We start from the raw sequence: 142,148 nt of genomic DNA on the forward strand, positions 1-142,148 counted from the left end.
AAGTCGACGCCTCACCCTGGATATCCAATCTGGTGGTGGCAAAGAAAAAATCAGGCGGTTTACACCCCTGCGTAGACCTCAGACAAGTGAATAGAGCGGTCATACCAGACAGATACCTGCTACCCACCACGGAGGAACTGTCAGCTAAGTTTCATGGGTCAACGGTCTTCTCCAAGCTCGACCTACACCAGGGCTATCTACAGGTTCCGTTACACCCGGATAGCCGCAACCTCACCGCTTTTGTGACCCACATGGGGGTCGTTCGCTACACCCGCATGCCTTTCGGTCTCAGCTCGGCCCCCAGCTGTTTCCAGAAGATCATGTCCACCATTTTTGCAGGCATCCCAGGTGTGGTCGTATACCTGGACGACATCGTGGTGCACGGCAAGTCGACTGCCCTGCATGACGACCACCTTTCCAGGGTCCTCGACGTGCTCGCCCACCACAATCTCACACTCAACGGTGAGAAGTGCGTTTTTGCAGCATCAGCCATAGAGTTTGTGGGGTTCCGTTTGACAGCAGATGGTCTGAGCCCACTCCACTCGAATGTGGAGGCAATCCTACGATTGCCCGAGCCTACCTGCCCCGCCCAGCTGTCATCGTTTCTAGGGATGACAGCCTTTTACCTGCGTTTTCTCCCACGTTACTCAGAAACCACAGCACCTTTGCATGCCCTCCTCAGCCAGGGTGCCCCCTGGTCTTGGACCCCTGTGTGCTTTGCCGCGGTCCGCCAACTCAAATCGCAGCTTACCTCCCCGCCGGTGCTTGCCCATTTCGACATACTGAGTCCGACGTTTGTGACCTGCGACGCTTCTAACGCCGCGGTCAGCGCTGTCCTCTCCCAACTCCACCAGGGCGCTGAGCGCCAGGTAGCATTCGCGTCGCGGTCACTTACCCCGACCAAACAGAAGTACTCGGTCGGGGAGAGGGAAGCACTGGCATGTGTCTGGGCATGTAAAAGGTGGCATATGTACCTGTACGGGCACCATTTCACGTTACGCACAGACCACCGGGCCCTCACAGCCCTGCTGGCAACAACCGCTTCAGGTCGCAAGCTCCTACGCCTCTATCGCTGGTCCGAGAGACTGCAAGCATATAATTTTACCACACGGTTCACACCCGGCTGGGAGAACGTGGTGGCAGACCTGCTCTCCAGAGCCACAGTCAGCCCCATACAGGACGTGGTTCAGGACCCCCTAGAGCCAGAGCTGGTCCTCATGCTGCACACGCCCCTCCAGACGGCAGTTTCCCTACAGGAGCTCTGTGCAGCATCTGCACAGGACCCTGTGCTCACCCGGCTCCGCATTTATATTCGCGAGGGCTGGCCTACCAAGGTTTCAGAGGAACTAGTGCCTTTCCACCGTGTTCGAGCTGATCTCTGCTGTTGGAATGACGTCTGTGTGGCGAGGGGACTATGCACAGTCATTCCCACCACTTTAAGGGCGCGCGTTCTGGCCATGGCGGGGCATCGACAGGCACATCGAGACAATGGTGAAAGACTGCTCAGCCTGTTTGACAAGCGGGAAGACAGGCCCGCCCCCGTCCCCGCCTCTACAGCCCCTGCCCTGGCCTCCAAGGCCTTGGACCCACATCCAACTCGACATCTGTGGCGAGCTCCACAACGTACCCCAACACCAACGTTTCCTCCTGGTGGTCTATGACCTCCACTCCATGTGGCCCGAAGTGCTGCCAGCTGGCGCCGTTACCACCAGGGTGATTACTGACTTCCTCATTTCCCTCTTTGCACGTTGGGGCGTACCAGACACCATCACCACCGACAATGGACCCCAGTTTGTCTCGACCGACTTCACCGCTTTCACTGAGGAATGGGGCATGAAACACATTAGGACCGCCCTGTACCACCCCCAGGCTAACGGCGGCGTGGAGCGGTTTAATTAGACTCTCAAGAACGGGCTCAGAGCACAGCTGGCAAGCGGTTTCCGGTTCACATCAGCCTTAAGGGACACCCTCCTCCACTACAGAGCAACGCCTCATGCTACGACGGGCCACTCTCCAGCTCTCTTGATGCTGGGCTGCGAGCTGCAGCTTCCCTTGGACCGCCTGTGGCCGCCGGGACACAGGGGATCACCAGCAGGGTCCTCTGCAGGAGATGGTGGCGGTCCAGCAACACCGTATGAAACAGAGATTTGACAGGAAACACCGTGTAGAGCACCCCACGCTCGCCGTAGCCGACTGGGTTTGAGTACGCCGACTGGGTTTGAGTACGCCGACCCAACCGATCCTACAAACTATTGTCCTTCTGGTCAGCGCCGCAGCAAATCATCAAGAGGTTAGGTCCAGCTACCTTCTGCCTGCAGGATGGATCACGCTGGCATGCTAGCCGACTTAGGGGAGTGCCATCACTGTCCCCTTCAGACCAACCAGCCGCACTCGACCTGGGGCCCCTGGACACGGACTGGGATTTTCCGTACGAACAACAGAGGGATTCCGCCCGGGATCTACCGGAACCTGAACCGCCGGTTGGACCCCTCCAGTCCGGAGGCCGCCCTGCAAGGACCCGTCAGAAGCCTTCTTACCTCAGTGACTTTGTTACAGACTTTTGATCGTTCAGTTGGACAGTCAGCGCATGGCCCGTCAGGTGGCAGAATAATCCACGAGGCTATGCGGGTAAACTAGTAGTCTACCTGGTTTACCCAGTCAGTTTACGTTCTTTCAGGTTCATATGTGTTGTGGGGCTGTATGGGGTTTGATTTGTGAAAGGGGGGGGGGGCACGGTTAAGAACGGCACGGTAATGGTGTGACACATGTGTGAGGGAACTTCCGGCCGGAAGTTGTTGTGGTGTTGTGAGCCACGAGGCTAAATAAAGCTAGTTGACAATAACGCTGTGGTCCGTGTTTTGTGGACATAACACAGTCCAAATCATGTTGACCATACTAATCAAATTGAGTTAGTAGAACTATGAAAGTCTCTGGATATATACTTATTAGTAATTAAGTTGCAAGTACTTAATAAGGTGCATGCAAATTGTTACCTCATTTTTTTAAGTTAAGCCAGTGGGATGGCAGCCTAGGCAGCCACACACTGAGCCCAGTCTGGTAACTTTTTTCTTCATTTCAGTTAAATAATTTTATTTGTAATATTTACCATTTCTTTTATATTTCACATTTTTCTTAGCAAGTTTGGCAGGGGGGGTTAACTGATTGGGTGCACACTTTTAGTTGATTCATTCTTGTCACCTTGTTTGGTTTATTTTTAGTTAAAATGATTTTTCTTTGAGTTACCAGTTCCTGGGGAAGTTGCTATGTGGGAGGCCCAAGCGTGCTAAGAGTCCCAGCTGAGGTGGATCTCCTTTGACGAGGCTACAGCCTAATTGGACTCATCCATCTTGCAACAAGATAGTGGGAGATGGGTTTAGATTGTCTATTGTTTTGTATTACTTTGTTTATTCTTTATGTGGAAGTATGATTATTTAGATTTCTGTTTCCCTAATGAATTATGAATCTAAATTGTTTAAGTTCTGTTGTGAATTAGTTAAGTTTATTAAGTTAGCTGAAGATGGTTATGTTATGTATTTCCCTCTTGTGTCCAAATGTTCTGATCAGCCAGTGTATATAGTGTCCCTTGTGTGTCAGTCAGTTTTTAGTTCCTTATGTGGATGTTCTGTTTATTTGTCCTCTTTTATGGGCCCAGAACTTTTACTTAGGAATTTGTATTTTCTCTATTCTCTCTATTCTCTTCATCTTTGGCCTCGGTCCCTCACAGCCAGTGTATTATTTTTTTAGAGTGTAGAAGAATAAATGATATTAAAAAGACCCCTAAAATTGTGGTATGCATGCCTTGTTGGGAAAAATCCCTTGTCTTTGCATTATTTATACTGATAAATGATGTTTTCAGTCAACTAAATTAAGCTATTTACAGGTAATGTATTATTTATTATTACTTTATTTTATTATTACACAATATTTCACCCACAATTTTTCAAAAGGGTGCAGTGGGTTTTGAATGAAGCCAACTTAGAAATGTTCATTGAAAATATTTCATGAAGTATGTTCCATTGTTTCAACAAATCCACACGGGATCTACAAGAGCTGTTTGACACATAGAGAGATGTCAGATGATTAAACTTAAGTTGGGATTCTGGGTCCTTCTTTGGTTTAAGGTAGAACTGGATTACATCTGTTTTGTTCCCTTATTTTCTTAGCCTCTTCTTCATTGTAATCTCAGAACATTTGTTTACCTGCTTCATAATTAAAGAGCACCATCAGGGACAGATCTAGAGAAATCTGTATGGCTGCACAGCAGCACAAACTTGAAAAAAGGGTTGCATTTGTTAATGATGATTGAAACCTTTTAAACCTAAGCTTTAGGAAACATTTAATTGTTTATTACAACTAAAATATTCATCTCATGTGAGAAAGTAAGGCAAAATTTGTAAAAGTAAATAGTTAGTGGTCTTTGTTCCATTAATGATAGTTTTGTTTAGGATAATCCTGCATGCCTTTAGCCACCATTATGCAAAGATTTGAGCCACTTAATTTATTTTAGGAAAAATCGCTTTGAGTCCAATCAGAAGTTTACAAACATTATCACACAGGCAAGCAGTTGGCAAGACAAGTGCTGTTGTTTGCTGCATTATGATCAGGAATATGGTTGTAGTGACACATGGCTGCAAGACATAAGAATCATTTTAGCTCATTTTGTGCAGGTTGTATCATAAAACATAGCACTCAGGGTTAACAAAATGTAAATAAAGGTATTTAAATAGTACCAATGTACATAGTACCTAAGTACCAACTGAAACGTCAAAATAAAACAAGAAACAACTCAACTACACAAAGGAAGTAACATTAAGACAAAACACAAGGAATTTGCAATATTAATTTCTCAAGATCTGTGTACCTTGTTGGACTGGCTTGTGGCCTTTTTTGAGGCCTTAATTAACAGCTGATCGAGGTGGTCAGAAACTGAATACAGCACATGGAAAATAAAGACACAGTCACCGCTGAGTGCTCAGACTCGCCCTGTCATGGACAAAGTTTTTTGTTAAATATTAAATAACCAGTTAGCTGTTCACTGCAAATAAAAATCTCCACCCCTCCACAAAGCTTCTTGTTGAGGATGAAATGACCAGACCAATGTAAACTTTTTTCTTCTTCATTCAGCTGAGAACAAGAACAAAGTTCTTGCTTCTCGCAGGGTACAAAACAAGCTTTACTTTACAAGATTATCTTCAAGGTCCCATATTATACGTTTTTTTTTAAACAATTTCATATGGGTATCAGAGGTCTGAGATCATTTAGTTTGAACCAGCTGCAGATGATTGAGTGTATAACTTCAGCCTCATCTAGACATGATGATCTGCTGCTGTTGTGTCTGAAACTGAGGACCATGTGGTTCATGATGTTAATCTTTGCCAATACAAGCGTTACAATGTTAAAGTGGTGCTGAAAGGTTCAGTATATTTGATTGTTATGTAATAAACCAGGTGCTAGGCTAAACCAACAAACACATGAATCATGTTTTGTTTTGTACCTCCTGTTTTATTGTGAACTTATTCTACTCTGTATCTTAGAAGATACAGACTGGACAGCTTTCTGATCCATCCATCTATTTTCTATAGACCATTCTCACTGATGTCACACTGTTTGTTTGCGCCGCCATGTTGGGTGGCAAATGCTAGCTGGAACCTGCTCCCACTAGTGATTATTAACTGTTTCTTATCAGGGATGGTGCTAGTGAACTTAACTCTTTCCAAACCAGTTCAGCACTTCTATGGTCAAGTCAGACAGTGATATTTTGAAAAACATGCGCTTGTTGCTGCTCAAAATCCATATGATTTTCCAAATTCCTGATTAAAAAAATCCCAAAACATCCAACTGACGGAGATATTGCTACCTAATTCACCTTACCTTGATATTTGCAACTATAGTCAATGAACAATCGCACTTCATATGGGGCAGAACTAAAAGCATGCAAGTCAGATTAGAGGCTTATAAATATTTTACGGCAAGATGGGTATTATATGGTAGATCATTTGTTATCAACATTACAGACTTCGGGTTGCATTTAGTTTATCAGATAAAACATTGTCAGTAGCATATTCACGATTCTGAAATTACAAGGAATCCATTGATACCAAAATATGTCATGACTGATCACTTGGAAAGGACTATAATGTTGATACAAAGTGGAGCTGTTTTTTTTTTTTTTTTTTTATCGTGAGGCAGAAACATCTTTGATGAATTCATGATAGTAAATCTGTGTAGTTCCTAAATCAATCCTTACATGTTGCCTAGACAATTGCTGCTGATATCAGCTCAAACTCCATTTTTAGTTCAGGTGCTTCTTCTCTAAGAAGGGAGGTGAGCAGCATTTTCTTATCTTATGTCTCTCTCTCTCTCTCTCTCTCTTTCTGACATCCAGACTTCACTTTCTTTGGTATATTCAGTGGGAAATTTATGACACAGAGGCTGCACTCTGTGTGTAACTAAGATGAACTGAACGTTGTTGGTGTGGACTAAACCATTTTGCACAATTTTAGAGGGTTGACAGGGCCTCTAAGAGCATCCATCATAAATATAATGCAAAATTCAGTCTGTCTGCACCTCCATTCAGACTGTCAAACTGACTTTGATTATCAGAATATATAGGTGCGCCGTGGCTGCGGCTGCTGCCTCAGTCTGCCTGATCCTGTTTGGATGGGTTGCACTGGAATACATTTCATTGTACTTGTCTCCTGCACTTGTATAATGACAACTAAACAGCCTTGATTCTTGAGAATAATTAATTAGATATTTTAAAATGGAACACAAAAAACTTTTCATTCCAGGATTTTCAAGGGTCCCCAATCCTGCAGGGGGCCCTGGGTTAATGGTACCATTTGTCCCTCCAGTCCAACACCACTCCGTTTAAGGACAACACCGATAATTTAAGATCAGAAATTCATCAAAGCTGTTACCGCTAATCACTGAGACGTCGCAGTAAAAACAGTTCAGCTTTGTGTCAGTATTTATCCTTTTCCCAGTCAGGCAGATCCCAGTCAGACAGTTCCCAACCAGACAGTTCCCAGCCAGACAGTCCCCAGTCAGACAGTTTCCAGTCAGACAGTTCCCAGCCAGACCGTCCCCAGTCAGAGAGTTTCCAGTCAGACAGTTCCCAGCCAGACAGATCCCAGCCAGACAGTCCCCAGTCAGACAGTTTCCAGTCAGACAGTTCCCAGCCAGACCGTCCCCAGTCAGACAGTTCCCAGCCAGACAGTCCCCAGTCAGACAGTTCCCAGCCAGACAGATCCCAGCCAGACAGTCCCCAGTCAGACAGTTTCCAGTCTGACAGTTCCCAGCCAGGAGGTCTCCAGTCAGACAGTTCCCAGTCAGACAGTTCCCAACCAGACAGTTCCCAGCCAGGCAGTCTCCAGTTAGACAGTTTCCAGTCAGACAGTTCCCAGTCAGACAGTTTCCAGTCAGACAGTCCCCAGTCAGACAGTTCCCAGCCAGACAGATCCCAGCCAGACAGTCCCTAGTCAGACAGTTCCCAGCCAGACAGATCCCAGTCAGATAGTTTCCAGTCAGGCAGATCCCAGCCAGACAGTCCCCAGTCAGACAGTCCCCAGCCACAGTCCCCAGTCAGATAGTTTCCAGTCAGGCAGATCCCAGCCAGACAGTCCCCAGTCAGACAGTTCCCAGCCAGACAGATCCCAGTCAGACAGATCCCAGTCAGACAGTTCCCAACCAGACAGTCCCCAGCCACACAGTCCCCAGTCAGATAGTTTCCAGTCAGACAGCAACTTCAATACAAAACATGCCTCAGTGACATGCACTGCAGAAAAAATTTCAACATAATTTTTTTAAAACATACATTTTTAAACACATTTGTTGTTGTTTCCAACAATCACTTTAAATAATATATTTCTGCAAATAATAATAAATATGAGAAAAATCTGACTATATGACTTTTATTATGCTGGACTTTTAAAGCTAACCCCAAAATTCATGTGAGAGATCAAAATGACGTCACCTGGAAGTATTTTCTAACTTAAATCAATATGAATGTATGTATTTGATTAGATTATAAATTCTTTATTTGTATGTTTCACTTTTGTTTGACAGCACACAAAAGAGAGGATTTTTTTTCACAAAGTCTCTTACTATTATTATTATTATTATTTATTGTTCCATTTATAGTAGCAGTTGTTTGGAAGCAGCAGTAACAGATGGGTTAGCAAAGTGAAGCAGATGGAACATTATCCTCATAACCCAAAATGTGAAAGTAATGTGGGAGCCTGGGCCCCTGTAGAGCCCTATGTCTAGCAACGCCCCTGCCCTCGCAGCGTCTGCAGTGATAACTTCTGGATTTTTTCAGACTCATTAGATAGATTCCAAATAAACCCAGCTATCAGCAATGCCAGAGTGGCTGATATTTATTACTGCACATTTTAACAAAACAGGAAGCATTAGTTTTAAGATAGCACGGACTCCTGTTGTTTAATCAGCACAAAAACCTAAACTTACAGCATACAGACGTAAATCACTTCCCCTGAAGACAGTGACAGTGCTTATAGTACCTGATAGTAACTGCCTGCAGTGCCAAAAGAGAGTAACGTCTGTCTCATCCCTAGCTGCACCTGTCCTCCTTTCCTCTTTAGTTCCTCATCACAGCCTCATCACCTCTGCTTCGGTGTTATGACGGATTCTCAGACGTTTAAGGAGGTTTGTGGTCTTCAAACACATTTCAAACTGCGCATCGTTGCTGTTTGTGGAGGTGACATATCTCCATCACTGCATGTCGGACTGATCACTGAGCAGTGAATGAACCGCGCGCTGCTGCGACCTGACACTGCGCCTTTTTCGCATATGCCTAAGACAGGGGAAGAAGAAGTAGTTCCTACTTCTCCTAAAAGTTTAGTTAAATAAATATTGGTATAGGAGGAATAGATATTTCAGTATTGATCTGCACATCACTACTTATTCTAAGATACTTACTTAGATCAAATCGTAGGCGTGTTCTTACTCTTTTTTTTTATTATTTATTTTTATTTGTTTCACACCGCCCCAAGAGTAATGAGGCCCACCCGAACCTCGTCATTGCTTTTGATGTGAATTTCAGGGTGAGAAATCGGAGGTGTGGCGTGAGCGCGCATGAGTCTCAAGGCCCATGCGTGTGCACGGGTAGACGTGACGCAAGGGGGCGGGGTCTGGAACGACGATATCATGTGTCCTTTATTACGTCAAATAAAAGCCCTATAAAGTACCAGTCTTCTCACAATTATCAGTTCTAAAATAAGGAGCTACGTTTGAGATACATTTGGAGAGAAATATTTCAAGAGACATTAGAAAAATTAACACAATGGCACAATCAACGAAACAGATGGAAAACACTATTAACATCACGCTCATGGATCTTTTACCAATTGTAAATAAGCATTTTGAAAAGATTTCCGCACCCCAGTGGGCCTTGCTGTCTACAGGAAAAATAGATTTAGAGATGGAATTTATTCTTGCAGGTCTGTTGGCAGAGGTGGTACAAACTATATCTACTATGATTTTAAAAGTCATCCTTCCGCAGATTGGAGAGTTTGTTCAGTCAACTACAAATGATCAAACTTTGCCTGATATTAAAGCAGAGTTTGAAGATTCGATTAGCCAGAGTTTCTTAACATATCTGAATGTTTCTGGTGAAGCTATGGATTTGCAATTTGATGCAGACGCTCAAAAACTAAATGAAATAGCAGCGAGGGAAATAGAGAGAAAAGTTAATTCTCTTATTTTCGAAGCAATAACTCCAACAGACGTTCCTTCAAAACCTGCTATATTTGTTTGTTCCTTGATGGGAGATCTCAGAAGCCTTAGAAGCATGGTTTATCATGCTGGCAAATTTCTAAAAACATGCGTTGCAAAACGTTTGACCAAATTCTCAAGAAAGAGCACAGGATCAAGACCTTTTGACACACAGTCACCTCACAGCAGTAAATCGTTCTCTGTTGAGTCAGCAACAGAAGCTATAAGTGACATATTAAGTAAAAGATACAAGATGGAAACACGAAATGTGAGTGAGGAAAACACGTGTGCTTCGTCACCCGTCCAACCCACTCTTTTAGCACAAAATGCAGCTTCTGAAATTGTCAGTATTATTTTAGGAAACACTGAAAGCCCAGAGTCTGTAGCCATGATGGATCTTCCTGAATTCTGCAGAGTTTCACATGAAGCTTGTTTTAATTTAGCGTTAGTTGCTGATAAAATCCAAACATTTTTTGCAAGTTCAGGCTGTAAAAGATCAGAAGCCATTGCAGGAATTATGCCTCAAACGAAAAGAACCTTCTTGGAAATTGTCCAAAAACACTTTGGCAAGATGCAGGCAGATCTGAAGAGGTCATTTAGGAAACAAGATGAAAGGTTTGTTGTGGATATCCATCGTAATTCAAGGAGCCCACAAGCTGAAGATGCCACAAATGCAGATATCATACCAGGGATTGTGTCAGAATCGTCCGAGCCTGAATTCTTGCATTCACCTGCGACAAGCCAGAAAAGATTGAAAACTGTTATGAAACAGAAAGGTTTACAGGTAAATTTTGAAACTTTCAAAACTGATCTGAACACCTTTATATCAGATATCAGTTCATCAGAAGAAACAAAGAATCTCAAAGAAATTATGGACAGCATCAAACTCAGGGGGGAATTGCAGAAGTTTGCCAGACAGTTAACTGATAAGATGTACGATCATCTTATGATTGGGGATTTTTATCAGAAACCCGTTGTACCTAAAGGTAAATGTCTTTCAGATACAGTGATTTCAAAAATAAGAAAGACAGAAGAGGGAACTAAGAGGACTTTTGCTCCTGACATTCTGTATTCCATCACAGAAGATGCAGTTTTAAAATTCCTGCAGCAGGTTTTTCTAGCAATGGGAAAACCTACAGAACAATTGGACAGCCAAGTATTAGAAACCCTAACTGACATTGAAAATCTTTTTCAAGAAAAACTTCTATCATCAGATAAAACCCAGAATGGATCAGCATCCTCTGAAGTCTCAACACCAACTTCTTTGTCACTCCAGGAATCACATCTCAGTAAAAAAACTGAACCCAGCATTATTGCAAGAGATGGATTCACAGAACAAAAAGAGGAACCACCTAAAGAAACATCAAGGTCAGTTTCATCTTCTGATGCTGAGAAGTGGGCAGACAGCCTTGTTGTTGCATTGCTTGGAAGGCTTCTGTCAAAATACAAAACTAAGAACAAAAAAACAGCACTGGACATCCAAACTGCCAGAAAAAGGCTTTCAACTCTGATACTTGCTAAACTTAACTTGGTTGAAGGTGATACCAACATCTTTAACATGAAAAATATTCAAGATCTAACCAAGGTTATAGAGAAAGGCCTTTACAAAATATTTAAGTCAACGGAAGAGCTCCTGGAAGCAGCAATTTCACCAGATGATTTTGGAATTTTTGATAAAACCTTTATAGTTATTCTGAAGCAGCGACTATGTGTCAGTGAAAAACCCCAAAAAAAGACCAGCATTCGAAAGTACTTTTGGAAACGGTATAGAGAGAGCTGTCAGGATTTTAAAGAGGAATTTAAGAGAGTAAAATTTTTATTGGATCGCTTTTCACATCAAATTGGCTAAGATGTGATCATCACAACAATGAAGGCCTGATCAATGTTTAAATCAAGCAAACTAAGGATCTGAAATCTGTCTGGGAAAAAAAAACAAAACAAAAAAAATAAAAACAATTTGCTCAGAGAAAAATAAGAGAAAATGGTGATTAATAAATGGAAAAAAATAAAGCAAATTAAAGGAGCTCCTCTTTTAACTGTCAGCAAATAACCAGATGGAAGTTAGTTTAAGTAAAAGAAAGGAATCTTGAAACCTGAAGACACAAGGGGGCGGGGTCTGAAACGATGATTTCATGTGTCCTTTATTACGTCAAATAAAAGCCCTATAAAGTACCAGTCTTCTCACAATTATCAGTTCTAAAATAAGGAGCTACGTTTGAGATACACTTTGGAGAGAAATATTTCAAGAGACATTAGAAAAATTAACACAATGGCACAATAAACAAAACAGATGGAAAACACTATTAACATCACACACATGGATCTTTTACCAATTGTAAATAAGCATTTTGAAAAGACTTCCGCAGCCCAGTGGGCCTTGCTGTCTACAGGAAAAATAGATTTAGAGATGGAATTTATTCTTGCAGGTCTGTTGGCAGAGGTGGTACAAACTATATCTACTATGATTTTAAAAGTCATCCTTCTGCAGACTGGTAAGTTTGTTCAGTCAACTACAAATGATCAAACTTTGCCTGAAATTAAAGCAGAGTTTGAAGATTCGATTAGCCAGAGTTTCTTAACATATCTGAATGTTTCTGGTGAAGCTATGGATTTGCAATTTCATGCAGACGCCAAAAAACTAAATGAAATAACAGTGACGGAAATAGAAAAGTTAATTCTCTTATTTTCGAAGCAGTAACTCCAACAGACGTTCCTTCAAAACCTGCTATATTTGTTTGTTCCTTGATGGGAGATCTCAGAAGCCTTAGAAGCATGGTTTATCATGCTGGCAAATTTCTAAAAACATGCGTTGCAAAACATCTGAACAAATTCTCAAGAAAGAGCACAGGATCAAGACCTTTTGACACACAGTCACCTCACAGCAGTAAATCGTCCTCTGTTGAGTCAGCAACAGAAGCAATAAGTGACATATTAAGTAAAAGATACAAGATGGAAACACGAAATGTGAGTGAGGAAAACACGTGTGCTTTGTCACCCGTCCAACCCACTCTTTTAGCACAAAATGCAGCTTCTGAAATTGTCAGTATTATTTTAGGAAACATTGAAAGCCCAGAGTCTGTAGCCATGATGGATCTTCCTGAATTCTGCAGAGTTTCACATGAAGCTTGTTTTAATTTAGCGTTAGTTGCTGATAAAATCCAAACATTTTTTGCAAGTTCAGGCTGTAAAAGATCAGAAGCCATTGCAGGAATTATGCCTCAAACGAAAAGAACCTTCTTGGAAATTGTCCAAAAACACTTTGGCAAGATGCAGGCAGATCTGAAGAGGTCATTTAGGAAACAAGATGAAAGGTTTGTTGTGGATATCCATCGTAATTCAAGGAGCCCACAAGCTGAAGATGCCACAAATGCAGATATCATACCAGGGATTGTGTCAGAATCGTCCGAGCCTGAATTCTTGCATTCACCTGCGACAAGCCAGGAAAGATTGAAAACTGTTATGAAACAGAAAGGTTTACAGGTAAATTTTGAAACTTTCAAAACTGATCTGAACACCTTTATATCAGATATCAGTTCATCAGAAGAAACAAAGAATCTCAAAGAAATTATGGACAGCATCAAACTCAGGGGGGAATTGCAGAAGTTTGCCAGACAGTTAACTGATAAGATGTACGATCATCTTATGATTGGGGATTTTTATCAGAAACCCGTTGTACCTAAAGGTAAATGTCTTTCAGATACAGTGATTTCAAAAATAAGAAAGACAGAAGAGGGAACTAAGAGGACTTTTGCTCCTGACATTCTGTATTCCATCACAGAAGATGCAGTTTTAAAATTCCTGCAGCAGGTTTTTCTAGCAATGGGAAAACCTACAGAACAATTGGACAGCCAAGTATTAGAAACCCTAACTGACATTGAAAATCTTTTTCAAGAAAAACTTCTATCATCAGATAAAACCCAGAATGGATCAGCATCCTCTGAAGTCTCAACACCAACTTCTTTGTCACTCCAGGAATCACATCTCAGTAAAAAAACTGAACCCAGCATTATTGCAAGAGATGGATTCACAGAACAAAAAGAGGAACCACCTAAAGAAACATCAAGGTCAGTTTCATCTTCTGATGCTGAGAAGTGGGCAGACAGCCTTGTTGTTGCATTGCTTGGAAGGCTTCTGTCAAAATACAAAACTAAGAACAAAAAAACAGCACTGGACATCCAAACTGCCAGAAAAAGGCTTTCAACTCTGATACTTGCTAAACTTAACTTGGTTGAAGGTGATACCAACATCTTTAACACGAAAAATATTCAAGATCTAACCAAGGTTATAGAGAAAGGCCTTTACAAAATATTTAAGTCAACGGAAGAGCTCCTGGAAGCAGCAATTTCACCAGATGATTTTGGAATTTTTGATAAAACCTTTATTATTATTCTGAAGCAGCAACTATGTGTCAGAGAAAACCCTAAAAAAAGACCAGCATTCGAAAGTACTTTTGGAAACGGTATAGAGAGAGCTGTCAGGATTTTAAAGAGGAATTTAAGAGAGTAAAATTTTTATTGGATCGCTTTTCACATCAAATTGGCTAAGATGTGATCATCACAACAATGAAGGCCTGATCTATGTTTAAATCAAGCGAACTAAGGATCTGAAATCTGTCTGGGAAAAAAAAACAAAAAAAAAAACAAAAAAACAATTTGCTTAGAGAAAAATAAGAGAAAATGGTGATTAATAAATGGAAAAAAATAAAGCAAATTAAAGGAGCTCCTCTTTTAACTGTCAGCAAATAACCAGATGGAAGTTAGTTTAAGTAAAAGAAAGGAATCTTGAAACCTGAAGACAGACGACTGTACAGTACAATGTACAGTAGCATATACAAACATGACAGAAAATGACATTATACCAAAACATTAAAAGCTATTACTCTAATACAAGGATGAAAGCTAAAGGTAAGAACTGCTTTCAAATGTGTTTATTAACAAAAACATGAATGCACATTCTTTAAAGTTCTTGACCAATGGCAGTTATTACAACTGCAGAACTAAAAGAGCCATCTTTGTCTTAACTTTAAAAAGTAGTGCAAAAATCCTTAATATTATTAAGTTAAAAAAAAGTTGAATAAAATACAAAACAATTAAACAATGTTAAATAAGTAATAATTAGAAAAACAAAATTCAACAATTCCAATAAAATAAAAAAGGGCCTTACACTCGTAGGTCAACATCAGTGTTTTATGGCTTAAGAGAGTCAACTATCAACATCTATAACAGCAGTTAAAGTACTTAATTCAATCCTAGATTAAGAAACCTGCACTATATTTTAAGTGAAATTGAAAAATTAATGTAATAAAATAAAACTCTTAATAAAATAAAATTTGCCCTACCTCTGCTCTTCGGAAAAATGTAAGATATTCATTTATGGCTTTGCAGCACCCACTGAAGTTTTTAAAATATTCTCTGTTGGTTTTAAAAGATTTGTTCACCACCTGTAAATCAAACATCAGAAGGAAGAGTGTTCAAAAATCCACATTTTTAAAAGAAGGCAAAAACACCAGAGTTTGAGTAGAATTGACAATTCTTTGTTAAGCCAGTAATAAGAAAACAATACATATCTTCTCGAGAAGGAGGCCTGTTAGCTTAGCTTCTGATCACTAATACACAAAGTGTTGGGAACCTTCGGTTCAGCCAAAAGACCCACCTACCTAAATTATCCTCCTCATTTATAGTGATACAAAGCATTGTGGCTATGTGCGTGCATGTGGTGAGCCTTCATGTGAATGTGTATTTTGCAAGGTGGTCCTTCCTTCTTCCGGGAATTTGATTCCTCCAGGTCCTCCTTTTGGGGTACGTCAGAGCTGAAAAGAAAAAGATACTTTGCTCTGCCCTGTTATCTGTCTGCCTCTCTGTGCTGACCTCCTTCTACCTGTTCCCACCGTTTTACACAAAAGGCTGTACTTTTAATGATTTCTGAGTTACTGGGAAATTCCATTCTGCTAGGAGTGAATAGATAAGCAAAGAGCTGCAGCAATATTTACGATTTACTCCCTACTGGCCATCCAGAACATTGTCAAGGCCGCTAGTTCTCAGCTCTTTTCTCAGTATTGAACTCAGTAACCTTATATGAGTTTATGTGAATGCACCTGCAAAGCAATGATAACAGTTAAGCTGTAGTTCTATTAATTAAAAGCAGAGCCTAATGCATGTTACTAAAATCTAATGATAAAATGTAAATGAATAAATGAATAAGAATGCTTAAATGACTAAATGAATAATAAATGAGTAAATTAATCAAAATGCTTATAAAATATTGGCAACACCACTTACTGCACATCTATTAAGTAAAAAATGGAGCAGTTTTCCTGAAAAATAGCAAATATATTTTTTAAACAAAGGCTGACATTACAAGTCAGGGTGAAATGCAGAACAAAGAAAATCTCAAAAGTACTTAATTAACAACAATACTTGCTTCCCTGACATCTCTACATCACTCTTTACAGATTTTTTGACAAGAAAATCAGCATGTCAACCTTAGATGGTTTTAGACATGAGCGCTGACATGTGACAACATTTCCACTAGCACTAAACAATCTCTCTGATGACGAACTGGTGGCTGGTATGCACACAAATTTACTAGCCAGTTTGCTCAGCCGTGGAAAGTTAACTTTGTGCACTCTCCACCAGGCCAGTGGATCTTCCTCTCCATCGACAGTAGGAGTCATCAGGTAGTTGTCCAGTTCAGCTTTAATGGCATCCTCCAGCTCCATAGTGACAGAAAGAGGAGGGACAACCTTGCTCTTGAAGAAGCTGCCCAGTGACCGCTTTCCCTTCCCTGTGGTGAATGGGTCTGCCTTTGCTGCACCCTGGGGCATGGCATCTGTGGAGCTGAGACGAGACCTCTTTTCCTATAAAACTTAGTGATGAGAGCTGTCAAAGTTTTGCAGTCTGATGTGATTTTGAGCAATTGGGCATTCTGTGTAAACAAAATACCAATCAGTGTAATAAAAATGTCACTTGTATTGATGTGGTATTCTAAACATTACTAAACTACACAAAGGTACCTTTCGTGCCACCTGATCCATTTCGATCTTCACTCGCTCTTTGATGTGTGGGACATTCTCTGCACTTATGTAGTCAGTCTTGAATCTAGGATCAAGGAACGAAGTCATGTCCATTAGCTCCTGTGTGGCTGGATTGCTGTATTTATCTTCAATGTTTCTCATCAGTTCCATTAACTCCAGTCCACACAATAAAACCAAATAGAAAGAAAAAATTTCACCCCTCTTATAATCTGGACTCTTCTCACATAATATGTAGCTCTCACTTAGCCAGGATCACAGAGGTCATCGCTTCCAACAACCATCAGAATGTTTGACTTTACTGTATGTGCATTATAATGAAATCAGGGTTAAATATCAAGTGTTTTTAAGACTTTGCTAGTGTTCTAAGATGTACATGCAGAGAAATGTACACAGTTACCCCCTGTGGTCACAGATTCTGATAGGTCACAGATTTTGGTGTAACACCGGTCTTAAAAGGCACACACATCTATTTAGGGCCTTTTCAACAACTTCAGTCAGAACTTCAGAAGCAAAGAAGAGAAAGGAGGACATCTGGAGTTATTTTAGAGTGAGTCAGTGTAAAAGTTTAAGTTACAAATAAATTATTTTCTAACTACCATTATGACATGAATAATGGTTATAATAACAGCCACTTAGCCAAAAACTTGTTTTCTTTATGAATCAGTGTTTACTTTGCCAGGTGACAGAACTAAAGTTGTTGATATTTCAGAGAGAAGAGATGTTGAGGGAAATGAAGAGGAAGATGAGCTTAAGTTCTCAGAGATAAGACTTGATCTCCCATCAACCTTTGTATGGCCTATGTATCAAACGAAAGCTAAGAATACATCGCAGCTGCGATAAGTACGCAAACGTGTCACTAACAGCAAGTATAACCCAGCCCTTAAGGTTTAACACATTAGAACATTTAACAAAAACTTCTGGACTTCTGGAACAATGGTCCTTTGGTCACAGGAGACCGAAGTGGAAATGTTTGGTAATGATGCACAGCAACAGGTTTGTTGAAAACCATGTGCCAAAGCCCTGTTTCCACCAAATTCAGGCAAAAACTGGGAAAGGTGCTGGAATATTTGATCCAAGCTGTCATACTTTTTTGGGACCCCTGGGTTCCCAATCTTACTGATCCAACCTAAAGGGTGGAGCTTGACACACTGCAGTTCATCGACTGATAGAAAGAATTATCACTTTCCATGCAACTCTGTAATACCCATGAACCCCTCTGTATGTAACTAAAATGACCATAACAGTGCCAACAATCAATTACCTAAAGTAAAGAAGAGTGGCCCATGATTGCCAAACCAATGACAGACACCAGTTCCTAAATCATGACGTTTTATCACACATTTTTTTTTAGTACTTTGGCTTCATTTTTGTTTAATAAATTATGAGGAAGTGTAATATTGTGTTGTTGATCTTCTGAGGTTATACTTGCCTAGTTTTAAAAGCTGGTAAAGACCAGGTGATTTCTTCAACGTTTAACTTGTGGATAATTGAAGCTGTGTTATATTTGCTGCGTTTAGGCTTTCCACTGCAGAGCCAGGCTCTTGACACGCCACCTGCCACCCTCTCTTCATGTCCCTACTCACTTATGAGGTGTATTACCACTCTGACACAGTAGAGGGCGCCATATGTAACGAGGTAATCAGCAAAAGAAATCTATTTGTGGCAGTTGACAGATGTCAACTTGTTTATTCATGCGGATGCTGCAGATTCACTGAGGTACTTCTTGTTCCTTGTTTTTAGGTACCTCTGACCTTCATCTGCTACTATGGATCCCGGCTGGTCCAAGCACTTGCTACGTTTATCTTAAACAAGTGAAAGATGCATTACCGTCACCTACTGGATGGTAGTCTGGAGAAAAAAATGTAAAAAAAATTAAGCAGTGATTTAAGTCTACTATTATCTGTACACAAACTACTGGCTGCCCACTCACTCCCACATTAGTAACTAATGCCATTTGTCCATTTTTTTCACATCTGAAAAGGAAGTTGTGACTGCTAACAAATCTATTTCACATATCCAGAAAATTTATTCTAGATAGGAGGAATGTATTTTTTATATCTGGAAGTGAAAACTCCATACACAGAAATGGAAAAAAGTGTCTCTATTTCTCAAAGTAAAAAGGACATTTTAAATGTTTGAAATTTTCATTTTTGATAGGATGTCATTTTAGACGTCTGGAATGTTCATTTTGACTAGAAAGAACTTAATTAAAGACACTGAAATGCATATCCACTCACAAAAAGTTGTATTTAAAGTTATATAAAAAGGATATTCAATTCTTAAATTAAATTTACAGAAAATGTTCAAAGGTCATACAATACTGAATCATGAATGTGCATCATTTGAAGGACTTTGAATAAATGAATTATGAATGTAGGATATTTAAGTAAAATCATGCAATAGTAATTTCTTTATCTCAAACAATTTACTGAAACAGATTCTAACAACTGCGATGGGTATACCAAAAAATAAAAGCCAACATCTCATATCATGTGTTAGGGGTCATCTTATTGTCATAATCTGTATTATGATGATGAATATGGTTGTTTAAATACAAGTTGCAATTGAACAAGAACATTTAGTAGTTGTTTAATTGCATTTGTTTATTGCAGGTAATCATCTAGTTAGAGAACAGTATGTTGTACAATAAACACTTAAATGTTGTACGTGTGCATTCAAAAGTTTTAAAAAGTCCAATTAAGGCCACCTATACACGTTATAGTGCATTTTAGGTGCATTCTGACATACAATAAGCTGAAAATCCCTAACTTCCTGTGAGTAGCGTATGTTAAAACTGCTCCTCATGGGTTGAAATTTAAGCTCCCTTGGTGTAAGTCCAAAGTTTTACTATTATCACTTTATATTTAGCTATCAAAACACTCCGAGGATGTTTTTAGTCTCTCATTCTCTCCCACAGTGTCATTCCTCTTTTCTTCTGTGTCCATTACAATTATGGTCAATTATGCAAATTAGGTGGTGACTTTTAGGACAGCCAATAGCTACTTTCTTTACTGAGGCTTTTGCATCCGGGTCCAGCTAACTGTTCCGCCTCGCGCGTCACTGGCGGACGCGAACCCATCACGGCAGCAGCTGTCATGTGAATGAGTAAGCACAGTAGTTTTCCGTAGTTTTATATGTGAAATGGAATCAGTTATGAACAAAGGGGAGAGATTGGAAGGAAGTGTTAGCAAAGTTTCAGAGATGAGTGATGAACTCGGCAACAGTTTTCCTCAGCCAGGAGTTCATCCATTGTTTATTTTTAGCTTAGCTAGCTTGGTCAGGATGCTAAAGTTAGCTAAAGAAAATGTGTGGGGATTTTGACACCTACATCGACACTTCCAGGGCTTTACAATTTTACAGCTTAAAAAGTCGATGTGACTTATATATGTACTGTAATGCTGCTGTTTTGATAAGTTGCAACGTAGTTTGTGATTGCTTCGGCAAAAACTCAGTCATCGGTCAGTCCTGTTTCATGTAGCGCTAGCTAGTCGAGAGGAGCCCTGTATCAAAACGGAGTTTTTTTTTACTATTATTCTTATTTTTGACAGGGATTTTGGTAGTCAGATTTTCAGAGCATTAAATGTGAAAACAAACAAAACAAGCAAATGATCATATTTGTTTTTATGCTGAGCTTCATTTAGTTATTTGAACATCAGTTTAATGTGTTTCATTTTAGTTTGGCAGGCGTGTGAGTTACAGCAGCTATGATATTAATGGTTTGGATTCATTTTCTTATTTAGTGTCTGGTAGTCACTGTTCTCTGTGCTGCAGGTTATTGCCTGAAGTGGAAGGGATCCATGTCTTCTCAACGTGCCAACAAATTGTCAAAGGCCTCCAAGAAAAATACAAAGAAGAGTCCTAAACCAGATGTGGAAGTTATCCAGCGTAGAGTGATAGATTGGAGAGTGAGGACATATTTGAACCAAGTTAAGGCTGATGATAACGTAGCTGACGTGGATGAGGAAAAGGACTGTTACATTGTCTACACCTGTAATGGAAAACATGATGGTGATAAGGACAGAGGAGAAGCTGCAGAGATAACTGATAATGGACTGGATGAGTCAGATGAAGACGGTGACTCCGAATGCAGCAGCATAGCTTCTGGTCCCTCCTTACATCATGCCACCTCCAAGAAGCTGAAGACTTCTTGGCTCCTGTGCTCAGCCTGTCGCAAGCTCTATAAGATGGCAAAGGGAACAACAGCACCAGTGAAAAACAAACTCTACGACAACGGTTAGTTCACATATGGCTTGTTTATGCAACATAAAGTGTATACTTAAAAAATGTTGCTCTATTAACCGTCTCTTTGTTTGGTGTCCTCATCAGATCCACAGTCCCTGACCTGTGACCAGTGGGTGCTGATCAAAAAGTGGATGCCAAGAAAACTGCCTAATACAAGACAGTTAGACCACTTGTGTGTGTTTACAGTTGCTGGCTTTGAAACTGAATTGTGTTGCCCAAATTCATTCCACTTGTGTGTTTTCTCAGAAGGCGTTTGAAGCGTGTACGGCTGAATAAGGACAAGGAAAATCGTTTAGGAATGGGAGCAACATCAACCTGCTCGAGGCCACATATTTTCCTTCAGAGGTGATGCTTTGGTGAACATGTCAAATCACTTCCCCTTGTTTTAATATAAAATTAATCAGTAGTTTGTGATTGTTTCAGGAACCTCAGACAATGTACCACAGTGCGAGCAAAAAAGAAGAGAAAGAACGTGAACGTGAGAAAGAGAACAAGAAATGACTCCCAGGATTCCCGTAATGCTAAGCAGCAGCGTCTTCAAAGCAACAATCACCACGAGCTCATCAGTATTAGTTGTCTGGATGACTCTCCAAACAACTCTTCAAGCAGCTGGAGTTGTGGCAGTCAAGAAATCAAAAATCAGGCTAATAGAGGTCAGACTGCTGAGGTGATTCCCTCTCAGATAGCCCTGGAAACCATCAAGCAAAAAGATGTCGGAGCCAAGCAGGAAGCACCAAAGAAGATGTCTGGGTTCAGACACCTGCTTGCTCAGTTGCGAGGGAACATGATTGTCAGAGAAAACTGTTAGCAAGGTCACTCAGATGTTTACTTTAAACTACTAGCTTCACCTCTCCTGATAAGTTATTGTGGATTGTTGTTATGCAGCCTGCTCTGTTGGTTCCATGTATCGGAAAATAATCGACAAAGAACCAATACAATGCCATGCTGTTGAGGTTTTTTTATTATTATTATTCTCATATTTCAAAATTGATTGTGTTTAAAATTTCACACACCTTGAAACTGAATAAATTTTGGTTTTTTTTCCCCCAACATTGATTTTTATCATAGGCCTTTAACAAAGAAATTAACATTTGCATCAGTAAAATGAAAAAAAAAATTATATAAGCTGTGTGTTAGTTAAAAATAACTCTTTTTTTGTGTGTGCAATATTTTTGGGACTTTGTACTAATTTCAAGAGAATGATACTCAGTTTGCAGTCTCAAAATGTTTCAGAAATGTCACATTAATTCTTTGTAGTCAGTTATGTTGATGGTATAGTGGAAGTAGTGGTTTTAGACAAGTTTTCTGTTGTTGGAGACAATGTACTACAGCGCAATGGGGCAAATGCTGAATTTTGTTACCTTTGGATTGAAAATTAAAAACCCAAAAATAAGCAATAAACGAAAAACATGGTTCAATTTCTGCTTCACATATTCCTGACATGGCTCTACGGAAATTTAACTAAGACTAAGAAATGTTGATATTTTGCTTCACTGTTTCACAAAAGCTTGTGTTATCACCTTTATAGTATTTTAACAAGTTATATTAAAATATGACTTCAATATTAATGTTGAAGAATGAAGTCATATGTGGAAATGTGTTGTTGCAGGCTGCTTAAATTCACCCTGCAGCCTTCATTTATTTGCATCAATTCAAAATTCTTTAACTTAAAAAAATGTTTCATGACTCTTTATTTCTTTCTTTTCATTCTTTTTATTTTTTTGTTAGGAACCTACTTAACTGAAAGAACTGGCCCAGAAGTATCTTAGTAGCCATTATGAAATCAAATTAAATGAATAAAACATACTGAAGTGTCTACATAGTCAAGAAAGCAACTTTGATGTTTCCTGAAATTCTCCGTTATGGAAAACGTTGGTTTATCCTAAAGCTAGTGTCGTCTGTGTTGGGGTTATTCTCTTTAATACCACTTGGTGGTGCCATCTCTAATCATAATCCCAATCCAGTGTTTACCAAGTAGACTGCAGCAGACAAAGACTCACAGGAGGGTTACCAGCATCTTCCCAGGACAAACATTTTATATATATATATATATATATATATATATGACTGAAAACAAACTTTAAAGTTTAACCGCCTGTAGTGAAGGTCTCTCCTGCTCCAACAAACTTGTTTCAAAAGAAATTGACCCAACAGCTTCTTGTCAAGCACAATGAACCCTTAGTTTGATTTAGGTGTGTTCCACCTGGGAAACTTCTTAAACCTGTTGGGCAGTTGTTCTAGAGCAGTGTTTCTCAGTCCTGGTCCTCAAGACCCACTGTCCTGCATGATTTAGATCAGGGAACATCCAGACCTCTCAGGCCGGTGTTCTGCAGGTTTCAGATATTTCCCTGCTGGGATACACATGATTCAAGTGAAATGGTTTTCTAACCACTTGTTGTCAGGCTCTGCACCAGCCGTTTAATGACCCTATAATTTGATTCAGGTGTCTTGCAGCAGAGAATCGGCTAAAACCTATAGGATACTGGCCCGAGAGGTCCGGAGTTGGTTTACGAACTTTAACACACAAGCCTGAAACGAATGACTGATTAACAGGCTTGCAAAGAACTTAACAAGGAAGTCCATTAATCTGAATAAAAATGTGTTGCCAAAGAGCCCACAATACAGCAGTGGTTCTCAACCTGGGGCCCGGGACCCCTCCAAGGGGGTCCACAAAGATCATAGGGGGTTCCAGAGGGTATGACCATTCAGAGCCATTCTGATTAAAAATCAAGACCATGTCCACACAGAGTCGAGATGTGCGCCTGCTTAAGTTTTTTGTTTAATCATCTGGACATTTTATTTATACTGAAAACTTTAAAATCAGATCTCAAAGTGAAGAAATGGGGGTCATCAAAATCTGTCACACAATATTTTAACACACGCATCCTTGGTTAAAAAAAATAATACAAAAAGCCACTTTAAAGGCTACAACTTGGTCATCCAATCAATTTTTGTCTGTGTTCTGGGGTTCTGTGAAGTCAGTGAGCAGGTGGAGCTACAGTAATGGAGCACTTCATGTCTGTCCTGGTCAACTTGTTTTTTCCTGCAACATTTGAGTAATAAAACATGTCTGAAAAGCACAACAGAGCAGATGATTTGTCCTTTAAAAAAAAAATAAAATAAATAAGACTATATATTCAACTTTCGCTTTATCAAAGGGCAGGACTCAGCCAGAAAACTGCATTTATGGTGAGAATCTCAATGAAATGAAAGTATAAAACTAAGCATGGTTTAAGTATGAGGTCCACGGCTTTTTAGTATTTTCATGAAGGGGATCCTCAAGGAAAATAGGTTTGGAACCACTGCTCTAGTGGACCCGATTTTCAATTCCCTGGAATAAGTAGAGACATAAGGTATGGACATCACATGACATTCATTATTAGGACACAGCAGAACAGACACAGGTGTAATGATACTTAAGATCCAAGAAAGAGCCAGTATACATAATAATACAGCTTTTTAATCAGTGTGATTGATTATTGTATTTTTATTGTGTGTTTGCTGTAATGAGACATAAACATGAAACGTTCACTCTTGTAATCCCAGTTAAAATGGATCTTTGAAGGCACTTTTCAAACATACGTAGTTAACAAGTTGCATAGAAAATGTTGCTTAAAATAGATATAAAAATAGACTTTTTACACCAGTCCAAATGTTTTCCCAAAACTGCAGTGTTAATGTTTTGAGATTGTAGCGCTGATATTGAATGTTGAGGAAGGGTGGGGAAAGTGTGAGGCAGATAAGGGGCTGGGGGTTCAGTCTTGACATCTGAAACAGTTTCTTTTCCTCTCTCACATTTTTTTTCTGTTTACTTATGGGATTAGTGAATTAGGAGAGGAATGGGGATTTACAGTCAGAGCAGTCAGGAAATGGTCCACTGAGACTTGAGTCTGCATCACAGATAGATGAAATATTTCTATAATTTATTAACATACTGAGCAGTTTGAGTGTTTTTAAATAATGTAGGTCTCATTTACACCTTTACATGTAAAACCCCCAATTTTTCCTTTTACGTTTTTTAAAAAAGTTGAATTTACACAACAGCAAAATGAAAACTACCTCCATGCAGACTGAAAATGCAAATACTGGAAACAATGTAGGGAGCAAGCCAGACCTGTAGTGGGTGATAAAACTTTGCAATGACACATCCATTGTATGCACTACCGTACAACCTCATCAGACCTGAGGACCAACCACTTTTTCCAAACAGGGGATCCCAAGATAATTTAAGGGGGTCACCAGATCATTGATTAAAAAAAAAAAAGCCTACCTTTATCAAATAAATTTAGGATTTTTATCAGGGATGTTAAAATTAAGACAATGAGTTAATGCAAAGAGATTAATCTGTGAAAAATAAAAAAGTAAATTTGTTACCACAATTAACGTAATAATATTAATGCAAATAAATAACAAAAATTAACCCTATTGAGCCTAAAATGACATGTTTGATACATACAGTTTCTGAGACATTTTCTTCACTTTATAATATAAACTTTGCTTGAAAACCTGTTGAACACAATCTGATACTCGTCTTCTGTCCCCTTCTAGATACCAGGAAGCAGATTACACTATGACATATCACATGGGAATAAATGGTAAATATCCCCCAAAAAACTGTTAATTTTTTGTTACATTTTGTTATAGGGCCAGATAAAGACCTCATATTTAAGAAAACAGACTTTTCTTACCATTTTTTTTTCATGGGTCAGGCCTTAAAGGGTTAACACATTAATTAATGCATTTTAATTATTAATATTAATGTTTTAATATATAAAAAGCATTAATATTATAATGTGTTAATTGAGTTAATGCATAAACAACAAATAAGGCCTGTTCTACTCAGAACATAATTAAAAATGGAAATTTGGCATCATTTCAGTGAGAGAAGATTTTGGGCATAGATGCTTACAGCGGTGAACGGAATCCACTAAAAAACACTAGATCCATCTTGTTTATGAAGTTTCTGATAGTTTTCCAGCTTTACATTTAGAATTTTTTCATCCAGAATCAGTCATCGGATGCTATTTTTAAAATCCAAATTTGGCATTATCTCAGCAAGAAAAGCTGGTACAGGTCTTTGTCAGAGCTGTTAACATAATCCACCAAAAACAGTTTATCTTTCTTATTTATGAAGATTGAGGCGTTGAGGGGATCTGGTTTGGTGGCCTCGGGATTGGGTCTCTGCTTTTTGCACATAATCTGGTTCTGTTGGCTTCATCAGGATGTGATCTTCAGCTCTCACTGGAGCAATTCGCAGCCAAGCGTGAAGTGGTTTGGGATAAGAATCAGCACCTCCAAATCCAAGACCATGGTGGACCAAGGGTGAAATGGTTTCTCTGGGTCAGGAATGAGGTCCTACCCTAAGTGGAGGAGTTCAAGTATCTAAGGGTCTTGGGGGTAAGAAGCTTGGTGATCCAGAAGGGGCTCAGAATAGAGTCACTGCTCCTCTGCATCGAGAGGAGCCAGACAAGGTGGCTTGGGCATCTGGTGAAGTTTCCCAGACATGTCCCACCGAGAGGAGACCCCAGGCAAGACCCAGGAACTACAAGAACTACATCTCTCGTAGTTCTTGTAGTTCCTAAGCCTGGGCACACCTTGGAATCCCCCCAGTAAATGTGGCTGGGGAGAGGGAAGTCTGGGCTTCCCTGCTTAGGCAGCTGCCCCTTAACCCAACCTTGGATAAGTGGTAGAAAATAAATGGATGGATGGATTCAGCAGCACAAACAGAACACAGAGGTCGACCATTGTTTTTTTCTCATGCTGTTTGTGTGTGAACAATCAGTCACAGACAAACAGGGCCTGAGTGCACAAATGCAAGATGACAGACGTCATTGTCACCAAAAGATTCTAGTTTGTGTTTACAGGGACAGGATTTGCCTTGCGTTTTAAGAAAATTCAACTCTGGAGCCTCTTCTCAAACTTTAGCTGTTTCCTCCACCTAATACTCTGTTACCGTGGAAACAAGAAGCCAAAACTCAACAAAACCTATGCGTTTTCAGGATCATCAACAGGCCTTAAACTCAAGTTTTTGCTGCTTTAACTCTCAGTTTTTATTATCTCACATTTTATTATGTGTTTTCAAATTTAATATAAAATCAATTTAAACAAAAACAACAAAAAAAATAAAAAAAAACACTAAAGAAGTTGATAATAACTCTGCTGACTCCATCTTGCTCAGTAGAGTTAAGACTAGATGACGGCCAATTATTTCGCTCTGAGAAAAGTGACACACTCATATCACAAATACACACTTGATGCTCCACTGACTGGGAAAGATCGGAGGGAGTCTAACAGTTGTGTGTTTACCAAAACTGAGGAGAGGAAGGCTGATAACAGTCTCACGTTCATTCAAAGGATAACCGACTCTGTCTCCACTCCGCTTGTTTGTCTGTCTTTCTCATACAAGTCTATGTATACCTGCTTACAGTGACGCACACAGAACAAGTATGTTCACACTCTGGTGAGAGTTGTTACTCCTGCTGCTTATTCTGTTTTAACCAAGCATGGAGTGTGGAAAGATACACGCAATCACACACAGATTACTTTGTCTGATTCTCATCTGCATTCTTTTCTGTTGCCAATAGGTCCTGATGACTACAAGCCAGAGGTCTCAGGGCTAAAACAATTCAAACAGCACGCACACACATAACAACACAGCATCCTGTGATAGATCCACTATCAGCACCTGACACCTCGAAAACAGGAAAAAAAAACTTTTTCAGCAGGCTCACAGATGTGTTGGAGTGTTTGGGGGAGGAGCATGAAAACTACTATAAAACCTCCTCAGAGTGAAGTCTTGGCTTCACTCCACTTAGAAAGGAGAGAAGCAGTCTCCATCATGTCCTACTTTGAGGTAAGGGAAGCTTTGTCAAGCATGGGAACTCTAAAGGAACTTTCACAAATCTGTGGTTTCCTTTTCTTCATTACTATTTATCTTCTGTCTCCAGCATATCGTTTTGGACTACGACTACAATGACACAGGTTCTGGTTCTGGCTCTGGTTCTGGGGAGGTGGGAGTGGGACTGGAAGAGCCTTGTGATATAGAACGTGTGATGACAGATGAGCTTCAGCAGGTCTTCTTGCCTGTGGTCTATTCACTCATCTTCATCCTGGGCATCACCGGGAACGGCCTGGTCGTCGTGGTGCTGGGCTGTCAACGCAGGTGAGAGGATCGGTGAAGGACTGATGGTGGAAGCTTTGACTCCAATGAACTACTTCATGTTTGTCATAAAAGGTGAGAAGTGAGTGTGACTGGATTTCTCTCTGTCTGCAGGTCTAAATGCAGCCTAACAGATCGGTACCGCCTCCATCTCTCTGCTGCTGATCTCCTTTTTGTTCTGGCGCTGCCTTTCTGGGCTGTGGATGCAGCTCTGGCTGACTGGCGTTTTGGAGCTGCAGCCTGCATTGGTGTGAATGCAATCTACACCGTCAACCTGTACTGCAGCGTGCTCATCCTGGCATTTATCAGCCTGGACCGTTACCTGGCAGTGGTCCGGGCCACAGACACAAACACTGGTGGGCTGAGGCAGCTGCTGGCACACAGACTGGTGTATATAGGTGAGAAGCAATTGAATATTTTATTTATTCTCATCTGACTTCTCATACCTGCAGCCTCTTACCTCTTTTTACTTTCTTTTGCTCTCTGCAGGAGCTTGGATGCCTGCTGCCCTGCTTGCAGTGCCAGACTTGATATTTGCCCGAACTCGGGAAGGAGGAGAGGGATCCACTCTTTGCCAGCGATTCTACCCAGAAGACAACGCTCCTATCTGGGTCGCGGTCTTCCACCTCCAGCTTGTCCTGGTGGGTCTGGTGATTCCCGGTCTGGTTCTCCTGGTGTGCTACTGTGTCATCGTCATCAGGCTGACCCGAGGCCCGTTGGGGGGCCAGAGGCAGAAGCGGCGAGCTGTCCGGACCACCATCGCATTGGTGCTGTGCTTCTTTGTGTGCTGGCTCCCTTATGGAGCAGGCATCTCTGTGGATGCTCTGCTTCGCCTGGAGGTCCTTCCACGGAGCTGCAGGCTGGAGGAGGCTTTGGGCATGTGGCTTGCGGTGGCTGAGCCCATGGCTTTCGCACACTGCTGCCTGAACCCACTACTTTATGCTTTCCTGGGAGCTGGGTTCAAAAACTCAGCCCGCAGAGCCCTCACTCTGAGTCGGGCCTCTAGTTTGAAGGTTTTACCTCGGAGACGTCCAGGGACCTCTACGACCACAGAGTCCGAGTCCTCAAGTTTACATTCCAGCTAATGTTTCTTTGTGCTGTGTGTGTGTGTGTTTCTATCAGTGTGTTGTGTATACTGTATATATGTGAAGAAATTTAGACAGAGTATCTGATAAAAAGAGCAGTCTGCTGGTTCATGACTTTTCTCCACTGTGACATTTCTCTTGTAAGTAGTGTTAATATGAAGCTCTGTTCAAATACTGTTGTACATTTTTGTAATAAATAAACAAATTACTCACCTTTGTGAAAATGGCTTTTCTATTTTTTCCTTCTTTCCTTCCTGATAGAAACTGTGTGAATTCCAAGCTTGCACAATCACTCAACCACATCAAAAGCCACCCTCACTAGCTCTGATAAATGTTATTAAAACTCCCATTGCAAATAATTCCAGTCCGGTATGAAGCTCACTAATTAGAGGAGGGGTGAAGTTTGTCAGTTTAATCACAAAAAAACACACTGAGCAGTAACAGGAAATGTGAAATAGAAAGATTAAAAGCCAGAATCAAGTGTATTTCTTCTTAATCCCTGCTATCAGCTGCCACTGTCTCAAACCTTAAATTATAATTACTCTTTGGAAATATTCCTTTATGTTTTGTGGCAGAGGTGGTGATTCATGATTGCAGATCTTAAATGAGATAAGAAAAAAATCCACTGGATAAAGGGATTATTAATCTCATTAACCATCAGCTTGTCTGCCTTTGAATGAAATCATAACCATCCAGCTGTCTGGCACCTGAATTCATTGATCCAGAACACGAACACAGCAAGTGCCTACTGAAAAACGAAACTCTGCCTAAGGTGTGACGTGTGATAGCCAGGTGTGTGAAACATAGGGTGTGTGTGGATGTGGATCTGTGAAGGTTTATGTTGATCATATAAACAGTTTGTTCCTTCTACATGAGAGAGGAGGAAACATGACAGGATTCATTTCCAGCACTTTTAATGCTCACACACACACAGAAGTGCTTCCCACATGCTTACTTCCACTTGGAAGTGAGAGAAACAGAAGCTGGAAGTTTACTGTGTCCTGTTTCCTGGAGCAATGATGAGAAGAGGAGGAGGAGATGATGAAGAAGTGAGTTGTGTGAGAGAGATAGAAAGGATACATGGGCTGCAGTAAGTGAACACGACAAATCAGCTTATGGAAGTGGGAGTAGTTCACATCATAAATCATTAAGTACAACCAGCCATCAAGTGGCTTGTATATGTATGGAAATGTATATACTAGAGAGGTATAAGTGGAAAACACACTTACCTGGGGCCTTATTTGTTTGTCATCCTTCCTACCCCCATTTTTGCTCAACACATTCACAGATACATACACACACACACACACACACACACACACAATTCACTTCTATTCATAGTGTATTCAAAACAGGAAAGACTTCCTGCAGCTCATTTTAGGAAAAACAAGCAGCTTAAACAATTAAACACCCGAGCAGCTTTGCACTCATTGACACAAACTCCACCAGTTTGCTAAGGTCTGAGAAAACTTCACAAATAGCCAACTAATGCTGTTTATTCTCATAAAATAAATCACATCACTTCATTTCACTTCTACATATAAATATTTTCCTTAGATTTTTTAGACACAGTAAGCCTTTTAGCTCATCCTGAATCCATCATCTTATTCTTCCTGAAAATATTAAAAGAGTAAAAACAATCCAACTAATTTCAGTCATTTCAGCTAAAGCTTTCACCATGGAAATGTGGGCTTATTCATTCATCTCTGCCATCCAGACTACAATATCACAACACTGGATTAGCTCTGCCTTCATCCTTTGCTAAACTTGTGGTGTGTTTTGTTTTCCTAGTTCACCATGGAGTGGATATTCAGCAATGATCATTAATATTCCAAGTCATAAGAAACAGGAACACTAAGTTCAAAGGGATCTGTGGGCTGTTTAAGGAAGCTTTGAACAATGCTCCATCAGTTCACATTCAGCTGAATAGCAACAACCTAAACCTTGCATACATTTGCTCCCACATTAGTAGGACTTCTTGTCTAATTGGATTTCGGTGCGCTATATCCTCACCAATGACACTTGTTTAAGCATTCACTATTATCTTGATTGTTTAAGTGCACTGTGAGGTTTGCTTATTGACCCTGGCCTTCTGGAAAAACCCATTGTTAGTCGTGAGAATACTGCTTTGTAGCCATGCCATTATGTTTAACACAACAGAGTTGATGTGGTGACCTAAAATAAAATAGATTTGTGAATGAGAAGCGCTGCGAGTCCTGATCTCCTTTAAACTGAGTCATTTCAGTTTAAAATTTACTGTACATGAGTAAATTCCACCAAAGCAAAGGCAACGTGTCACACCCTACATGCCACACCAGGAAATGAGTGTCTTTTTTACTTCTCCATATCCTGTTTCTTTTACATCTGTTTGCACGATTGTATTGTGTGTCATCTTTTACAATGAACCTGGCATCATCAAAGGTTTCATCGCTCTGTGCAAGCTGGTTTTGTGTCCTCCATGCAATAATGTTACTAAAGGCAGTCATTTACTTGCTGTGTGTGAGGCTGAATGTGTTATTATAACAGGCAAAACCCTAAATCTGAAAAAGCAGAAACAGATTGCACTGCTTAGCTAATTTCATTAACAATTTTTTTCCACAAACATTAAACATAACAAAGGAACTATCAACTCTTACAATTGAAAAGGCATCATCAAAGGGTGAAAAGGGTTTTAGAGCAGCATGTTCTCCCATCAAGATGTTTTTTTCTGAGGGAATTCCTTGTATTTATCTCAACTGTATGGCTTTGTAGGCCAAGGTCACCCAAAAGATCCACCAACTGGCCTTTCGATTCCCATATGTTTAAAGGCTGTTGTTTACACTTCTGAACACGCCCTAACAACAGCTAATTCAGCATCCGTCTCGTATCCTACCTGTACTCTGATCTCTCAATCCAGTAAAACTCAGTCCATTGATGGCTCTTCTTTTCTCTCTTGTTATGAAGGGCGGTTTCTCAGCATCAGAATACTACAGGGCACTGATAGCTCCAGAAATGTACAAATGTCACTGTGCCATTAAAACGAGTCAGAAACACACGTTTTTATAGTCAGAAAGCTACATAGTGTTATTTTAAAAGAAGAGGGGATGGTACAGAGTGGTGAACATGGTTCTTTATTTGAGATGTGTTTCTACCATCAGATTCAATTATCTCATTTTGTTATGGTTCACATAGTGGTTTCTGGTTCTTATGTTTGGTTTTTGTCTGTTTTTGTTTGTTATGCCTCAATCTTGGTTTATTAGTTCTGGTGTTTGTCGTGTTTAGTTGCTGTTATGATTATGGTCTAGGTTTTTGTCGTGTTTAGTTCTATCTTGCTCTTAGTTTAAAGTTCTGGGTTTTTGTCATGTTTAGTTTCCATAATGTTTACGTTTTAGATTTTCGGCTTTGTCCTGTTTAGTTCAGTTTTCCTGTTTTCCATCATGTGCTCAGTTTTCTGTTCCTTGCTCGTTATTTCACCTGGTTTGATTTCTCATTCTCTTCACCTGCTCCTCATTACTCTCTCTGTCTACAAATACTCCATGGTTTTCAGTTTGCTTTGTCAGATCCTTATTTGGTTTATCCCTGTCGTGTGTGGCTCCCTGTCCTGAGTTTAAGAAAATAAACTTACTTGTCACCGACACTGTTCTGCCTCCTGCCTTGACTGCCTGCATTTGGCTTACTTGTGCCATTCGTGACACATTTTCAGCATTTATATTTGTTTTCTTTGCTTTATGTAAGATATTCTGTTTTATTGACCTTTTACACAGCATCCACTTTTATTTTGGATTGGAGTTGTACATGCAGTGCCTGTATGTAATTGTATGTACACGTTCTGTAATTTGGTGTTCAACTTCTGCATTACCAATGGACCTGATGTTGTGATGCGTGTGAGTGTTTGCAAGACTTTTTGTATGTGTGTGTGTGCCTACAGATGGCCAGTTTCCCTCATATTCAGACAGAATGAGTTTCCTGCTGGTGAACAATTGTGGGAACACCAGAGGTCAAGACAAAAGATGAAATAAAGTGACTGGGTTGCATCCAAGTGGCCTGCAATAACTTCCTTCTTTGTTCCTGGTGGGTTCATACAATGTGACAGGTGAAACCAATAGCCGGCCAGGAGTGTTTGTATTGACCCCAGCAGGTGTAGTCGTGAGAATGATGTGGGAAAAATTAGAAATAGAAATCAATGGAACTGTAAAGCAGAACTCACAGATGTTCCTGGTGCTGATTGCTTTGCGAGCAGCCTGCAGATTTTCTTTTTTAGAGGCTTCGTTAGCGTTTTCTAAAAGTCTGAATAGTTAAAAGGCTCTGTATTACTTTACTAATTCATGTTGTGATTTGGTGTTTAAGTGTTTTTATATATGAATATATAAACTTTTCTGGATCTTTTTTAAATTAATTGTGATTTTATCATCATCATGGGGTTGCTCTTTAACTGATTCTCTGATTGATATAAAATCTCTTGCTTGTGATGCACAGTTTGTATTTATAATTGTAGGCTGTTTAGTTTGACTTTTCCTGGTTGATTGTTTCTTTGCCCCGAATGAAAACACAAACCTCCCACATTCAGTTATCTTCCTCAGAGGTTTTTAGAACTGAAGTTGGAAAAATAACAACAAAACTCAAATTTTAGTCACCCAGTTATCATTTCATGGTTGGTATCTAAGGAGAAAAGACGGGCATAAAGCATAATCATATCATTTTGGTGACTCTTCAGATGTTACCTAACACTAAAGCTCACGACTGAATGTCAGAAAATTGCTGTAATTTCCTAGTTTCATCTCGGAAAAACAGTTACTGTGGTTAGTTGAACTGTGGATTGCAATTATTCCTGTTTTTCTACAGATAAAACAGTCGTCTCACAGAAGTGATTAAGAACTGGTTTCAAGATAACTGCTTTGTTCAACGAGCCGATTAGCAAACCACCATGAAAGTTCAAAGAAGGAAGCCGTGCAGACAGACCGGTCAAGTTGGACTGATTATCTGCAAAAGACTTCTGGGATAAAAAACTGGGAACAACCACACAGTACACATACCACCAGTTACATAAGCAACAACAAAACAAAAATAAACAGGCAAATACCCCACTGTATGTTTTACTATATCAACAATTTATCAAGCCAAATTGACAAAAACTATTCGAAATTTGCACATCAACAAAATACAGAACATCACTGACTGTATGAGGGGTTGTATGAAATATGCTTTCATTATATACACCAGGATTAAACTATATGGGTTTATAAATGATGCAATATATCACAATAAGTTGTCATTAGTAAGCAATAGTTTATTTAAATATTTGGTGGTGGAACTAATATTAGGAAAACACATTTATTTATTATTTATTTGATGGTTTGCTTGCTTGCTTGAGTGTTTTTAACTGGCATGACGTTATTGTGAATAATGAGTGTTGGGTGTTGACTGCCACCCAGTGGTCACAGTCTGGAATTGCAGCTGTTAATTTGTTAGATTCACGCATGAAAAGATGATTGTATTCAATTTAGAAATATTGATACTACTGTTTTACCTACAGACCGCTTAAATCAAACCAAGATCTGTTCTTGGACTGAACATGCTATGATGGCATGACATGGCAACGTTGTCAGCTTTTGAAAATGTTCTCCACTCGTAAATATTTTTTTTTTATTATTATCTTGAGATGTTTTATATCCCTAGACCATATGCATCAGCAATCTTCTTTCTGAAGACCCCAGAGAGTCATTTGGATCCCAGTATGGTGGGCATATAGTAAGGAGCAAAACAAACTAAATGTCTGAGGATTAAATAAGACAAGCTCTTCCAAAGTATTGGGCAATAATTTACCAAATCTAATCTATATCTAGTCATTTGTATCAGATATACTAAACCTGAAATCGATTCTAGCTTGAAGGTCAATATTTGGTATAGCCATCTTTATTCTTCAACACGGTCTTAACCCTTTTAGACAAGTTTTCTTGTGATTTCTTTAAAGAGTCTTCAGGAATAGTTCGCCACCCTTCCATGGGGGATTCAGTGAACAGTGCATGGATCGGATGAAGGCTGTAATGTTTTTTTTTTTTTTTATTTTTATTTATTTTTTTTTTGTCATATTTCTCAACATCTGTCCCAGATACTGTTTATCTGATATCAATAGTTAACATTGAGATATGTAAGGTCTTTGGCCATGGCTCCAAAAATCTCCTTGTTGGTGCAAAAATACTATTTTATGCTTATATTTCAGTGTCTTTTTTACTAATGCAACTGAAACGGGAACATATGTGTGTCTTTATGACAGGCAAGTATATGGTTTAAGATACCAGTTAAGAACTGGATCTTACTTATAAGTTGTCTAAAGTTAACACGACACTAGTTCATCCATTGATATGTATCTTGGCTGGAATGATTCGGGTCAGTGTTAAATGGTTTAACAAACAGAAATACACATTTCTCAGCCAAAGAAAAACTTTGAAAGACTCCATGAAAGTTTGAAGAAGAACTCCGATGAAAACTAGTTGCACTGAAGTTGAACTGTCAGATTTTATGGCGTATACTAGTTTTTCACAACGGTCAATACTTCGAAATGGTTCAATTTTGTTTGGAAGCTAGAAACTGCACAAATAAATTACTTAGTCATTTATGTTTTTGGCTAATAGCGTGCGCATGTGCAGCATAAAAAGACAAACTAACTAGAAGCCACTTTTTTTATTTTGGCTTGGTTATTTTTTATTTTATTATTTTTTCCACCTAAACGCAGGAAACGTGCAACAGATATACACGCGGTCACGTCCTCTCTGACGACGTTCTCATCTCTGATTGGCTACAAAGCGGAGAATATTTACATGGCAACGCGGATTGGTCTAGTGTGGCGCGCCAAATGTCACGTGGCCTTGTTTTTCGCGCGAAACTGAGCTCTGTTGTCAGGACGTTAACGTGTTGGAGTGTGAAGAGGAGCTGTCCTGTGGAGAAATCTTAAGTTTCGTTTAATTTTACCACAGTTCTATTGTGTTTCGCAGCATGGATGTTGCTACAGTAAACGCAGAGAATGCCGGAGCAATGGTGAAAGACGAGTTGGCTGAAAAATGCCAGAAGTTGTTCCAGGCTTTCCTCGAGGAGTAAGTCGACCTGCAACAGACGTTATTCTATTGTCGGCGAGTCGTCGTGGGGGTTTACTGGTCCAGTACAATTTGATCGGCTTCTTTTCGTATGTCTGACCTGTTTGTAATGAGGATATTTTGTTGTGCAGATTTCAGACTGGAGATGGAGAGGTGAAGTACGTCCGGGAGGCCGAGGAGCTGATCAGGCCTGAGAGAAACACACTGCTGGTGAGCTTCACAGACCTGGAGGGCTTCAACCAGGAACTGGCTACAACCATCCAAGAGGAATACTACAGGTAAGCCAAACACAAGGTCATGCTAATCGGGCTAATAATGACAACCTTAGTTTGAATCCTGACAGCGCTGAAGAGAGCAGCTGAATTTATCCAGAAGGATCATGCTGAGCCTCAAATATAAAGTTTACATATTATCAAAACTGCATCACAGGTTAAACCATCTGCTGGATCTGCTGATTAAACAGATGAATATTCCATTTTCAGAGTGCATCCATATCTCTGCCGGGCAGTGCGTAACTTTGCTCGGGATCATGGGAATGTTCCTCTTAACAAAGAGTTTTACGTTGCCATTGAGGATCTGCCAACCAGGCACAAGTAAGATACAAAATGATCTTAAGACAAGTCGGTTTTCATAGAAATTACCATACAAAATTAACAAATGTATTTATCGTGTATAATTTAGGATCCGTGAGCTCTCCTCCATGCGTATTGGCACTCTGGTGAAGATCAGTGGTCAGGTTGTGAGGACACACCCAGTCCACCCTGAGCTGGTGAGATATTCTGCACCAATAACAGATCAGTGACTGTTGCACTTGAAGTAATGTTGTTTTTGTTCATGATGAATTTTAAAATGCTCTGGTTGCAGGTGAGTGGGACCTTCCTGTGCATGGACTGCCAGACTGTGATCAAAGATGTCCCTCAGCAGTTCAAATACTCCCCTCCAACTATCTGCAGAAACCCCGTCTGCAACAACCGCTCCCGCTTCCACCTCGACACACACAAATCCAAGTTCATAGACTTTCAGAAGGTAATTAGACAGGAGACGTTGGTCTGTGAGGTTGAAGTTGTGTGCTGATAAAAATGTCGGCCCTTAAGTTTCTGACTTGTTTTGATCTGTGTACGTTCAGGTGCGCATCCAGGAGACGCAGGCGGAGCTTCCTCGTGGTTCAATCCCTCGCTCCCTGGAGATCATCCTGAGGGCAGAGGCTGTGGAGACGGCTCAGGCTGGTGACCGCTGCGACTTCACAGGGACCCTTATTGTTGTACCAGATGTGTCTCAGCTCAGCACCCCTGGTATGTTTTTAATCTCAGTCGTTACAGTACTTGCTCATATTAGTAGTTTTTACCTTTTATGACCCTCTGCATGATGTCATCCAGGTATTCGAGCAGAGAACAGCACCCGTGTGCCTGGAGGTCCTCAGGGATTTGAAGCAGAGGGATTGAGAGGACTGAAAGCTCTGGGAGTCAGAGAGCTGTCCTACAGACTGGCCTTCCTGGCATGCAACGTGGCCCCGACCAACCCACGGGTAAGAAGCGCACACTGATCCTCAAACCATTTTCAGAACAAGCCTGGAGTGGAATTACAACTTCATGCTTTATTGTAGTTTGGAGGTAAGGAGCTGCGCGATGAGGAGCAAACAGCTGAAAGCATCAAGAGCCAGATGACAGAGAAGGAGTGGGAGAAGGTGTTTGAGATGAGTCAGGACAAGAATTTGTATCACAACCTGTGCACCAGCCTCTTCCCCACCATCCATGGTAAGTGATCAGACTTCCCCCTGAGCCTTTTTTTCTCAAACCATTAACGTTAATGCTTTATAAAAGTGCTTTTTAGCTAAATGTTGCAAATGATTGATGCAGGCAATGACGAGGTGAAGCGCGGTATCCTGCTGATGCTGTTCGGAGGCGTCCCCAAGACGACCATGGAGGGAACTTCTCTGAGAGGAGACATCAACGTTTGCATCGTTGGAGACCCGAGCACCGCAAAGAGCCAGTTCCTCAAGTATGGGAACATGATATAAAACTCCTTTTCTGCTAACTTGCATCCAGATTGTTTACTTCAAGGATCTTTTAAAAATCTGAAACTCTGTGTTTAGGCATGTGGAGGAGTTCAGTCCCAGAGCTGTGTACACTAGCGGGAAAGCCAGCAGTGCTGCAGGTCTGACGGCGGCAGTGGTCCGAGATGAGGAGTCACACGAGTTTGTCATTGAGGCTGGAGCTCTGATGCTCGCAGACAACGTGAGTCTACAAGATCTAAAAGACCCTGACAGATGAATGTAGCTGCATCCTGTGATATTAACAGCCATATTCTCCTTCAGGGTGTTTGTTGCATTGATGAGTTTGATAAGATGGACATTAAGGACCAGGTGGCCATCCATGAAGCTATGGAGCAGCAGACCATCAGTATCACCAAGGCTGGAGTCAAGGTAACACATCAGATCCAAATGACTACATGATCTCAAGTAAATTTGCATGTTGGTTAAGAGAAACTTTTACCAAATACAAGCTGAAGTTCAGGACTTTTCAGTCACCTGCTGCAGAATAATCAGATTTTATTTTTTATTTTTCCACCGTCTAGGCCACCCTGAACGCTCGCACGTCCATCCTGGCTGCTGCCAACCCTGTGAACGGGCGTTATGACCGCAGCAAGAGCCTGAAGCAGAATGTCAACCTGACTGCCCCCATCATGAGCCGCTTTGATCTCTTCTTTATTCTGGTGGATGACTGTAATGAGGTGCGTGAATACAGTCCTAATGTTTAATTTTTTTTCTCTTATTAATGCTGTAAGCCAACCTCTGACCTTATCTACGCTTTTTGTCAATCTGTATATCTCAGGTTACAGACTACGCCATCGCCAGGCGGATTGTGGACCTGCACTCACGTGTTGAGGAGTCAGTGGACAGACTTTACACCCTGGATGAGATCCGTAGATACCTGCTCTTTGCCAGGCAGTTCAAACCTAAGGTCGGTGTGTGTTCAAGAACCACAAAAACATTCAAGACTCCATATTGGTTCATAGTTGCTTTGGTGGGGTTTGGGGTATGTTTTTATGACTCTGAGCTTAGGAGCTTATAGGTTCATAATCAATCCTTGTGTGCAATATACCTTCATAGATCTCCAATGAATCAGAGGAGTTCATCGTGGAGCAGTACAAGCGTCTCCGCCAGCGTGACGGCACTGGAAGCGTTTCCAAATCTGCCTGGAGGATAACGGTGCGACAGCTGGAGAGCATGATCCGACTTTCAGAAGCTATGGCTCGCATGCACTGCTGTGATGAAGTATGTACTATCCCAAAAACACAAAAACTCCCCAAAGACTTTTAATATGACAATGAAGGAAATTTCTCACAAGCATCCTACGTTGTAGAGAAACCTGATATTTGATTTTTCACTTCATGGCTGCAGGTGCAGCCCAAACATGTGAAGGAAGCCTTCCGTCTTCTCAACAAGTCCATCATCAGGGTGGAGACACCTGATATCAACCTGGAGCAAGAAGATGAACTGGAGGAGGAGCAACAAGAGGAAGGTACAGTACAAACTATACACACACCATACAAATATACATGATGCTTTCAAACACACCTTCCTGAAAATGAACAAACTTAATTTCCTGTTGATGTATTTTCCAGGCAACAATATTCCAAATGGAGTAAATGGTGTAGATGGCCCTGCAGATGGTATTAACGGTCATGTCAATGGTATTAATGGTCACACTGATGGTGTGAATGGCCACGCTGAGCCTGGCAGCCAGCCCAAACCATCTCTCCGCTTGTCTTTCTCTGAGTACAAACGCATCTCCAACCTGCTGGTCCTGCATCTGCGCAGAGCAGAGGATGGTAAGAGGCTCTTCTCTTACTCTCATTGTATCTTTGCCTTCTGAATTTATCTTGGTAGTTTGTCACTATGGTGTTTTTTTTTTTTTTTTTTTTTGACTTTTTTTTTTTGACTTTTTTTTTCCTCCACATTTTTATTACTGTCTGTGTTGCAGCTGAGGAAGAAGAGGAGCTGAAGAAAACTGCAGTGGTTAACTGGTATCTGAAAGAAATTGAGTCTGAGATTGACTCAGAGGAGGAGCTCATCAACAAGAAGGGTCTGATAGAGAAGGTTATCCACAGACTGGTGCACTACGTGAGTAAAATGTTTGCAGAAATTAAGTAAGATTAAACAATCTCCAAATGCAGGCCTGTCTGTTTACAGTAAATCTGTTCATGCAGGATCACATTCTTATCGAGCTGTCTCAGGCTGGGCTGAAGGGCTCCGAGTCAGAAAGCACAGAGGGAGAAGCTGTTTTGGTCGTCAACCCCAACTACAATCTGGAGGACTAGACTTTCCCTTACAGCTTAAAACAATACACAATGTTCACATTGTTTTACTGGTGTGTGTACCACATGCATGCTAAAGATGTTGGAGATGCTGTTAGGTTTATTTGAGTTAATCTCAACTGTAAAAAGATGTAGAAGCTGAGGCTATGAAGAAAATTAGGATGTTGTAAATATGCTGCTTTGATTCTTCATGTTGTTCACTGACTCGATGAAACTTTTGAAACTGTGTAATTGCTGTTTGTTTTGCATAATCGTATATGGGAGACAAACACCAAGATTCACAAACATAGTTTAAAGTTATATTGTTTTGTTTTTTGTAATATTATGACAAAGAGAACGAGGAATGTTGTTTAAACAAATAAAAATGTTTCTGTAAATACCCGTTTTTTCGTATTTTTGCGACGTTTCCAGTAATTTAATAAAAGCAACATGTTAATTTTGTCCACTAGGTGGCACCATAGTTAACTTGAATAAAGCAGCACTAGTGCGCATGGCTGTTGGCAGTTATCAAACATGGCGGCCTCCTGTGTAAGAATTATCCGAACAGCACTAACAGGTAACACACTTGACGTGCAGTGTAACACCTAATAAACAGATACAAAAAATTAACAATGGAAATATTAATCAACGTTTTTAAAAGAACACATTAATTTTCCTTACATAGTTCGACTAAAAACAACAGTTAAAGTCAGTATGTATCACATCGGTTGAAAACTGAATCTGTCCTCCAGGGATGCACCTTGCTCCCGGTCGGTTGTTTCCCTCTCAGCTCAGCAGAACACCGACAGTATGTCAACGTTTGCAGCTGCATGTCTCCCCCGCTGCTTCCCTGTGCAGCTCCAGTGCGGAACCGAAGAAAAGCACCCAGACAAACACTTCAGCGAAAGCCCAAGAAATGGAAACGGAGGACATCGAAGGTCCTGAGTACATCCCCAGGAGAAAGGCTAAGAACCCCATGATGAAGATAGGTTATGCCTGGTGAGTCTGCTCCTCTCCCCTTTATACACATCTGGTAATAAACTGAACAGTGAATATGTGATTGGTAGTTCAATACTGTCAATAATGATCTCTGAAAGAGTATTTAACTCATCTTTAGGATAATAACTAATAATTAGAGTGTAACTGACTTAGTTAAGAAAAAAGTATTCAGTTTATATGATGGGAACCTCACATCTTGATTCAACAAGTTGGCCCTGTAAACATGTTGTTGACACTGGTGTTAAACCATGCTCAGTTGGTACTAAAGGTCCCAAAGAGTGCCAAGTGAATGTCCCTCATATCATTACACCACCAACCTGAAGTGTTGATACAAAGCAGGATGAATCCAAGCTTTCATGTTGTTACTGCCAAATCCTGGCCCTACTATCTGAATGTTGCTGCTGAAATGGAGATTCATCATATTAGGCGACATTTTCCATCTTCTCCACTACTGCGGTTTTGGGCACTTGAGTCCCGTTGCCTTTAAAATAAACTCCACCCAGTCTGCCCATTCTCCTCTGACCTAAAAAGGGCATTTTGGTCCAGACAACTGCTGCTCATTTGTTTTATTTTTTAACCATTCACTGTAAACACTAGAGATGGTTGTTTGTGAAAATCCCAGTAATCAGAAATTTCTGAAATAGTCAGACCAGCCCACCTGGCACCAACAACCCCCTTTTTCCCCTGATACTGTTAAACGTCAGTAAGTCATCTTGTCCATGTCTACATGACTAAATGTATTGAGTTGCTGCCATGTGATTGGCTCATTAGCAATTCATGTTTTCAAGTAAGTGAACTTCCAGTGTACCTAATAAAGTGGCCAGTGACTTTGTCTCCGAAATGTTTTTTGTGATGGAGAATCTAGTCCAACAGATAGATCTAAAATCTCCAAACATTATTAAACTGTGTTGACTTTAGTGATATGGAAGCAGCATCATGTGATAAGCATGATTTTCATACTGGTCATATTATTCTGTTATTCTCTGTGAAGATGAAAATGTTTTATTTTCATACCTCCTCTACCCAAGAGTCAATAATTACACTCTGGATTGGCAGCTAGTCCACTACAGGGCCAGTACATTCTACTAATTTACAGTTACTTTTTGGTTCTTTTAACAATTTCCATCCATTTCTGTTCTAGTTTGTGCCTAAATTTGAACTGTTGCGAGGCTTTAGACCAACAATCTGGACTAACGGGAGATGCTCACTTGCATTGCTGCTGTAACACTGATATAACTTTCATCTATCCATCATTAGTTTGATTTGCTCCATCAAATATATAGTAATCATGAACATATTTTACTACAGTATTACTGTATTTGTGGACACTGACAGACAATATAACGATATACCAGGTTTTGATAATTGAAGGAAATTTGCTGGAGAGAAACTGAAGGGCACCACTGCATGATAACATTAAATTTGGATGTCTTTGCGGTGGGGACCTGGTCTGGTGGGTTTTTGCATTTATGGTGTGGCACCAAAATTAATTAAAAATTAGGGTATCTGTTATTTGTGGTATTCTTCAGAATGTCCAGTTCTATACTCAAACAAAATGTGACAAAATATTAGATTGTATATCTAAATATACTATACATAAATAAATATATAACGTATGGTGGCTCAAATATATGTGCAAGCATCTGTACAGGTTAATGACAGCTATGTCATATTTAAAAAGACTTCACTTTATTTTAATGTCTAAAAGCATTAACATACTATCCTGTCACATTGTTACACTGCACTTGCTGACTCAAATATCATTTCTCCATCCAGGATGATTGGTCTACCCACGGGAATAATCGGCTTCATCCTGGCCAAGAGACAAGTGGACAAAAACCGACTGAAGCAGCTAAAGATCAGACAGAGGATGAAACAATCAAATGAGGGAGATTATGAAGGGAGTCGCTACCGCCACCATGCAAAGGAGCCTAAACTGGACCAATGATACATATCCGATATGATTTCTATCGTATCCTGGGTGACACTTGGACTACTGCTGAAAGACTAATATTGGTTTAATGGAAGAAAACAAAAGGTTTATATGTATATTTAAACAAAACTCACCACTGTATATGAACCAGATAGAAACTCAGAAAAGTCTTTATTTGATATGAAAAAGCAAACAGATTTTCATTATGAATGATATGTATAATTACACCCCCCACTTACACTTAGCTCTGTGCTTTATATGCTGAATTGAGTAAAGGTTTGTATGTAACTTTGCTTTGGTATGTTTATACTTTGACGTGTGGATGAAGTTTTGGACACTTTGGCTGGAGCTCTGTTCCACAGATCTAACACCATGGCACCGAATGTGCTGAACAGTGTGGAACCTCACCATGCTAGCACTCAGTCTGCCTACTGTCTGACTGACTGAACATTAAAATAACAAGCACAGATAACAATATTATCAAAGCTTATAGTCTACAACCCTGTACATAATGTAAACATCTTTTCTCAGAAGCATTTTTACAGTAATTTAGTAAGTGAAGGTGATTATAAAGTAAATAGCATAAACTAAATAACTAACATAAAGCAACTATAGCAGAGATGACGCTACTGCTGGTAGTAAATGTCCTTCAGGGGTGGGTGTGACCTCTAAAGTACTCACTAATTTTGAGTATTATTAGTTTGGGATTCTGGCCACACATTTTGCACCTTAAAGTACAGCCAACCATAGAGGTGTCATCTGTGTTGGCAACTTTTCTAAATCTTCATACAAAAAAAGATAAAAAGGATTTAGGTTGCACATGTTCAAAGAAAGAAAAATATATCTAATGCAGTAAGAGAGGAAAGAAAAAAAAATCAATGCTACTGCGGGCATTCCAATATGGTTAGATATTTATATTGTATTAATTTCTTTAACTTAACGTAAGTTGCTTATAGCCGATATAGACAAAAATACAAGTATAAAAAAGGGCACTTTTCATGTGCATATGTTTAACCTACACCAACATTTACAATTTAGCCCTTTGACTTTTTGCAAATGCATTTCGATTTTTACTGAGAAAAAAAAAGTTTTAAAAGAATCAGAATGGTTTTGCTGCAACAGGGTAGTTTCATTTTGTGGATGCGCCGATAATTTGCAGAAGGAAGAGGAAGATCTGGATGATATCAACATAGATGGAGAGTGCGGCGAACACATACTCCTCCGGGCTGATGGAGTGCTTCCGGTTCCCGATAAGTAGTTGTGTGTGGTAAGCCAGGAACTAAAAAAAAAAAAAAAAAAAAAACAGAAATTTAGTGTCTGAAAAGGACAGCATAATAGAATATAAAGTAGAAAAAAAAGAACAACAACAATTTCAACAAGTTTGTGTGAAAATATAACAAACATCTGTTCCTTACCAGGTTTTAAAATTATATACATGGAAGTTCAGACGAAGAAGGGAGGACATTGTCTTACACACCACTGCTTACTGAACAAAATCCAAGACAAAATGCTGAAGAGGTGTATGAAAAACTATGTCTACCCTTAGCGCTTCCATAGGATTAAACAGGTTAAGTAGAATCCAGGTGCTGCAAATGCAATGTACTTGATTTATTAATAGTAAGGATCAAGTGTAAACACATGTAAAAAGCAGACATTTTGCCAATTTACTGGCCCGGAGCCTTCAGGTGTGTTAACAGTGCCAAGGAGGAAAGACATCAGCACTGATCCTAAGCTGTTGCTGTCCATTAATCAGGGACAGATTATAAGCCCACTTCCTGCCTCTCACCAAACACAGTTTCTTCACTGTGTTGTGTAAAGGATGTGAAGAGTTGTCCAATATGTTCAGTAATTTGTGTAGCAGCATTCTGAATCACGGCATCGCGTAAATGGACTTCAGCTTCTTGTCCATCACTGATACACCCCACAACTGCAGTCAAATGGTGAAAGTACAGTCCCTTGTGTTGCTCCTGTGCTGCTGACCACCATCTCAGACACACAACTTTTCAGTCTCACAGACTGTGGTTTGTTAGGTAGTCATAAATCCAGGTGGTTGTGGAGGTGTTCACCTGACATTTATGGAGCTTCTCACATAACAGTGCAGACTGTGTTAAAAACGCTTGAGAAATCCAACAAGATGATCCTAACAGTGCTGCTTGAGAGTGAGCTCTCTGAAGCAGGTAGTCAAAGCCCATTAACCTAAACAAACTGTAATAATGTGTTTAATTGCTTATTAGGGTTAACTAATGTCAGTCCTTCAAGGACTTTAATGATATTTGAAAGATTATGTGGGAAGCACTCAAGAGAAGACATCACAGTAAGTTCACCCCAAGTTCAGAGTAGTCTCAGTCACTCCAGGCCTCAGCATGTTGAATGTCAAAGTTCATGACAGTAAAATCAGAAAAAGACTAAACAAGTATGCCTTGTTTGGAATGGTTGCCTGGATCTACTCTCTTAAAAAAACAAAGGCAGGACAGCTTAGATTTGCAGAGTTAAATCTCAAAGAACCAAAATGTTTCTTGGAAAGATGAGACCAAAGTGGAGATGCTCAGCAACATGTTCGGTTAAAAGGGAAACAACATTTCAGTGCAGACAAATCAATTGTCAAGCACGGTGGTGGAGGGGTGATAATATGGGCTTATTTTTCAGTCACGGGATCTGGCCAGCTTATAATTGACCCACCATGAACTAATCTGTATACCTCTGTTTTCCATTTCATACATAAAGCACTCACCATGGTGAATACTATGGCTCCTAGAGCTGCATAAAGCATGTGAAGCCAGAGAATCTGCAACAATAAACAGTGGTTAGGAGACAAAAACAAAACAAAACAAAAAATCAAGAATTAATGTTTTTCTTCATCTTATCAGCTCTAACTTACATATTTGAAGGACAGGACGATGGCTGTAATGATGCCAGTCACAAACATCACAATCCCAAGAACGCAGAAAAGGCCCTGGCACTTAGTGAAGTCGACCTAAACAGTGTAACCACAGACAGAAGAAATGCGCTGTAGTTATTTAAAGCTGGTGAACCGTGACAGAAACACTCAAACACACCTTTGTCTGGAAACAGAAGACGGTGACAGCAATGCAGACGACGGCAGTGATTCCCAAGGCCAGAAACACTGCTTTTGTGTCATAGTAGCTAAAAACAAAGAGAAACACACGGTTAATGGTGATGATGGAAATATCTGGTAATTTCTTTACATGTTAGCTGTCTTTTTTCCTCTCTTTGAAATTTTGAGTGTGTGTATTTTTACCTGGATATGGACCCAGTCATGTAGGACAAAGCCAAAGTCTGTGTAAAAATAATAAATGTTGAGAACTTTATGTATAATCTATCATATACAGCTAGAGTTAATTAAATGAATAATAATAATAAAACACTTTTTCCAATAATAAGACTGGATTGAGCCAAATACAATTTAAATATTCAGTCAATATACATCAATAAACTGACCGATTTAAATAAAAACAGAAATTTCTTAAGGGGAGGAATGCATCTCTTGTAAATAAGGAATGTTGTTTTATAAGACTAAATGTAAAATCTCAAATAATCACTTCCATTAAAAGACAAAACTGCTCCATACTGAATGAAACAAACTTTATACTGTAATTTTGCACTTTCTAACTGAACCTAACAAGTCCAAATAGATGTTTACATGTTCCATATCTTTTGGATTTGCAATTAAAGTACTAGCCAACATGTTAGTGTTATGAATTTTGCTGTTTGAGCTGTTAAAATAGAGATACCTAAAAAAAAAAAAAGAAAAAAAAACAGTGACTGGCATGTGGTGACACACCACTTGGCTCATGTACAAGAATATCTAATAATGTAGGCTACTGGAAATCTGCAGTTAAAAAGCTGAACTGAAGTATTTCAGTCCAGAAACAGAAAACAGATTTGATTCCTGTCCAGGAAACATGTCTTATCATGTCTGTGTCACTTTAGCTCTTAATTGTGTGTCTCAGCCGTCGACGATTCTAAAGATAAAAAAAACAAAAAACAAACACGTCAACTCACAAAGATGAGCAGCAGAATGACATTCCATGGGAACTTCCTCCTGCACAACAAAATAAAGTGTTTACAGGACAGTTTCAGTATTAAGTAACATCAAGTAAGCTTTATCTGTTCACATGTTTCCTGGTGCTCACCGGGGGCCCTTACAGCAAACCAGCACAAGGTGGGTGATGATATACACAGCACTAAAATGACAAAATAGAAAAAAATCTTGTATAAAAGCTATTATCACAGAAGCATATCATAACTCAGGTTGGTGAAGTTACAGAAGAAGGAGACTTACTATGAGGCCCAGTACACGGCTTGGTTTCTCTGTACAAAGCTTCTGACAGGTTGGCTGTGGGAAAACACAGAAGTTAAAAGTGGGAATTGCCCGTAATGAAAGTCACAATTACTCACTGTACTCACACAAATGTGAATACGGCCACGATGGATGTGGTGACGAGGAGCTGTGATGCAAGAATCAAGTAGACCTGAAAAACAAGCACATGCTGTTTCAGTTTCTTTTTCTAAAGCCACTCCTTTGTTGTTGAGTTTTAGTATGCACTTTACTTTTCAATAAATCTTTCAGTTATCATTAATTTCACCCTTGATCTTATCAGGCCATAGCGTGTTTTTCACACAGTTTGAATTTGAATTTCTACTCTACTGTACAGCCCAGACATATGAAGACAATACAGGAGATTCTTGTAACATGCGGTAACCAACAAAGTCCTGTTGACCCAGATAATTACATAACAGGTATTTATTGTTAAATATGGTGATTCAGAACATACCCACATCCACAAAAAGTGTGTATACTTATGTAGCCAATGGCATAAATTGCATGGATTTTTCTACACACTGACTTGCAAACTGTGTACACTTCCTTCCTTCAGACCATGTGGTCAAATGGTTTATACCAGACCACAGTTTGTGTAATGTTTACATGATACTGTGCAGCTGAAAAGGAAAAAAAAAAGCACCAGAATTGTAGGATAAACAAAATTTCATGTGAATAGAGTAGAAACAGTTTTCTTTTTTAGATTTTGCTTCATACAGTTAATGTGTGCTTTTGCCCTAGGGCATACATTTTCATAAAAGAGAAGCATTATTGTGCACAGCTTCAAATATCTGCTGAAAAATATCTGTGTGCACATTTTTGCTCCAGATCTTTGTACGTTTTGATATTAATTTTTCTTTAAAACGAGGTTTGCATTATTTTTTTTTTTTTACTGTATCTCACATACAGAAAAGTTCAGACACTTTTGCACACAGTATTGCATATAAACATTTTTTAAAGGCTGTGTAGACCTTTATGTAGACCTACCATATCTCGTCCAAGGTGAATGCAACAAGCACAGTAACAGAAGCATAAAAATAATTGACCCTCTGATTGTTAGAACACCCACTTTAGCTCTTAAGCTGCAGCAGCAACTGGTTAGAAATGGGTAGAATAAACTAGCTGAACTGGAGTTCAGCTACTAAGATAAAAGTCATTAATTTAAGCCAGTTGAAATATGAACAGATACTCAGCTGTTCAAAATCATGCATGTAGTTTATGAACCACACCTCATAATGATGATCAGGAATTTTGATTTGCATAAAACTGAAAAGGAACATAACGTGCTCTTAGATAACTTATCTAATATCAGTCTACAGTTTGAGATTATACATGTTGGTCTGTGGCTGCTCTTCCTACATCTGTGAGTTCAGCAAAGATGACTGAAAAAACATGCAACAGTATCCTAAGCGAGGTAAAGAGAGAGAAAAAAAAGCTTTCAGCACTTATTGTAGTCAGTTAATGTCTCTGTTCATGGGTTTACTAGGCAGCATATTAGCATGAAGCATTTATGAGATGGAAGAATGATGAAAGAGAAGCAGCAACTTTCCAGAAAAACACCACTGCAAACTTGTAGTGTCCCATAAAGCAGTGGTTCCCAACCTGGGGTCTGGGACTCTCCAAGGGGTTCTCCCAAACAGCACAGGGAGTCCCCGAGGCTTTGAGCATTCAGAGCTATTGTGATTAAAAATCAAGACCATGTCTACACAAAGATGAGGTGAAGCTGAAGTCTTTTTTTAATTATCTGGGGCCTCATTTATAAACATTGTGTACACACAAAACGGGGCCTAAAGATGTCACTTTTTGCACAAAGGTTGTGATTTATAAAAACAAACTTGATGGGAGAATGTGCACACCTGTACAAAAACTCTCAACCTTGCGCATGAGCATTTTGGAGATGGGATAAACTGGCAGCACAGCTGGTGAGATGGTGAATTCAAGCCACATTCATCTTGTGCATTTAATCATTCATATCTGACTTGTAGACCCTTATAATTATAAACACAGAGACCTGCAATATCATAGATGTGTTCCTGGATGAAGCCGTCCATAAGCACTCATGTAAGAATTACAGTTCAGTATCTTAATACGTATATCTTCAAATTAGTTAGCGATGGCACTTATTGGTACATTCATTGTGACAGGGTGTGTCGTAATTAGTGTAATTACTGAGTGAACATATAAATACTCCAGTGACACTCATGCGTAGGCTTCACAGTGGATGCGCTGTCCCTGCTTGCAGATTATGCCAATCAAATTTTATTTATAGAGCACTTTTCAAGCACAAAGCAACACAATGTGCTCTACACTACTGTGTGATGAAATCATGCACTTATGCCCACGTTGATATTGTTTGATGAAATTGTGATGTTTGTATTTAAACAAAATGACTTACAAAAACTAAAAAAAACTTAAAAAAAAAAAAAAAAAATTATATGCACTGCCTCTAGCACTACATGACAGCACCTGGGTCCAACTGGACTCCCAGCAGTCTGACTATCAGTTAATCATGACGTCCCATCTTGTTTGAATTCTTACTTGTGTTGTTCTTACTCTCAAATGTAAGTCGCTTTGGATAAAAGCGTCTGCTAAATGACTGTAGAATAGAACAGAATAGAATAACAAACTATGCAAAATAAAAACAAAATGTAACAGCCTTCACACATCAAATATGACAAAAAAATAAAAAAGCATAATCGCACGTACAAAGCGCATGCACACTCCCCCCTCCCGCCCATACCCCATTCTGTACAAACATGAACTCCCATCACTAATAACTGTCTCTGAACTGAAAGTAAGTATGAAAATAATAATAAAATAAAAACAATGGCAGGGTCAGGATGGAGAGAGTTTTGAGAGAACACAAAGATTTCTTGGCCCATGATGATGAATGGCTGTAATGCCGATTTAGATTCCCTTGAGCAGTGCTCTTAGATCTATATGCTGAACTGGCCTAGTGTTAAATCGACTGATCCGCCAAAGCTGTGCAATCCCGATGAATCTGCAGCTGTTGGCCACTATCTGCTTTCTGGCAACTGGCTCTTTCCTGCGGGACCAACAGGAAGGAATGTTTTTAAGATGATCAAAATTCTATCCTCATGTCTGGAACAAATCTCTGCCCTCCCCGAGCCCTCTAATACCAGCTGTTTTGAATGGCATTATTAAAAAGACTACTTGATACATTAAGTTTTCTTACACTGTGGGAGAACAGGCCAACATCAAAAGGCAATTTTCAGCAATGTCCTGCTTCACAAATGTATTCGGTGTGATTGACTGCACTCATATTGCTATAAGGGCACAGAGTGAGAAAGAATTTGCCTGATCTGTAAAAATGTACAGTATCAATCAATGTACAAGTTATTTCTGATTAAAACATGGTTCTGAATGGTTCTAATTTTGTGGCCCGGTGGCCTGGGTCAACACATAACTCAGCAATGAAGGGGATAGACTGCAGGCAGGCGCTGAGAGTGATGGCTGGCTCCTTAGTAAATAAATACACACTATACTTACAATTAAAACCTGACTTCTAATAATTATTTTGTCACTTGCTGGTCACATTGGCTCCCCCTGCCGCGCTGGCACCTCACTCCATTTGCAAACCTTGTAAAGCGCAGGGGAGGTGGCTAATGTGGTCTAAGTTTGTGCATGTGCTGTTGAAGAGCAAGCCTTCTCAAACACTGTTGGTGTTGTTTGGATGCATCAGGGGGCAGACTACTGTACCATCCTAAAAAGAAGTGCAGAATAATCATGGTGTGTGGTGTGCTGCACAATGTCGCACTGAGGAATGCCAATTCTCTTCCACCCTCTCACCATGAGGACCCTGATGCATGGCCACCTCTCCGATATCAAGAGTTTCAACAGGGAGCAAGGCTGCACAAAGGTGTTATGCAGTTCTTTAATGAGCTAAAGATTTCAGATAAAATGCCACACAATATGGATTTGTTGCAGTTCATCCCAAATTTCCTTCACCGCACTGATTGTGTCTCTTTGTGTTTGCAGGACAGCGTCCTTCAGCACCGGCCACTTCCAGGTGCGCCATGCGCTTAGGGCTCTCTTGTGCTCGGGAAGGCCATCCCTGCAGCCTTTCATTTATTTGTGCTTCCACCACTGTGATCCTCAAATAAAATGTTTTTGCAAGCCTCCACCTCACCACACCTCAACTTCAGTCTCCGTAAAGTTGTGTTTTCTTGTCTTCTCGGTTGCTATGATTAAACTTAAAATGCCACAGATCAGCTGGCTTACTTAAAAACATAAGGTATTTTGCATCGACCATTTATGGTAGAATGTGGGTGTGTAGGGGTGGGGTATGAGCCAATTTCACCTACACAAACCTTCAGGGAGAGTGTGATTTATATCGGGGAAATTGCTTTCACCTATGTGCATGCATGGTTTTATAAATCTGCTTTACTTAACTTTGGGTTTTGGGCACACGTACACTTTTAGTAAGGATCTAATACACAGTTTTATAAATGAGGCCTCTGGACATTTTGCTCGCATGGAACATGCATTTTGAGAGCCTGAAAACCCCAAACGTTTTTAAACCAGATCCCAAAGTGAAAAAATGGGGTAATAAAATCCACTATACAACATTTTAACACATGTATCCTTAGTCAATAATTAAATAAACAAATAAAAACACTACAACTTGTGCATCCAACCAAATCCATTTACTGGGGTTTCATGAGGTCAGTGAGCTGGTGGAGCTACAGTAGTAGAGCACTTCATGTCTATCCGGGCAATCTGGATTTTCAGGGTAGTAAGGCTATTTGTTCAATGAACTTTGGCTTCATCAAGAACAGGACTCGGCCAGAAAACAGTATTTAGGGTGAGAATCTCACCAGTGAAAACATAAATCCAAACATGGTTTCAGCATGGCGTAGGGCAGGAGACCCGCCACATTTTTAGCATCTACATGAAGAAGGTCCTCAAGAAAATAGGTTGGGAACCACTGCCTTAAAGCATCCTGACAACAGATTATTACATGGATTTCTTTTCTTTTTATGGAGGTATGTCTGATCCATCTACCAGATACACATGAGACAATAAGGCTGAGTTCATTGTGGTTTACGACTTTACCTTTCTGATGAAAGCGTGCCGGATGCTCAGATCGTCCCAGCCGCTGCCATGAGCAGCAAACTCATCACCCATGTCATCTGTGGAACAGAGCTGAGTTCAGCAACTACAACACACCTCACCGTGATCAGAGAAAGGTGCTTGTATTCATGAATCCAAATATAAACAAAACATTAAAGGAATGTTTGGATATTTGGGGAAATTCACACATGTACTTAAAAGACTGACATCCCTGTCATTTGTAAAAAAAAATAAAAAAAAAGGATTTAGGTTAAGAGGCTTTAAGTAAGAAACTGGTTAGCAGGTGCAGTCTTACCAGAGCTCAGGACACCTGATGGTATGGTAGGTGGGATGACCGGAGGCATGGGAGGTGGGTTAGGGTAGCCCGATCCTGGAGGCCCACCATGTTGAGGCTGTCCCTGGTAAGGTCCAGGAGGATACCCCATTGGCTGGCCTGGGAACAGAGGGACATTTGGACCAGTAGGGTAGGGAGCAGAGGGCTGGCCTGGCTGGGAACCACCATAAGAGGGGAAGCCATATGCAGGGGGTTGTGGATAACCTCCACCCTGAGGTGCGTACATTGGGCCATGGGAGTCGTACCCTGGAGGGTAGTCTGACCTGGACATGCCACCTATGGAGAGGAGGAGATGCAATAACTCTTAACACCACGTTGACAATATTCCTAAAAAAAGGTTAGAAGCTAAAGAGTGAGACAGGATGACAGCAGGACAACTAGATCAAACTTAAATGAGAAACTACACATATATTTGTGCTGCATTTTCCTACAAATTTAATGTAGCACAAGTTACTTTAAAGAATGTAAAAGCAAAAAGACAATAGAATAAAAAGCATTAAAATTAAAACCTTAAACTACTTTTCTTTTTAATAAGAAAGAAAACACCTCAATATAACGAACTAAGAAAACCCTGTCACATCTTTATCAAATAAAATTCATAGATCAGAAATGAAAAAAGACTAGAACTACATATAAGAATTGTGAAATTGCTACGGTCTAAAATCCTAAGAAGCTACCTTCACAACAGAATACGATAGACTTCATTGTCCCCAAAGAAACATTTGTCTTGGACTCAAGTGCTGTAAGAATAGCTACCTCAACTTAGCAAGACGTAGACAACAGTAAACTACTGTAATATACTTCCAACCACACCAACAGAAGTCAAACATGTTGCATCATTTTTGGGATAAAAACAGAAAAACAAAAAATAAAAAATAAATAGTCCCAAATTAGATACTACACTATCCGCGTGGCCATAAAAGACACTATTTCAAATTATTAAACTTTGTTATAGAAATGGGGACAAACAGCTCAGTTTGCATGTAGGAACTTGATACCTTCTACTAGAAAATAAATTAATAAAAAGGATTAAATATCAAAGGAAAATATATTTTCTCATTTGAGGCTAGATTAGAGAAAAAAAATATATGAATCAGATAATAAAACAATGGCAAAGTAAACAGAATTTAATTAAAAACAAGACAACAATTGTAACAAAAATACACACATACCAAGAACTAAAAAGAGCTCAATTTCATGGCTGGACAAATAAACTTAAACGGAGTAGTTGAGCGATTCAGATTATTTATTGTTATACTTGAAATGAGTGATTTTCATGACTTATCAGCAGAAAGATTAACGTCTGAGCTTCTGATCTCATTTAGACAAGCAAGAATTACATAAACTTGGTTTCCCTCCACATGGCAGACATGTCTGTATTAAAAAAAAAGAATGAACTATATATCCAACAGCTGTGCAGCCACGCAGGAAAACCAGTAACGAGACATAAGCTCCCGTAACACTACAATAACAATAACGCTCTCAGTCTGGCTACATCTACAAAAATATTCTGGCTCCAGCACAGCTGGAGCTGCATCTACTCTGCATTTTATAACAGAAAATAAATAATCCATTATCATCAAATTGCCTTAAGCCAATATATACCACCATGTGTACAAATACAAATAAACGATCCTGCCATTTGGGACAATGGGGGGAAAAAAGGAAAGAAATACTGTCAGTGTGACGTCACTGTGTATAAATTATATAACACTTAGGCTGGATAATAACAGAGTTCTGGCTCAGTGTCAACCCACACAAGAGCTTAACCTCCGAGATAAACGGGAGATTGTAAAAGGTCAACAGGATCATGTGGTTTTTATCAACAGTAACCACCAGAGTCTCTTAAACAACGCATGGACCTCATCACTGAGTTTCTATTAATAAATACACAAATACACATACAAAATGTAGAAGCAATCAAACTACAAACACTTAACCTAAACGAACCTACGGTTAACATGTGAAGCATTTAAACATTTCTCAAAAGAAAATCATGTTTTTTTTTTAGTTTACAGTTGATAGAAACCACATAAAAAAATCAGGATGCCTTTCCTAATATGTTCTTATTTGCTTTGTGATTTTCAGAGATTCTAAAAGCAGCACAGCTCCATCAATGAGGCGTTTAGGGGAATACACCAGTGAAGGAATTTCAGTGCTGGCCCCGCCTCTTGCTGCCATTACATCACATCACAGCACCCAGCAACAGGCAGAAAACATTCACTGGAAAAGTCCAGTCACACAAGGAACAACAGAGCTGATCATTACTGGTCACTGAGACCGTTTCCAGAAAAAAAAAGGGCTTCAGGTTTGAATGTGTTTGAGCAGGAGGGTGTAACTTTGCTCTGGGAGAGTCGGTTATAGCCAACAGAAACTGACTTCCATGTCTACTTTGTATGTATGCATTTAACAATTACTGTTATATGAATACGTGTTTCTAAGTGCTGCAGTCCTGATAACAGAAGCTGCTTCTGGAGAAGCTGCAAGGCCTCGTACACAGAGAAATCCATGTGTTCGGTCATGTGAATTATGTCATGGATAGAAAAAATAACAAAAAATGCCTCACAACAGCTTGAACTGGTTCAACAGAACTTAACAGATTGTTCCTTTTTTGGTGAAGTTTTTATATGACTTGTAAACTGATGCTGCTGTTGAGTAAAAAGCCACAAAATGTTTTCGTCATTGGCTTCTTCAATTCAAGGCTTGTTAATCTGCAACGTGACCAGCTGCCGACTTGGTGACTGCCAAACTTGAAAGGCGTGTTTCTTTTATTGTAGTTTCATTATATTTTTAAGGTGCGTCAGTTAGTGTCCATGTACTGTGTAGGAATGTTCAACGTGTGATCAAAAGCTACTGTAAGAAGACTTCTTTGTTTTGTATCTGTATCTTTCAGCTCTGTAGTTACTTCAATAACCTTTGTAATAAACAGTGTAAATGACTTTTTTCTTCTCGCTCATTTCAGAAAATACTTTACATACTAATAGCTAATAAAAAAAGCTGAAGACTACTACCATGGAAAGTTTCACTAAGTGACATGTTAAACTACTTTGTGGTCAACGTTATCATTTTGCAGCCAGCTTTAGTTAAACAGGAAGTCATGCTTTCCTCCAACACACAAAGCTTTTGGACTAATGGCAGACATTTATATTCCTTTTACCAGAACAAGAACAGGCCTTTAGTACAGTTTTGATGCTGGTTCATTGAAGTATCTCAGTCAGTTAACATGCAAATTGCTGAATTACACTACTCACAAAAAGCTGGGGCTGTTTAGCTTCATGAATGATGCCAGAAAGTACCTAAAATGGACTATAACTTTTACAGGTGAACTTTGACTTTCTCCAAACTGTTGAATGCTTAATGTTTAAACACTTATTGCACAACATACTGAACTCTAACCTGGTCATTTACTGACAAAACAAAAAACAAAAATGTCTGAATCATGAATTTAGTAGTCTACTAGATGTTTTTATTCAACGACAGCTTGTATTTAACCAGTTCTCTTCATTATATCATTCGCTTTGTCATCATCAGACGGAGACAACACCTCATACATGACAAGCTGTTGAGACATTGGTGGTTTAGGTTGTGGTATACTTACCACTGGTGTTAGCTTTTGTTTCAATAAATTGTTGAAATTAAGTAATTACCATTGTATGATTCTACATAACGTCCTACATTCCTGATACACCACCAGTACAGCATAAACGTTTTACATTTTATGTAAATTTCACCCAAAAGCTGAAAGTCCCAAACTTTTTGTGAGTAGTAGATAAACATCCATCCATTATCTCCTGCTTATACTAATGCAGGGCTGCAAGGGGGCTGGAGGCTTTACATAAGGATGGGGTAAACCCTGGACATTAGCAGGTCAACACAGGCAGCCCTGGATCCCCCCTCACTGCCTCTCACAATAACCTAACTGCAACAGGAGGTTGGAGTTCTTGGAGAGCACCAGGAACCTCCATGCTGTTAGGTGTTGACAGTGCTAACCACTGCACCATATGTTAGATTCCTGACAAAGAATCTCTAAATTCTTTCACTTGAAATTCAGACTTAGTATTTCTGAATTCGTACTTAAAAATTCAGATGAAAATTTTAAGAGCCACCGTTTTGAAATTCAGACTAAGCATCTTACTTTTTGGACTAAAAATTTTAGAATTTGGACAAAGCATTAGTGTTGGACTAAGCATCTCTGTAGTCGAACTAAGCTTATATTTGGATTACGCATCTCAGAATTTGGACTAAGCCTCTTCGTATTCTGATTAACCATCTTAGCATTCAGAGTAACTCAGAAATTGGACTAAGCATTAGTGCTGGACTAAGCATCTCTGTATTTGAACTAAGCATGTTATAACGAATCGTGCGTTCCAGTTGTCCTTGGAATTACGAGGAATTCTTGCCAGAAATTATGAAGTGAGCTCATTTTTCTGAATGGTGAACTAGTAAGTTTCAGTGGACAGATTCCAGATTTAAAGATGGCTGCCCACAGTACCACTTGTAGTCCATTGTTGTCTTTATTAAAATTCTTTATATTTTTGTCCATTACGTTTAGTGTAAACAGCAGCGAGTTGTGCTTATTGATAATTATGCTGATACGGTGGGCTTGTTTGTGAAAAATTACATCAATATGTGATTTATTATCATTATGAAAAAACTGCTTGGTCTCATGGTGCACGTTTTTACAAAAGGTTTTCTAGTTTTATACGGCGTTTGTATGCTCACAAATAGGCTGTTTTGGAGGCATTCATTTTTTCCGAGTTGGTGCAACTGGAAAACAAGACTACCTGGTAATGACGTCACCTACTCTTGACCAATCGGACAACTGGAACGAACCATTAGAATTCCAAGATATTACAAGGTGTTAAAGCAGTGTAGATACTAACTTAGAATTATGATCCACTATAGCAACTGGGCATTAACTTTAACAGCTAAGGCCAGAGTAAGCGTTACACGTTTTAGTTCATATAAAAATAAGAAAATGTCTGTGTGACTTTAAAACATTCAAACATCACACCCTGTTCACGAGGACAGGACTAAACCTCACCCAACAAAAGGCCTTTTCAGGTGTGTAACTGCAGCCCACAGCTACACACGAAAAGAGCTCAGTGTCCCCAAATTGCAACGAATCTGACCAACGGATTTAAGCGGCCATAATATCCCCACGTCTCGTACGTAACCCGTTGGCTACCCGTTAAACTGTAAACTATATCATTTAAATATATCATGGACTCGGTTTACCTAATTATAGAGGTCCACCTGGTCGTAATTATCCCACGAGTTATCTCCCCAGCCGTCAGTCACGTCTTCTTCGCTTAAAAAAAACACACACACTCAAATATTAAAACTTCGGGACGCGACTCGATGTAAACTTCCTCAGCAGGTCTGCCAGCTGTTCTCGGGCCTCTCTCCGGGTTTGTTGTCTCCAATACTTGTTTCCGTACAGATGTAAAGCAGCAGTGAAAAAAGCTTTCCTGGAACCGTGCAGAGGAGAACTGGCAGGGTGGAGTCCGGAGGAATCTGTCTCACACACACACACACACACACACACACACACACACACACACACACACACACACACACACACACACACACACACACACACAGAGTGGTTGCAACAGGCGCTGAGTCATGATCAACAGGAGCTATCATATTTCTAAATAAAGGTGCATTACAGCTACACGTGCATCTGTCTTCACTCGCATTTCTTTTTATCTATCACTTTAGTTTTTAATATATTTTCTGGATATATGTATAAGAAAAAGGGGAGATGTTTATTTTGTGTACTCCACATCAACTCATTCACGTTTATAAAGAGCCATTTCATTACTTTTCTGTTCTTTTTCAAGTTTAAATTTTTATCTTTTTTAATTCAAATGGGGAATAATGGCTCACACGCTTACAATACACATGATTTTGAAAGACATTTTTCTTCATTTTCCATTAAATGTCACTCCCGTGAAGGAGCACTACTTAAAATTTGTAGTTCTCTACTAAATGCTTTATTAATATTTTACAATATTTGAGGCATGGGTTACTCAAACAGATTATCTCCTGGTTTACTCCAACCAAAAATGCAGGAGCTGTGATAATTTAATTAAAAAGAAAACTGTTCCAACACAGGGTTGAGAAAGTTTATTTTAAAAAATCAAAATGACATGTTTTCAACATTTGATTATTCATGATTTCTGGCTAAATGCAAATTCACCCAGTCATTTGTTGCATACACACACACACTCATATATGCCCATGCACATTGTAAACTGTAGTATTTGTGAGTTTGAGAAGTCTGGTCCTTGGTGACAGACATCTCACACATATTTAAAGACAAGTTTCTTGGTTAGAGTGTATTTGGGCTCAGGCATTTGTTTGTAGTTTAAATACACTCCTTTGCTGACTTCCCTGTTCACACGTGTCAGGACAGTGAGGATGTCGTCATTCTCCGAGCTGCACAGAAAACAAGGGAAAGAAAAACATCTTGAATAGTGATTTTTTTTTAAGGCAACAGTGTCCAGATGTGTGACATAACAAAGTTCTAAACGTTCAAAATTCCTTTTCCTGAATAGTTAAAAAAGTAAATGTGTCCCCAGTTATTAAAAGTATTTTGCATTAATTACAAGAAAAAAGTCTGCATATTAATGTACAGCTACAATTATAGCTCAACTAGGCCATTTAAATTGACAATTGCCTTTGTCTCAATATTCCCAGGAGAGGAACTGAATTAGTCAAAAGTAGGTATGATTCAAGGACATAGGAGGCAACATGCCATCTTTCAGCTTGTTAGTAGGAATGCACAGATCTGATACTGGTAACGGTACAAATACTGAAGAAATTTCTAGTTCGGGTATTGGTGACAATAAGCACAATCAATGGGTGCATATCTGTTTAGTGTAATTCTATGCAGAGCGCTTTGAGTGGCGTCATGCACGATTTGACATGTTTGATCAAGTTTGTGAAGCTCATTTAAGATTGTTAATGCTGATTTAAGATTGCTGTACCAGTGCACAGTTGTTAAATAAGTGATTCAGCACATTTATATCTGTTTTTAAAAATTAGAAAGAAGAAGAAATTTTTAAGTGACGTCTGATGTTGCCTCACACAAAGAAAAGATCTGTCTTTTCCACACAGTGACACATATTTTGTTAGGTAGTTCAGCGCTGTTTTTCTGTATCGTATCAGTTGATAATTAAATCCCAGATATTGGTATCGGAGGTGAAAAAAGTGGATCGTGCATCCCTATTTGTTAGTACTGGGCTTTTTCCATTTGACCCATTACATTTTTACTATTACCTTTTTAAAGCTAGACCTAACACAATAAGATTGTTCTTAACATCATAAATGTGCTGAAAAAATTATTGTATATATTGTCTTATTCAAAATGCAACCATGGAATCATGCATTCTTCCACAACACTCAGACCCCGAAAGATGGCTGCTGATAGCTCCGAACAAGAGCAAAACTTTCTCTTTAGGTGTCTCTCACCTTCTAGCTGATTTATCCAGCTGCTTACACAGCTCCTGGATGTAGATGGAGCCTGTGGAGGTGTTTCGAAATGACTTGTACTCTGCCACGGTGGCCATGCCTAACAAGAAATCTGCATCCCAAGGTACTGTCTGGCTGACACCGGAAGATGCATCATCCTCGATGCGGTTCTCTGTTTCCTCCTCGTTCTGTCCTCGCTTTGACAGGCAGGGTGGGGCTCCTATCTGCATGCTTTTCCCCTGGCACGCTTGGATGAAGAAGAGTTTTGGCTTCCCTGCCAAAGTGGGGGCCCTGCCACTCCTGAACGACTCTGTCAGTTCTTGTAGGCGGACTTCTTTTTCATCAGAGCCATAGACACACCCCTTTTCCCCATGGGAAAGCACGCATAGCACCTAATAGAGAGATCAGAGGCAGCAATATATAATATATTGTATATTGGGTTTCAATTCCACCCACTAACCCTTTCATAAATTTAGCTGGTTTTAAACAAGCAGTTTTTCTTCTTGTCTAGCTAAATAAAAAGGCATATTCAAAATACTTAACATGTACAACAAGTTAGACAATTAGTCTTTAAAGATACAGCTCTAACCATGTGTGGCATGACTTACCAAGGCGTCATCATCTGAAAAACGTCTTGTACCCAGTGTGTGTATATTACGGCGAATTTCTTCTGCAGTCAGGTTGTTGTGTATTACCACTTGAAAGCCAAGGCGAGTGAACACTGTCTTCAGAGCATCTGCGTAACACAGGAAAAAAGAAAAATGGAAGCAGAATAGTTTGCGATGAGCATTGAATAATCATTGTTACTAAGTCTAGTCAGATACACTACTTATACATGCGTAAATCAGACCATCTGTTAAAAACAAAACAAAAACATACTTGCATCCGCCTGAGTTCCAGCCCGTGTTCTCAGGTTGGGCCCTGTGAAGTGCTCATTGTTGATGACTACGCACAAACCTCGAGGTTTATGAGTCAGAGAGTAGTACTCTGTCTAAAAGGCACAAGCAGAACCACAAGAATAAATATTATCCCACACAGAGGGAATCAACAGATGAGAGGCAACTGTGTGTCTGTGAGAGGGTTACCTCATCAGAAAGAGATGATGACTCCGTGTCTGGCTGTGCATCAGAGTAAATGCTCTCTCCTCCACCTGAAGAACAAATGAAGCATCAGTTTCATAGAAATAAAAGTGTGGCATTGAAAAAGAACAGAGGTTTTCCAAACTTCAACTAAGGAGTCGTGTACAATGACTCACTAGCTGCCAGTACAAATTAATATGAAGCTGTTAATTAAATGAAAATGAACAATACATCGATCTAAAAAAAAAAAAAGAAAAAAAAAGGCTTACAGCTGGGCTGAGTATCCGCTATGGACAGAAAGGGCTGTGGTGGCAGAGTGGAGGTGGTGGTGTTGTTCAGCCCCTATGGGAAGAAAACAATCATGGTAATCAGTTAATTAACTTACTGGATGATTAACTGTTAATAAGTATAAATTAGTAAATTATTGATTTCCACACACATACCTGTTGATCCATGCTGTAATGAGGAGGTTGGATCTCTTGAAGTGGCTGTTGCAACGCTGCAAAGACAAATGGCAAATGGTACATGTTCTGCTCTCACTGACAGCTTCTCTAGCATCACTACAAAGTGATTCACACAAACTGGAGGCAGGGAAGCCATTGTGTGCAACTTTGGGTCCAGCTTTTTTGCCACCAAAATGCTGAATCAGCAACCTTGTGGATAACACTGAACAAAAGCTGTCCTAAAAATGTTAACATTTGCCCTCTTTAATAGAAATAGTTAATATTCAAATGTGTGGAAGTGGGTCACATACCTTCCATGTAAGTCCATACAGTCGTTGCTAGTTGTTGATCAAACTGTTGCAGCACTTGATAGAGTTTGGTAACGTTCATTTTGGACACTATTTCCATCTTTTCCATTTCAGTAAAAAGGTCCAGAGCTGTCTGTAATTAGTAAAGAAAGGAGTGTTTTATGTTTTTTTTTTATTGGTAGAAGTTGAGCAGTTTCATGGCAGCTCTAGTAACCCATTCTGGTGAAGCTGATAATCAACAAATGAAAGCTTTATGTTAAAACATGCAACCTCCGCATCCTGTAAGTGTTTATACTTCATACAGGACTCACAGGGCCTTATGAACAGGGCCTCCTTGTTTGTAGCCACTTTGGGTATAACTTGATTTCTATGACAACTTTGGTGTTTCAGTTGGTCCCTTAGCCATCACTGACTTCCTGGGGGAGACTTGACCCCTTCCAGAGCAGGTGACATCTCAAAGATAGAGGGGGCTGCATCGTTCAAAATATGTTTGACTGTCATCTTACTTTTCTTGTTTATGTGGCTCAGACACCATGAAAAACTCTTAGATTAGAAAGGGAAAGCACACCACACTCATGAGCTAATTCCACAATATTCCACATTTTACAACTGATTCCGTACACATTTTCCACATCGCAGAAATCATAGGGCCCTATACTACAACATTCATTACTTTTGTTCAGATATGTATCTGTTAAAGAAATTTCAGACTATACAGAATTTCAAAATGTGTAAAGTTCTGTGCTTTTTAAATTGTGTCATGAACAAAAAGCTGAAACAATTAACTATATTACTACATGCTGATCACAGTGGAGATATGTTATGTTGGTAATGTGTTAAATGCTTGAGTAGAAAGCAGAAAACATATTGTGACTCATTCGTTCTTATGCAACTATGGGTGTGGCTGGATTTTTTTTTCTGAGACTCTTTTTACTCTCCAGGTGAGTGTGTACAGGTGTGTGTGTGTGGCATTCTTACTTTGCTATTCTCAAGCTGCCTTTTGCCCAGTTGGTCGCTCAACAAAAACTTCATCCTGCTAAGATTATCCTGAGTCATGTCTTCATATATCTTGTACAGCATTACTCTGCAATAACAGCAAGGTGGAGAATGTGAAAGAGGAGATGGAAACAAAAAACAACAAAGGACTTTGGAATCAAATTATCAACATTTTGCACTACTGCACTATTTTTACTCCATGCATCCTCTATACTTAAAGCTATTTTTGGAGAGCTTTTACCGATAGTTAGACAGGATAGGAACAGCATCTGTTTCCTCTTGTAATCTGTTATCATTCTGCAGTACACGGAGAAGATCTGCTCGATGGATAGTCTCAAGCAGCTGACAAAGGAAAGAACTATTTTCCAGCAGGCCCTTTTCCTCGAGTCTTGAGAACAATGTCTTTGCATCTTTGATCTGTATGAGGACAACCCAGAAACACATGAACAAAAAGACACTTAAAAAAGAGAAACTTTAGAGGGTCTGTTATGAATAAAGATTTACAGAGTGTTCGGGTGATGCATGTTTTCTGTACATAGCTCTGAGACAAGCGCAGAGGCAACAGCTAATATTGAAAGCTCACCTTCTCCAGACTCTTCCTGTTCATAACGTCACTACACAAGAAGCAAAGCTGTGCCACTTCTGAGGAGTCCAACTCTTCATCTATGTGGTACAGGACCAGTTTCTCCATCTCGCGTCAGCTGTCACGAGCACAGACTGGATTCTCAACTTGCAGAACTTGGTTAGGGCTGTCAGACAAAAAGAAATATGGCAAAGAACCAAAAACATAAAAAAAAGTTTGCTGAAAGTCTTTCAAACTCCTTGTGTCAGATACAGGCAACTCACAAAATGTAGGTCATGACTTCCTTATGCTCACAGTAAGACTGTACAAATCAAACACCAACCATTACCATGCCAAGTTACCACTGATCTTCCAAATATTCCCTCTGTAAAACATCGTGATTAAATAAACAAGAATAAAAATATATTCCATATTTTTTTTATTAGAGAATCCAATGTGTTTCTTAAAAATAGTTTGGCTCAGTTGTGTTACTACATTACAGTACACTGAGACCCTCACACAGGAAGGTATTATCTTGGTATACACTTGGTTTTTAAAGCGTATTTGTTTGTTTTACTATTAAAATATGAAGATTTCGTGTTTTACATGACTTTTTGATGATCATTTATTCACAGTTGGGTAAACGCGTACTGCTCTCTTCTTATAGTGTTTCATGTATATTTCCTTCGCTTTATAAATAACGTTATTTAACTGAGTCGTAACAAACAACCTGAACTTTTAGCACGTCTGACGTCACTAGTTAGTGATCTGTTACTAGTTAGCTTCTGTTCCCAAAGTGTGTGATGTTCAACAGGTTCTTATGAGACTGTGTCACTAAAAATCAAGTAAAATCAGTTTGTCGACGTTTTACTACAGTGTGAAGAGTGCCTAACGTTACCCGTACGGTTTACCGTTAAAACTAGTTTTCAGGGGTAAGATAAATGACGACGTTGTCTTACTTACGGTTGAAAACTTGTCCGTCAAATTTAGTCCAAAAGAAGAAGAAGAAGAAGAAAAAACAAAAAGAAAAGGAGGAAAAATTCCGGTAATGTTGCCAGAGAGCAAAACTATTCACAGGTCTAGTTTGGGTTGTCTCGTTGCCGTTTTTATCTCTCGTCGTGTTTCACTTTCAGAGGAAATACGCGTTTTTAATGAGCAAACCTTTCAGAAATTAAAAGCTCGAAGGGACGTAGAATTTTAAATATCATATGACGTTTCTAATTGATTGTTAATTTGAATTAGTCCAGCTTACATGTGCCTACACACTAGTCTAAAATATGTTAAGGTGGTTTAGGCTTTCAGGTTTTGAATAACATTGCATACTTTTATTTTGATGAACAAGCTTTTTCCTGTTTCAGTCGGAAAATACCGTGTTTTTCTTTTTTTTTTAATAAAATAAAAATAAATATGCTTTGTCCAGACATGACTGTAATGTGTATTGTGTATGTACATAACTTTGAGACAAGACTATCTCCCAATGTCTCAAACCTAAAACAAAGTAAAACTAAATAAACTTAATAAATGGGACATGTTGGAGCTTCTCTGGAGGAAATGAAAGTTTCTTCTAGGTAACTTCTTAAAGCAGACAAATAAAGCATGTTATCTTGGGAAAAAAAAACAGATACTCTTTAAACTAGTTTATTCCTTATAGAAAAAATATGACAAATGGGCATCAAGTTATAAAATTACAACTTAATACATTTGAGATCTGCTCTGGAGAGTACTTTCAGGGTAAGTGGGTGTTCCGGTTTGTTTCTGGAGGAGAACTGGGGGCAAAACAGAGGAAATATTTCTTGGCAAACAAGAGGACATCATCTGGTTTCCTCAGCAGCAAGGACTGCAGGAAGTCAGAAATGAGGGCTCGGATCTCTGGGTGCTGTCTCAGGTACAAAGCGTGGTCTGCCTTCAGCTCGTCCTGCCACAGAGACATGAACACACATTCATTCATGTTTTTTTTTTTTTGTTTTGTTTTTTTTTGTATGAGATAAAACGTTTGGGCTAAATACAATAATTGTTGTGGTGCCAGAATAAATATAAGTACAATGATAATGTTTATCTCATGAGAACATTTTTGGTTACCTTTCTGTCCAGGAAGTGAGAGTGCAACTGCATGTCTTCTTCCAACACCAGTGAGTTCTTCTTAAAACCTAACGTGTATGCACACACACTCAAACCACATAAGGGATTTTACTTTCATAACAGAGCATCCTGTTTCTCAGTGTATGAGAGTAGTTACCTTTGTCTATCTCTGATGGTAGCTGCAGAAGCCTCATGATGAGAGGTGACCCCACCTGCATTCGGCTGGCCAAGCGTCTGATCAGGGAAAAATAAATTGGACAATAACTTAAAACCTCAGTTATCTAATTTTACACAGCGATTTACTGAGCTTTGTCAGGCATGTATTTGCCACATTCAGTCAGTTTTATTTACAATCCTAATGTTATTTATATTGTCTATGAAACCCTGAACCAGTGGAAGCCATGTTTTCAGTCTAAACACAATCTGTCATGGTTCAGATCTATTACTTATACATTTCCAGGATGATCCGTTGCAACTGGATAGCACTAAATACAGATATGAACTTAATCAAGATATCAGTAGGAGCTGGTTCATAACACTTCTGTCCAACATTATTGATTATCATTATCTAAAAGCAAACCCTCCTGGGGACATATTCTGGTACCCCAAGAGGGGTAAAAAAAACATACATTGTGCTAAAAGCAGTATAAAAACTAAACGGATGACTCATTCACCACGTGCCACATGATATTAATTTCAAAGACGTTGAGGAATGCAGTGACTGGTGGGGTAAACAACAGCTGAGGACCTGCTTATAAACTGACTCATGACTGACTTTAGTGTTTGTCAGAGGTTTATTTCTGTAAAATAATAATTCTGCTACTTTCTGTCCCTTATATCACATCTGTTACAGAACTGAGCTTTTTAAAAATGCCTGTAAAAAACTCCACAGTAAATGCAACTAAGCTGAATCTGAGCAAGTTAATGTCAAAATAATGCCACAGGTCAGTTACTGGATGTTTGTGATTCTACAGAAATGTTAGTACACCTGCTGATGTTCCGTTTGTGATGTGTTGGTTAACGTGTTTATTTGCATACGGTGCAGGTACCTGAGATTAAATTACATGTGTTAACTCTGGATACATGTTGGGAAGGATTCTAACCAACAAACTATGTCCTGTCTACTGATGCAAATTTTGTTTGGCCCACACTTTTAAGGATGATGTGACTGTCAAAAGGTCAGACAAAGAACACTCAGCAGTTTGGATAACCAAGACAGATGGTTCGTGTGACTCAGCTTAGAACCTGGCTGCAGGTAGAGCCAAAATCCTCAACAGCAGAGGTCTTCAGCAGAAGGTCTGTGACCCCTAAGGGTCCACAGAGATACTGCAGACCCCTTTCTTAGGGGTCATGAAATCTTTAGTTGAACAGAACTTTTTTTTTAAGTTAATTTTTATATTATTCTATCAGTTTTCTTCCCACAAATTCAAACACATATGAACATGAAACCAACATATGTGGATAAATTGAAGAAAAAGATAAATATTTTAGTAAAAAATGCACACATTCAGCCACACACAGGAGCTTTCTCCAGCTGGGCACCCGTTCACTCATAACAGGAGCCTAGACCCATCCCTCCAACCCTCCTTCACACCAAGTGGGAAACCAGCCCCTACTGCTTCTGTACCAATCACAAGGCTGCATGTTACATGCTGACTCTGCCAGGTCACTGATCAACTACAACCAGTTATATGGACATTGTCACGAGCAAAAACGGATCGTTTTAGTAACTCTACCAAAAGCACAAAAAAAAAAAAAAAACTGTGAAAATGTAAGTGGCAAGGCAGCACCTGCAGCTGATATGGATAAGTCTAAACAAGACAAGACCTGAATGTATACAGATAATTACATGAAGTTTGGATTTACATGTAACTGAATTATGCATGTGTCTTATTTCTATTGAGCTGTGCACTGATGAGGAATGGCTGGTTTAACGTGGACTAGTTGTACTTATAACTAGACTCCAAGACCCAAAGTCAACTTTGCAAATCTTACTGATATGTTTGCTGAGCTTAACAAATGTAACAATTATAAACTAAATAGCAATACACATCCCATTAAGCTGTATGATGGTCCCTGCTCCATCTTTCCATCTCTTTGGGGCTCCTTGGCATGAGAAACATTGAAGAGTCCTGCCCTACAGCATTGTGACCTAGTGAATTACACTTTTGAAATTTTGGACGGCAGTATGCTTTCTCAAACTGTAGTATTGTCCACCGAGGGTGAATACTCTGGATATCAAAAGAGGCAGCTCCTGAGTAAGAGAGGTGCAGAGTGGAGTTGTGGGTCTGTCAACTCCTATAAAATGATTTCCTTCAATAGAAGCACAAATAAGTGAAGCAAAATGAGGTGCTGCAGTGTTTCACTGTCTTATTTTCAAAAAGGGATGCCAGAGACGTACACTTAGGCCTCAGGCAGATGAAATTTGTTTACTTGAATGCAGTCTTAAACATTTTGTTCATAACATTGCCTCTGGCCACCAAAGCAGCATTTTGTAAATAGAGCCCATGTGCATAGTAAATGGCCTAAAACACATACCCCATAAAATAGTGTCCACTGATTCCATATTACATATTAGCTGAGTGGTAAATGCCCCTGTGGGTTTGCTGCAAATATGTGATTCCTTGTTACACAAAGAGATTCTACGTGTGTTTTCTAGTCTGTTTCTATTCATGCATTTTCCAGTATGGGCTCTAATTAGCTGACCTTCACATATAGCCCATGTGAGGCCTACTTGTTACCACCTCCAGAGATAAAAACATTCACAGAGATGTTAAAAGAGATGTTTGAATGTGAAAGATTGGTGTCTAATGGGGAAAACTGAATCTGAGTCACTTAATTGCAAAGTATCCCATAACATGGTTGTGTATGCTGAAAGGTTGATACACCCACTTGAAGTGATTTGTATTTCTTTCAAAGACTTTATGCACATTAACAGAACTAAAGACAACTTTGCTAGCCACCTCCAACCTGTCAACGATCTAAATGACATGACTCATCAACTATTTCCAGTGTGAGCCAGTATACAGTATACTCACAGGACTGACCAGTATCTTCTTAAATGTTTTCAGTATCTCAGATATTAGATCACATCTTATTCTTTTCTTCCTCAAGGTTTATTACTGGGTAGGATGACTACTGTACATCTTCCATTAAAATAGTCACATTAAAATAATATACTGCTACAATCTGGTGATAATAATTTCCACCATTTCAAACTAGTTAATAAAAACGAGTCTTATTCATTTTTTTTCTTTTTGGGGGCTTTAAACAAGAAGATGGCTTCAGATTTGTTTAAGTGAACAGATACCCAACTAGTGACAGACTCCTTGAAACCTTTCTTGTTTAAAGACAGAAAAAAATAAAGGACAAGTAACTAGTATAAAACCAAAAGTATAAAATATTCCCCATCATTGGACTCTGGAACCAAAAACTTAGACCACGCCTTTGCCAAGCCTGTTGAGTAATTTAAGTCTTTAAGTACCACAGTATGAATGACAATGACAAGAGGTTTTTTTTTTTTTTGCATTATCGGCAACGCAATAGGACCTAAAGGAATGAACGAGGATTTCAATGACAAGTATCGCCACACTGAAATTCAATCTTAATTCAAGTATTAATGCCACTGCAATCATAGCTGTTATCCTTTAAGAGGTTGCAAACACTAAAAGAAATGCAAAAGTGCACAAAACGGAGGTAATTAGTTCACTAGTCACTGAGCTCACCCGTCATCCAGAAAATAGCACTGCCAGATGGTGGGGCTGTTGTCCGCACAGTGAACAATCCTCTGCACCCCGAACACCTCCAGGACCTCACTGCCAACCTCCAGCTGCTTTAAACCCAGCTCACTCTGACAAAAAAATCACAGTTTACATTTCATACATGTCATTGTTCATTGGTGAACCAGAGTAAATAGAATAAACCAGAATATACATAAACCAGAATAAACCACTTACAAAAATGATGTGGATCATTTTTAATTGTTGGTCCAAGGAGACAAAGACCATGTGCTCTGGCACTTTTCTCCTTAGAGCGATCAGACGCATCAGCAGAAAGTGGGAACCCTCAGTTACCAGCCCTCTCAGGGCAGACATGGGGTACGAGGCACTCTCTTCCGTCACCTCCTGAACACATTTTCATACACAAAAAAGAAGTATGGCCTACAGCAAATCTCCAAGCAAAATATTTACTGCGTAGTAATGAAAAAAAGAGTTTATGACAAAGTGTAACAAAACAATAGTATGAAAAGCATCTCTTCATTATTGCTGATCTTTAAGCATGACCCAAACTGTTTTATTTCATACCTCTCCTACAGTGGTAACTTTATTGATCTCCATCTGCCCATCATGCTTCACCATGTGACATCTCTTTTCCACAGTGTGGTCCTCAAGCTGAAGACATGTTTTAAAGAAAATTAAACATATACAAGTGACAAAGTTTTAGAAGGCAAGGTAGTTTTTCTCTTACTGCAATTGCTGGTCCAGATGAGCATGGTATAGTTGTAATAACTCACTTTTAGATACTCATAGTAGTCCTCTTCCAGCACCTCCAGGTCAACAGTTAGGTAGGCTTGTATTGTCAAAAGTGGCAAAAATGAGAGCGTGAGGTGTACATAACACGTCTGTAAATTACAAAACAAGGGAGACAATCTTGTCTGAGATGCTTCTGTCTTCTCTCACCTGTCACTGTTATTCCAAAAGGGAAGCCATCAGTAGATCCCTGGCTCTGAGAATGCACTAATATACAGGGCTGCTGGACTCTACTAGCAAACTCCACCTTCACATTAAATTCCCCAAGGTCTCTGCCGTCCTCTGACACCATGATCAGAGACTCAGCAAACACACACTTCTGCAGCTCTACAGGCTCTGAGAGAAAACGACAGATGCTTAAAGGTAATTAAATGCTTATGCTTACTTTTTAGAAACCTCTTCAAATGATTTAGTTATTTATATACAATACCAGTCAGAAGCTTGGACACGCATATTCATTTAAATGTAATGGGAAGGTGTGTATACAAATATTTGATCATTTATGTACCAGTAGCAAGTGATGAAAACGTAAACACACTACTCTGTATGACATATTAATCTTAACTCACCAATATCAGATATGAACGTGACAGCTTCGTCCGAGGCTAACTGTTCATGTTTGGTTTCTTCGGTCACCGCAACAGCACCGCTAGATGTATCGTCGTCTGGTGGGACTTCCGCCATCAATGCAACCTTCATTTACCAAAACAAGTCCCTCTGTCGTTGACTATGAAGTTGTCGTCCACCTCCCACGACTGTCATTCACGTATTTATTTATTTATTGTAGTATATACTTCACTTTACAACTCAAACACGGAAAAGGCGTACGAATACTAGTTGTCATGGTAACGACGCAGCACTATCTTTTAAGTACGGAGACACATCTGGAGGTAAAAAGCGGTAAAGCTTGAGGATAGGAAGAAGTTAAATATCGTATGCTAAAATATATAGGTACCCCCGCTTCTTTTGATTTATTTTTTGGCTTGAGGTCTCGATCTACACTCCTTACCGGTTGGTGGCGGTACTGAACCATAACGTTGTTTCTTAACCGCCGACAAACACAAGAGGAGGAGGAGGACGTAACATCAGAAATAATAAAATTGGGAAATAATTTAAAAACAAAGTCAGGTTTACAAGTAATCAGATGAAATTAGATGCGAGTTCAGCAGTAAGTAAATATTAAGTAAAGTTTTAACTACTGAAACTTTTAAGATGAAGGTCAAAATGACAGTTTAAGTGTTTTAACAAAAAAAGAACCAGCCTGAAACAAAGTATTAACACTAAAACTATCTTTATACAGTAGCCACATCACTGAACCTGCATATAGACAATAAAAGAAGCAAAATAATGATTTATTGTTTTAGTATGTGTCACAAACATCTCTTACAGCAATGCCATTGTTTTTAATATTCCATTTATTTGAATTCCTTTTTAATCTCTTGGGATGAAATAAAAATACTTTATTTTAATATTTTATTTATCAGAGAGGGAAACTGCAAAACAACCAAGAAACAATAATAATAAAAAATACATAATTCAACAAACAATCTGGATTGGAATGTTATTTATGTTTGGTCTGAAATGTTCAGTAATTTATGCATATATCACATAATTTAGACTTTTACTTTTAAAAAATGGCTTTAGATTTTTTTTACATGAAAATGAAGTCTGTGACACACAATGATTACACTTAACTTTCTGATATTCTATAGTGGAAAATTTGTGTTTATCAAAAACAAACAAAACAAAAAAAAAAACAACAAAATAATAAAACATTTTAAATCTATTTTTAAAATTTTAGGAAACCATTCACCGGAGTTAATTATACATCCTTACTTCAGAGGTGAAGTGTGCACTGGCTGCAGGCTGTGTGGAGATTTAGTCTGACGTGTGATGTGGTGACAGCACAAGTCTCTTTCTCAGGGTGTACTTCACTTCAGGGATCTGCTTGGCTTCACCAGGAGAACTGGAGGCCTCTTTTTTACTTACTTCACCATTCACATACTGAAGAATGAAGTTGATGTCCTCACCCCTAAAATTATGTGTACAAATGGCAAATATCAGTGTTAATGCAAAAATAAAGAAACATCAAACACAAGAACGCACCAATTATATCAGGAGATACGAATTTCACATCCAGAAATGGTGGAAAATTTTCAGTGCAATAAAAACTCATTATAATTTGTTAATTTGTTTGAACATTTGTTCAACAGACAGATAATTGTTAATATCATCACTGACAAACTTAATTGTATTTGAAGCTATAATCAAATTATACAGTTAAAGCAAAAACAAAAAGAAGTTTCAAAAGAGGCTCTGACATAATTTTCTACATGCCAAAGATGAAAAAGACCACCCAGGCTGCTGCTGGTGAAAGGTACAAAAGTCAATGTAATCATCCCAGAAGACACAGATGACCTGAATATGTGTGAGGGTCTCATTTATGGAAAGGTTTATCTTGGGAATATGCTCCCATCGAGATGACATCTATTCATGGACTCGATGTTTCATAACTTCTTACAGCTGACTTCACAGCTGTAAGAAGTTAGAAGATCACCTGATCCTGGTCTCCTATTAAAACTGCATCTTAAAGATGAAAGTCAGACATGAGATGTCTTTATCAAACACTTGATGAGTTAAAATCTTGCATTCAGTAAGAATGGACACAGATTACTCTTGCAAAACTTCAACTATTAGTATTCTGAGTTCCTGGAAAGGTAGTATGATGTAACACAATGGTAAAATTGCCTATTTCTTAATCTTTTCTTGTGTGCTGCTGCTTTCAGTTCCAGATTTACTTGTATTATCTAAGTACAAGGACGTTGGTTTGTGAAAACAATGAAAACCATTTATTTGGTCTCTTGTCTGTTGAAGCAGAGTTCAAACAAATTATCAAAGCTTTTTTTTATCGTACTTTAAAAAGATTTTCTATCTGAAGACAAAATTATTTCAGTTTTTATTTACCTCGGACAGTGCTCCTTCAGCTGCTGACACAGAGACTGGATAAACCAGCTCCCATTTGTACGGTGTCTAAACGATACATGATCTTCAACAGTGGCAACAGCAACCAGATAATCGGCTTCTTCAGGAATGGATAGTAAACCTGAATCATCAGACTCCAGACCTTGCACTAGCACCCCTTTCTGTATCATACATCCTTGGCAGGCCTGGATCAGGAACACTTTGGGCTTGCCTGTGAGGGGCGACTGCTCAGTCCCTTTGAAAATTCTTGTAATTTGCTTAATGTAAAGAGGATTCCCGTCAGTGCCCAAAACTGCACCTTTTTGCCCGTGACTCAGAATGCAGCAGATGAAGGCATCGCCATGCCTAGGAATACGTTGAGAGACAACAAATCTGCCCCTGGACCACTCCTGGACATTAGACTTCTGCAGTGGCATGACATCAGTTGGAGAGGCTAACCATGTCATCGTCTGTTCCATCTCATCTTTGGTTTGGTCTTTAAACATCAGCACAGTGAATCCAAGCCAGCTAAACACCTCTGCCAGGCTTTCTGCAGGGGATGTCATTAGAGACAAGAAAAAGGAATTAAGCTTAAACCTCCAACAAACGGGACAATATGACAAAGTGTCTGAAACATACGAGCGTCGTTCTCCGTTCCAGGTCTCTGTTTCCCTTTAGTGAAATTTTCATTGTTTATGATCACACAGAGCCCAACAGGCTGGCTTTGCAACTGATAAAGATCATCCTGAAAACAGCAAATAATAAAGATGAAGAGCTCTCTGTTGATTAGTAATTGATAGAAAATTGTTTCTGATTTACGTGAGGTGGAAAAATTTATCCCATATATTATGTCCCTTCAATAAATCCAAGTTTAAACATACAGCAATGTGCTGGCTTAGTAGGAGCTCACCCTTTTCTGAATCTTCTTGTCTAGTTCCAGATCACCTGAGTGAAAGTGAAACAAACCTCGTCATAAAACAATGTTTGTGTGAAACATACATGAAAACAAAATTTTGAGTGCAGTGTTTGTTAAATTACCACTATGAGTGGAAGAGGCTTGGACGGGTGCAGGTAAAGGCCGGATGTCATTCAGCGGTATACTTTGCAGCTCCGGGAAAGTCTCTTTAATGTCGTCGTCGGTTTGCAGGAGACTCAGGAAGTTTTGGCAGGAGGCATCTCCTTTATTCATAATCTTATCCACAAGCTCAACAACGTGTCCTTCCACATTTTCTCGGTTGATGTTTCTAAGGTTGTTGTACTCGCGTAAAGTTATTATTTCATTCTCGTAGACTTTGTTTAGGATAAATTGGTGGTCTCCACATAGAGTACTCTGAATGGTTGTTTTATTTCTCCTCACTATTTCTTTAGCCGACATGCTGAAACAACGAGAGAAAAAAAGAGAGAGGCATATAGATGGGTATTATTCAGTCATAACCAACTTGGTTACATCAGTCCTCCCGCTACATACCTTGGTAGTCCTCTTCCTCTTCCTTATCCCTCGCGGAGACGACGACAGCTCTTCTTTCCTAAACTCTGCGTTCAGACAGAAACCTACCTACAGGACCCACCTGTCACCTTTGGTAAAAGACCTGCTGGCTAATTAATTTTAATTTTTGTGTTCAGGCGCCAACAGTTAGCGCCTTTTCCTGTATGAAGTCATTGTTTTCTGCAGGAGCAATGTGAGAAAGTAAAACGTGCTCGCCGGTCGCCACCTAGCGGAGGAGTAGTAACTTACACTGGCTGTATGATCGATAGTCCCACCTAACTGTCGTCTGCTGCCCCCTGTTGCCAAAGAGGTAAACTCCAAACTCACAAAAGTTATACTTCTCAGTGTCGTCAAGGGGCAGAAATTAACCTGTTTATTTTCATTAGTGCCAAACAAAGAAAATACAAACGGGGGAGGTTTAAAGTATTTGTACTATATTTGGTGTCAGTTTGATCAAAATATGTCAAAAAAAAAAATCTACATACAGCATCGACATGCCAAGCAGTATTCAAATCAAAATGCATGAGTCAGTTTCTCAGTTCTCCCTGGTGGTCTAGTGGTTAGGATTCGGCGCTCTCACCGCCGCGGCCCGGGTTCGATTCCCGGTCAGGGAACAATAATTTTTTAAACAAGTACAAACTCAAACAGCTTAGGCAACATTGATGTAGAGTAACATGTCAGTTACTGTAAAGCAATTTATACCACATGTATAAATCCAGTATAATTCATGCTGTTATATACTCTAGGAAAGAAAGCTGTCTTCAGTCCAGAAAACCACCTGAGTGTTCCTGTTTTAGGTCTGGCAAGCCTCTCTTTCCTTCGACATATAAACAAACTGCAGAACACACCGACATTGAGTATCAACACTTAAAAAAAACAATCACGAGGCCAGAACAAAGAAGTCATACATTTCTGCAAAGCAGTACGAATGAAAGATGTTAGAAATAGATGTTATTATTGATGAGGTTTCCCTAAGTTCCAGAGAAAAAACTCTGCTAGTTTTGTTAGGTGAGTTAAGGCAAGCCAATAAGCTAAATCTGCCAACCCCCGTAAGTATAAAAATATACAAAGTATCTAAAAGTATTTTAACATATTAATATTTTTTTCATTTAACAATATGTTTATGTGGTATTAGTTGGAAAATATATAAATAACCCAGTAGCAGCACAATTAGCTGAAATTAATCATCTTAGCCTCTTTAGGATTGTACAAAAGGCCCTATAAGTTGCATATTGTTAATTTCAGTTATCTATTATAAATAATCGGGGCAGCATTTTGTCCCTGTGGGGACACCGTAACTGCGCTATGACCGAGCGCAAATAATGGATTATAGTAGCGAAACGGCTGGACAGAGTTAGCCCCAAACTATTATCCGCCCAAAGAACTGTTTCCTTCATTTGTGTGCGTTAATGAGAAGTCAGGCTGCTGTTTCGTGTGTTAGTTTCAGAGGAGGAATGTGGAAACTTTTTTTTTACAGTTATAACTTCCAAAGTAGGAGCATTATTTGTTTCATTGTTCAAATTGTTCAATTAAATTTTCAAATGTTAAAATAAAGCCACACGCAAACATGTAATACATTAACTCACTTACTCATTACACATTTACAGCAACACCATAAAACCCACTGACAAACCAAGTAGGCAAAAATGTCTCATTTAACAAGAACAAAATGCTCTGCAGACAAATTTAGACATATCAGGTACATGTCAGGTTTCTATTCTGTCTACAATATTTAAAAAACGCCTTTCTGGGGTTTAAACAGGATGCATAAGCTCAGGGTGATAAAAATGTGTTCTTGTGGTAAACACGTAAGTCAAAAGGAAGAAAGAAGAGGAAGAAAAAAAAAGACGTTTTGGTTTCCTGTAGCTCTGTACAGTATGTGACGTCACGCCTCATCTTTCCCCAGAAATATGTCATTCTGTCTTTTGGCAGCGAAAGGGGCAGAGGGGAGAGGCAGCAGGAGGTAATGGCTTTCTATTAACTCTATTCTCATCTATATTAACATACAATAGCTAACAGGACACTTTTATTTTAGTGGTTTTATTTACGGGGAGCTTAAACCACATTAGTGAGCCACAGCTTTGTCCATTTTTCAGTGTTACAGCTGTGTGTAAACAAAGACATCTGATAACACATTATTCCAGTCTTGTTAAGAAAAACCGTGTTTCTAAACCTCTCAAAATGAGAAATTAACACAAAACCGAGAAAAGTAGATTCTTTAAATATAACTATATCCCATGAGATGTCTTACAAGAAGTCTGTTTCTATATGAAAGCACTTAAAGGAAAGGGGAAGTCTGAAAAGTCAGGAAATCACTCAGTGTGAAGAGATGCAGTGATGTCCAACACAGGGCTGAAAGCTAGCTGCGTAGTATACTCTGCTTTATATATTGAGTTATTTGTATATTTACTTGCTTACAGCGGTTGGGGGGGTACATTGTGTCAGTGGAGAGTTGCTACAAAGAAAGATAAGTTTGTGTTTGTGTGTGTGTAGGTTGGCTATGAAGTTGCTTCCTGCTCTTCCAGTACTTTGGCTCACTCTCCTCATTTTGAGGGTCTCACAAAGTGGTAGGTGACTTACAATGTTACTCATTAGATACATAATTGAAATACAGATAAGATAAAGTTGTGTAAACACTCAACATTGAATTTAACAAGATGTATTCAACATTAAAGTAAATCAGCTTTTTTGCAGATTGATGGGAAAAGAACAAAATGCCCATGAAAATATGATACAAAAATTCAAATGAATTTATTTGAGTAGTGCTACACGACGCCTGGTATACGCGTCGGACTGTACTGACACTGACTCACGTTTCTGTGGAATTCTGTTTTCTTATAACAGAGGCTGAAATCAGTTACACAGATGCCTGTCAAGAAATGATGCCTGAAGACCTAGTAAGAGTCTAAATCTTCTTTTAACACTGAAAGCGTTTTCAGTTTCTATATTTCCTTCTGAATGTTTTTGAAACATTTTCAGGTCCATGTGCAGAATTCTATTGGCATGGAGGATTATAAGGAAATAGATAAACTAGAAGGAACCTCGTTCTGCTTCCTGGACCTTACTTATATACTAAACTGCTCCTGGTCATTCTACACTTCTGATGAAAATGCACAGCTTTCTGTTCAAATCAGGTATTTATTAAATATATTTATATATATTGTATCTGTGCTGGTTCACTTTTTTATTTTCTTTATTTAGTTTATTTGTCAGGGACCATGTAAAATAACATTATGTTCAGGGTAAAGCTTCTTTCTACCAGATTATAGCATTCTTGCTCATTTTCATCTGTAGTTCCTGTGCCAGGCAGAAAGAAAATGACTAAAAAACAAAAACGCTAAGAAGCATAAATAAAATGAATAGAAGGAATCAGTGCTACAAGGCTTGTTTTTTTTTTTTAAATAATAAAAATGTGTGGGAAGCTTTTTCCTTTGGGCTGCAGTGTGGTGTGGTTTGAGCCTCGGCTGGAGGGAGGTTTGAATGGTGGCCTTGTACTCCAGCTTCCTCCCACTGTCCAAAGCATGCATGTTAGGTTAATTGATCTAAATTCTGGGATTCAACATTGCCAACTAGGATGTTTGTTCAGAGGTCAGACACACAAATGACTTAAGAGGTGGGGTTGCAGGACCATGAATGATTTTATAAACCAAGCATACATTTCTATACATCATCATGTTAACAAAGCTTAAAATGTTATGTTCAGCAAGTAAAGGACAGCAGTGATATTGCTGCGGTTCAGTATCTTAATGGCTTGTTTATACAGAGATTCAGAGATGTATTATGTGCTTGTGACCAGCCCGAGATACAATGAAGAAAGTTTGACAAAATCATTGCATTCAGAAATTTTAGCTTCTCGTGTGATTGAATTTCTGATACATCTGAAATGAGCAAGATTGTATTTCAAAGTGTGGCTTATGTGTTTTATATGCTTTTAAAAGCTAAACGTTGGACTGAATATAATTCTCAGATACTTGAACTCTGTTTTGTTGTACATATTTGCTCCAATGTGTCTCTCATTGGCATTATGAGACTATTCATGTTTGTGATAAATTGACTAATCAATGCCAATCTACAGGATCAAAAACACATTTCCTGAAGGAAATAAAGTAGAATTTTACATTGCCTTGTGTAACTAATTTTATGCCTCTTCTTCCAGTGTTTGTGATGAAAACAAAGTAATAACTTCTCAAAGCCAAGCTTCTGTGAAAAGAGATGGATCTTGGACGTTTCCTGATCAACAGATTCAGTCTGTGATCCTCCAGTTTAACATGTCCGGGCCAGACAAGTGGGAAACGTACACCTACGCATACGACCATAAAATACTAAGTAATACTCCAAGATACACACTGTTTCTGTTTAGAAGTTGCACATTATAAATATATGAGAGATTAGATATCTTCTGGTCTCAGTGAATCAGTAAAATATTTGGAGGGCAGCAGTTTTAAAAAACACTGGATAACAATATAAGATGAATTATAAATTCATAACTAAATTTCTTTAAATGATAGCTATGTAGAAAATATAAAAACAGTCATATGAGATGTATTTCCCTGCTGCCAGTAGGCGTTGTAGTTTAGGGGACAACTTGTTGGTCATATATAAAGAAAGCTATGACTTGTTTAGTCATTGAAAATGTAGAGTTTGTTCCACCTTGGTAAAGTTTTGAAGAAAGACAGCTGACACACATTTACTATGCAGTTGTTTTCTGATGTGGACCTGCCTGTCTGAAACATCAGAGCTGAAGAGATGGTAGGCCATATCATGACTTGGATGCTTCAATCATGTCATTTAGTTACCAGATACTAGTAACATTTTTCAGGATATCTGACTGCAGTCTGATAACCAGACATAACTGTATGTCATCAGTGTTCAACCAGTAGAAGATTTTTCAAAATCTTTATCAAAAATCTATCTAATACATGTTTAGGTATCTAAGTCAAGTCTGAAAAATGAATCAATATGCTTATCTAACAAGGCATCAAACCACAACATGAGCAACCGGTATGTTTAAGGGCAGGGGTCTGCAGCATTTACAGATAAGTCTTTTTTTCCACTTGTCCCACTAAATTAACACAGTTTAGTCGCAAAACCTATCTGACCCTTAAAAGTAACTTAGAATAAACAAAATTTTTTACATTTTATTGCTGTTCATGGGTCACAGCAAAAGAAAAAGCCAAACTTGTGCACTATCCGAGTTGACATATCTACACAGCAGCGCTATCTGGCAAACTGTCTACACTGATCGACTCATCACAGGTGATTGAGTCTGTTAGAGCTGAATCAGTTAGTTGTGATGTTTGTTGTCATTTTTATGACCCTGTCCTTAACTTATCTCTAATTTCCTGAACTGTGTCAGATTTGTTCCTTGAGTCCAAGTATAGATGCTGTAATATTTAAATGAATTATTCCTTTGTGAATTCTCTATTTATGAAAGTCTTCCCACACTTTACCATCTCTTATGTTGCCAGAAAACCTGCAGCAGTAGTTGAGTTTAAGGACTTCCGCTTCTTTGGAGTAAGCACTGCCTCAGCTTTCCATGAAAATAGGAAACAGCATTTTGTACTGCATTTTAGTACTTTTCAGCAAATGCCGTGTGTTTGTTCTGGAAATGTCTTTCAATGCTACGTTTTTTGTTGTTCGCTCATTTCTCGGCACAAATAAAGTTGTCAGTTAATGTGAATGTTCTGGATCTGTCCACGAAGAATTACACTATTTTGCTTTAGAGCCGGTGCAGAAAGGTTTTACAGCCGTGGGTTGCAGACCACTGTTCAAAGGTGTTGCTATACACCAGTAGTGATAGTAATCTTGGTATTAAACGAATGAAATACCAGTATTTATGACGCATTAACACAGTCTTGTTTCATTGCGACATTAATGATAATATTGTTATTAAATCTCAGCTAATGACGTTTTTAGGTTTTACTTCAATTTTCAAAGCTCCTTATATCTTATTTTAAAAACAAATAGTTTTGATCATCTGAAAGGTTCATTTAGGTTGAGGTCAAACCCAAAGTAGATTTTATAGAATGAGTTATCAACTTTTTTTTTCATTAATTATATTCTGTTAATGTCAATGTCATTTTTATTTATATAGCACATTTATACAGCAGATGCTTTACCAAAACAATAAAATAAAAAAACACTCACTAACAGTGGTTGTGTTGTGTGTCCTGCAGGGCACGTGCCTCCACCAGCGAACATCTCTGCATCAATCATAGATGGAAACCTTCATGTAAAATGGGATCTGGCTTGCAAAGACTCAAGCAATAACTCTGAATGTTTTGAATATGAGCTGGACATGGGGCAGCAGGTATGGAATATCTGGTTCTGAGTTCGATGGGTGACTATACTTTCAAAGCGAGTGTGCATCTTTTCTTGTGGTCATGAAGAAAAAGGGGCAACTCTGATAAGATTTTGAGGGTAAACCTACTAAGAGTTTCTTCGTAATTCTTTTCAAAACAGAATCCCAGACACTTGACGGGTGTGCTGTCTCATACTGAGCCGAATGTAGATTCCTCCCTTACCTACAGGGTGAAAATGCGGACAAGATTTCAATATGATAGCTGCCGTGGACCTAGACATTGGAGCGACTGGAGTCACACTGTTAGTGAGTGCTCTTTGATAAAATCATGCCAGTTTGATTGGTGCTTGGTTCTGACGGCTTTGCATCTGGAAACCTGAATACGCATATAAGTTATATATTTTGAAAGCCAGGTCTTTAGTGAAAGACCTCTTTTGATCTATGTGTGTGTGTGTGTGTGTGTGTGTTGCAGCGGTGGAACAGTCACTTTACAGTTTTGACCCTCTGGTGATCGTCTGTATTTCACTTGGAATACCCATGATGCTCCTGGCTGTGCTTCTGCTGGTGCGCCATCAGAGGTATAGTATGTAGCTGAATGTTTGCGCTTTTTGTTAATGCATGACTTGCACACATTCACATGCACTCACAGCTCCTCATGATTTTTCTTGTTTATTTTTGTTAGATTTAATCCCTAACTAGTCCAACTTGCATGGTTTATTAAATCAACACTGATTTAGGCTGATCCAGTAGATGTAGTATTTAAAACACTCAGGATGTCTTTGTTTTATGTCAGAGAAAAACATTTCCCTCTCCTCCTGCCATTGTGTTTTTACATTGCAATGCATTCTGGGGGATTAAAAACAAATTGGACCTGAACAGCTGCTTCTTAGATAAGGCACATTTTAATTTTAAACCTGATGACAACAATAAAGACAATTTTTGGTTTGTATAATAAGTGGAAGACGATCAGAGTGGTGGAAAAGTGAGACTGGAGTGTCTCATCAACAACTTTATTCCAAAGCAGATGGAGGTGCTTTACCTTCTGTCATCAGCTGTTCAAGAGTAAACATATTGTACTGTGGAAAATCTTCACATGAACACCATTTAATTTAGTAAAGATTGTGAAGTAAAAACTGATAAATCTGGACACGTTAAGGAATATTCAACCCAGAATATCACCCAATGTGTCCATAAAGGTGGAAACTGTTAAAAATATGCCATAAGCACAGACGATTGTTGAATATTTACATTTCTTTTAATAATTAATTTTAACATCTACAATTCTTAGAAATTGGAGTTCTCTTTAAAAATCATTTTCATGATCTTAGCCTCGTCTTATAATATGAAAGTGACTTGTCAAAAAAAAAAGAAAAAAAAAAGCATAACTTAGTCAAGAATAAGCAGATAAGTTTGTTTTGCCAGCAGAAACTGTAATGATGTCTCCCACAAGACCCCAAATTCAGCCACACAGTGATTGTGATTTAAACACAATTTGGTTTATTGAAACCGAGGAATAGAAGAAAGAAACAGGATCCAGTCCGACAGAAAGTGGCAAGGAATTCCTGAGGTGCTGCAGGGCACAGGATCCTGAAAAGACTCCAGATATTATCAGTGAAGATCTACAATCCAAAGGCGTAGTGATAAGGCAGGCATGGGTCATACACAGAGAGGCAAGAAACAGACTACTTAACAGGGGCAGGCAAAAATCTGTAGTCACTTCAAAACAGGTCAAAATCCAGATAAGCGCTTGGCAGGAAACAGTCCATCAGGGAATGAGGCACAGGTAATCTGAGGGTCAATAACAGGAGTCTGGAAACAAGAGAGGATATCAACAAGACAAGTACGCTGCCCATCTGGCAGAAAAGCAAGAACAGGAGAGGGTTTAAGTAGGGCGGGGAACAGGCGAGGATAGTGGGATAGTCAGGGAAGCCACAGGTGGAGCAGATGAGGAACTGGAGGCCCAGCAGAGCAGCAAGCATGACAAGAAGCAGCAGAGCTGCATGTGTAATAAGTCAAAAAGAAGAACTAAGAGGATAATTATAGTTTTTTTTTGTTATCTGAAAAAGCCACACCTTAGCATTTACCCCTGCACTTCCTTAATTTGCAGAGTTTACCTTTTATGAGTTTTGCCAAAAAGAGGAAGAAAAAATACAAAAAACAAATAAATTAATAAATAAGACAGACAGTGCAATTATAGATGAAGGAAGGGTGGATTTGATTCCATATTTTCTTTTTTAAGGTTTAAAGCTTGTGTTTTAAACTGTATCCTTACACTGCACTTTGTGTGTTTATGTGTGTTACAGGGTGAATAAAGTTTTGTTCCCACCGATTCCTCACCCCCCACCAAAATACAAAAATTTCCTGGAAAGAAATGATCAAATGAATGTAAGCATTTGCTTGTACCCAATACACATATATACTCAATACAGTCACATTTGACCAGTCATGCAATCAGAAAAATGTATGTTTTTTTTTTTTGCATTGCCAGTTCTTCTATCCTGCACCACCAGCTAAGATGGAGGAGGAGATCACAGAGGTGGAGGACACAGAGCCAAACCCTGAAAAAATATACTAACAGCAACACAGGATTGATACCATGACAGTGGATGCACTGCCTGTAATTTTTATATCATGCTTCCATTTAGAAAGCAGTGCATTTTGCTAAATGCATGCAGAGCTGCAAATGTTTATTATATCATATTTTATTCCGCCTTATATAATGAGTACCAGTGTACTGCGTCTTGCTGAGTGTTGAACAAGCAGTCTCGCAGCTTCTGTCACACTTTGACCTAAAAAAAACTGTCCACATGGGGCTACGAAGTATATTTGATTTATATTTGTTGGAAAAGTAAGTGAAAAGTTGTGTGCAACTTCTTGTTAAATAATGTCATTATCTTGCAGTCTAGGTCATGATGCATTTTAACCTATTTCATGCTCTCATTGTTTCTAACGCATAAAAAGTGACTTTCAGATTTCATTGATCCTAAAATGTTTCTACAAAAGCTTCTACAAAACATGTATATACTTTAATGTGCAATAAAGTGAGATGTTAAATTGACTTTAGTTCTTTTTTAAAAAATGGATTTCCAATATTTTAACAGCTGTTCATAAGAGTTTAACTAACATTTAATTTGTCTAATAGTGACAATTGTGGAAGTAATTTGAATGCATATGGTAATTACTCATATAATAATCACACGTGTAATCATTTCTTTTATTCATATCATACATTTATTCATTTATTACTATTACTATTACTATTACTATTACTATTACTATTATTACTGGTTTGTTAACAAAGGAGGAAAAAGATATCAGCAGAGATCTTTTTGCTGCCCAATAATCTGGGTGGGTATAAAAGGCCATTTCCAAACTATGTCGATCCTTCACTCTGCAGTGAGAAAGGTTATTCACATTATTAAAGATTCAAGACAGTTGTGGGAGTACCATGTTGAAATACATAACCAACAGTCTGCTGCATTATTTTACTCATTTGGTGAAAAACCGAACACAGCATCAGTCTGTGAGGCTGTTCTGCTTCATGGCTTTAAATAAGATGCAAGTGACTAAATTATATAGATGAAACACATTACAGAACTAGCTTCACAAAAATATAAAACACAAGAAACCATCTACAATGATATAATCAATATATCTTATTTGTAAAACAAAATATCAGAGTGGACATTACATTGCAAAACACATGCTCTCATTCTTGCACACAAAGATGATGGAGCACAGATAAACAACATAGGTCTGTTGACGTATAAACCACAGCAGTTTTGCGAGTTTGAAAACAAGCAACTGGGGTTCCTTTCTTGGCCCTTGAAAACCCTTAATATTTCAGAAGTTCTTAACCCCTTAATGCCTGAACTTAGTGACAATTACATAAAAACAAAATACACAGAAAAACGACTGCAATGAAATATATTCTAAATATTAAATGTTAAATTAAAAATAATTTTATTATAATTAATTCATAGCAATTAATAAAGATACATTCATATAAATAATATAAAAAGAAATTAATCAAAACAAGAGTGAATACCCCCCCCCCCCAGAAGTGGTGTCGAGGGGTTAAAGTAAGGTTCACATTTGGAGGGTCACTAAGGTCATGAGTGTCCCTTGGGGTTTTTTACACATTGTGATGGTTGTTGAAGTCATCATCACCTGTAAGTTGTTTACCTGCCTGACCAAACATGTTTTGGTCCTGATTCAGTGTGAATTGCCTGGAGGGGAGAGTCACGGCTGCATCAAAGGTGCTGGGAAGGTGATACTTGAGGCCACCTCCTCTGTTCAGAGATGTTTATTCAGTTTAACATAGATAGCTTTCTTGACACTTCTCTGTCAAACCACCTGTCTTCTCCTTCTAAATACTGTCCTCGAAAGACCACTTCTATTTGAGATGCAGCTGGACTGCTGAGTCATGACCTCTAGAGATGGCTCTCCTGTGTTTATGAAGTAGTTTGCTTTTTTTTTTTCCATATAAAGGCCTTACTCAGCTTGTGCTGGGGAGTTTTGTCCTTTGGGTGAACCAGTTTCTGTTGGAGGATGTTGCTGGGTTTGAATGTACATGAGTGATGTGTTTGTAGAAGATACAAACCAGGCAAATACTGGGACCCCCGAGTCAGAAGGGGACCCCAGAGGGCCAACCAACTTTGAATCAAGACAGAGCAGTTATGAGGAGAGTTTGCAGCGACAGTGGCTGACCACTGAAAAACTCCCTTTGTAGGGGGGGGGGGGTTAACAAAGTTCATTACAGGGAAATAAAAAGACTTCTACAAAGAGAGCGTTGCATCCGACCAGCAGGTGGTCTCAGGACGCACTGACGAGCAAAGACAAAGAAAGCTGTTTTCTAAGCCGTGTTTCATGATACCCTGAATGACCAGATAAGACAGCTTGCTTCTATCTCTTACCAATCTGTCCTATACTGCAGATGTCCTGTCTTTATGCAACCCAGTGTCTCCTATTAGAAACTACACTGTTCCCAGTCCAGGGTCAGAGTCTCTCAGGTCATCACTTGTACTCAGAAAAATATATAAGTGATAATCCATAAAAAAGATAATCCATAAAGATTAATAAAAATTAATAAAAAATGAATATATAATGGAATGTGTTTAATAAATGTAATAAAGATGAATAAAGTGAACAATAAAAAGATTATTATTGAATAATAAAGAATAATAAGAAAAAAATAAACTGAATAATAAAAAGATGAATAATAAAGAATAATACGTAAATTTCCTCCACAGGCCCCACGTCTCGGACTTACCACGAGTAATTGTGTGTTTGATCTAAGCGAACAGGTGAGAGCGGGTTTATAAAAATGAAGAGAAGTTTTTTTTTTTTTTGTTTAACACTGACAAAAGAAAGATAAAAAACATGAAGAGGAAAAAAGAGATCAGAACAGTGGTAAGTAGTTCAGATATTTCAGAAGCTAATTTGGCTCAAAGCAGCTCAGTCTGTCCTCCTGGTGAGTTCCTGGGTGTCATCAGGCTTAAAATAATAGCAGATAACTTAGATAATATCAAATAAAAACTGTATCCAGTTAAGCTAAACTGTAAAGCTAAGAATGTTAAATTATAGAATTCATAGGCCAGAAATCTTATAATGTACTACTAAAGGTGCATGGATGGAAGTTATTGTGTGTCGGTGGTATTTATATTTTATTTCTCATATGTGTCCAGGATTGAGTGCTGCATTAGCTGTAAAATCCTAAAGAGTCACAATACAGCCTGAAGTTTATTCTTCTGTATTGGAACTGCAATAAAACATATTTTAAGTTCAATTAAATAAAAATAGCAAAAAATGAAGAAGTCAGTAGCAGAAGTGAAAGCTCTAAAAGAACTTTTCAAAGCTGCAGTTGAAGAATTTAATGCTATAACAACAATGTCTTTAAAGATATTAACATTTTATTGTTGTCATAAGTATACAACATCATAATAAGGCTGATGGACGCTGGTAGGAGGGGCCCACTGTGAAAAATTGTCTGGGGCCCAAGTAACCCTAGATGTGCCTCTGCCTCCACACATCTAAAACACCTCTATGGTTTTCTTCCCTTGTATAAGCTCAATAAAACCAACTTGTGTCAAAATTCAACCTCAAGAAATATAAAACCTCTTTTTAAAACAGTAATATACACATTTTGGACAGAATGGAAGCCATCTAAAGCTGGATTTAAACCATCTTTGAACCGAGAAGGCAGCTTAAGATCACTGTGACCTGGGAACCTCACCAACAAACCACAGCAATAAAAACAACAAAAAAAATAAAAAACATTTAAATTATTCTTCAGTGCTGAAAAATAGATTTATTTTAAACTCCTACAAAGCAGAGCAATTATGAATAAAAAATCCTTCATGAAAAGTTAAAAAAAAAAAAAAAGCTATAATTTATCACAGCCTGCTGGCCTAAAGATGTGATGTCATTGTTCAGAGGTGCTGCTGGTGTTCATTTCCATGTAGGCAAGCCCTGTGTTTGGAGAATAATGAAACTGTGTTAGTTATATGAGCAAATTATGAGTCAATATGCGCATTTAATGGATGAAATTCTTTTGACACATCAGTGATGTAGGTGTTTGTGAAGGTGCACTGGCCAGTTTGTCTGTGTATTACATACAGCAGCGAATGTAAGGGGTTTTTATTAGAACATATGAAGTAGGAAAAGCCTGTGGGCATGTGTGAGTCATAGCTACCTTGATGTATTTGTGCTTTGTCAAGTGGATCAATGAGTTGGGCGATACCAACATGAGAGCCTGTAGCTGTTCTGTAGTGCTCTATCAGTGAGCTCAGAGTTCTAAATCTTGGCTGCCTGTCTCTCGAGTCCTGTTAACCACACACAAACAAATACACACACCTTTAAAAAACACTTCTTTGGCTATTTCAGTGTGATCTATATGTATGATGCTCACTCACCTCGAGGTACCAGCCATCAGTGGAGCATGCAAGTCTGTATGTATGCACAAAGGGTGTTTTTCTGTAAGTAAAACAAGCATCTGAAATTTTAATAGTTTTCTCTGAAATAGGTGTTCAGACATGCTCACACATGATTTGATGTAGTGATTACATTTGAAAGAGACATCGAGACATGATATGACAGTCTGACACTGTAGATGACTAATCTTTTTCACCTAATGTGAAACCCCACCTCATTGAGTGATCTCAACTGATTCAGTTAACTTGAAATGATATATATTCTATTATGTATAGCTGGGGGAAAAAAAAATAAAAACAGTGTTAACATATCAGTAAGATTTATTCTTCTTTAGAATTTTTTATGGATTACAAAATATGTCCTGAGCAAAATTAGACACCGATGTTGTGGTAGGGGATTTCTTTTTTTCAAGTTGCAGAGCGCCACATGAAGTCTCAGAAAAGTGAGGCTGAACCGCTTGTACGTTCTTCATAGAACATTGGAGGAACTAATCTTTAGTTAAAACTTGTGGGGTGGGGTGTTACAGCCATTTGTAGTAAATTTGAGAAAGCAATGAAATAAGGTATCTTAATTTACTAGAAAAAATGACCTGGGGCAAGACAGTTGGGCTTGAACTGGCCAAGCTAGTTGGTGTTAGCTACTAGTGGTTAGCAGTTAAGAATGGTTCTGATTAAACTCTATCTGCAAACAGCAGCTGGAACCTGGCCTGATGTGGTGAAGAGGCACCAAGCACTACAAGCTAAAACTCAGCTCTGGCTGTGTGTGGAAGCTAGCAGCTAGCTAGTGCCAGTAGCTATGACCAGATTATCCATGCCATTTTAAGACTAACAGAGTTTTCTCCAATTACATAAATTTTAAAATACCATTTTGAAGAGCAACTACAAAGTGTAACTACACACCTTACTTATTGCGTAACTCCACCCACTGCCGAATTTGAAAAGTGCCTGAAACCTGATTATAATTGGGGGGGTGATCAGGGAGCAGAGAGTGGGCGGGTCAGGACTCACAGGCAGAAATGATTGACAGACAGCAGCTCAGCTCACTGGCAAGATGCAAAGCAAGATTTACAAAGCACCTATGCCACAGAGCGTCTTTGAGGTGGAAGACTGTCCCCCTCTTGAATCTTCTCCGCTACACAAAAAGAACGTGGTCCTAAAACATATTAGTCTGAGCCGTCAGCGCTGTTATGCTGGCCTGTTAACAGCTCCAGCAGCTATGGAAAGCTGTAGAGACTCGTGGCAGGTTGTGGCAGCTGCAGGAAGTGCTGCTATAAGTTGCTGTTGCTACGATTTGAGCTGCTGTCTGTCGCCAGATGAGGATGAGCAGGTAAAGAATAAAGTCCGGTGTTATTTTTACACCCCTCAAAAGAACAAATCTATCCCATTGGAGAAATTTTTCATCAGAAACTGTGAAAGAATAGAAGTCTGAAACTAGCAAATCTACACCATATAAGTTTACATGTGTTGGTGGGTGTGGTTTCTATGCCTGGAAGGCGAGGATCCATGTGTTTTATTGATAGTTTTAATCTGTTCTGGGGGCGTTCGTCTTTATTCCGCTCAGACGGTCTGCATCCCAACAAGCTTGGTAGCCGTTTGTTAGCGGCTAATCTACAACACGCCGTGCAGGTTTTCCCACATGATTGACTATTTACACCACACACCCCCTCAGCACATGCTTCTTCATTACCTGAAACAATAACACTCAACCGTCCCTTTAGCGCCCCCTGTATGCCTGACGCACCACAAACGCGTCCCATAATAATTATCAACCACAACACCCTACCTGCACCATTGAGCACTGTATCCCCTGCCAGCACCCCCTATCAGTACCACCTGGCATCACCACCCACACCTGTGTCTCTCCCCATACAGTCCATTATCACGAACAGAACACAGATACTCAGTAAAAAGTCCCACAGAAACCCTACTAACCTCACGTCAATACAGACACTCAACAGGGCACCCAACACACACCCAGTTTCTAAGGACACTCATCCTGGTCCCCTGAATATGGCCCCGCTGAATGTCAGATCACTTTTAAATAAGTCCTTTCTTATAAATGACCTGATTTTAGACAACAGCATTGACTGTATGTTTTTAACAGAGACATGGCTCAGCACAGATGCCCCCATCACCCTAATTGAAGCATCACCACATAACTACATGTTCACACATACGGCCAGGAAAGGCAGAAAGGGTGGTGGGACAGCCTCCATCCTGTCATCTTCCATTGGTTTTAAAGACATTTCGTTTGATGAATACTCCTCTTTTGAATATCACACCATTGTTTTTAGCAGCCCACCTGTTCTTGGAGTAACAGTATATAGACCTCCTGGAAGGTGCTCATTATTCATAACAGACTTTTCAGAGCTGCTCTCAATCATTCACAACCAATATCAGAGGATTGTTATTTTAGGTGATTTTAATTTGCACATAGATAATCAGTCAGACTCTTTCCCCCAGGACTTTTTAAATCTTTTAGACTGTATGAATTTTACCCAGCATGTCAGAGTACCAACGCACAACAAGGGCCACACATTAGACCTTGTTATTACTTATGGACTGTCTACCAACATAACATCAGTTGTTGATTTAGGTATTTCTGACCATTTCTGTGTCTTTTTTAAGGTTGAAGGTTTTATGAAACAAGCTATCCCTGAACAGACCATTAGGAAACGCTGTCTTAATGCTAAAGTAGCTGCAAACTTTACTGATCACCTTCACAATGCCCCAGCTTTTATTTCACTCTCATCCTGTGATTTTATTGTTGACCATTTTAACAGTAAATTACGTGTTACCCTGGATAAAGTGGCCCCACTTAAACTGAAGAAAGTAACAACAAAACCAGCTCCTCCCTGGAAAACTGAAGATATCAAAAAGTTAAAAAGGAACTGCAGAATAGCAGAGCGGAGGTGGCGAAAAAACAAACTAACAATAAATTATCAAATTTTACATGAACATTTATGTATTTACAACAAAGCTGTTAGAATATCAAGACAGGCCCACTTCTCCAAACTCATAACTGACAATAAAAACAAACCACGTGTTCTCTTCTCCACAATCAACCGCCTTATTAACCCTGTTTTTAACAATCCTGCTGATACACCCACTGATGCCAGGTGTGAGGAGTTTGCAGCCCACTTCACAGATAAAATAGAGAAAATCAGATCTGACCTGTGTCAACATCATTTTGTAGATTTTAAACGGTCTGAGGCTTTGTTTACTTGTGAGGAAACACTGGAGAGTTTTGCCCTGGTTGATGCTGCAATGCTTAGGGATGTTGTTTCACAGTTAAGATCTGCAACTTGTTTTTTAGATCCCATCCCTGCTGCCTTTTTTAAAACTGTCTATGGCTCTTGTGAGGAGGATTTGCTGAGCATTGTGAATTGCTCTCTCCAGACGGGCGTCTTCCCTTCCTCCCTAAAGACAGCCGTGGTGACCCCTGTTCTGAAGAAGAGCAATTTAGATGCCTCAGTCCTCAACAACTACAGACCAGTATCCAACCTTTCGTTTTTAAGCAAAATTTTAGAGAAATCTGTTTTTTATCAGTTAAATTATTTTTTAATCTCACACAATAAATTTGAGAAGTTTCAGTAAGGTTTTAGGACCAATCACAGCACTGAGACGGACTGGTCAAGGTTGTGAGTGATCTTAGGCTCAATACTGAAATGAAAAAAAACTCTCTGTCTTAGTGTTACTTGACCTCAGCGCAGCCTTTTGACACAGTTGACCTCAATATTCTTTTAAACAGACTCCACGACATGGTTGGCCTCACTGGTACTGTTTTTGACTGGTTTAAATCCTATCTAACAGATAGAGAGTTCTTTGTTAGCATGAAGGAGTCCTTGTCCAAGAGCTATAGACTAACCTGTGGTGTACCCCAAGGCTCAGTTTTAGGCCCCACCCTTTTTAATCTTTACATGCTTCCTCTTGGTGATGTCATCAGGAGACACGGCATAAATTTCCACAGCTATGCTGATGACACACAGTTATATGTTGCCGTGACTCCTGATGAGCACGGGCCCATTGATGCCTTGTTAGATTGTATTTTAGATATCAGAGGGTGGATGGCAGAAAACTTCTTGCAGCTCAACCAGGACAAAACAGAAGTTTTATTGATTGGACCTGAAGCTGAGAGAGAGAAACTGGAGGCCAAACTGAAAACAATAGCACTCAACCATTTTAATCAAGTAAAAAACCTGGGAGTGATTTTAGATGCAGATCTCAGTTTTGAGCCACATATTAAAAACATAACTAAGACTGCTTTTTATCACCTAAAGAACATCTCTCGCATCAGGCCGTTTCTCTCTCGAGCCAGTGCAGAGACACTGATTCATGCTTTTATCACATCAAGATTAGATTACTGTAATGCTCTTCTTTCTGGTCTTCCAAAGAAGTACCTGAACCAGCTGCAGCTTGTACAGAACGCAGCTGCACGTCTGTTGACAAAGACCAGAAAGAGGGCCCACACTACACCAATTTTAAAGTCTCTGCACTGGCTCCCCGTCAGCTTCAGAATTGATTTTAAGATTCTTTTATTGGTTTTTAAGTCTCTTAACGGTCTTAGCCCACCTTATTTATCTGATTTGCTTTTATCTTATGAACCCACTAGACCCCTCAGGTCCTCTGGTACTGGCCTTTTAACTGTTCCCAGAGTAAAAACAAAAACCCACGGCGAGTCCTCCTTTTATTTCTACGGCCCTCGTATGTGGAACAGCCTGCCTGAGGACGTGAGGGGAGCACCTAGTGTGGATATTTTTAAAAACAGACTCAAGACCCACCTTTTTAATTTAGCATTTTAATCATTACTTTTATTATTACTATTGTATTGATTCATTTCTTTATTCTTAACACACAGACTGTATTCAGCTTCTATTTATTTATCATTTATGTATTTGTTTTATCATTCTGATTCTCTTATTTCACGGATTCTCTTATTTTATGGGTCTTAGCAATATTACTTTTATACCCAGGTTGGTTTTTAGATTGTCTTAGATTTAGTTTTACAGTGTTTTATCTCAGTGTTTCCCCACATCACTAGACCCCAGAATTTACGACAGCGTTTCCTTGGTCCTTTTAACTTGCTTTTACCCTCTGTGTTGTGTGTGTGTGTTTGACGGGGGGGTGGGGGTGGGGGGGGGCTTGCTGCTATTGGGTTGGGGTTCTGGGGGATTTTACTATCTGTAAAGCACCTTGAGTTGCTATTTCTATGTATGAAAGGTGCTATATAAATAAAGTTTGATTTGATTTGATTTGATCTGTTTGCATCTGGAGGGAGGGGCTGTGGGGTTTTTAAAATTCTCTCATGATGTAGATAAACTCTACAGGGGTGGCCAACGTCGGTCCTCAAGAGCCACAAACCTGCAGGTTTTCCATGCATCCCTGCACCGACACACCTGACTCAAACTAATGAGTCATTGTGCAGATCCTTACAGGCTGTTGGATCCATTTAATTTGAGTCAGGTGTGTTGGTGCAGGGATGCATGGAAAACCTGCAGGATTGTGGCTCTTGAGGACCAATGTTGGCCACCCCTGCTTTATGTCACGAAAAACATAACCTGGTTTTACCCTGTAGAGGGCGTTATGAGCCATTTTTTACCCACAAAATCCCATTTTAAAAATAAACTAAGAAAAACCCCACTAATTTTATCATCAGTATATGCGATTTTCATCACAATTAAATAATACTGTGTTGTTTACAGCTCAAAAAACACATTTTTGGGTGCACTACTCCTTTAATATTTGGGGGACTTGGCCATCCTCCGACTATATAAATGGGTATTCAAAAAAGACAATTTTCTCATGCTGCTACTGTAGAGCACATCCTTTCACCTTCATGTTACCCCACAGATTACAGAAATACATGGAATTTATGATGAATGAATACGTTTACATACAAGATCATGTAGTGTTAAAAATAGATGCTTTATGAAAAGTACAATATTTATCTGAGTCATGATTAAGTTTACACTTCATGTATCTGAATTTCCAGAGACTTCTGTCTCAAACTGAATTAACACTTTTGCATTGTGAATTGTGCTTCTGTGCAGTTTAATTACTCCTCATTTCAATATCTCTACAATGTAAAATCAATTTGCCTCTGTCTAAAAAAATATATGCAAATTTGTTCCCTTAAAAAATTAAGTTTCTGTTTATTTGAGTGATTGAGTGCAATTAACTAAAATAGTTTTAGTTAATTAAATTGGATATGATTATGGTTTTATTTTACAACACGCATGATGATATTAAGTTCAACTTAATAACTGACTCAAAACTGTTCTTGCTTCGCAGCAGAAACTTGGTGTGGGTGGGGTTTCTGCTAAAATTAGTGTCAGACCACAGACGTCTGTGTGATGGTGCAGAAGCTGGCTGGATTGGTTTAAACACAAGGATGACCAGTAACTGGAGAGCAGTGGCATGACACTACCAGCATTAATGATAAATCCCTTTTATTTATCATCAATTAACATTCTACCAAGTAAATTATAATTCTATGTGTAGAAGATGTTGTCTATACACTGAAACCAGAACATGTTTTCCAGTCTGTTTAGCTGAGAACTGGTTTCCTCACATGGGAGGATTTTTTTTTCTTTTTATATAATTTTATTATATAAAAAGATTATTATTATAAATTATTATTCCTAAGAAGATAAAAAAAATGAACAAGAAAAATGTAGCTTTTTAAAAACATTTTAGCTTGGATGGAAAATGGACATTTATTTCAGTTTTTATATCTTTCTGAAATCATTCAAAAACTTTTTTGTTTCACTTGAATTATTGATAAACCAACCAAAGAAAAAATCTATTATAAACGGATTGCGTAATTTTAACGATGGTCATTTATGGCGATGGGTTTTGCACTTCAATGTAAAACAAAGAAAATCCTCATCCATGAAGTCTTTCTTTCAATACTTTTTCTTTTTAAACAAAAACATTTTAGAATAAATATTTAAACAAACAGATTGATAAATAAAATCTAGAAAGTATTTTTCCTTCAATTTGGTCAAAAATCAAATTAAATAAAGTATAAAAAAAACTCAAAATGTATTAAACATAAAATTTTCAAATATAAAATAAAGGAAAAGTAATATGGAAGTGAATTTAAAATAAAGTAGAATGTATCGGTAATAAAAATAGATTTTGGTGTACTGTGAGGTATTATTCAGTTTTACTATTGTGGAAGAAATTTTACTTATTATGCTCTATATATAATATTATAATCACAACTATAATTACTTCTTTTACTATATTCATTTACACTTTTTACATTGTACATTTTTACTCATCATGCTTTTATCCACACTTTTAAGGTTTATTCTCTTCATGTACATGCTCTGTTAAAAGTTCCCTACGAGGGTAAGATGACCTTTATCTGGTCCTTCCTCAGACCCTTAGACTGGTTCTGGTGGAGACACAACTATGTGAGGTTGTTTTGACGCCAGCTCTTGGAGTTGTGTTTCCACCCAAGGTCTTCAGGAAGGAGGATTCTTTCTACAGAAATGTAGAACTACTGTTTTTCCTCTTGCCTCCCCAGAGACTCTCTCAACTTCACACAAGTCGGGACGGCCACTCTCATTACTTGCAAGTAATTCTGTATTCAATACTTCTCCTGTAATAAACTTTTTATATTTTCACTCATTCCAGATTCTTGGTAATTTTTCTACAACACTATAATGATACTCTAGGTGCGTTTATGTACCAGAATTTTAGTCTTGTAGGAGTCAGCGGAGCTTCTGTGATGTTTATTTACAGTTAAATGGTAAACATAATATTAGAACAGTATTAATGTATCACCACAGTAATACTGTATAATACTTCACAGTACAGCAAGAATCACTGGCACATTGTACTTTGAATCCTTTTTTTTTTACTTTACTGTTGTGTTGCTTTTACTTAATTTTATAGTTTAATACTCAAAATAAATTTATCTGAATCCTCTAGATTAGAATTAGATGATGATCTAATCAAATTACATTTACAGGACTATAATAAATCCAGATTTTATTAAAAACGTGCACTTAATAATACACAGCTTGCCTGCAGGCATGTACATGCTGGACTTCTGCATCCTATGATTACTCTGGGTAAATTAAGTTTAACTACTTATTTAGGTCCTTTTGGTTCTTTTTATTTTTATTTTAAATAAAAATAAAAATAAAAAAATAAGAATAAATTCCAGTAAATGGATCACACTGAAAATGGAAGGTTAACATTTTGAGTGAAGGCTTCCTTTGCACTGCAAGAGCAAAGTTGCATGTTGTAGAAAACACACATTTTGAACAGCTGCAATATTTTTTTATAGAATGATTTGATTTTCATCAAATTTAGTTTATATTCTGTTCTTTAATTATAGTCATTTACATATTTAAAGATGTTTAAAAAGAAAAATGGATTAAGAAAAACTTTGTAGCTGAGGTTTTTTTATGAAGTCCAATACACTCAGACAGCTGTTATTATTACTTAAACTGACTTTGTGTTAAAGTGTTTACTAACCTTATATTTCTAGAAAATTTTGTCTTGTAAAGATAAAAAGAACACTTTTATGGAGCATAATTTTTATTTTCACTTTCAGATCTAAACACCGCCAGTGTTCCTGTAGATTCGAGTGTGGCGTCGATGTTGAAACGTAATTAGTGTCAGTAGACAAAAGAACGCTTCAGAAACGGTTAACAGTTACACCCACTGGAAGTGTGAAAGGCTTTTAGTGTTATTTCCTCTCCGACAGAGCCAGAAAAGTACATTTTGTATTTGGTATTGGTATTTTTTGTTAATTTAAAAAAACTAAACAACATATATATATATATATATATATATATATATATATATATATATATATATATATACATATAAAGTTACTATAAAGTCCAAAAAAGAGCAGGAAAAAGTAAAACATTTTAATCCATTTTCACTGTGTGTAATATTTGTGATATTTATTTGATATATATATATTTGGTTTGTTTTTTGGACAAAAAGTCTGACTTGTCCTTTTGTTAGCTGAATAGTTTATAAAGTTGTTCAACGTCACTTCACAGGCTAAATAAAGTCTGCCAAACCTTTTTATGCAGTTTTTACCGGAGGTCAGCCAATGCCACTATACATGACTAAAAGTTTTAAAAACGTACATTTAAAAAGTTTGGTGGCGTAACTATTAAAAACATTAGGTGTGGTAATGCCCAACGTCACCATCTGTGCTGAGTTTTGCAGCTTTTCTCTGTGTGATAAATCAAATTATCACACAATGAACTAAATATTTTCTGTGGTTTCTCTCTGATTAACAGAAGGATCAAATCATGAAAGCTCAGATAAACTCAGAACATCACAGAGACGGATGAAAGACATTGTTGATTAAATTTGCACCCCCTCACCTCACACACAGGCAGAAGGTCCCCTGCACTGTTTCACTGTCTCTCAGCAGAAAGCTGCCATCATGTCCAAACCTCTCCATCAGCCTCTCTGTGGCCTCGCTTCCAATTTTCCCATAGTAGATGGACTGAATGAACATCCCTTCCCCATCCATGTTGCCTCAGAGGCAAAGATCCATTTGTGCTGTGTTTCTAAGGGTGCAGCAGACTGTGGCAACAAAACAGTGTGTGAGAGGTTATGAAGCAGGAAAAAGCTTTTCTGGTTTTCACACCTTTCTACCATGCAGCACCACCTTAGCTTGCACTGTCCTCAACCTGCAGATAATGGCTTTAATTTGTGAAAACAAGAGAAAACAACCCAGACCTTTGTCTTTGCTGTTTCATGTTGCAGAAATGTTTCATGTTCTCTCAACTATTGAGCAGAATGTCATTTTTAATGCTCATTAATTTATTCTTATTATACAATAAATTTCTACTTACGATTGATGAAGTATTATTTAATTTAAATCAGTTCAATTACATTTAAATCCAAATGTTTCATGAGCTTGTGCATGTCAAGAGTCTTACCATGTACACATATTCATATACATTTTGGGCACCTTCATTTGAGTTTCCAGTTCTCACTGAAAGTGGCAAAGTGGGACTTTAAAAAAACACATGTGCATAGAAACGCAAGCCACCAAGCAACCCCACACGCCCCATACGTGCAAAAACAAACAGCTGTGGTTTGGTGCTATCAAGAGTGAAAAAGACTAAACAAAAACTGAAAGATGTTTTTTTCTCTATAATTGCGAGAAGCCTGCAGTTTATGAAGCAACTAGCAGCAGCCTAAACACCAACGCATGCATATACAATCGATTTTCCACTAAAAGAAGGTTACAAAGCTATTTTGTTTTTATTTTCATATTTTATTTTAAGGAAGAAAGAAAGAGGCGTGCAGGACTTTCAACATTTCAAGAGGAATACACTTTCCACATTTGAACCTTTCTGTTAGTGCAGCTTGTATTTTTTTAAGTAAATTTTCAACATGTGTTCCTCATTATATTTCTTTGTTAATAAAGGTGGTGTGTTTATTGGTGCAACTACTGTGCAAAAAATGTCTAATTATCAGTTTTTGTCTCAAAAGGAAGTTACACTGCACAATGACTGATTTTTACCTTTCTCAGATATACACTACTTATTCAGGGATATTCACATTTCGAGTGAAATTTTCTGAAAACTTAAAAAGTTTGTAACAAGTTTGTTTGTTTAGAGATGTTCCTACTCCAACCCACCTGACTCAAATAAGCACGTCATTATGCAGAACTTCACTGGTTGTTGGATTCATTTGAGCCAGATGTGTTTGATTAGGGAGGACGGCAGCCCATGTGGGACCGAACTGAGTATCCCTGATGTAGAGCATTTAAGTAGAATCTTGAAATGGTAATTCCTTCTGCTCAAACAATTAATCTTTAACAGTGGTAGTTATACTACAACATACAATAAAAACGTCTCAATAACTGGGTATGTGTTTAGTGTCGTCTTGGTCTGATGATGTTAAAATGTGAACAGTATGATGAAGAGGACTGTTTACAAGCTGTCAATGAACCAGAACATTTAGTGGTCAATTCAAGGTCCAGACACAACTTTTTGTGGTACTTAGCTTGTTAGAGAACAATATGTTATGCAGTAAGTACTTAAACGTTGAACAGTTGCATCTGTGCCATCAAACGTTTAGAGAAAGTCAAATTAAGTTCAGCTGTAAAGGTTATAGTAAATTTTAGGTACATTCTGACAAAGAGTAGAATATCTAACTTTTTGTGAGTATTGTGTGTTTAATCCTTTCTGAAATAAACAACCAATATCACACAAACAATAGGGGTATTTGTCTGGAACAGATTCTCAGCAGAGAAGAAGCTGAGTCTCAGGATGTAGTCTAGTCTCAAATCTCTTGAATCTTGTCTCTTGAACTGTTACCACACTTTTCTGACTCATTGCTGCAACATCTGGTTTCCACAAGACAAACACACTCAGACGTTTCCGTTCATCAGTGACATTATTTGTATGACACACAAGCACATACTGATTTTCTGAAGCTTTATTATAACCCAAAACAGAAATACTATTTGCTTTGTCCCACACGTAGCACTCTTTTAACCGTCATCAATTTTCAAAAATTGATCCCGAGATTTAATTTGAGCTAAAATTTATTAGAGCAAATGTAATAGTTTATAACTTTAAGTGTTTCCACTTTTTAAACTGAAACTGATTACTCTTAAACTTAAATTAGCCCATGAAACATTTTGAATCATATCTACATTTAGAAAATGGATATCTGTCACTCTCATTTCCCTTTCTTCTCATTCTCTTGCCTCCAGCGAGTTGATTGCTTGCAGCTGTGTTGAAAACCTCTCCCCCAGATCTTTGTTGGTCTGCAGGAAGATCCCCAGCCTCTTCAACTGCTCCATGTCCTGAGGAAAGGACAGAATGTCATCCAAGCTGTCGTTATGTTTTGTGTTTAGATGAGCAAATGAAAATGGACATCTCTGTTTGTTTCTTCCACCTGTGACTTTGCATCATCCTCCTCATCCTCCTCAGAAGCATGCAGACACTCCTGCAACATCTCCTTCAGCAGCTCAGTTTCCCATTGACTGACTAGCTCAGCGCTCGTCTCCGACTGGCTGACCGAGTCAGAATCTAATCCAGGCAACAAGCCAGCAGAATCCGTTTGGTCCATGCCGAAGATGCATATTGACAGATCAACAGTCAGCATCTGCACAAAACAAATGTAAACAGATGTGATATTTTCCAGGGAATACGTCAGCTGGTAAACAAGCATGCTCACATCTTTTATTTGGTCTCCAACTGTTGCCATCTGTGGTACGTGGCTGAACTGCTGCATAAAGAGTTTCAGAGTGGTCCAGTATTGCATCATCCATTCATCCTTCACACGGAACTCACAAGAGTGCATCAGCTCATTCCTGTACTGGATGACCTGGAAGAAAACACACACAATTCACATGTAAACTTAAAACATGATTCATTTACCTCTACATCCTCTAAATCAGTGGTTCCCAACCTGGGGTCCCCCAAAGAGCACAGGGGGTCCCCAAGGCTTTGAACATTCAGAGTCATTGTAATTAATGTCCACAGAATGTCCCTATTTTAAGAAAGAAAAGTAAGGCTATATGTTGTTAATTTAAGTTTGGCTTTATGGAAGGACAGGACTCAGCCAGAATACAGTATTTATGGTGAGAATCTCACTTTTAAAAGCATGAAACCAGCATGGCTTCAGCATGGAGTGGGGCTGGGGGTCAGAAGCTTTTTTGGTATTTGCATTAAGGGGGTTCCTGAGAAAAAAAAGTTGGGAATCACTGGTCTAAATAATATTTGTAATTTGATAATATGAGGTGGAAAGAGAGAGAAAAAAAAAAAACACACACACACACACACACATACACCAAAAAACAAACAAACAAACAAACAAACAAACAAAAAAAAACAATCATATTAACTTCTAGCAATACCCTCAAACATTTCACAGTTCAGGTAATTAGTTAGGCATTATTATTAGTATTAGTTAGGTAAGTGTTTCTATGCTGTCTCAGCTTCCTTGGCTTTCATTCCTCTAATCACAGCACATAATATAAGATTATAGTTTACCTCACAGATGCAAACCAAGCAGATTTAGGAACTTATAACACTTAATTTTCTCTTTGCTCCTGAGCTAATCAGCCAGTTGCAGACAAGAAGGAAACAGCAGTTACCATAAATAAGCAGACTGCTCATACATGGTGTTGTGCTTGTTACCCAGAGGTTTTGCCAACTATGTTTGAGACAAACTAAGCCTTTGTCGTTGTCTGAACCTCTTGCATTTTTCCTGTTCTGCTCTTGGTGTTTGAAAGATTCTGTTAAAGATAAGGTTTCAGGTGCTGCGAGCTCACCAAATCTTTTGACGTGTACAGACATAATATTTAGAAATATCCTCTGAATCAAGTGAAGAATTACGATTGATTTACAGGTAACTTTGCTTAGTTTAAAGACTAAACAGCTGGTTCTGTCTACAAACAATAATATAAATACATTTACTGGCGCCTTTAAAAGGTCAGAAGGTTTTATAGCTTATCTGGGTTAATCACTTCTGGTCTTGGGTTTTTCTTATCTGAGGAACCACAAAGAGCTGACTATAAAGTCTCAACAGTTTCAGAGGACTGAGCTTGTTTATTAGTTTAGAAACCGGTAACAGAAAATGTGGACGAGAATAAGCAGTGTTTTACGGTTGTCTAAGAGCGTGAATGGAACACAAGCAAATTATATTCAATCAGCTTTTCTTTTGTGGAAACACACACACTTATAGCTGTAGTTGCATCTATTAAGATAGAAAACACATTCAGACCTTTGTCTGAAGACTAACCCAATCATCATCCAAATTTTATTACAAGAGCAAAAACAAAATATTGTTGAATGCAGTTTTTTTCCAAATTCATAAATTTGTGCTGCTATTAAAGCCTGTGGACAACACATGGGAAGCTTCTACAGACTCAGGAGACGTGTCACTGAACTGAATATGGAAAGTTGATCATGCAATAGCAATTTGTGGGAATACACTGGAGCCTGTGTTTCTTAGGTAAAACTGGGGTTTAAAAAAAGATGTAAAAACTGGAGTTTGGGATCTTTGTCATGAAAAATAGATCATTTTTGTCAGGAAAATGCTGATTAGTGGATTAAAAGAAGGATGTAATTATTTTTGGTGATTTATGCTTAAATTTTTTTCGGGTATTTGCTCAGTCTGATCTGGTCTCATGTACAAAACCTACACACAGCACTGGTGGATGGTACGAAATTGTTTAGAAAAAATAGTAATAATAATAGATAGTCTGGCAGAGGGCTGCTGTTTTTAAAGGATTCTAACGTATAGTGCCTTCTAGCATCTCACTTTCTCAAACAACGGTAGCCGCCGTATCTCAAGAAGCCTCAACAACACTGATGAAAACATGTCATCTGATAGTTAAGCCAAGCCAAGCCAACGTTACTTATAAAAGGACTGTACAACAGCAACCACCAAACAAAGTGCTGAACATAAAATACCAAAAAACAATAAAACATTAAATAAAAAAGAGAGGACAATAAAATCAGTAAAACAATAAAAACAATACAAAATAAAAGCAAACTCATACTGGGTGAAACGCCAATGAAAAGAGGTGGGTCTTTAGAAGGGATTTAAAACTGGACAGTGATGAAGCCTGTCTGACCTGCAGTGGCAAAGAGTTCCAGAGCTCTGTTCCCGCCACAGAAAAGGCCCTGTCCCCTCTGAGGTTCCTCCACCTCCTCGGCACCTTCAGGAGCAGCTGATCTGCTGACAGGAGGGACCGGGAGGGGGAGTACATGGGAAGCAGCTCAGAGAGGTAGAGGGGGCAAGGTCATTTAAAGACAAATAAAAAGGATTTAAAATCAACCCTAAAAAGAACAGGCAACCAGCGCAGTGTGGCTAAAACAGGATAAATGTGCTCTCTCATTGACGTCTGTTGACGTGTTCCAGTCAACAGACGTGCTGCAGCATTTTGCACAGACAGAGATTGGACAGAGATTTCTGAGAGACACCAAAGTATAAAAGGCATAGCAGTAATCCAGCAGTGTTGCTATAAAAGCATGAATTACTGTTTCAAAATCTGCTTTGAAAGAATGTGTTTTGCCTTTGCCAGTTGCTTCAGCTGAAAAAAGCTAGATTTCACCACTGCACCGACCTGCCTGTGTAGATTAAAATTACTGTCCATTTTTACACCCAGGTTTGTGACAGCAGGTTTACAGCACTGTGCCAGAGGACCCACCGGCACCAGGACTGAAAACCACAACTTCTTTCTTCTTTTCATTCTAACAAAGAAAATTAAAGGCCATCTAGGCTTTTACTTCATTAAGACAGATTAAAAGTTTTTTTGGGAGTAAGAGTCCCTGCGTTTAAGAGGGATATAGACCTGACTGTCACACTTGTTAATGGTGTTCACTCTGTTACACACAAAGAACTCACTTCTGAAGTTGGATGTTAACTTTATTCACCGCCGCCATATTCACAAAAACACAGTCTGCCTACTTCTGTTTATTTCATAATACCAGAACAGGACTTCTACCCCTTCACAATAACACTATACACATCTAACCACCAAGAAACAAATACAGAAATAATATGCATTAACCAGTAACACAGTTACTGTATTTCAAACTTAACACACTCAAGTAAAGAATTTCCTTCGGGATCATAATTGGTCAGGGGGAAAACATCTGGTGGACGGAAATTCAGATATTAGATATGGTTCCTCTGCGTTTAGAAGGAAGAATGGTTCTCACAGGAGGAATGGCTTCGACGCAGCACCGGCTTTGTGTCACAGTAAAAGCCTACTTATAAAACCTTCCCACCGGCTTTTAATCTGGCTTTACCACAACAGAGAGCCTGCGTTTATGAAAGCGACGGAAAGCCATGTAAATATAAACCAACGAGGCTGGCGTATTTTAACAGAAATTACTGTTATGGTAACGAGCAACACTGTCTAACAAAACCAAATGAAAAAAGTTTGCTTTAGGCTCATTTAGGCAGCACCGTTAACTTACATGTCGACGAAAAAGCTGCATCTTCAGCATCCTTTTAAAATCTTTCTCTTACCTATCATATGTATGAACAAATCTAAAATTCTTTGCTCACAAAAATGTGTCAGATCATTAGCGGAGGTCATAATACACCAATGATAATACAATAATCAACAGAAATTTTACACAATGTCCCTTTAAATGTTGAACCTATACAGTTAAAAAGTCTGCATGTTGCTCCTGAAATCGACTTACATTAAAGAAAGAACGTATTGCATCAAAATAAATAAGAAGTAGCATCATATATTCGTTTCTGTGAATATTTACCTGCCTCACCACCTTTTGATCCACAGAACAGAAACATTTACAGTAGTTGATCAGGTTGAGCAGAGCAGATGCATCACACTGATCTGCCCTCCTGACTTTAGCCTGACCCCGTGGCATGTAGGCCTGTAGAGGACAGAGAGACAAAGAGAGTGAGAAAGCTCCACTGGAGTCGCACCTTCAGGTGAATCTTCAGATTTTCATGCCTAATTTAACTACTGTTAATGAACAACTATGCAAAGTGTTTCCCACCTTACAATAGGAGGTTTTTATGGTCCATCTTCCTCATTTATTCATAACAAAACGTATTCATAACATTTACAGTACGTAGAATCATGCAATGGTAAATCCTTCATCTGAGTAATAAAAACAACATAAAATGTCAACTTCTATATAAGTTGCCACAAGTTAGGTCTCATATTGATCTTATGATGTCAAAATGTAAACAGCTGTTTAGATACAAGCTGTAAGTTAACCGGAACATTTAGTAGTTGACACTTCATTTGTCATTTTGTGTGATTAATCAGCTTGTAATTGTACAGTATGTTGTGCAATAAACACTTAAACCTTGAACAGCTGTACATGTGCATTCAAAAGTTTAGAGAAAGTCAGGTTAAGTTCACCTGAGAAGGTTATAATGCATTCAATCTGACATCATAAAAATGCAGAATATGCCTACATTTTTCTGATTAGTGTACACGTGAGGCATTACTGACCTGTTGCTAGTTAACTGACTTAGTTTCTACCTTTTTAATTTGGTTTGTTTAATTTGTTGTCTCTGTTTCAGTGTTTTTAAAAATGATAAAGACACTAAAAAAATAAGCAAATATATTTTTGTTAACATTTTCTGTACATACGTTTTACAACTTTAAACTGTCTGATTAACCTCAGATTTAATTAATTATATGTCAGAATCTGTATCTGCATCTGTATCTCAGTGTACATACTGTATATGCTATACATAAATACAGTATAGCCTGGAAGACTAATTAAACACCAGCAAAAATTAGTAGTTCTATGTCACAACTGGACCACATTGCCCAGAAAGCCTGTTTCAAGCTGCATCTCACAAAAGAAAAAGGCTGATTGCATGTGAGTCCAGCATTAATCTGTCTAGATGTGGAGAAAAGCCTTCACATTAGTTTCTATGTCAAGATTATCAGAAGTTTTAGACAAAGTTTGTGTGCATGCTGATGTGGAAACTACCTTGGCCAGTTCCCAGTGGTCTGTGGCCCAGTGAGGAGGGAAACAGTTGGCCCAGTTTATGGTGGCATCGGGCTGTCTGTGGTTCACCCGGATGACTTTCTGCCACTCTGAACACACCCTGCACAGAGGCTGTTCAACCAGAAACAGGCCTATTTAATTATTGTGTCAGTTATTGATAATAACTGGGACACACTGACAGGTATTGATATAGTTCTAGTTAACTCATAACAGATACATAAAAGTTGTTTTGCAATCCCCCACAAGTGATTCACAACAACATTTAAATAATACAAACCCAGGGAATTATGACTTCACACCTTATTCCCTCTTGGTTTACATAAAGATGTCTCGCAGGGATTCCGCAACCGAGGATTTTGATTGAGCAGGTCTTCGTGGAAAGCCCTCATGTGGTGGTCGGTGTATGGATGGAGGGCATCCTTCAGTATGAGCAGACACCGTCCGGCTTTCAGCCAGCTTTTGTACTCCCTGTCGTTCAGACGGACAGACAACTCCTCACGGACCATCTCAGATTTACTTCCTAGAGTGGAACATAAACAAAGGGACAGAACTGTCCTCGTGTCTGGCTCCGCCCAGTGAGTGCAAAACACGCAGCGACCACAAGGTGGAGGTATTAACTTTGTTTGCTTCCTGCTGGTTTGGCTGCAAACTGGGTGATATAAGTGATCTATTTACATTTTTTTAATTATGAGGTCTGCAGTGACATGCATGTGAAAACTAGTCTGTAGTGGCCAGAACAGACTCTCCAGTGTTATCACCTGGTTGCACAAACTGCAGAGATCAGCACAAAAGCTCATGGGCTTCGGGGGATAGTGGGTGTAGGCTGCTTACTGAGCCACCCCTGCTTGTCTTAAGGTGGTGCCAAAGCTTAAAAGAAGCTGCTTAATAACTCAGGGCTTTATTTTAAATGCTTTAAATAAGGTTTGCTAAAATATTTTAAAATCTAAAACTACTTTAGAAAAATGGTGAACAAGATGTAACAAATGGGGACAATAACCACCACAGTTACTGTTCCTCTGAGAGTGTGCAAATTTGCAGCTGGTGAAAATATAAAATCTTTTTGTAAGCAAAATCTCCTGGGTGTCTGGTCTGCAGACTCGCTTCTTGACATATGCGGTGGCATCCCAAGAGGTCCAACCATTTTAATGAACACTGGAGCAGAGACATTTTCTTTTTTTTTTTTTTAGTTGTAAGTGCATGTTACAACTGAATTTATATCTGAGAGACCTCTCTAACACTCTGCACTGCACTCAGAAAATCTTTCCTCTACATCTCAGAAGGAAGTTGTGTGCTGAATCCTTAAAAAAATGCTTGAAAGTCTTATGGTATTTTTCAAGTAAATTAATAATTGAGTACTGGACCATGTATTTTAACTTTATGAAATAGTGATTCCTTTTCACTTCTTCGTGCTTCAAAGACAGTTATGTTTCGTTCTGGCCACAGCCACTGTTTAGGATTATATTATCAAAAGCACGTTGATGTGCAGCCTCACATGTTTTGTTGACAGGACTTTCTGGATTATTGCTCACGGCACTGAAAATATCTATTTTATTTATTTATTTAATCAAAAATACTGATTGAGACAATCTCTGTGATTCAGCTTTGCTAACCACCTGTGTCTTTTATGTGAATTTTGCTCCACATCTTCACTTGCAGCTCAGAAGTGATTGTGGTTGCAGCATACAAACAGCATTTACTGTTCTTAAAGGTTAAGCCGCCCACTTTATCCCTATGATGCTGTCAATCCTTCATAAATATACACCTATTAAGGCAAATAAAATATCTACATCAAGTTTTTGGTGTATACAGAGAGTAACTTATAAAGGAAATCTGTGAAGTGCCTGCTCTTGGTGCAGTGCTTGGCTGCATCTGATAAAAACAACATGTGGTTCTGATCATGCTAGAATGTGAAGCCTGAAAGACATACTTTCCAGTAGAGAGTATACCATTTTACTTTTTTGGTAACTCCATCAGAACAAAACTTGTCAGACATTCTTAAAGATGAGCTTATTTAGGCCATGTTTCTGCAAGCTTACTCCATTTAAAGTTGTTTGTTCTGAAGGTGTATGAAGGTCAAAGGCTCATCTCATCCCTTTTGATGCAAAATTTACAAAGGCTGTGCCACTGAACGCATTATATATTTACACCACTTAACATCTGTAGCTCTGCATCTTGGATGATCAAGCCAATTGGTTTTAGTTGTATATTATGCTGCTTGAAAGACACTGTGGACTGAAGTTAAGATTTTGATTTTTGTTTTAGGAGAACTATCCCTATCTTTTCAGTAGCATGTCTTTGGAGATAATTTTTTATTTTTGATCTTTTTTCTACTTTTCATTAACTTCTATTTGTTTTTTTTTTTGCCATATTGATCTGCCCTACAATTTCAACACACACTACAAAAGTTTGAGTTCAGTTTTCTTGTTTTTATTGTCTCAGATGACCCTTCTGTCTTCATTAATTTGCAACCCAATTTTCATTTTTAGCTTGAAAATTGAGTAAATACTGATGAATTATTCAAATGGACTTTTAAGTCAGGAACCAGGTAATTCCTTACTTTCTGTTCCTGTGCTGCTCCCCTCTCGTGCTCCCCTCTCATTTTCAAGCTCCTCTGTTCCTTTCTTCTCCCCAAGCTGCTTCACTCTTCTCGCTTCCTCAAGCTGCCCTTCTGCTCTCTCCTGTTCAAGCTGTTCTGCTCTTCTCGCATCACCTGCCTGGTTCTGCTCAGCTCTGAATTTAAATGAGGAAAATTGACAAAGAAAACTCACTGATGTTAAGTGAAAGCAGGTAATTGCATTTCTTACAACACAAGGCATGATAAACCAGAACCAACCTGGACATTCAATTTACTTTAGATCAAGAAATGAAATTATAATTAGATTACATGTAATTAAACACATAAATGGGCTCAGTGCACGTCTTGCGTACCTTTTGGAGGAATTTGCAAGCCTCTTCCTTTTTGCTTCTCTCATTTTCATACACAGTCTTAACCTCTAGAACATACAGATTCAAATTATTGTATGCAGCATTAATAATTCAAGTTAAAATAAGGGCTAAAAGAGATAGTATTGCCTATAAGAAAAAGATGTATGTATTAGCAAAAAGAAACCCATTTAAAAATAAACCGTTTTTTTCCAAAAGGAAACTCTTTAGGTTTTAGTAACTCTCTAAAACTGGTGTTATAAGCTAGCAAGAGATCTCTGCTAGCTAAAAGAAACCTAGCTACACCAAACCAGGATTAATAGAAAGAGTTCTAAAGTATGTTAGCTAAAATAAACCTATAGTAACCACAGACATAACAGAGCTGTGTTAAGGTTTTTTAAGAAAAGAAAGAAAGAAAATAAAAAGAAACTGTGCTAGCCAAAATAAATTAGCTAAAAATTAATCCATGCTAACTAAAATTCTGACTGACAGTAACAAGCAAACATGCTACATTCAATAAAACTTGAAAAATTAAAATATTGTAAAGATTCATAAACTAGCTTCTCATTAGTTTAAAAATAAAAAATATGTGCATGCACATTGTTTATTTGTTGACTATAGGAAAGACAATGACATTTGAATCTGTGTATCCAGCAGTCATTACGTTCTATGGGTCACTGGTGTGCCTAACACTGACAAAACTGAGGTCCTTGGTATTTTATTGATTAACATGATAACTTTGATGATTACATGATAAATTTAATTTAATAAATGCCTTTGAGCTACATCATTATTATTATAAAAGTTGTACCTGACACATTTTGTTTATTAATTATCTCACTTTTAATGTATTTGGCACATTTCCCCTACATTTAAAATGGAAATGGACCTAAGTCAACCTTGTTTGCATAACTGTTAACTGGTAATATAAATCTAAATGTTATATCTAAATGTTTAATCTTATTTCTAAATGTTAAATGTCATATCTAAATATTAAATCTAAATATTATATGTTAAATCTAGATATTTAATCTAAATTTAATGTTATGAAATCTAAATATTTAATCTAAATATAAATGTTTACATCTAAATCTAAAAGAGTTTATGCTATATCTAAATGTTAAATCTTATATATCACATGTTATATATAAATGTTAAATGTTGAACCTTAATGTTTAGAATATATGCTAACTAAAGAAACTCTGTAACCTCCGTAAAAACACATGCAGAGGCATACACACAACCACTCCCACACTGCTTAACAGTATATGAGATGTGAAATCTGGCTGAAGATGAACATGGCAGCACAGCCAAGATCTCAGAGTGGCTCATGTTCAGCCATTTACAGTATTAGAAAGTACTGATTATATAGCATATATATAGCATGATTATATATATCATAAATATGATTGGTCTGTCACTGGTCTCAAAGCTACTTCTGAAACAAACTCCCAGAAAGCCTGAGATCAGTTGAAACACTCACTTTATTTAAATCAATGTTAAATGCCCACCTGTTCTCTGCTACATTTGAATAGTTTTTATTTAAAAGTCCAAATCCGCACTGTTTTTTTTAAACTTTAATGTTTAAACTTGATCATATTCCATTCATATACTGTTTTTGTCTAATGTTCTTATTTTCCTTTCTCTTTTGATTTGAATTTTAACTTATGCCTTCTTTTTTCTGATGTTTACATTTTCTGTAAAGCACTTTGAATCACTGTGTTGCTGAATTGTGCTATACAAATAAACTTGCCTTGCCTTGCCTACCAGCAGGCACTGGCTTTTTGGTTTGCCAATTTTAAGTCGAGAAATGCCAAAGCTTTGAATGTTTGAGAGTTTTGGAAATGGAGAACATATCTAAAACAAATTATACTAAGTAATTTTGGTCTTTCTGATTGCTTTGTGATGTCCTAATCATTTCAAGTAAGCCTGTTGTCACAAAAGGTGTTTAATTTTTGCTTTAGCATCTCAACTTAGCCACTTAACCACGTTGTTTAAGTAAGAGTTAGAAGGTATTTAATGTTTCCATCCATTCAGTCAAACTGACATATTTTCTACAAAGGTTCACCTTCTTTTATGTCAACTTATAGTGTACAGAAATATCATATTGTACACATTTATTACAAGATTATCCTAACAAAGGCCAGTGGCATTTATAAATGTATGCTGATCCATTGTTTACTTTGTTCAGATGACAATGAAAAGTTCAGCTTTGGGAGGGTGTGAGGAAAATTGATGATGGAAGTAATGGAGGTGAAGGAGATGATAGAGAAAAAGCAGAAAGGTCCACCCATCCCAGGATAGATAGATGAGGCATATGTCCCTGTGTTGTTACAAACAACAAAAACTTACTGGCTTCATTACATTCATTTTAGCCTACTGACCACTGTGGTGTGTTTTGTTTTTACTGTTGTAACTATAAGCATTAAGAAAAACTAGGGAAGGTGTCTCTATCTTTTCATATAATTATTTTCTATACACTTGGACATCTGCGGAGACAGGACATGCAGAGGAGATAAGAAAGGAAAAAAAGAAGAGGACAAAGAGAGAAATCAAGAGGAAGAAAACAAAGTAGACTGAAGATCAGAGAAGGCCATGAGTGGGAGTGGTTTGTGTGAAATATAAGGTGCTCCTATTTTCAATAAGTGGTGGTCTAATGTTTTTAGTATAGATGGGAGGGGATAATGGGTGGTGGACCTCAGTAATTCTAAAACGCTGCGTACAGCCCTGTCCAAAGTGACAACCATGACAAATATCTAACTGATCAAGAAACATTTTATTCAGCCAATCATCTGTTGTGTCAGTGGTTGTTATGATGATTGCATCCTCTCTAGGGTTTTTTTTAAATGTCACATTAAGTCAACAATCTATATGTTTTTTTTAAATCTCTTTAATGTTTTTTGTTTGTCCGATACCAAAGTGCAAAGTCATTGGTATCCAAAGTGCATACCACTGTATTTCTGGGGTAATACAGTGTGCAAGAGCAAGACTGTTTGCTGGCATAAATTTCCCTTAATACATTACATTAAAATATTAGCTGTAAGATCAACTAATGTTCAATTTAAGTGCAATTTTACTATTTCACTGTGCTGGTCATGATTTATGGTTTTAGCTAATGTTTTTGTCTCTTCAGGGTATGTAGACACGTTTACATGCTATCATGGTAACTTCCATCCACCTGGCAACATTGGCTCTCATAGAGTGATGTATAATACAACACTATCATCTGAAAAGTTACATAACTACATAGTATTTTTATACACTCAAAGTCTGTACAGTTGATAATTATGTAAAGTCAGTCAAAAAATGTTTGGACACAGCTTACATCCAAAAATTTTTAATAAGATTTATTATAGTCACTAAATAGTTTGCTTCACCAGTAGAGCAGGCAGTTAAAGGGTTAAAGGTAGCTCCCTACTTAAGCACAGAGGACAACAAGAAAAATAAATACCACACAAATACCATGTAGTAGTTTTCTCTTGTTTACCTCTTCAGAAACCTTTTTAGAAACCAGTCCCATTTTGCTGGAATCATGCTCTTTTGCCTTCTAATGACTGAAAGTCCCTTGTCAGTCCATATTTTCATATGATCACCATCCTACCTTTATGCTTTATTAGCAGATAAACTCTGTGATAGTGCTGGCCAAATTCATATGAACCGATTCTCATCTGAGCAGAAAAAACTTAAACCTGGCCTATTTGATAAAACAAAATGGCCTTTAGGGCTTTTTCTCACCAGGATAGTCCAGGTTCAATTGTGTGGGGAATTCTGAAAGATTTTGTACCTTTAGTTTGGTTTGCTTTCACACTGAACTTTACTAAAGGTACACCAACTGCTCATTAGGAGGCGATCTTCCCCAAAACAACTGCTGACCAAGAAGAAAGAGGAAGAAAATTTGGCTCATTGATTGGTGAGGACCAAAAACAGCTCGTTCACCGCAAAGTAACAATGGAGCAACACCAAGTTAATGCTGTCTTAGGCCTGGTACACACATAACGATTATCGGGCTGTTTTTGTCCCAATATTGCTCCTTCCCGACCAAGGACGGCAAATACCCGATTATCTTAAGTCTTATAAGATTTTCCGACAATCGGAAGTATTAAACGTTCAATATTTATGACCAAAAACTCTTGACGTGTATGTGGAAAGCCAACGACTCCTGAGTTGTGACTGTGTGGATTGTGACGTGGAACAGAATGTAGCCAATCAGAGAGTGAGCTGACTGGGGAGCAAGGAAGGATATAAAGTCTGTGTTCACACTGTCTTTAGTTGGTTATTTTTTCAGTTCTGGCTTTTTCTGTTCACCACCATCATTCCGTCGTCTTGTATATTCTCTTCCGTGCTGGGTGTTGTGTTTTCCGGTTGTTGCTATGTTTATTCTTTGTTTTTGTTAGATCATGTTTGGTCACCCGAGATTTCCGGCTTGGAGAACTAGATTCTAGATCGGTTACGGGACAGCATTGTTATGTGTGTGTTGTTCGGTGATGAGATTATCGGAGCACGCCACACACAGTATGATCAAAACTGGTAAATACCGGATTTTTTATCTCCACGTGTAAGGTCTTGAACAGATAAAAAAATCTCACCAGATAAATAAAATCCTTACATGTGTACTAGGCCTTAGGGCAGGGGTGCCCAAAGTCGGTCCTCGAAGGCCGCTGTCCTGCAGATTTTCCAATGTTTCCTGCTTCAACACACCTGACTCAAATGAAGTAGATCTAACAGGCTATTAGGTTTTGCACAATGACTCATCAAAATGAGTCAGGTGGTTCTGGAGCAGGGACACATCAAAAACTTGCAGGACCGGAGCTGGGCACCCCTGCCTTAGGGTCTCTGATTTTACTTCGGTGTCCAAACCTAATTCGACTTTTACAAGAATCTGTCCAGTGTGAGCAGGAGGAAGGGCAGCAAGCTATCCAGCATGTTGCACTACAACGTGTTCTATGTCATGTCCTCGCTTTTGTTGACTGGATGGCCCGTTTGCTTTCACACTTTAAGTGACCTCCACCAGGATTCACTTGCAAGTGAACCGAGACCCCTGGTTTTTAAAAGGCTCAGAGTTAATTTCTTCCACACTGCTCCTAACAAACCATACTATCCATGGAAGCAGACCAGAGTTTATTCAAAGCAGACCATACAGTACCACAGACTGTCAGAAACAGCAGGAAGAGCTCCATCATGTCCAAATCTATGCCAGAGCTGCTGAGATAGGCCGCTCTGAGAACATGAGAACATGGTTGTGCTGCACTCTCCCTGATATTAGATACCTGTCAATCAAAAGGACACGCCCCTAATTAGGCCGAATTTCAAGATTAAATAACGTCCAAACGGATGAGTTAGAAAAAAATCACCCCCCTCACAGTTGTCATGAAGGTAAACTTGACTTATTAAAATGGTCTTTTGTACCAGGCTTTAAACATGTTTATTTCTGCTGTGAAGTTGGTCTTTTTAACATGGGAGTCTATGGGGATTGACTCTGTTTTGGAGCCAGCCCCTAGTGGATGAGGGGTGAACTGCAATTTTTTGAACTTCCACATAGGCTTCGCATTTTACCTGCTGTTTGCAACTGATTTTGTTGCCGTTCCAGGGCAGCTGCGGCCTCCCTCAGCAGCTCTGGCATAGATTTGGACATGACGGAGCTCTTCCTGCTATTTCTAACAGTCTGTGGTACCAACACAATTTTTAAGCTTTACTTTTCTCTCATGTTCCAATGTCAGATATGCACACCACCCTCTACCGTATTAGATGCGTTACTCGGTCAGACTAGGGCCGAAGAATTAGAAGAAGAAGAGTGGCTACTGACGTCACTGTCCTGCGCCGCCTGGGATTGGGAATTCAAATTGAATTTTGCAACATGTTTTGTGGGGCAGACATGAAAACGAAAACGCAATGTCCTTTACATTTTCTTTTTAGTTATGTCATAAAAAGAGCAGTTTTGAAGTTAAAAATAAAATGCAATTCGGATGATCTATTTCTGATTTTTATTTATGAGTCAAATAATGCACCTGTGACCTTGAAATGAAAAAGCCTTTCTGCTAGTGCATTTTCATTTTCAAATTTGACATTTCAAATTTAATTTTGGTTCCTATTTGCTGGGGCATGTTTGGAAAATTAAGTCTTAAATGTTTTAACATCTTAAATCATTTTAATTAAGTTACAAAATGAGCAGTCTTGGAGAAGAAATTGAAAATGCAGTTTGTATTATTTATTATTCATTTTATTTATGGGTCAAAAAATACAGCCATATTCTGAAACTCAAAACGCATTTCTGTTAATCCATTTTAAATTGAAATAAGGTACAGAATTGCCTCCATACTTATGAAAAAGTTATGATTTTACTGGTAAAAAACAACATTAACACATTAATAATTAATTAAATTTTTTTTCTTTCGTAAGTGACCATGGTATAAGCGGGATAATGCCCTTCGAGGTGTCCATTATCATAAATTAATGGACACACACACACACACATAAATATATATATATATATATTTATATACATATATATTTTTTTAAACAAATGTGCCCTACACACTGTCTAAGCTCTAAGAGAGATGCTGATAACCTCTGTACCAAATACGATGCAACCACTCATCTGTTTAATTGTGTCTGTGTACAAAACTGTGGTTCTGACTTTTGGTAGTACATCCTGCTCTATTTCTGTCATGGTATATAGTTTCTGTGTTTGGGTTTGTAAAGTTATCTTGGTTTTATGGCCTTTTGCTGTTGGTTTCATGTTTCTTTTTTAATTAGCTGAGTCTGTTTCTGGTCTTTCTGTATGTTTTCTGTCCTTCACACGCACCCGACTCAAGTTTCTAATCACCACATTTGCATCACTTTAATTATTACTCCCCTTCTCCAGGTTCTATTTTGTTCTCTGCATTACCATCTTTGTTTGCCTTAGATTTTGAGCCCAGATTGTTTCACCTTCCACATTTTGCTTAAGAATTTTGGTTTGTTTCCTGCCTCCTTATCACTGCAATCTCTTTTAATCCCTTTATAGGATTTTATTTCTTTTCGTTTAACACCTGCCTCCTGAGTTTGAGCCTGCATTTGGCTCTTCTTCCTCACTAAAACTGAAAGTTTCCACAGATTTTCAGTTTGTTGCTTGTTTCCTGGTTGTGTTCAATTTTTGTGAAGTTTTTCAACTATTTTACCTTAATATTTCCCTTTCTCTGGTAATTCTTGTCCATGTTGCCTTGATGCAGACATACAGAACAACACATTGCATATGTCATAAAGTTCTCACATCTTTTCATTTTTGTGTTCATTCAGTTGGAAATACCTCCAATATAGTTTTTACAAAGTATTCATTTTTATTTGTTCTTAAGAAGAAACTGTAAGAAGAAGAAACAGTAAGTAAAACAATTTAATAACACACAGTTAATAAAAGTTTCAGTCATTTGACATTTAACTAAGTTGCACAGGGGTATACTTAGTTCTGTTCATGATCTTTTGAGTCATGCTGTCTCAGTGGCTTAAGTAAATATGTTCCCCCTGCTATGTCTAATATAATAGGTAATTCTTATTTCCACAGCATATGACTTTTCTCTGTTAAAACACAGCTATCACAGGATTTTTATTAGCTTGTTCTTTCTTTATCACCATTCCTAAATATATGACAGGGCCAACAATTCCCCTCCCTCTTTTTTTTTTTCTTTGTCTTTTTTATGATTCTTTATTTACAGTTTTATTATAATCTTTCCTGAGATGTGAAATTGTTTAAAAAATTATATTGAAGAAGTGGAAGTATTCACAGAGCACCTCCACTCAATAGATATCAACATCAAGTTCACCAGAAAGGATGCTAAGGACAACATGTTGACTTCTGTGGACTTTTTTTTTTTTTGAACAGAAGAAGTAGATGGATAGAAGCCTGAGCATTAAAGTTTACTAGAAACCTACATAAATAGGCCTGTATCTACTTTTCGACTTTTATAGACTACTGGTTATGGAGGTGGGCTTGGGTATCGAGACTCAAGCCAACAGGTGAACCCCTGTGGGCTAATAAACAAGGCCCTTAAAGGCACCAAAACATGGTGGCCCACTCCGTCAAAGGAAGAACTGAATTGCCTAATTAGGATTAATAAAGTAAAAATTATTATTATTGACTCACACCTACTGGAACACACAGTACCCATCATCAAAACCTTACACCATCGGGCTGAGAATGTTCCTATGAGGATGAATGAAAATTTCAATGAACAAAAACACATCTTCAAACCTGTAGATATCCCAACTGGGCTTTCATTAAATCAGCTAAAAAATCTGGGAAAAACAACAAGAACAGAGAAGAAAGAAAGAACAGATATAAGAATATTATCATTCCATATGTGTCTAAAAAAATCACAAAGATCTTCTCCAGATACAACACCTGATACATTTCAAACAACATAACACTCTTAGACAGAAGCTGGTTCACCTAAAGGACAAAACACCCAAAACCAAGCAGAGTGGCATCATGTGTCAGTGCAGTGCAGCCAGGAGACATTTATACAAGAAAGACCAAGCAACCACTTCTTAAATGCATTGCACACAGGAGAGTGGCTCCACAGGTCAAGATTTAACAGTCCATCTGCATCTCAAGGATAAAGGATGCTCCTTTGAGGACACTAATGTTAAAACTTTGGACAGACAGGTGTCAAGGAAGACATCTATGTTAAACTGGAAAAACTGTCTCTTAACAGAGGAGGTGACCTCAGGTACCACCTTCCAACACCTATAATGCAACTTTGACTCTTCTCCCTAGAAAGTTTCACAAGCCAGTAATACCATGTGACATTAATAAATGTTAAGATGTGAATGCGCCTTTAACGTTCAGAAGCTAAAACTCCCCACCAACTAGTTAGACTTAGAAGAACCCTTTTAGATGACAGAAGATGTTTTCAAGAAGAAATATGTCTAGTTGACTTTATACAAGCTATTACAGTGTATAAACTGCTCATTTTTCTATGCATCACTCGCCTGCATATGCAACTTTTAGGCACTAATAGAAAAAAAATTCTAGCTACAAACAAGTCACATTTGCCTTCGCCTCCTCGTCTTCTTGTCTTGAGAGCAACTGATTTACATCATTGTCCCAGAATGCATTGTGCAGGGAAAATAATGGTGATCTCCTTACATCAAAAAAGTTTCTAACTAGTTTCTATGTGACAGTAACAATTCATTTTTTGTAGAATAGGGCTATAATAACATTTTAAAACCAGTAATTTCTTATTGTCCTTAATATTTAAATTTGAATGTTGTCTCCATAAAACAGTGAGGAGTTTAGACCTGTGAGTCACATCAGTTTGACCCTTGGCACCAGTGTTGAACTACCATATTTTGTCTAAGGAAGCTGCAAGAAGTAAATCATTAATTCATCTTTGCAACATGGAGAAGCCCTCTACATTTAACAAACATGAATCTCCTGGATGCCATGCTTCTTTTGTTCTGTGCTCACAGTCAAACTGGGTCATACTCCAACAAGACATTTCTGGTTTGGCAGCTCTTTAGCTAAAAATCTTTCTCACTATCATCACATGCCATTTGACAAGTGCTAATTTGAATAATTCATTGTTGATTCAGTGTAGGAAGAATAATTTTCTAAATTTATGACAATAATAATGTTCTGGAGGTTACTGTGCTGGGCTCTAAGCAGGATAAATCAGTTTTACCTTTATGTAATGTATGACTGCATCTGATTCCATGACCCAGTGGAGCTGCACATTGTGCCAGCCCCTCATGAGATGTGGCATCACCAAGCTGCTACATCTGCTCCCTGCAGTCAAAAGCAGGGTTGAATACCCTGAAGAGCCTGGCCAGCAGCTGCATGTACTGATGTCCCTGAGGCTGCTGCTGGAGATGTTCATCAGGGAAGACCTGACAGATACCATGTATCAACTGAGATTAGGGATTTGCTGGAGGAGAGGAGTTACTAACCCCTTGCTATTTCAAGCTTGAGCAGTATGGAGATGCATGCTGCAAATGTCTAAAGAAAATGTAACAGTGTACCTCACATTTTCATACCTACTGTAGTTTTTATCTTCATTACTGAAGACAACCAACCACACTCAGATTATATCAAGATATTTTTATCAAAGCTGTTTTGTGTAGTTATGTGAAATAACTTGAAATGGAGATACAAGCACAGCTGAATCTTTACGTTCATGTGAAAAAGAAAGTACGCCCTTATTCTATTCTAAGGTTTTACATTCCAGGGCATATATACGGACGTGGACAAAATTGTTGGTACCCTTCGGTTAATAAAAGAAAATCTCACAATGGCTTTTTAATTGGTTAAATTTCATAGAAATTTTATTTATTACTTTTGTCAGATTCAAGTTATTTCCGTGGCCATTGTGAGTTTCTTTCATTAACTGAAGGGTACCAACAATTTTGTACATGTCTGTATCTATCTATCTATCTATCTATCTATCTATCTATCTATCTATCTATCTATCTATCTATCTATCTATCTATCTATCTATCTATCTATAGATATATAGATATATATATATATTTGTATAAACAAATAACAACAAGGTCCATACAGGGTCTTAGAATTAGCTAGATCCAGCTTCATATTAATAATGTTGTACATTTGCTCCTGTGTTTGTAATTCTTGTCCCGTATAATTCAGTTTCAGCCAAGCTTTAGCTGTCAGACTGATGCCCTCAGATCGGACTATATAACACTTTGGTATACAGAGAAGTTCATGATCAACTCAATGACAAAGGTCAAGCTGTCCAGGTCCTGTGGCTGCAGAACAAGCCCAAATCATCACCCCTCCACCACCATGCTTGACAGTTGCTATGAGGCAATATGTGCTGATATGGTGTGTTTTTTTCTTCAAACATAAAGCTGCTCATTATGATCAAACATCTCCATAGGACATTGGCCTGCATTCGTCAATATTTTCTTACAAATCTTCTTAATTTTTTTCTTAACTTGTACTTAATACATTTTTTTTCAACATGTTGGTAGGCCTTCAAGATTGTTTGTGTCATACCTCTTTGTTTGTGAATACAATTCTCTCCTTTAGTAACCTGGTCCTACTTTGCAATAATCCAACATTCAAAACTGACCATAAAAGGTCATGAGACTGATGAGCGTTGTGCAAACACAGACAGAGGTGAGATGAAAATAAATAATAAAGACTAATGCACCCTATCTTCTAATAAAACTAACCATTATAATAAATAGCCACTGTTATAGTAAAGCTTAATTATTAAATATCACATTCAGCCAGTGTATCTGGGAGTCGCAGGAGACTTGGACATTTATGAAGTGATGTTGCTTACAGCTGATGGAACAGATATGGTGATGGTGCTTTAATGCGCATGGGTGTGGAGTCTAAGACATTGATGGTGTTAGGAAGACCAGCAATAGAATTAATCCCCTTTTGACTGTGACTTGTTCTTGAAGGAATGAAAAATAGTATAATTTCCCCCTGAGGGAAATTATAAAGTTAAGACCCAATCTGCAATATCTAGGCATTTGTTTTAAAATAAAATACTTTGCAAATTACCACAAGTTGTTTTAGAAATTGGACAAAAACATAACTGTAAGATAACACTCTGACAAATAAATAATGACTTGGTTCTGTTTGTCATGTTGTACAACTAATGGTGTATTCACCTATTTTAAGACTGTTAAAGACCAGATGATGAGAACTACTTAAGTCCAGACAGAAATACCAGGAGAACTCACATTTGCAGTGAACTTTTATGCTGTCCTGATGAGGGAATACCAATCAGCCTCAGCAATATGTTCAAATGTTACACAAAATGTTAGACAAACTAAGATAAGGATAAACTTTATGCACACCAAGCATCAGCATATTAAAAGTTCAGTGAGCACATTTTAGCATGCTGAACATGTTCGCCTTTAGCCCAGATCACACTGTGCTTATCAGAGACCCAGAAATATGAGCATGAAATGAATATTTTTGTTAAGTGAACAGAAGGAGAGGGTGGAAGTGTGTGGTTTGTGTGAAAACACAAAGGTGAGCAATGTTCCGTCTGGATGAGACCAGAGGCAGGGGTGATTATCATTAGATTAATTTTAATTACTAAGTTAATACCGTACTATATCGACAAAATGTCAGTGTCATATATTCTTAGATGTAGGTGGAAATGAAAACCAAGCAGCTCACAGGGACTGAAAATTTTTGAGTCTGAACCTTTGTTTTCTGCATCCTTAGTTGATGATTGACTTCCCTCTGTCAGGTGCATGCTGGGATGAGCTCCAGCCTCCATGACCCTAACTCTGAATGATGATGGAAGAGTACAAGAAATGAAGGGTAAGATATAAAGCAGGTGTGTTTTTGTGTATGTGTGTGAAACAGTTGTACAGGTTAACTAGTATGCAGATCTAGCTGAAACAGACATAGGCAGTCACAGGATGAACAATTAAAATGCATCAAGTTACAATTATGAAAATGAAAAGACATGTGTGTTGTATCAAATAATTTCATCTTTACATGAAAATTTAATTAGTCTTTTAGGGTGTACAGAGAAAAACAAATATCCCTCTATCTTTGTAATTGGATCTCTATGGATTTGATGATAGTTAAAGTAGATTAGACACCCTGGAGTAAGTGTGCATGTGTGTGTGTGCATAAATGAGGCCTATTCAGCACTCAGTCACAGGGACACAACAATATTAATGTGGCTCTGTGCAAGTGCTTGTAGATGTATGTGTGCAAGGTTGTACATAAATACATGTATGCAATTGTGTGCATGCCTTAGAGAGTATTTGCGAGCATGTGTGTGCCCACAATCCCAGAAGATTTTTTTTTTTTAAAGCAGAGAAGATCAAAGCGACATTAGTATTCTGAAATAAATCACATGCTCAGACCGCACTGTGTGGGTCCCCAAACACATACACAGGAGACACACATGCTCTCCTTCTCATTCTCTCCGTCTCCTCCTTTCTCTTTCTCCTTCCATCTCTGCTCTTCAAAAGACACCACCAGCCCACACCACCACCAGCCCTTTCACTCCACCCTTCCCTCTCCTCTCCCGCAGCCCCTAGCGGCCTTCAGAGCGATCTGCTTACTGGCTCTGACTCCTTTGTTACATCCTTTCAGCTTCTCACATTCCAACCTGAGCCTCCCTCCGTCTGCAAATAAGCAGGAAAATGCTTTGTCAGAAAAAAACTGTTATTCATTGCTTAAAAAGTCAGAAACGCAAAGTAGGGGGTTTTGACAAGCATATCCGTAGGGAGAGACCTCTTATTCCACTTCTCTCTCTCCCCATCTTCCCTCTTTTCTACTTCCACGTCCCTCCCTCCCTTCTTCCCTCCCTCCCTCGCACCTCTCTTTCACTCTGCCTCTCTTTCACCAACTCTTTTTACAGCTCAGCAACAGATTCAGTCGCAGTAATGGTGGTTTTCAATTTCTTTTTCTTTTTTTTTTTCTTTGTTGTGTGAATGATGTTTTTGGAGAAGTCTGAGAACTTCTAAGGCTTCTGACAATGTTAGTACTCACTCTCAAGTTCTGAAGTAATGAGAGCTGTTCCGCCAGACGTCCAGCATCAGCCGGACTTCACTTTTTTTTCTCTAAAAGATTGCCCCGGCTTTTGCCAATGGGAGAAAGAAGGAAGTGGAGAAATATGATTGACATGGTACCACTGGGAGAGGAAGAAGCTCATTTTTCTGCCACAGAATTAAAATGAGTTGAACATAAATGCCCCCTGTAGGTCCCTGACAGTTACAATTTCCACGAGATTCAGGGTTGTGCCTGGTTTTCTTTGTGCGTGTGCATGTGTGTGAGTGCACGTGTGGGTATGTGTGTGGGATGGATAAGTTTAGGCCAATATGTACATGCATGTACTTATTTATGTGTGCACTTGTATCTGTGTGTGTCTACGTGTATGTGTGTCATTTTGATAGCCACCCACATGAATATGCAGATCAGTTTGAGAGAGCGTATGTGCTCAGCATTAAAGCCCACTCTCCACTGCTGACCCAATTTCACACTGCAGTGTATCTGTGTGTGTATGCATGCACTTGCTTATCAATGCATTTTGCCAAGCTTGGAAAAAATCATGCGGCTAAGACCTAGGCGTGTGAGTAGGTTTGTGTGTGAGAGAGTTGGCCTGTGAGTGTTTATACTAAAAAACACATGCGATAAGTCTCAGCCAACACATTCACATTCACAGTTGGCTGTGAATAACAAAATTCTCATTAATGCAGTCTGAGCAAGCCACAGTCCTAATGTTTTTTATTTTTTACAATCATAGTGATATTTTATTTCTTACAATTATTTCTGTATTCTGGTGACTGCCTTGGAATGACATGGATTTAAAATCATAAAAGAAGTTAGTGATTAAAGAAATAGTCTAACATTTTAGAAAAATCCCTTTAGCTTTCTTCTTAAGAGTTAGATTGAAAAGATTGATACCACTCTCCTTGTTTGAATACATATGAAGCTAGAACCAGCAGTGTACCTGATGTGCTTGGCCTGCCAGATGAGATTGTGGTTCTGCATTTACAGATGGTGTGCCCCCTTACTTGCCCCCCGACTTCACATATTACTAGTTACTACTATTTTCAATACCCTACACTACCTCACTGTCAGCTAGCTAGACAGTGCTATGGCACTGACATAAAAACATATCTTTGATATCAGTAAACCGATTCTTTAAATCCCCTTCATATGACTCCATAAAATGAAGAAATTGCATAAACTTGGAAGAATTATTACTTGTTTTCTTTAATAACTTTGCCTAAAAAGGAAGGGTTGGATTTTGAAGGGGATCAGATTTCAGCAGAAAACCAACTTGCTTGATAGCAGATTTTGCATAGCAGTGATTCGTTACTCCTGATAAGGTCCATTTGCATTTTCCTTTTTTAAATATTTTTCCTTTTTCACTACATTTGACCATTTTTAGCAAAACAAAGCAAAATAAAACCGTGAAACAATGGTTGTAACTGGAGGTAAAGGATATCCTTACACAAGTGCTCTCCCATTACCTCTGTCATTCTGAAGATTATAGTAAAGATGGATCCTACCAATAAGGGTAGTAACTGAATCATGAGGTTATCATCATCATCATCTGGAATGCCAAAATGTCCCCAAATAGGCTTGTATTATGCCAATATTTAAACCACTGCAATATCATACTAATTTTTGAATGATTTATTTAAGTAAATTAATTATAATACTTCCAAATACATTCAGTGACCTGTTTTAATTCAAGATTTATGCACAGAAAGGACAGCCTCAGAGTAGGAACACAATATGGTGTCTCAGTAAACAGACAGTATATCAATTTCACATTGTTAAAAAAAGCAGGGAGTTCAGAATCACATGTGCTAAGTGTTTGCCCCCTTCCTGGTTAATTATTTTTTTGCATGTTTGTCACACTTAAATGTTATCTGTGCAAATTAATATCTAACTATATACTAAATTTTAGAACTGATTAGTGTCCGAGAATAATGTTTTTTTGACAACCCTAACATACACCATGACTCTAGCACAGGGGTGTGCAAACCTTTTTGGGCCACACTGACTTTTAAAGGTCCCATATTATGCAAAATTCACTTTTTAATGGTTTTGGAACAGTCATACTGGTCCCCCCGCATGTGTAGGAGACCCGTAAGTGTGAAACTCTTTCAGGCGCTCTCTCTCCCCCCTGCTCCACCTCTAGGGAAGTAAGCGCTGAAATGAGCTTGTTTGAAAGCGTGTACGTTATGACGTCATAAGGGACAATAACCACTCCCCACAGAGCGATGGACCCGTCTACCGGCTCTCAAAGCCCGCCCTCTAAAAATCACCTAGCGCCCAGTGTTTTTCCCTCTTCGGCAACCCTCGTTAGCGGACATGGCTAAGCGACAGAAGCACTGTTCTGTTTGTGGCTGCATAAATGAACACGAAAACGTTTTTTTACTTCCATCCACTGAACCCACGAGGACTGAGTGGATTAATTTTATTTTTGGAGGAAATGTACCCGGAAAACTTCCAAAGGTTTTGCATGTCTGTGGCCAGCATTTCAAAGAGGACTGTTTCCACAACATGGGGGCATGGAAAGCAGGCTTCGCCAACCGTTTGAAGCTGAAGCCAGGTTCAATACCAACTGTCTGTGACACAGCTGGAGAGGTAAGAGCTGGCAGTTATTTTATCGTTTCGGCCTTATTAGTCTGATAGCTTGAAAATATATTAACCTGTCAATCACCTCATGACGGGCGATGCGATGGGCGGAGCCAACAGCTGAGCTGCTCCACCAGGGTTCCGCCCACCATAAACGGCACATTTCTGAAGCTGCTAAAAAGAGGGAGGTGAAGAGAAGCCGCTGCACTCAAACTGAGGGTCGATTTGTCCATACCATGGCGGAAATATTTCATTTAGATATTAATGAATGGTCTCAGATTGGGAATAAAGTGTATAATATGGGACCTTTAAGATTTGACAGATGGGCCGGGCCACCAGCAGATGCATACATATCAAACATAAACATAAAAAAGGCATAACAGTTTTAATACTTACATTCACTTTTAGTGGGAACAGTGTTGTTGTTGAACAGTGCCACCTTTTTTTGCCAGTGCATCAAAGCCTGTTTTGTTGTGGCAATTCTCTGAACAGATCTGAGGTGCTCATCACTGAACTGGGATTGGTGGGATGCTTTGTTGGTGTTCATCACATTAAAGTTTGTTCACATGCATACATAGAACCAAACAACACCAGCATCCTCTGTGCCATCTTTTGGATTTTTGGAAATTTGGCTTTGCCTAATGAAGCATAAAGCTCATCCAGTTGAACTTCCCCTTTAACACGATGTTCCACTGGAGATCAGTCAGTTCCAGCTGCAACTGCCGGGGTGCCGTTTTAGGGTCTTGTGTGAAGGGACATGACACCAGCTAAAGTGACTTGTTAATTTTTTCCATGTAGGCTGTCCAGTGATTTCCTGTATTTTTCCACATGGTGAGGGGCCTCTTTCAGCATAGCCAGTGTGGGGAAATGAACGAATGACTTGTTTGATATTTGCTTTGACAATAAAACTAGCTTGTGTTTGTGTACATTACATGCACTAACTGGTCTTTCCCTTGAAGCTTCATATTCAGCTTATTCATGTGTCAGTATGGCCACAACAAAAGCTAAAAAGCTAAATCATAAAGCTAATTTATGCCACTCAGCTCAGGAAAATTGTCGGCTTTCTCAAATAGCTCCAAAAATGAGAAAATCTCCTGTTTGAGCTCCCACACTCGTTGACATACTTTCCCCAAACTTAACCAGTGGACATTAGAGTGATCACCATGAGTTTCTTCAAAAAACTTTATAAACTGACGATGGTGAAGTCCCCTTGCTTGAATAAAGGAAGTGTAGGAATATTACCTCTTGCTGAGGGTTGTCCTCTTTCACCCTTTCCTGGATTCTTCTGAGCAGCTCGATGTTTTTTCCAGACAGATTTGGCGATCCTGTCCTGCATGATAAGATCATTTTTTTTCGAATTTGTTCTTGCTCTGAGGACACAAGATACCTGCTGTCTCTACCAAGCACTCTTTGAGAAACTCCCCTTCGAAAAAAGGCTTGCTGGTCTGTGCTAATTTAAATGCCAGCAAATAACTTGCTTTCATGCTTGATTTCTGGATGGCAGTTTGTCGGATTAAGGTAGCCAACCTTAATCCAGCAAACTAGCTGCCAACCTCTGAGCTGTAGCTGCTCGTTCTTGTGTTCCTCTATCTACTACTCATAGATACTATATTATTTATTTAATCTTCACAAAAATTTAAATGAATGGCAATGTGTCTGTCAGGTCAAGTATTGAAGTGAGTGCCCTTCGCTTTGTGTTTTGCTAAGCTAATGTTATCTGGCTTCAAATTTGACCCACCAATTTTTTCTTTGGAGAAATGTGTTACAAATATATCAAATTTCTTCATAAAAATAATAACATAAAAAGAACATAAAATAAGCACAGTGCTTTGACAGAAAGTAAAGTGTGGGGATTTGGAATCCTGTTATAGCTCTAAAAAAAAATCTGACCCAACATCAAAAATGCTATACATTAATAATTGCTCCATTTGTCCTTCAAAATGTGTTTACATGGGCCAAATCTTTGACCAGTCTCAAAATGCAGCCATATACCTATTATTATTTTAATTTGTCTTTACTGAGTAACAACAGACATTTTGTTAAAGGAGTCCCCATGTTGTCAACTCAGCACTGCCAGTCAGCTGAAGCATGCAAAACAAGATGGCACTATATAGAGCTACCAGTAGATGGAAATATTGAGTGGAGGGAGGCCCAGTGGCAATGCTGAGGTAATGTCTCTCTGGTCTATTGTTCCCTGTATTCATCTTCACCCTCCACCCTCTCCTTCTGCCTTCCAGTCTAAAACCTCCCTCTCATGGACTTCAAAGGAAAAGAGGGAGCCAGAAAATAAGGTGAATTAATTTGCCCCTCTATCCTGTTCCTACACGTTGCTGCGGATATACTTTTTAATTGCTTGTGCTAAATACATAACCTATATTGGTATCTTTTACTAAAGCCTAAATGATGATGTTGTAAAATATATGCAAACGCTGGAAGCCTTGATAAAACATTAAAATGACCTTGTGTAAGCAAAACACCTTGAAAACAAGCTGCTTCAATACAAAAAATTAAGGACATTGGAAAGTACAGTTTGGCCAGCGTATGGCTTAATAAGATCTGGCACACTGTGCTGCAAACTCTGACAGACATTCCCCAGCATCTTTCACCCTCAACCCAGAAGCCTAGCTGCAGACTCAACTCTGTGAAGTAGATCAATGGGAGGATTATCGCAGGACCAAGATGCCAGTTATAGAGCAGCTCTGTGCTGCCTCAGTGAGGGGAGAAGATTGAGAGGCTTTCCTTTGATCTTGTGCTGGTACATCTGAGAGGGCCCGCTGCTGATGATAATGATGCTGAGGCCCGGTGCTGAGAGCCAGACTGGGGCTCGGCCCCCGCTCTCACTCCCATTCCTATATTGGTGATATAAAAGACCGGTCTGGGGAGGTTTGAACGGGACAAACGGATTTAATCTGACGGATTGTGGATTCATGTGAATTTATCCCAACATTTTTTTTCTCCCTGGAAAGGAATTACATTGATGCAGCAGTGGTGTGTGTGTGTGTGTGTATGTGTGCTCCAGTTGTTTCTTCCATCACATTAGATCCAGCTGAACACCTCTGTCCTCTTTCAAGGACACCCCTCCCTCTTGCATGTCTCCGTCCCTCAACTTCTCGCTCTGTCTCTCTCTTCCTCACACACACACACACACACACACACGCACGCACGCACGCACACACACACACACACACACACACACACACACACACACACACACACACACACACACACACACACACACAGACTTCACACACACTCTCTCACTCTGTGTGACAGGCTGTGGTGCTGGAGATGGCTACTGACATTCTGGACAGTAAAAGGCTTAAGGTGGAGTGTGTGTGTGTGTGTGTTTGTGTGTGGCTGAAAGACAGATAGAGGAACCTTGCATTTCTTCCTTCGCTGTATCTCTGCGTCTTATCTGAGTGAGCGCCACAGTCGCATACAGAATCTCTAACACCGCATGACTGCTGCTGTCGCCCTATCTACTCTCTCCTGATGCTGTTTGATTGTTTGCCAAAACTTGATGATTATGATAATAGGATGTGCGGTCAGTAATCTCTTAATTAGTGCTAAGTGGGAATTAGATTAGGCTTTTGTTAATTTCAGAAACAGCTCTAGTTAACCAGATTAGCTGAGTGTGGATTAGGTCAGGGATGAAGCTGAAGCATCAGAGGTTAGGAACTGAAAGCTTGACAGGTTGGCTCCAGGTTATATCCATGCTTACCAGGAAGGCATTATCTGATTGGCTGTCAGTCAGGTTTGGTGAAAGATGTCAGGATAGCCCACTGGCTGCCGAGAAGGGCAACAGAGAGCTACAGGCTGGAGCGAAGACAGTTTGATGAGTTTGTAAAGACAACTTTTAATTGCTTCTGTGTGTGTTATGATCTCAGCCATACTCCAGACTCTGGAGCCCATCTTAACACCTTCTTCACACATAGTCATCCTCTGCTCTCCCCAGCGTTCTGTCATTTCTTTACTCTCCTCTTTCTCGTTCATCCCTCTGCTCCTAAAGAGCTTTTCTGTTCAACTGACCTCCTGTCAACTTCATTTGATGGGCCCCCGCTAAGAGGACTCCACCTTCTCCCTCTTTCTTCCTTTTCCTTGCCTTTCTCCTTCTTTTCTCAGCATCTTTGCTCTCCCACTCTGTCTCTCATCATCATCCTCCCCATTTTCCCTCCCTCGCTCCCCCTCGTCTATTCAGCGGCCCAGCGTGGGTGGCTGAGTTTAATGAATTCTCTTTTCTCTCTGCAGCCATGCACTGATTTCTGATTGTGAAAAGGTGTGTGTGTTGGACGTATGTGTGCATGTGTGTATGAGTGAGCAATAAAAGCACACACATATATTCTTCTAACTTACTTTCACTGCTGTGACTGTGGTCATCTCATAAGTCTAAATAAATCTCAGCCTTAGTCTCGATCAAGACTTCAGCTTGCACTTCCTCCTTCTTTACAGAGAAAGTTGCCTGTTATCAGATTTGCCCCAGGGATATGTCTTCTGTTTTGTGAACATTACCTGCCACCTCCTTCAGCCAGAAACATGAGTCAAGAGTCTATTTTGTCCTGTTTCTGTTACGCCTAACTAATGCATGGGGAAAAAGACTGGGTAATTGTGCCTAAGATGAGACACAGAATGATTATCACCTCATTTCAATTTCATTTGATGTGTTGTTACACATAACAAAAGCCATCTCAGTACACTATGCAGAGAAAATAAACACATTCAGCCCAATAGATTGAGTCCAGTTCAATGTAATCCCATTCAAGTCATAATTTTATCCATATAAAGCCATTCTATAAACATATCCTATGTAAACCAACAGAATACAATAAATCTTAAATTCCATGTAATTCACTTGGCTGGGAATCCCTTTGACTCTTATTTTACTGTGTATTCAGTCTGCTCTGTGCAATATCACTAAAAGAGTCCCAATCCCAATGCTCCTCTCTGGCTCAACATCATTTTGCCTTTTTTTGTTTCCTATTTTTCATTTTTACATGGATATGTCTCCCTTTTGAGAACCATAAGAATCAGGTTAAAATGGCAAGATGACCATTAATCCTTGATTCCTAATAGTGAGGGGTACCTTACCCCCCTACAAAACTATAGGGACTAGGCAAAATGGAGAATTTAGACAGGGCCAACATTTTAACATTTTATCATTGCAATAATTGTATGCTTTATAGGGTGGTGTGTAGGTTGTTGCATCCTATGCATGATTCAAAACAAATTAAAGCTGCTGAGTAAAGTAATCTCTAGAATTGCAGCACATCTGTTTGACTTGTGACAGAATCAAAAATGTGATTGACGGCAGAGGTGGAATCCATTTGCCCCCAACAAAAAATAAGATTTTTCTTTTTTACTCAGGGAAGGTTTCCTCAGCAAGACAATGCCAAACCAGCAAACAGCATAAGCCCAGGTGCTGCACGGACCAACCTGCAGTCTAAACCTGTCAACAACTGAAAACATTTACTCCATCAAAGAAGGTAACATACAACGAAGGAGGCCCAAAATCTGAAATCTGAAAATCATGTCTGAAATCCTCTATAAAACAGGAAACCAGACATGACTGAAACCGAAGACCTACATAATAATGAACTACTGAACTAAAATCAAAAGAAAACCAAGCCAATGACAAAGTGTACATGCACTACCATAAAAAGTCCCACAATGCAGTGCCAGTGTGTCAGCGCATCAATCACAGCTCACGCGTATCTCGCTCATTCTCTAGTAGCCTGGCGGAGGTATTCACCTTTGTCAACGACCCCTCTCTCCAAAAAATGGCTAAATGAAAAGTGGACTTTGAAAACAGAGCACATGTTTGCGGGTGTGAGGGACAGAGCTGTGTCTTCTGTGTGGAGACAGTGTGGCTGTAATAAATTAATACGATGTAAGAAGACTTTGAAACAAAACACCACTACAGATACAAGCATCTGGACAGGAAACAAAAGCTGCAAAAGGTAGAAAAGTTATTAACCCTTTAGGTGCCAGAGTTTTAAAAAAGTTTTTAAGACTGAAAGTGGGAAAAAATGTAGAAAATTAACCAGTTTATGATGGCAGTGAAATTATTCATCCATATTATTCCATAACTTTCATGATGAACTTATGTATTGATTAATGTTGTTTTCTAGGCAATAACTAATAGGCTCTGTTAGTCCCAGATTCAATATGTGCAATAAGCTAATTTTAAATTTTTAATTAACTTTGAATGAGTACGATTCTCAAATTGTTCCAGTTTTTTCACTTTGGCCCTCTGTGTATTTGATCTTGACACCATTGTTTTATCAGGTAAGACTGTGTCAGTTTCTAAACCAAAGTTGGTGTGTTTAGATCCCAAATGCTCACAAAAAAATGTAGTAAAAGAAGTGACGCCAACCAACCTGCATCATAAAAAAGGTTGAGTGAACTTAAAAATGTGAGGCAACCACCTGCAAAGCTTTAATTTATTTATTTATTTGTTTGTTTGTTTGTTTATTTATTTATTCTTCTTAGTTAACTAGTTTGTGTGGGCCTGCATAAAATGGATAAATCAAAGTTCAACAAACCTAGGATAGCTACTCAGGTCTATCCATGTCTTTCAGCTCAAACAACTCAAGTTTTTAAGTTGAAATTGTCTTTGGAAAAACATTGTTTTAAATTTGTCCAACTTAACCCTCTGGTGCATGAATTATTACAAAACAGTACCACATTTTTTAAAATAAAACATTTTACTTCTACAGACATGCTCATTAATGTTTTTCTGTTTTTAAATATTATTTTAACTTTTACTCACTGTATTGATTTTTCTATTTGATCTATGGAAATATTTATAAAATAATATCTTTTCATATTAATATAATATAAATTTTCTATAAAAACACCTGGATCATTTTCTTGTCCTGTTTATCACTGAGGCAAACTTGGTAATTACAATGTATGTATAAATACTATATCAAATGTATTTATTCTTTATACTTTGCAGAGTATTGGTGACTCACTAATATCCAATGAAGTTGCTAATGTATGATCCACACCCATGCATACGTTTAAAAACAGCCTTTAAATATCTGTCCTCTGTAGTGGACACCATGCATCAAAGGGTTAATATTACAACTTCGATTTCCCACTTAATGTAGGTTCACAAAACACAAGTATTTTTGTTTACTTTACTCAAATGTGCTTCACAGCTGGCTGCCTCACTAGTTGCAGGGTAATGGGGGCTGGAGCCAGCAGCTCTTAGGTGTGAGGCAGGGTAAACCCTGGACAGGTCACAGGTCCATCACAGGGAGACAAACAACCACTCCTACTCACTGCTAAGGTGCAAACACTGTCCAAAATGAACTGTCCTATGGTCTAAAATGAACCTAGTGGACTGTGGGAGGAAGCTGGAGTAGCCTAACTGAAGAAAACCCATGCATACACTGGGAGAACATGGAAATGCCACACAGGAAGAACACTTAAACATTTCCATTTAACATTTTACATACTGAAGTTTCAAGAATGTTCCATGTGTGCCAATAACCTACGTGCCAATATATTCTTATTTATTCACGAGTATGAACCATGAACACAAATAAACGAACGCTCAAATGGTCACTATTATAGCAGGTATGTCTGAGCTGTTGTTTAGTACTAACTACTAACATGTATTCACAGTATTGTCGTAGTCAGATGACACTATTCCCAAGACATGAGCAGCAGTTTTACCATGCATGGTGCCCTTAGTTGCATTTATGGAGGCACAAATCATCTAAAGTTGTCTCAGCTTAAGAATTTCATTTCATTGCACAACTGATTGTAAACTAGACATCTTGTGTTAGCCCAGTTTTTATTATTATTATTATTTTAAATATTTGCTTATCAAACTTAGTAAGAAATGTTAAAACGGTAAATTTGTAGTTTGGAGTTTTACAGGGTACCACACCTTTTCTAAAATGTATGATTGAAGTTGTTTTTGTATTACTTTCCATTACTTCTATACTTCAAAATGGTTTTCCATCAGTTTTTATTTGGTTTAAACAACATCACAACTTCAATTATTTTTAAAGGTTTATATTTCATGCAGCCAGGTGGGCAGACAACTTTTTCTTGGCTTTGTGGTGAATGCTTTCTAACAAGTATGTGTAACAGTATCAGCCATAATTATGATTGATCAAATTTCAGTTATCGTAAGAGTCTACTTTCAAGCTGCCTTCACTCTTATTGTCAACCCCTGCCCCGAAGGAGTGTCATCATCCCACGCCGTCCTTCATATCTTTTGATATACTGCTATACTGGCATGTTACTTACTTTTTGATGGTCCACTGCACCATTTAATGGTATAATCATTGTAATGCACTGTCTGCAATTTATGGGGAAAATCATGTGGCAGTTATAGTGGACTATTGGGAAAATTGGTTTCCTTTTTTATTTTTAAGACGTTTTGTTCTGTTTTTTTTGTGGTTAGAAAACTATTTTGGTTAATTATACAGTTACAAGATAATTGTAACATAATTTACAGACTGACTTCTATCAAAAATTGCTAACTGTGCCCAAAATTGTGTCCAAGCATCAGGTTAAAAATATTCAATTTGCTACTCAAAAGTCAGGAAAGTGGTCATATTTCTAAAGGTTATGTCATCAACCCATGGACAGGTACATAACAAATCTGTCTTTTTAGAGAACCTGGACAAAATAGCCATGTGCTTGAGAGACTGCTTACAGCACAATGAGTCAAACCTGCTGTATGAAACTGGAGCAGAACTTTGCTATGCAGAGGGCAGAGCTTAATCAACTTTCCAAATAAACGTGGAAAGTAAAATTCTGTAAACTGGGTTGAATTTCCCTTTTCATGCGAGACTTCAAAAGGACAAAAAATCCTCCCTCAATTCTGAGCCTGAAAGTGGATCATCTCCACATCTCCACATCTGTCTGAGGTCACTGCCGGGGAGCGGGCGCCGCCGCCGCCTCTGTCCTCCCTGCTGATTGGACAGATGGATTAGCTGCTTAACGAGGCGAATTTGTTTAATCTGCTGATTGTCTCGCCGATGAAAACATATTCAGTAATTCTCTGTGGCCTCTGTTTTTCTGTCCTCCTGATTAAAGACACTTTCATTCTGGCACGCTCGCACAAATAATGGAACAGTTGTTGTTATGACCAGAAGACAATGCTCTGAGGTAAGGCTGGCACACACACAAATACAACACCCTAACGAACACACGTAGAGAAACACACACATGCACATATAGTCCCCTGTGTGTAGTCTCCCCCCTCTGTGGTATGGTAATGAGCTGCTAATCTCTCTGGTTTACACAGCCAGAATGTGTATGTGTGTGTGTGTGTGTGTGTGTGTGTGTGTGTGTGTGTGCGTGTGTGTGTGTGTGTGTGTATTAAGGTGCAGTGTGGAAAAGCCTAAGGAATTCTCTGAGGCCGTCAACCTTCTGCTCTCACTTGAGCACAGGCTGTCAACACATTAAATAGTAGAATCTGTATATATATGTGTGTGTGTGTCAGTGAGAGAGAGAGAGACAGAGGGAAAGACATAGAAAGTGAAAACTCAACAGTAATACTGATAATAGTTGTTAATAATAGTAATACTAGTTATAGTTGTACAAGTGAAAAGAAGGACACGAAGATGTTAGAAGAAGGAAAGCAACATTCAGGATCAGGCAGCATTTGTTTACTTCTCTTGTAAATTTTTCCTTTTTTATCTGATCTATAAATCCAAACTTTCTCCCAACTCTTTTCCCGGTATTCTTTTATGTGTTTTAATGCTGCATTAATGTGTGTGTGCGCGCTTGTGTGTGTTTATTTATCATGCCGAAGTCACATCGCTAATTAGTCCCTGGGAGAAGCCCGAGGCCATTTGCAAAATCCCACTGATTAAAAAACAAGTCCAAATCCAACCTTGTGTTGCATATGCACACACACAAACATACTGATACACACACATACATGCACATATACAGTTTGTACTTGCACATCCACGCCAGCGTGTACACTGAGGAAAGCTTCTTACTGTCAAGGCTGGAACACGTGTGGGCGAGTGTTTGTGAAACTGAGCTAGCGCACGCATGTTGAACGGCTGTTGAACGGGTGTTAGAGAGCTGTCAGTTGTTAAGGCCAGTTTAATATTTAAAGTCACCATCTAAAGTTATCAAACCCCAGGGTAACTCCTGTCACACAGGAAACACATGCACACACGCACACGCTCAGAGCCTTCAGGAGCCTCGGCTTGTCACAAATCACACTCAAGATGTCAAGGGCATCGTGCATTAGCAAGTGTGACAGACAGAAGCAGAAAGAAAGACATATACAAGACAGAACAGAACAGCGAGACTCTCCAGTGTTTTTGTATTTTCTTACTAAATTTTGAATTATATTTACATTCTGCACCTCTTTCAACCAATAAATTAAACTCATGCCGATTAATCCTATTTGAGTTTTAATTCAAGCAAAAGAAGAACGATATAATGGATGGAAATGAAGCTATGAGGCTGGAAGGAGGAGAAAAGAAGGAGGAGATAGTGACAGCATGGAAAGAAGGAGGAGGGAGTGAGGGATGAGGGGAGAGGCAGAGAAGAGGAGGAGGAGGGAGATGGTGATAAATTGCTTTGAACTTTAATGGACGTCTCAGATGCTCCTCTGGTGATGTGTTCGGACAATACAAAACATTACTGGCACACGTGAGGACTGATTGTAGCTGACAGCCAAAGAAGCCTGTCCCTATCGACCTACACACACGCACACACACACACACAAGAGAAAACACACACGGCCATTGCACACATGCTGTATGATAGCTCTCCAAAAAGTCAGCTAAAGGAAGAAGGCAAGGAGGAAACTTTGCAGCAGGAAAGTGTGGATGAGATGGAGCGAACAGATGAACTGTTGGGTGATGGAAGCTGAGGGGAAGAGAGCGAAGGCAAAGTCCAGAGGGAGACTCAGAGAAGGAGGAGAAAAAGTGGAGGGGAGGAAGAGGAGTAAGTAGGCAAAAGAGTTGCCATATGGTCAGGGTTGAGTTCAGACAAATAAAATGTTGCCTTTTCTCCACAATGGTTAACCACACACAAATGAATCACTAATGGAGCTCTCATTCATGGCGAAAACACCCATTCACACAGACACACTCATGCACGCACACACACACATGCACAAAAGCTGACATGAGAATGAAACTCGAAGATATTCACACAGAAGGAGCAATAAATGTCGATGGAGGAGGACGGGGTGGGAAGCATGGAGGGTTGTTTGTGAGGCTGGAGCTCTGTGTGTATGTGTGTGTGGAGCCGTGGATCATTGGAAACGCCCCTCTTCCCTTCCACCCGGCTGCCTCTCTGTGAGTGTGTTGATGTGTGTGTGCAGGCCAGTCTTTGTGTGTGCTTGAATGAGGGGCTTGTCCCTCAATCTGTGCCCCTCTACTTCGCCAGATTTCTAATGATTTTCCAATGATGATTTAGGCTTTGTGTATGCGTGTGTGTGTGTGGGAGAGTGTGTTTGTTAGTGTGCATCCAGGGGCTCACTCAACCTCTCTTTCTGTGCACTCTCCGCCCAGCTATTCTTCACGGTGCTGCTTTGTGCTTCTTTTCTAAGTGTATGTGTGTGTTTCTATAACAACACTGCTAGTTTAGTCTCCATTTGACACTTTCTGTAAAGTGAAAGCAGTCAACATTAGATATTAAATAGCAAAGCCCAGAAAATACAAAATTGTGTATGCAGTGCTTTTTGAGAGTTTACCATAAGATTTATGTCTCATTTCCTACCTTCCAGACAGCTGTTGTGCTCTGATCATTTCAGATGGAATACAGCTTGCAGATGCTTAGCAGACTGTATGAGGTAAAATTTCACAAAGAAGAAGGTTTTGCCACCTTTTTTCACCCTGAACACTCAGAAAACTTGTTTGGAGGTTCTTTCAAGGTTCTAAATGAAAACATTAATGTTGGCCAACAAAAAAACTCAAAGCTCTTAGCAAAAAAGACCTTGGGCATTGAAGAAAGGACACACTGTGTCCAATTAATGTTGAAAAAAGCAGATTCTTATGAAAGTGTACAGTTTCCTTGGGTCTTTGGAAGTCAGTGTTGACTTGTTGATTCATCATCCATCCATCCATAAATTATCCATCTTTTGTACTGGAAAGACTTGCCTAAGAATTTGGTAATTGCATATTGCCCATATCACCATTTGCCAGAATATTTCACATTTCTAGTCACTATGGATGCATATTATTGAAAAGTTTCTTTTTATTTGTCCTTTATTTAGCCAGGAAAGCCTCATTGAAATGTGACGCCTCTTCTTTCAGTGAGTAGCATAAACATTTTCACATAAAAGTTACATGCAAACGGTGCATGCATCGAAATAACAGGAGAAAAAAACACTAACATATCACAACTGTCTTTCCAGGTGCAAAAGGGAAGCACTTTATAAATGGGGAAAAAAACCAGCTTAGGTTAAAGGTAAGCTTATCAACAAAAATACTAAAATATAAATTTTCATCAAACCTGACTATTTGTATCAAGTGACTGTCCACAAGCCATCAAGCAGACAGCAAACAGAAGAATCAGCAGCCATGAGGCGGGAACGTGTGAAAGTTATAGGGTTGGTCTTTTTTTTCAAATTAAAGACCAATTTTAATTTTAAAAGTGAGAGCTTGAATGACTAAAACATTTCCTGCAAGAGTTCTACAGCTTGATTCAAAGAAGGTGCTGCTATATAAATTAATGTATCGTCAGCATATAAATGTATTATAAGTATGATTTAAGTCCTGTCCTACTTTACCAACAAAAAAAATCTAATAAACTCAAGCAATTTCATGAAAGTTTAATAAAATAGGGTTTGAATATTTTTTATGTAATTTGAAGTAACTTGAGGTGCTGTCCTATTTAAGGAAGTTCATTTTCATATTTGACACAAAATACTGAAAGCTAGTTGGTGTTTAAGGAAGAAAGTTGTTTAAATTATTCTTTAATTATTATGAAAATGGTTAAACATGATAAAAGGTTTATACCACTTGTAATAAAACAGAGAAAGCCATTGATGTAGTCCATTGATAGAATACATGAACTGACAGCTGACATGTCTGAGTCTCTGTTAAGTAGGTCAGAACTTTGAGGGATTTCACAGAAAAAAAGTATGAAGACAAGTCAGGAAGTCTACAAAACACTTGTCTTGGTGAGGTGGTAGAGAAACCCCCAAAGTGACTGTTTATTCTGTGTGAATAGAAGATGAGCTCTGAGAGCATGTATCAGTCTGAACAAGAATCTGAATGTTTCATTGCAAGACAGTAGGGATATATATGTATTAATGTTTCATGACGGTATGTTTATCAAGGCTTGAAATGTATATGTGTGGATACAGGTGACTGCACACCCACTCCACTTTTACTGCCTAATGAAGGTTTGAGGTTTGAGGAGAGAGGTGTTGTGTGCTTATTTATGCCTCGATGCCTCCATTTTGGGTTTATTCACAGGAGGATGACCTGTAAGCTCCAACGTGTGGCAGGCATCTGTGTGTGCGTGTTGCAGAGTGTGTGTTCGTGTGTGGGCTTTTGAGCTGGTGAGGGGGTAGAAGCAGTGGGAGCAAGGGGACTATAAAAGATTTAGCTCCTCTGGCTGTATTGTTGTGGAGATAAATGTTTCCATTTAGTGATCATGCATGAGTTATAACTCTCAGGACATGACTTACACTTTTTGTGTGTCCTCGCCCTCTTGCACCCTCTGTGACGCTAATCAGTGGCCAGAACCCTATAGAATACATGGAGGGGAGTTGAAGCAAAAATAAAAGAGGCTTTTTTGTGCTGCGGGTGAAACATGAACTCACATTTCTGCTTTGCAGATGGAAGCTTTTGGTTGGATTCTGTACATTTAGCTTCACACATGATGCATAAATGTGCACACATGCACAGGAAACTCTAATATGAAGCAGACCTCCATGTACAGCTGATGACAGACATGAGTTTCATAGCAAATGGGAAATATTCTATCTCAGATTTTCTAAGAGAATAACTAAACAGTCATCCTAACAGTGTGCCTCTAAATCCTTTGGAAGACTGAGTAAGTTATAAAAGACAGTGTGAAACAATATGCGTGCAACTGTGTCTGCGTGTGCACGTGTGTGTGCACATCCACTGTAAGCTGCTGAGCACTTCAAACCAAGGGCCTAATCAGCACCCCATAGCCCACCCACACAACCTCTTTCTGTATCTCTCACTTCTGCTCATCTTATTTTCATTCCCTCTCCCCCCTCCCACGGTATTGCCTCTGCATCCTTCCGCTCTCCCCTCCTTCCAGTTGTTTCTTTTTGTCGTTACCCTTCCCCTCTTCCTGCCCCTCCCTCGAGATGGCAACAGCAGCGGTGGCAGTGGTAGAGCGAGGACCCCTGGGAATGCTGGGCGCAGCAGCAAAAGTTTAGCTTTGAGGTCAGCTGAGTGCATTCCCCTGTGCTGGTGGTGATGTTTGTGGGTGAGGACGTGGCAGGCTGATCTAGGATCTGTGTCCCCAGGGAGCAGGCAGTGACAAGACTGCTGGCAAATGCTATGACGCTGCTGAAATATTAAAGCTAATGGGATTGTGGCACCGCTCGCTTGCATGTGTGTTTGCATGCATGTGCCAGCGTGAGCTTGTGTTGCTCATAAGTTGCAGCTACTTGATGTGAGTGAACAAGTGGAATAGAGATGGATAATGCATTACACTCAAAAACAATGGCATGGAAGAAAGAGTTTGGACTATGAGAGAGCAAAACCTACTTCTGAGAGTGAAAAATGATAGAGGAGAAAAGAGGAAAGAAGATGTGGAGAAAAGAGAAAAGACATGGGAGATAAAGGGGATGTGAAGCAAAACAAGGAAAGGAAAAGGGGTGATGTTGGAAGAAAGGAAAGGAAACAAGAGTTTAGAAGAAAGTAAGAGAAGAGTCACATAAAAATTAGAAAAAATGAGAGACAGTTAAGATCCCTCAGCTGCCAATAAGTAGGCATGTACACACTTATACACACACACACACACAGCGGCTTCAAGCTATCATACACATCGCCTGGAGCACAATACAGCTCGTTAGTGGGTACATGCTCAAAATGAGTCCTCCCTCTCCCTCTCTCCATCTCTCAAGCAGTTGTCAATGTTATTATTTCCAAATGAATACACACAAATGCACTACACTGTCTGACAGAATATGCTATAAATACAGTCTGTGTGCCGTATGGCAAACACATAGAGAGCCATGTTGCAAAACACTGAACTCTACAATACTATATGTTTGGGGGAGGGAGAACAAGAACAACAATTAAAAATACAGTAGCAGGTTGAGCGGGTGTGTGTGTGTCAGAAAACACCCACAGCAACACTTGCTCTTGTGAGACCTGAGAGAAGTGTGTTGAAATCAGTGTTGCAGTGTGCAGCTCGTGGGCATTGGGTTTAAATTATGGATTTTAGTTCTGAGTTTCTGTCACTCCCTCTCTCTCACATACACAAAGAGAAACAGAAGGCGGATGTGGGATGTTGTTGCTGTAAGATATAGACAGAGCGCTGTTTTATCACAACCACTGTGATGTTAATTAAAATCAGACAGACATTCACAGAGAAATAAGTTGAGCCCATTTCCATTCTGCGAGAGAGCGGGAAAGTAGGCCACGCTTTGGAGGCGAGCCACCTTCGCTGTCCCACGGATGAGAAATGACTGACAAGCCAGGAGAGAAGTGGAGAGAAGAAGTAGCTGGCCCCCGTTGTTTGTTACCCCCCTGACAATCCACACAAACAGCAGACTGCCATACCAATGTGTCACAAACTCTGGTTGTCACCTATCAAGTCTCCAAAGGAAAGAAGTGGGACACAGACTTGACTGTTGCTAATTCTTCCCAGCGCACCTCATCCCCGTGCTCAGCAGGGCCCTCTGCGCTGCCTCACACAAGGCCCGTGTACATGTCTCACACTTGCGAACATCGCTGCTGGCACCCCGTGCCTTGTTAGTCTCAGGAAAAACACAAGCAGAGCAGCACATTAAAACTCTGTGTGAGGCACCGTCGTCGTCCCTTGAGTTGGTCACAGGAGGCAATTTGCATAAGCTGCCTTTTATTTAAGCGACACGCACATATGTAACCACCTACAGCAAACGTGTATATGCACATGCAAGCCTCTCATCAGCCCTCAAGGAGATACACACATATACCTCCTTTCCTGAAACCCACCGCTACGTGCCTGGTGAGATCCAAGGATTTAAGGGACTTTGCCTGCCAAAGGGAACTGTGCTGAATTTCATCATTCAGATATGTTATTCATACGCCTAAGGGCAATTTGCTATGTATTAGTGAACATTCACAACTGGTTTCCATAGCCAGAAACTAGACAGAAAGTTTCCCGTCCTGTGCACCAATAAATTCAAAATGAAAATTTAAGGTCCTTTTGGTAGAATGAAGAACAAATTTCCTGCACAAAACAGAGTATCAGATAACAGACGATCTGTTATTATGATTTTATTATATTATCAAAACCCTTGCATCACCTTATCATGGTGGCTCAAAGAACCCCTATAATGAGAAACCCTGATGTGTGGCTTGGGCTTTGGAACCTGACTTCTTAAGAAGAACTGGACTCTTTTCTGCTCTTGAGTTGCTCCTGGTGAGAGGTGCTTAGCAGATGTGGGCATACTCATGGACACCCCGCTCTATGCCTGTACACTTAGGTTTAGCCTACTAAACGAGAAAGTACCCTCTCTCTGCCTTCAGGTCTGGGGAAGGGTCCTGTTTGTGCCTGCACACTAAACAGCAGTTCAGAGTACCCATCCTTTCTTTGTTCGTCAGTCACAAAAACGTGAGCATGGGAAAAGTTAGGTGGGACTTTAGAGAATGACTTCTGGATTCTGGAAGATCTAGCAGTTCAGGAGGGGGAAGCAAAGCATCATCAACGCTCTACAGTGGGGATGGTGTGCTGCTGACTTCGACTAGAGACATTGTGGGTTTGAGGAAGGAATATTTTAAAGAACTCAATCCCACCATCACGTCTACAAATAAGGAAGCAGAGTCTAGAGGTTAGCTCTCCTATCTCTGGGGATGAGGTCGCAGAGAAAAACTACGTTTGTTGGGTTGGCAGGTGTTAATTTAGAGCTCTGGTTAGCTTCTTCAAAAATATTTGGCTGCAGTGAATTCACCAAAAAATGGCAACTTCTAAATGTTTCTTGCTGTTATCCAGAAGCTTCTTGCACCTGACAACCTTTAGTTAGCTTTCATTTCTTTAAATATTGTGAGAATACTTTTTCAAACGGAAGATT

At 38.9% G+C, this 142,148-nt stretch overlaps 11 protein-coding genes, 1 long non-coding RNA gene and 1 other non-coding gene across 17 annotated transcripts; 7 read left to right on the plus strand and 6 right to left on the minus strand.

Annotated features, from left to right (window-relative positions):
- Positions 1-3,469: 3,469 nt before the first annotated feature.
- Positions 3,470-13,031, plus strand: LOC121644758. The gene is made up of 3 exons (XR_006011309.1): positions 3,470-3,593; positions 10,351-10,357; positions 13,021-13,031. It is a non-coding gene; the product is annotated as an uncharacterized LOC121644758 (long non-coding RNA).
- Positions 13,032-19,777: 6,746 nt separating this feature from the next.
- Positions 19,778-22,403, plus strand: si:ch211-227n13.3. Of its 5 annotated transcripts, none has more exons than XM_041992932.1 (5): positions 19,778-19,873; positions 20,540-21,001; positions 21,095-21,182; positions 21,257-21,355; positions 21,434-22,403. In XM_041992932.1, the coding sequence occupies exons 1-5, from the start codon at positions 19,870-19,872 to the stop codon at positions 21,816-21,818; spliced, it is 1,038 nt and encodes a 345-aa protein (XP_041848866.1). In that variant the 5' UTR covers positions 19,778-19,869; the 3' UTR covers positions 21,819-22,403. The 5 variants fall into 5 exon arrangements, with proteins under 5 accessions (XP_041848866.1, XP_041848867.1, XP_041848868.1 ...); XM_041992933.1 differs by having other exon boundaries at positions 21,260-21,355; XM_041992934.1 differs by having other exon boundaries at positions 21,095-21,170.
- A 5,338-nt stretch (positions 22,404-27,741) lies between these two features.
- On the plus strand, positions 27,742-29,471 carry LOC121644756 (C-X-C chemokine receptor type 4-like). The gene is made up of 4 exons (XM_041992930.1): positions 27,742-27,863; positions 27,958-28,172; positions 28,284-28,567; positions 28,659-29,471. The coding sequence occupies exons 1-4, from the start codon at positions 27,744-27,746 to the stop codon at positions 29,252-29,254; spliced, it is 1,215 nt and encodes a 404-aa protein (XP_041848864.1). The 5' UTR covers positions 27,742-27,743; the 3' UTR covers positions 29,255-29,471.
- Positions 29,472-36,091: 6,620 nt separating this feature from the next.
- On the plus strand, positions 36,092-41,018 carry mcm6 (minichromosome maintenance complex component 6). Its single transcript, XM_041993750.1, has 18 exons — positions 36,092-36,324; positions 36,456-36,602; positions 36,807-36,917; positions 37,006-37,093; positions 37,189-37,350; positions 37,451-37,616; positions 37,701-37,849; positions 37,928-38,078; positions 38,181-38,322; positions 38,417-38,558; positions 38,639-38,746; positions 38,899-39,054; positions 39,156-39,284; positions 39,434-39,598; positions 39,725-39,845; positions 39,949-40,155; positions 40,308-40,447; positions 40,534-41,018. Exons 1-18 carry the CDS (start codon positions 36,227-36,229, stop codon positions 40,642-40,644), a joined length of 2,493 nt encoding a protein of 830 aa, XP_041849684.1. The 5' UTR covers positions 36,092-36,226; the 3' UTR covers positions 40,645-41,018.
- A 112-nt stretch (positions 41,019-41,130) lies between these two features.
- On the plus strand, positions 41,131-43,836 carry si:ch73-71c20.5 (DUF4748 domain-containing protein). The gene is made up of 3 exons (XM_041993063.1): positions 41,131-41,197; positions 41,373-41,619; positions 43,396-43,836. Exons 1-3 carry the CDS (start codon positions 41,155-41,157, stop codon positions 43,565-43,567), a joined length of 462 nt encoding a protein of 153 aa, XP_041848997.1. The 5' UTR covers positions 41,131-41,154; the 3' UTR covers positions 43,568-43,836.
- LOC121644831 (protein lifeguard 3-like) lies at positions 43,707-58,860 on the minus strand. Its single transcript, XM_041993062.1, has 12 exons — positions 58,561-58,860; positions 53,284-53,598; positions 52,971-53,047; positions 47,981-48,045; positions 47,856-47,909; positions 47,707-47,757; positions 47,576-47,615; positions 46,812-46,849; positions 46,609-46,696; positions 46,431-46,526; positions 46,284-46,337; positions 43,707-44,831 (listed from the first exon to the last, which is right to left on the minus strand). Exons 2-12 carry the CDS (start codon positions 53,591-53,593, stop codon positions 44,682-44,684), a joined length of 1,023 nt encoding a protein of 340 aa, XP_041848996.1. The 5' UTR covers positions 53,594-53,598; positions 58,561-58,860; the 3' UTR covers positions 43,707-44,681.
- Positions 58,861-59,439: 579 nt separating this feature from the next.
- casp8 (caspase 8, apoptosis-related cysteine peptidase) lies at positions 59,440-65,445 on the minus strand. The gene is made up of 12 exons (XM_041991825.1): positions 65,153-65,445; positions 64,211-64,376; positions 63,869-64,044; positions 63,610-63,715; positions 62,635-62,764; positions 62,324-62,379; positions 62,150-62,222; positions 61,887-61,951; positions 61,681-61,792; positions 61,410-61,537; positions 60,802-61,193; positions 59,440-59,766 (listed from the first exon to the last, which is right to left on the minus strand). The coding sequence occupies exons 2-12, from the start codon at positions 64,316-64,318 to the stop codon at positions 59,631-59,633; spliced, it is 1,482 nt and encodes a 493-aa protein (XP_041847759.1). The 5' UTR covers positions 64,319-64,376; positions 65,153-65,445; the 3' UTR covers positions 59,440-59,630.
- Positions 65,446-65,816: 371 nt separating this feature from the next.
- On the minus strand, positions 65,817-72,000 carry LOC121644110 (ciliogenesis associated TTC17 interacting protein). Its single transcript, XM_041991827.1, has 9 exons — positions 71,367-72,000; positions 70,948-71,133; positions 70,782-70,837; positions 70,573-70,659; positions 70,225-70,392; positions 69,994-70,118; positions 66,426-66,502; positions 66,269-66,336; positions 65,817-66,104 (listed from the first exon to the last, which is right to left on the minus strand). The coding sequence occupies exons 1-9, from the start codon at positions 71,494-71,496 to the stop codon at positions 65,916-65,918; spliced, it is 1,086 nt and encodes a 361-aa protein (XP_041847761.1). The 5' UTR covers positions 71,497-72,000; the 3' UTR covers positions 65,817-65,915.
- A 142-nt stretch (positions 72,001-72,142) lies between these two features.
- LOC121644109 (caspase-8-like) lies at positions 72,143-75,465 on the minus strand. The gene is made up of 6 exons (XM_041991826.1): positions 75,227-75,465; positions 74,797-75,134; positions 74,669-74,703; positions 74,398-74,503; positions 73,762-74,308; positions 72,143-72,829 (listed from the first exon to the last, which is right to left on the minus strand). Exons 2-6 carry the CDS (start codon positions 75,131-75,133, stop codon positions 72,676-72,678), a joined length of 1,179 nt encoding a protein of 392 aa, XP_041847760.1. The 5' UTR covers position 75,134; positions 75,227-75,465; the 3' UTR covers positions 72,143-72,675.
- Positions 75,466-75,535: 70 nt separating this feature from the next.
- Positions 75,536-84,603, plus strand: LOC121644111. The gene is made up of 11 exons (XM_041991828.1): positions 75,536-75,554; positions 77,151-77,207; positions 77,738-77,811; positions 78,089-78,141; positions 78,224-78,378; positions 79,401-79,570; positions 81,421-81,554; positions 81,707-81,851; positions 82,018-82,123; positions 83,849-83,930; positions 84,034-84,603. The coding sequence occupies exons 2-11, from the start codon at positions 77,155-77,157 to the stop codon at positions 84,118-84,120; spliced, it is 1,059 nt and encodes a 352-aa protein (XP_041847762.1). The 5' UTR covers positions 75,536-75,554; positions 77,151-77,154; the 3' UTR covers positions 84,121-84,603.
- trnae-cuc lies at positions 75,787-75,858 on the plus strand. Its single transcript has one exon. It is a non-coding gene; the product is annotated as a tRNA-Glu (tRNA).
- Positions 84,604-85,981: 1,378 nt separating the features above from the next.
- LOC121644113 (SH2 domain-containing protein 1A-like) lies at positions 85,982-98,047 on the minus strand. The gene is made up of 4 exons (XM_041991831.1): positions 97,843-98,047; positions 88,460-88,520; positions 88,240-88,369; positions 85,982-88,016 (listed from the first exon to the last, which is right to left on the minus strand). The coding sequence occupies exons 1-4, from the start codon at positions 97,992-97,994 to the stop codon at positions 87,970-87,972; spliced, it is 390 nt and encodes a 129-aa protein (XP_041847765.1). The 5' UTR covers positions 97,995-98,047; the 3' UTR covers positions 85,982-87,969.
- A 1,854-nt stretch (positions 98,048-99,901) lies between these two features.
- On the minus strand, positions 99,902-106,506 carry LOC121644112 (uncharacterized protein CXorf38-like). The gene is made up of 6 exons (XM_041991830.1): positions 106,245-106,506; positions 105,928-106,056; positions 104,725-104,847; positions 100,664-100,813; positions 100,382-100,591; positions 99,902-100,289 (listed from the first exon to the last, which is right to left on the minus strand). The coding sequence occupies exons 1-6, from the start codon at positions 106,449-106,451 to the stop codon at positions 100,179-100,181; spliced, it is 930 nt and encodes a 309-aa protein (XP_041847764.1). The 5' UTR covers positions 106,452-106,506; the 3' UTR covers positions 99,902-100,178.
- Positions 106,507-142,148: the final 35,642 nt, after the last annotated feature.

Source organism: Melanotaenia boesemani, chromosome 8 (genome assembly GCF_017639745.1).
Source record: "Melanotaenia boesemani isolate fMelBoe1 chromosome 8, fMelBoe1.pri, whole genome shotgun sequence".
NCBI classification, from domain to species: Eukaryota; Metazoa; Chordata; class Actinopteri; order Atheriniformes; family Melanotaeniidae; genus Melanotaenia; species Melanotaenia boesemani.

Coding starts and splice junctions, on each gene's coding strand:
- si:ch211-227n13.3 (XM_041992932.1), top strand. Junction 21,183..21,256: donor ACAAGACAGTTAGACCACTT/GTGTGTGTTTAC, acceptor GTGTTTTCTCAG/AAGGCGTTTGAAGCGTGTAC. Junction 21,356..21,433: donor CCACATATTTTCCTTCAGAG/GTGATGCTTTGG, acceptor TGATTGTTTCAG/GAACCTCAGACAATGTACCA.
- LOC121644756 (XM_041992930.1), top strand. CDS start 27,744: ATGTGTTGGAGTGTTTGGGGGAGGAGCATGAAAACTACTATAAAACCT. Junction 28,173..28,283: donor GTGCTGGGCTGTCAACGCAG/GTGAGAGGATCG, acceptor CTCTGTCTGCAG/GTCTAAATGCAGCCTAACAG. Junction 28,568..28,658: donor ACACAGACTGGTGTATATAG/GTGAGAAGCAAT, acceptor TGCTCTCTGCAG/GAGCTTGGATGCCTGCTGCC.
- mcm6 (XM_041993750.1), top strand. CDS start 36,227: ATGGATGTTGCTACAGTAAACGCAGAGAATGCCGGAGCAATGGTGAAA. Junction 37,617..37,700: donor GTCTCAGCTCAGCACCCCTG/GTATGTTTTTAA, acceptor GATGTCATCCAG/GTATTCGAGCAGAGAACAGC. Junction 38,079..38,180: donor CCTCTTCCCCACCATCCATG/GTAAGTGATCAG, acceptor TGATTGATGCAG/GCAATGACGAGGTGAAGCGC.
- si:ch73-71c20.5 (XM_041993063.1), top strand. CDS start 41,155: ATGGCGGCCTCCTGTGTAAGAATTATCCGAACAGCACTAACAG. Junction 41,198..41,372: donor TATCCGAACAGCACTAACAG/GTAACACACTTG, acceptor TCTGTCCTCCAG/GGATGCACCTTGCTCCCGGT. Junction 41,620..43,395: donor ATGAAGATAGGTTATGCCTG/GTGAGTCTGCTC, acceptor TTCTCCATCCAG/GATGATTGGTCTACCCACGG.
- LOC121644831 (XM_041993062.1), bottom strand. CDS start 53,593: ATGTCCAGGTCAGACTACCCTCCAGGGTACGACTCCCATGGCCCAATG. Junction 53,048..53,283: donor ATCAGGTGTCCTGAGCTCTG/GTAAGACTGCAC, acceptor TCTGTTCCACAG/ATGACATGGGTGATGAGTTT. Junction 48,046..52,970: donor GGCACGCTTTCATCAGAAAG/GTAAAGTCGTAA, acceptor CTTGTTTTTCAG/GTCTACTTGATTCTTGCATC.
- casp8 (XM_041991825.1), bottom strand. CDS start 64,318: ATGGAGAAACTGGTCCTGTACCACATAGATGAAGAGTTGGACTCCTCA. Junction 64,045..64,210: donor ACAGGAAGAGTCTGGAGAAG/GTGAGCTTTCAA, acceptor GTCCTCATACAG/ATCAAAGATGCAAAGACATT. Junction 62,765..63,609: donor GGCAGCTTGAGAATAGCAAA/GTAAGAATGCCA, acceptor TACTAATTACAG/ACAGCTCTGGACCTTTTTAC.
- LOC121644110 (XM_041991827.1), bottom strand. CDS start 71,496: ATGAAGGTTGCATTGATGGCGGAAGTCCCACCAGACGACGATACATCT. Junction 70,119..70,224: donor AAATGATCCACATCATTTTT/GTAAGTGGTTTA, acceptor TTTTTTTGTCAG/AGTGAGCTGGGTTTAAAGCA. Junction 66,105..66,268: donor CTCACTTCCTGGACAGAAAG/GTAACCAAAAAT, acceptor TCTCTGTGGCAG/GACGAGCTGAAGGCAGACCA.
- LOC121644109 (XM_041991826.1), bottom strand. CDS start 75,133: ATGTCGGCTAAAGAAATAGTGAGGAGAAATAAAACAACCATTCAGAGT. Junction 74,504..74,668: donor ACAAGAAGATTCAGAAAAGG/GTGAGCTCCTAC, acceptor TGCTGTTTTCAG/GATGATCTTTATCAGTTGCA. Junction 72,830..73,761: donor CTGAAGGAGCACTGTCCGAG/GTAAATAAAAAC, acceptor ACATAATTTTAG/GGGTGAGGACATCAACTTCA.
- LOC121644111 (XM_041991828.1), top strand. CDS start 77,155: ATGTCATTCTGTCTTTTGGCAGCGAAAGGGGCAGAGGGGAGAGGCAGC. Junction 77,208..77,737: donor GAGGGGAGAGGCAGCAGGAG/GTAATGGCTTTC, acceptor GTGTGTGTGTAG/GTTGGCTATGAAGTTGCTTC. Junction 82,124..83,848: donor CTGCTGGTGCGCCATCAGAG/GTATAGTATGTA, acceptor TGTGTGTTACAG/GGTGAATAAAGTTTTGTTCC.
- LOC121644113 (XM_041991831.1), bottom strand. CDS start 97,994: ATGGATGGGGAAGGGATGTTCATTCAGTCCATCTACTATGGGAAAATT. Junction 88,521..97,842: donor ACCTTCTGCCTGTGTGTGAG/GTGAGGGGGTGC, acceptor TTTTACTTACAG/AAAAACACCCTTTGTGCATA. Junction 88,017..88,239: donor CAAAGCACAAATACATCAAG/GTAGCTATGACT, acceptor CTCCAAACACAG/GGCTTGCCTACATGGAAATG.
- LOC121644112 (XM_041991830.1), bottom strand. CDS start 106,451: ATGGTCCGTGAGGAGTTGTCTGTCCGTCTGAACGACAGGGAGTACAAA. Junction 100,814..104,724: donor ATCAAAAGGTGGTGAGGCAG/GTAAATATTCAC, acceptor GTTTTCTTCCAG/GTCATCCAGTACAGGAATGA. Junction 100,592..100,663: donor TTGGAGACCAAATAAAAGAT/GTGAGCATGCTT, acceptor TGTTTTGTGCAG/ATGCTGACTGTTGATCTGTC.